We start from the raw sequence: 116,423 nt of genomic DNA, 5'->3' as shown, positions 1-116,423 counted from the left end.
AACAAATGTATTCGTAATAAAAGGTGTTTTCACAAAGCTTCTGCTGTTCATTTTTCTAGCTGAATAGATATTTAGCTGCATATTCATATTCGCCTTTCATTCATATCACATATTTTAGTAATCATCATACATTAGGTATTATTCAAAAGCTTAAACACTCAAATCCATCCTGTGAACAACGTTTTGGAATTGGACATTGAGTTACATTAGAAAAATTACTTTAAAACTTTCAGCAGGCTCAATTTTTGTGAAATCAAATTCCAATTTGGAACTTGTTTAGACATGTGGCTTTCATTTTCTAGAAATTTTAGTGTCCAAATTATTTTTGTAAATGTATCTTTTGAATATAATTACGTTTATTCAGCAGGCCTACATTTGCTTTACAGTAAACTTTTATAACTTTTTTACACTTTCATTTTTTGCTTTCTCTTACACTAGAGTTTAGAACCTTAAACTGGGTTAAGCACTTAATATCTAGAACCATTTAGAGGTTCCCATCATGGGATCATTTTATGTATTTAGTGTTAATTATTTTTTTATTTTAGTTCAATTTAGTGAATTAAACAGATTGAAAACATATCTAGAAAAAAAATTATGAAATCATTTAAAACAATTCTCCTTATACTCTTGCCATCAAGGATTCTTTATTGAGGCAAGAACCCTAGGGTTCTATATGGAACCCAACTTAACCTTTTAAGAGTGTGCATTTCAAAGCATTCAATTAAAACAGTTAACAGGTTAAACAAAATACTCCAAAATTCCTCTATAGAGCATCAGAGTGTATTTATTTAACATAAGCTCTTAATAGCTTTTAGCAATTTAATGTTTAATGGTCCCTTAATCTCTTGCTCACATTTTTAACAATAATGATTAGACCATTAGTGATGTGGTCTGCTCTGCATAACCATTAAAAGCAAATTCATTGCAATTACAACACAATTTTAAGAGCCACTCTTTATAGTAAGACCACTAATCCAGGTCACTTTGACCCAACTGACGTAATAAAATGGGTAGAAATACTTATACCATCACCAATATACCCACATAAATTAATCTGCCTTGATTTTTTTTAAAGAGGAAAGTTATTGAAAGTGAAACAGTGACTCATCTGAAGTTGTTTCATCATTTCTAAACAAGTTCCCATAATCCAGATGGACTTTCCACAAAGGTCTACATTTGTTAAATTCTTTAGATTTTGCATATTTAAATCACAAACTTGCATATAAACTATGCAAACTGATTTTTCTCTTAATTAAATAGCATTCAGTGGATCATACCTCTGTGTAAACCTGATACTTTATCGTGATGTTTAAAACCCTTGTCCATGTGCAAGTCATTTGAATGGTTTTCTTTATTACAGGCTGTTTTGTTTCGTAATAGCTTAGATTACTTTTTTTCACAGCTTTAATACACAAACAAAAAATAAGATATTATCTAAGATCTTCCTAAAATGAAACAATAGTCTAATCCTGCTGCCATTTGTTAATCTGAGAATACAAGACTCTGATGCCGTAGTGTGTGCATGTTTGGAGGGGGGCGAAATAACATCAGATCTACTATAACAGAATTAGTTATTGTTCCTTATTATCAATGTGGGTTTTTTTCAAGCAACATGGCAGGAAATTCCCCGAAAATCCCATTGAACACACATTTTAATTTCATTTTTGTAGTTTAATCGTGTAGAAGGCAGCGTAAATAATCCAATGGGATTAGGTCATGTTTTTTTTTTTGTCTTCTCAAATACTTTCATTTAAGAAACTGTCTAACACTGTTGCTCTCTATGTAGCAGAATGAGCAGAGACGAATGACACACAAGCAATTACAAACAAACTGTACCACCACATATCTGAACATGAGAAACAGGCGTAGTTACATTTAATAATACTGTGTGTATCTGTCCTTCATGGACAACGTATATACAATAACTGGAGGATAAATTGAAGAAATTAGACATTTCTCGCTGTCCAGATGTTCTCCAACTGAGGATTTAAAAGATGTAATAGGAGTCATCGATTAACAATTATTCTAATATACTTATTGTGAATAAAATCCTGCTCCAAATCCTTTCTAATAATCCTCCTTACAGGATCATGTGTATTACATGTATGTGAAAGAGTGTACGTGAAGAGAGTGGGGGAGTCACATGGTATTGCCCGTCTTCCAGTATTTTCTGATTAAGGCAAAGTATTTATAGATGTATTTAAAATGGCAGAGAGATTTTTAGCTAGAACCCATCTGAAAGCATTTCAAATGTTTCGACCACCATAATGCAAGAAGGTTGATGTAATGTTATCTGAGATCATTCAAGCACCTGTAATTGTTAACAATTATAAACTAAAAGTCAAAGAAGACTTGTAAAATTTGTCAAAGTATCTTACAGACGTCTTACACTGTAAATAATGTGGTGTTCGTAGAACTTTAAAAATAAAGGCAGTTTTCATTGCTTTTTTAAATGTATCTTGACTGAATTTATAATATGCATTTCCTATGACTTAAAATTGGTTATTAGATGAATAATAATTTAATTATTCATTACTATTAAAAAACATACATTTATACAACCTTTCCCTACCAATTTCATGCTTTACAACAAGAGAAAAAAAAGAGGAAAAAACAATGCTTTGGTATTAGCAATAAAAAACTACGGTTGTGGTTCAACTTATTACTATAATTATGTATCATAATAGAAAAGCTGTATCAAGATACATTAACTTTCTGTTCCTGAAAGTTGTACAGTATGTTGTTAGAACACAGTAAACCAAACCTAAATAAGCAAGCATATTTTTTAGCATTATTAACTTGATAAAATATTCATTTTTGGAGTATACCATGATATGGTTTTAATAAATAATAAAAAAAGATATCCATTTGTCCTTACTGAAGGTAATAGCTCTGAGATTTCCCATGATGCTCTGCTGTACGTTAAAACCTCATCCAGACTCTCATTTGTTATGGATGGCATTAGCCTGTTCAAATCCAATTCTCATCCACCAACATACTACCTTTTATAGATGGAAATAAAAGGATAAAGCAGTTAATGCCTTTTTGATTCATTATATAATGTTTTTTCTGAGGGCAGACAAGGGGAATTATAATAAAAATAATGGAATAATTTAAATAAATTTACTTTAGTTAATGTGCTCTGCGTGGGCATGGCTAATCTGAAGGAAACGCTCCGTAAAATCACAAAAACAGGGAGAATCCCAACTAAAAGTAAATCCTCTCTGACTCTCTCACCACCAATCACTTTAGTTCATTTGGACAAGACTACGGCCAAAAAAGTAAGGGGGAATAATAGTGCACATTATCTGTCCTACCACCAAAACACACAAAAAGCCAGAAACACAGGAAGATGATAACACTGAGGAAATCCACATGAAGAATAGACTGAATTGTCCAGAGGTCAAAGGTGAATTTAGCCGATCTTTTCTGCCCTCTGGGTGCAATAGATCTTATTCTGTCATAACCAAAACAGTATGTATTGACAATTGAGTTATATTATTTAAATATGAACTTATTTTATTTTAAATATGAAAATATTTTATTTAAACTATATTCTGTAATTTAAAATTATGGTAATATCATTACTTTCCTTTGCAGTGCATACTGCATGTTGCTATGTGTCAGGGACAACCTATTTCTAAAATATATTTGATGCTCTGTCCACTTAAACATCTCGTTCCCTACCAATGTCATGCTTTTCAACAAGAGAAAAAAAGCAATGATTTGGTATTAGCAATAAAAATTATGAGGATTAGCTGTTCTTTGTTCTAAAATGAAAAGGGGATGATAACTGTCACTGTGTAAAATCCCCTTCGCATGCACCAGGAAGCCAGCCGGCAGACAACAGACAAAGATCAGCGCTAAAGCAAAAATCATATGACCTCAACTTTAATCAGAAATATAACAAAAGCATATTTCTGCTTTATACCGTTGTAGGCCTTAAATAAGGATCCCTAACACTGTGTTAACAGTGTTTTTTAATATTAAGAGCAACAGGAGCTTTCACTGGAAAAGCTGTTTCAATTTGAGAAAAAAATGCATTCAGAGCTTGTTAAAGACATTTTACTGCAGTGGAACAAGACCTTCTGTTTTGGATGAAATGTTTGCACTTTTACGTTTTTTTTTCATTTTGCCCAAATCTTTTAAAACAATTTGTATTGCTATTCAAAGTCATTAAATATGAAATAATATCAAGCTGCTCCAGTAGTATTAACCCCTAAATCTTATATCCCTCTTCCAAAGTCTTTATTCTTTTGTTCAGCTGGCTTTGCAACCCTATTGTCATTAACCCTGATTGAGCTCTGAACAGGAACAGTTTAATATCCGGATAACCTGGTCATTTGATTGTTTAGTCAAATAACAGGGCTTTATTACAGTAATGAGAGCGAAATCAAATAACTTAATGCGTTACGGAGTGGGACAGGCTCTCAGCAGGCCAGCCAAATCACTCTTCACATTTGCTTTTAATTTAAGCAATCCAGTAGAAGACTCATTAGTGGGTGAGAAGATTAACTCATAGAGATGTCTGCCTCCTGATGTCTTTCCTGTGACATTTTAATCCGTGTTAACTTGGATTTCTGGCCTGCAATGAGATAAGCGATGAGATAAAATTAAGTGATATTCCATCAATCAGATACTCTTTATCATTGTCATTAAATAATATTTAAATATCGCTGACATTTCAGCTTTGCAAGCATCTGATCCACACAGTGAAAAAATCTGATGAGGCTCGGGCTTTTAGTATCAAATGGAAATGCTTGTTTTCATAGGCTTTCATTTTTGTAACTGTACACACGAGGAATATTTTATAGTAGTTTTATGCCTTCTTTTAAACAAGATGGGCATACATTATAGATTACTGGTGCGTCCACGAGTAAATCAAATAATAATCGACACCGAAGTCGCGTCTGAGCACTGTGCTTAGAAACATCAGTCAGCCAGTCACGTTGCTTTAGCCTACAGTAGTGAATATTCCATTTCTATGGACAAAATGCAAATGAAAAATAGCGGAGGACACACAGTGAGCTACTCAGGGAAAGGTACGTGATGTCCGGATCAAGTTGTCCGAAACATGAGAATGTTTTATATTTATAAAGCACAGTTCAAATAAGCACTTGGTCTTGACCTGTTGTGCTTTGACGGACGTGTTGTTTACTAACCTCACCTCCACGTGTTTTCCTCTGCGCATAACTTGGTAATATCCTGGATAGCCTTATCTGTAAATATTAGACTGTCCCGGGACTATTTCCATTTTGCAAGCAAGTCTTGTTAAACTTCACGGACTTCAGTGAACGAGCCGCGCGACGGAGGGCGCATGCGCGTCAAACATATACGGAGCCAGCCCGTCCTCATCCCAAGGCGTCATATACTGACGCTTTTGCCAAAGCGTCTATATCCAACGTACATGGCACCCTTTAGCGTCAATATAAGACGCAGATATATGGCGCCCCCTAGTGGTCTAACCCTAACACTACCCCAGACCTAAACCTGCCCATAACCGAAGCGTGTTATATTGACGCTAAAGGGTGCCATGTGCGTCATATACTGACGCTTTGGCAAAAGCGTCAGTATATGACGCCTTGGGATGAGTGACGGAGCGCATTATTAGAATAGGAGCGCAATAATTCTGACTAAAATACACATTATGCTAAAATATTTTTTGTTAGAAATTAAGTTTAGGTTAAAAAATATACATTTTTAAAACTCCTTTTTTTCCGAATACTGAAGCCTTTTAGGCCTAGTCCACACGGACACGGGTATTTTTATAACCGAAGTTTTTCCTCCTGCGTTTTAAAAAAATCTCCGTCTACATTGAAACGCAAAAGCACGCCATCAAGCGCTGTCAAGAGCATGCCACACCAGCAGGTGGCGATATAACCCTAACCGTGAAGACACGTTGGCCAATCAGAAGCCGTCAGCGGCGCACAATCTGACGTCAAACACAGTGGATAACGGCGCACACTCTGACGTCGCAAAGCAAAAACCACGGTTTTACTGTCTACACGGCACGCAACACTGTAACCGGCGTTTCTGAAAATCCTCACCCTGGCAGGGGTTTTCAAAAATGTTCAGTTTCAGTGACCTGATACTGCGTTTCCGTGTGGACGAACGGCCGAACCGCGTAATAAAAGTCATGGTTATAAAAATACCCGTGTCCGTGTGGACAAGGCCTTATATAATAACGCAGTGCTACTGCACAGCCAGCATAGTGCTGAGACTTACTTGCACGCCATTGGCTGGTCAGTGGTAACTGCACGAACCTATGGCAGAGCGGCGTAACTGTGCAAACCAATCTGTACGAAGCCCCCCCTTGCTGAGCGCAGAGTCCACCAGAATGGGCGGGGCATCTGCTTATAAAAGACACTCGATTTTGCCATGGATACAGGTTTATTGACTGAAGCGACGAACTGCAAGTCGTGTGCGACATAGCACGGCCGTATACGCAATACTCGTTCCCTTATTTCAGGGAACCGTGGTTACGTTAGTAACCGAGTAGTTACCTTTCAAACGGTCAGTCGTATTGCGTAGCTATACGCTATGGGGAACCAATCCAATCATGCCGTGCCATGATAAGCGCCACAACTTGTTCTGATACCCAAGTTGGGACGCTTGCATAAGGGTCCGAAGTAAGGGCGTTTTGACATGACGTGTTGGACGGGCAAAAGTCCTGATTTTGATGGGCCGGGCTCACCGAGGCCACTTCCAATTGATAAAAACCGGGCAAAGGTAGACGCCCAGGGGGGCACCATAGGAGTTCGTGAAGGGTTAAGCCTTCTTGCTCCCCTTAGGAAGTGGACTATCATGTCGCTTTTCCCTATCGACGGGCCAGCCACTGCGATGGCTGCCACTTAGAACTTGAGCGTGGATGGAGCATGGCCTGCATCCAGCAGCTCTTGGAGAAATGCAAGTATCAGTGATACTTCACATGAGACTGGGTCCTGGTTCCTGGCTGAGCCCCAGCTGTCGCACACTACTGTCGTGTTGTCCGTACAGACCAGCACATGGTGACCTGTCAGACGTGGTAGGAAGGTTTTTAGGGCCAGCAAAACTGCCACCATTTCTAGGCAGTTGATATGCAACCGTCCCTCCGTGCTTGTCCAAGAGCCAGAGGCCGGTTTGCCCTCGCACAGATTGCCCCATCCTGTGTTGGAGGCATCTGTGGTAACCACCATTCATCTCAAGACTATCCCCAAGCTCACCCATGACTTGAAGAGACTGGGTTTCGACCAGGGGGCCAGGGGTCTGGTGCAGCCGTGGTTTACCCTGATACAAAGATAGCCTGAGCGCCATGCTTGGGGGGGTGGACCTGTGGTTTCAGCCAGTACTGCAGGGGGTGCATGTGTAGGCCATGAGGCCTAGCATCCTCTGAAAGGTTCTGAGGGGTCTCTTGGTCCTCACTCTGAACGAGCTCGCAAGCCGCTGAATAGCCAGAGACCATTTGTTCGGTAGCCACGCCCTCATTTGGGTTGAGTCTGACTTTGTAAAAGTGCGTGGGGCTAGAGACAGCCCGAACGGTAGGACTGTACAGTATACTGGCCCCTTCGAACTCGAATCTCAAAAAAGGTCTGTGACGGGGGATTATTTGGATATGAAAGTAAGCATCTTTCAGATCCACTGAGAAGAACCAATCCATCGGGCGAACCTGCACAAGGCTTTGTTTCAGAGTTAAAGCAACACCAAGGAACTTTTCCGTTCCTGCGGAAACTGTGGTTGCCCTACAGGTTGGAAGCGGAATTGTCCATTACCGCTGTCGTAAATAATTTAGCCTACCGCAGCCTAGTGTCGCACGCGCACGCTCGCTGTTTATCCAGCACCGGCTTTGGAATCAACAATGGCCACAGACAAGTTGAGTATGATGCATGATTTTATTAAAGAAATCACGAACGAAGAAAAACGATGTATGCAGTAAAGCAGTCAAATTTTTTAGTTATTTTTGTGCGCCGGTTACTACCCGAAACCCGAAGCTACATAGTGCCAGTAAAAGCGATACAGACCACGTCAGGCTATTGCAGACATGTCATTTAACCGATTGTAAGTCGATGTACCATCACAAGGGTATTGGAAATATATTATGAAGGTTGAAAAACTACATAGTGTTACTTAAACATCTTGAAAGGCCGTTTGATAAGGGCTTTGTTCAGATGTCTGAGATCGAGGATGGGCCGCAGGCCACCGTCTTTTATGGGGACAAGGAAGTATCGACTGTAAAAGCCTGACTCGCTGTGGGCTGGTGGCACTGCCTCTATAGCCCCTTTTTCCAGTAAGCTCATCACTTCGGCGCAGAGGACGTGAGACGCGTTGCTCTTCACCGAAGTGTGGATTGTGCCTGCAAAGCGGGGTGGATTGCGAGCGAATTGGAGCGAGTAGCCTTGTTCTACTGTGTTCATAGCCCATCATGACACACCAGGGATAGCTTTCCATGCCTCGGCCCGGTTGGCTATGGGTTTTATAGTTTCAAGTGGCAGCACGCTGCATTTGAGCAGGGAGCCGACCCTTGTGTGGTGTGGAAGAGGAAAAGTGCTCTTTTGCAGAGTATTTTGTTTTTTTATTGTGTTCGCTATAACAACGGTCGACTATAACGTGAACTTGAGCAGGCCCACTGCTTGCAATCGCAACATTTGCTCCATTGGCCAGAACTGAATAGGGCTTTTGGATGAACACTCTGGATTTTTTGAAGGGTGGTCCGGCCTCAGCGAGACCTAACCTTTCCCTCTTCCAGTTTTGCAGATCAGGACTACTTCTTTGGTTCAGGGTCCAGCGTAATCCTAGGCCAGGGTCCCTGACACTTAGATGACAAGCGTTTTGCCAGACTGGAGCGCTGCTGTTGCTCAGGCGCTGGGTAAGGCTGAGTAGCTGCAGGCGCTGGTTTCGTTTGCTGCTGAGTCGGCGGGGGCTTTTGGCGTCACGAAGCTGCAGAGCTGGAGCCTTTCGGCAGGAAGTGTCGCATTGCCTGCGATGCCTTCTGTGCTGTCGTGTAGCGCTCAGCGAATCCGTCCACTGCGGGGCCGAAGAGACCGGTGGAGGAGATGGGAGAATCTAAGAAGGAGGTTCTGTCCGCGTCTTTGATCTCCGTTAAGTTAAGCCATAAGTGGCGCTCCAGCACCACTAAGCTGGCCATGGCTCTGCCAATGCCTAGTCGAGACCGAGCTCGTTGATAGCTATGGAAAGGACGTGGATCAGCTCGGTGTCACAGGCGAGAGTTCTCTGTGCGGAGAAAGTGAGGCACGCGGGGTCTGAGCCGGCGTGAGTTCACTAGCCCTTTGACTCCGTCATTTTTCTCCGTCAACGTCGCTGCTCTTTTAGACAATGCAATACGACTGACCGTTCGAAAGGGAACTCACATTATAAAATAAGTATTTTCTCCAAAACACATTGCCCATGATTATTGGTGCCTTTTTATTAAATAGATTTTGCAGCCTCATTTTGCCAAGATAAACGCTCTGAGTTTAATGCCTGATATACTATACTCTCCTATAATGCCTGATGAGAACTCCAGACAAGAGATCAGAGACCATTCCTCCATACAGAATCTCTCCAGATCCTTCAGATTCCCAGCTCCATGTTGGTGATTCTCTTCTTCAGTTCACCCCACTCATGTTCTATAGGGTTCAGGTCAGGGGACTGGGACGGAAATGGCAGAAGCTCATTTTGTGTTGAGTGACACATTTTTTGTGTTGATTTTGAGGTTTGTTTTGGAACGTTGTCCTGACGCAAGATCTAACCACAGCCCATTATAAGATTTCTAGCACAGGCTGTTAAGTTTTGATTTTTTTATCTGTTGGTATTTGCTAGAATCCATGAGACCATGTATCTGAACAAGATGTCCAGGACCTCCAGAATAAAATAAGCCCACAACATTAAAGAATCAGCGGAATATTTAACTGTGGGCATGGGTACTTTTTATCCCTGTTTGCACCAAAGCCTTCTAGTGTGTTTGCTGCCAAAAAAGCTATTTTTTTAGTTTCAGTTGACCATAGAATTTAGTCTCTTCTGAAGTACCAGTCGTGAAGTACCTAATTATTGCCCTGATGGTGGAAATGGGAATGTTCGATGCTTAAGCTATGTTCTTGTAGCCACTTTCTATTTTGTGAAGCTCAACAATCGTTTATAACTATAAAATAACTATATTCTTTGGTTTTACTCATTGTGATGGATGATTCAGGGAATTTGGCCTTTATGTTTCCCCATATTTATGCTCTTGTGAAACAAGTCATAGTTAGACAATTTCATTTTCCTAGTCACCCTAGTGTGCTAAAAATGTTATTATTTGGAATATACTTCAGAGATATTTTACTCTTAAAAAAATTCTAGGGGTGCCAATAATTGTGGCCAACGTATTTCATAATGTGATTGTTCCCCCACTTTCAATTATTTTCCTTAAATGAAAGTTTCGATTTTTTCTTATTTTTTTAATGAAAGATCAAAAGGATGAACAATGCAGATTTATTTTTACAGCCATCTTTGATCATTTTCTAGGGGTGCCAATAATTCTGACCCAGACTGTAATAGCCTAAACACGAGTGGATGTGTTTGTTTTTGTTTATTATTATTTTTAATTGAACCGTTTTAAATTATGCTTTTAAATAGTAAGCAATCAGTTGTTTTTAGTTTTAGAATGTAACGTTTGCATTTTTTCCCTTTTCTGCTTGTAATGTATGGCATAGCCTACATAGATAAATTTACTATATTTGTTTTCATAGGCTTTATTGTTTGAGGCATTGGACAGAATGTGCAATAACATTGTTTAAAATAATGGATTAAAATTACATTATACATTATACATTATACAATATACATTTTTATGTATAATAATTTTTGATTTTCATCCAAATGATCAATTAATATTAAAATAAATAATCTATAGATTAAACCATTATCAAAATAATCATGAGTTGCAGCCCTATTAATTTCTTTCAAAAACTTTTGAATAGTAGCACAAGAAAACATCTCGTAAACACCCCTACTAGGCTACACCAAGTGTGTGTTTCTTTTGTTTTGAAGCCATATCTTGCATGGCCTATTTCAGATTAATAATATTATAATCACAGCAGAATGTCCTTCAAGAAAAAAGAAAAAAACTCATAAATTGCCTGATCACCATCTCTCTATCCTGGCAGCTGCAGAGGACGCCGGCTGCCTGTCATCGAGCATATGCGCAAAATTAGCCACAGAGTGCCTGTCTTACCCCAGGGAGGGAGACAGACGGGTCTCTAACGCTGCTATAACTGCATGCCCCACTGCATCCTCATGCCAACCCTGCAGACCGCACTACAGACATGCAGTCTGACCAGTGCCACAACTAGTGCTGCCTCACTTGAAACATGAAAAGGAACCAGATCTGTTCTCCCATATCTATATCCATATTATCCCACTTTTACTTCTGTTTTTTTTTCTTAATTAGAGCTGTCACAATTGAGGCACTGACACAAGTCATTAATTTTACAAGTATTTTGTGATCGCCTTTACCAATTTTGACATTAAATTTGTTTTATTAACCTCCATGTCGAGTTCTAAACACCGGTTGACAGAACTTTAGGGATATGTCGTATACTCTCTTGAGTAGGTAATAATTTTGAATAAGTGATTACTACACAACTGCTAAAAAAGTATGTTCTATATAGTATGAATGTGTGTAGTTCGAATAAAATCAGGACGTACTATCCGCAATTTTCATTATCATGTGACCTACCAGCATCAGTTGCACCCCTTGATCATTCATAATTCCTCTCCCGTGGCCTCATGGGATCGTATGCACACTTCAGAGTCTTGCCGGAAATAGTAGTTCATCCGGGTACTTTTTGCTTAATCTTTTAAATATATATATATATACTAGATGTCGCCTTGGCTACGGCAGTTCATTGGAACGAATGCGTCTAGAGAGCCGCCATCAGGGGAGCCTCTCCTCTTTAATGCATCAGCGTCAATGTAGGAAAAGGTCTCACGGAAATAAAATCACCATAAATCATCATGAATGCGATTTTATAGTTGTTTTGGTTCATTCCAACGGTTAAACATGTATTTATCATTGAGTCCAGAGAAATTTTTAAAAATTACAAAATTTCACATTCTTGTGAAATGTAATCCCTTGCTGTCTGGTTTTTAGATTTTGTTCGTGTAAACATCCATATGCAGCACAAAAGTCCGGTATCATCCATGAATTCAGCGTTACCTAGCTACTTGACATGTTCCAAAATGGCGGCGTTTTTTATGACGCATGCTTAGAACCCCAAGGCGACATCTAGTGTATATATCTATGACTCTTTTATGAGTCCTGTGATTTCTTTTGTCACATACCCTTTTCGCCTGCTACATAGTTGGGAAAGTAGCCTATGTGGTTTCAGATGCAGCCTGGGTTCATACCATTCATTGCAGTGACACACACCATAAACATGTACACATGTAAGCACCTTAAAGCTGCAGTAGGGAGTTTTGAGAAAATGTTGACTTAGCCTGAAAATTTGAAGAAGCACAACTTACAGGTCCAACCCCCTTGCCCTCTGCTGCGCTACAGCCCTCCCTCCACAGCTCCTCCCCCACAGCGGAGCCTGCCGTGGACGCGCAGGCTAGTAAACAGGACCACCGATAAAGGCGGATTATAAACAGTTATGGAACATTCACTAATAGGGACGAAACATCAACAATATGCTTTACATTGACTATGGCCTGCCCATACTTTGTCTATAAACTTGGTCCTCAAATTATTATGTATTTTGCAATACATGTAACTTTATAAGGTTGCACTCTTTCTAGAAGTTATAAATAGCTACTAAGATAACGTTAAAGGATTAGTTCACTTTTAAAAAAAAACTTTTGCTGATAATTTACTCACCCCCATGTCATCCAAGATGTCCATGTCTTTCTTTCTTCAGTCGAAAATAAATTAAGGTTTTTGATGAAAACATTCCAGGATTTTTCTCTATATAATGGACTTCAATAGGACACAAACGTTTCAAGGACCAAATGACAGTTTCAGCGCAGCTTCAAAGGGCTTTAAACGATACCAGACGATGAATAAGGGTCTTATCTAGCGAAACGATCGGTCATTTCAAAAATAAATAAAAAAACTTTAAGTTTTATAAGCACAAATGCTCGCCTTGCTCTGTTCTGTGATGCACGTTCGTGATCCTGTTCGAACTTGTTCATCCAAATGAACGAATCTTTTTTCGAGTCATTTCGTTCGTTGAATGAACGAAATGACTCCAAAAAAGACTCGTTCAAAATGAACAAATCTTTTTTTTCGAGTCATTTCGTTCGTTGAATGAACGAAATGACTCGAAAAAAGATTCGTTCATTTGGATGAACGAGTTAGAACAGGAGAGTCACGAACGACGGTACGTGCTCGTACTGTGCAAGAGAGGGGTGATCAGCGCGTACACGAGCGTGATTGACACTGCTAAGACATTCCTCCTGGCTCTGATTGGTTGTTTCTGACCGGGAGCGGTGTATTTCTGCAAATGGCAGTAGGACCACAGGGAGGAGCCAGAGGAGCTTGATTTTTTTCACAGATTATCTGTCTCATATTCTACTTTCAGGACATAATGACAGTTTTAACAAATATTTGTTTACAAAAGCTACCTACTGGAGCTTTAAACACACGATAACAACAGCGATTTCGAGTCAGTGATTGAGTTAAGGATGAAGGACCGTTTTTATATCTTATCTCTAAGTTTTTATGTAAATAATAGCTAATAAAATACTTTAAAGTCTTTACAAGACGAATACAATTATAAACAAAAGGATATTTTCACCACAAATGTAAAATCTGTGATTAACTCTAAAAATTGGAATTAATCGTGATACATATTTTTAATAGACTATAATCGAATATTAAATTATTATGCTATGTATATAAACAGTACATATATAAAAAAATGTTCAAATCTTTTAGATCAGCTTTAATCTGATTATACGTAGCAGGGTATAGAGCAGCTTTTCCTGCTTGTCCTTGTCATGTTTTCTCTCAGTTTAGTTAATCATCCTTTTTTTACAGACATTTCATCTAACCTTGACAACACAAAAATGTAGTTTTTAAGTCTTTAGAATAAGCAGTGTTCAGTTTCACCTAAACGTGTGTTCATTTACCGTATGCTGAACTTTTAAATGAGTGGAGGGGGAAGATTTATTCGTCATCCATTGTGAATCAATGTTTGCATTTTTTAAAACCGATTTTCTTCTTATTTTCCTTTTCCTCCTTTTTTTTTCAATCTGTTCTTAGCCTCATTTGGCCTAATCCTGCCACCACAGAGGGTGGGGTGGCTGCAGCGGGTGAGTGGATGGTGGTAAAGCAGGGTGAGAGGGACTCAGAGGGCCACGGCGACAGGCGCTCTCCAGTGCTTATGGTGGATTATGGGTAATGGCACTTAGCTGAGTAAATGAGCTGAATCTATCGTACATGCCCTAATACATACGGGTTCGGGTTGCTTTAAATGCAAGCATTTGCTTCCAACTCTCCTTCAGATTTTTCCTGCATGATTTAAGTAAAACGGTAGGAAAATATTGAAGTTTGACAGGAGCCATATTTACTATTCAGATAATATTTATTTGAAAAATATCATCGCTGTAAGGCCCTTCCATATTTGTTCTGGAAAAGCAGCTTAAGTGAATTTTGAGGCTGTAGAACCTCAATCCAGAGTCCAAAATCATTTAGTTATTTTGTCATTCTTAGAGAAAAGATGCATTTATATCTTATATAGCTATTACTAAGCGCTTACAGTGTAAGAATGAGGTGGATGGGATGGCCTTGGGGAAAGGGAAGCATGTGCACTCATGGAGCTTCTGTATCTCTGTGACAGATTGGAGCCAGATTGGGAAACGTTCTGACAAGGGATAGGAACTTGCAAGGCTGTCCCGCTCCTCAAGGTTAGTTTTTGAATGTTAGCACATGACATCTGCCACTCAGCACCAAACGCCAGAGGGCTTAGGGCACTTCATCAAGCGCCATGTTCCCCTAATTAATGGAGTTAATGTGAATTTGTTTAATTCCTTAAGTTTTCTTATATCATGCAATGTTTCTCTACCTCTGCTCTCAGATAGGTGATTTTATATTGTTATATAAAAAATAAATTATCTATCATATGTGTATAAATATATTTCTTAACCACTGTACTGAATAAGAATGCAATATTGACAGTTTGTTGAACTACAATCAAATCATTGCGAGGAAAGATATTTACAGATATAAGTTGGTAATCCATGTTCTAGATTGCTCTTTCCTTTCCCCTCCACCCAGATATGAACCATATGCCTCATAACATGTGATTATTTTTAAGATGGACGTAAAAAAGGACAATAGTCGCTTCCCTTTTAATAATCCCTTCGTCTGATTTAATATCACAACTATTATTCAAATCAAAGGCAGATTTTGTTTTCATTGTTCTTTTATAATACTCTTATGATTTCTCCCTATCACTTTCAGAAAAGTCCTTGCCAGTTAAAGCTAAACCCCTCCTCTCCTCCCATTAAGGACAGTGGTGCGTTGGGCCGAATTAAGTTCAGCTTTTCCAAGTTTCTAATATTGTGAAAAGTGTACATCTTTTTCATGTGGCCTTGCACTGCAAAATTTAAAACGATACCAAAAGTCAAGTTTGTGCCTCAACCTCATACTGTGACTTGAGAAGAGCAAAGAAGTATTTTTATTTGGAAAATGCAGCTGGCTCCACTGAGGTCATTGGTTTGATTTCCAGGGAAGATATACTGGTGAAATGTTTATGCAGTGCAGGTAAATTTGCATTAATAGGCCATAATGTAATTTAATCTAATCAAAAAATACATTAAAAGCAAAACTTATTATCTATGTTGAGAACCGTTGTGCTGCTTAATATTTTTATGGAAACCATGAAACCTTTTTTCAGGATTCTTTGATGAATACAAAGTTCAAAAGAACAGCGTTTATTTGAATTTTTTTTGGTAACACTTTACAATAAGGTTCATTAGTTAGCATTTGTTTATAACTAACATGAACTAACAATGAACAAAACATTTGTTACAGTATTTATTAATCTTTGTTAATGTTAGCTAACAAAAATCCAGCTGTTCATTGTTTGTTCATGTTAGTTCACAGTGCATTAACTAATGTTAACAAATACAACCTTTGGTTTTTAATAATGTATTAGTAAATGTTGAAATAAATATTAACTAAGATTAATAAATGCTGTAGAAGTATTGTTCATTCTTAGTTCATGTTAACTAAGGTAGTTAACTAATGAACCTTATTGTAAAGTGTTAAAAATAATTCAGAGTATATGAATGGTAGTGTATGAATGAAAAATGTATCACCTGGTGTAAGGATAATTAAGGAATATTGATGAGTTGATATGATATTAGACCAGATAGTTGACACAGAAGCTCTTTTATGCCTCATTTAGGTAAAGAGTGTTGGCTCCTTGGTAATTTTATTTTGATGGTCCTTTTTGAACATTCTGTTGACTATAAGTAACTTTGCAACTACATCTCACCTAACTATCATAGAGTATTAGTAGACTGTGCTTAATATCTACTCAATCTTTATTGTGATGATCCCCCAAACAGACATTCAACTGACTAAAAATAACTTTGCAACCACATTCTAACCCTACCAGTCTACTAAAACTCTACTAACACTCTAAAGTGTTAGTAGACATGAAGGTGAAACATTAGTCAACAGAATGTGTTAAAGGGACCATCAAAATAAAGTGAAACCATCTATTTTTCACCATGGTGCGGCACAGTGACGGTTGGTTGTCTGGACAGCACAATGTGTCCCTGATCACGGCCTCATAATGAGTCCCCATCTTATAATTGACCTGATTCCTTCTAATTAGCACACTTTAAGGAAGTGGGGAGAGAAAAAAGAAAAAAAGAAAGAGAGAGCAAGATAGGAGTGAGGGGGAGAGGGAAGGAGTGGGAGAAAGAAAAAGAGAGTGATAACTGTCTAATAGGTTAAGTGAGTCAGACAGGCCTGTGATGATGTGTGAATAGTGTCTTTGTTAGCAAGGCTAACTGAACAGGACACACAAAGGTCATTAGTGGACTGGCTTATGCGTTACACAAACCAGTGCTCAACTGGTGGTTATGGCATCATACTTCCTATTGTTACCTTTATCTTTTCCCTTCTGTCTGACCTTCTGACCCCCCCCCCCCCCCTTTTTTTTATTTTTCTGTCTGAAATAGTGAAATCAAGTGTCTAGTAACTTAACCAGTGTTTGAGTGTAACTAGATGATGTAACAAATAAACTACATTTATCGTTATTCAATAACAAGCTACTTTTTCCTACAAATAGTATTGTTTATTGCATGTGATAGCTTTATCCCTAGTAGACTACATAGTTCAAAAGTTTTGAGTCAGCATTAAATTGATCAAAAGTGACAGTTATAATTATTAAAACCTAATTTTATATTTCAAATAAATGCTTTCAATTTAAAAAAAAAAAACCTTTCTATTGATCAAAGAATCCTGAACAAAATGTTTCACTGTTTTCACATTGAAAGAAGAATTGTTTGTTAAGCAGCAAATCATATTAGACTGATATCTGAAGGATCATGTGACACTGAAGACTGGAGTAATGATGCTTTCCCGTCAAAGGAATAAATTAAATTTTATTTAATTAAAACAGAAAAAATAAATAGTTTTTCTATTTTTTATACTATATATTGTGATTAAATACATGCATCATTGGTGAGCATAAGAGCTTTCAAAAGCATCTATACGGTAGTGCAGTCTTGGTGTTCTTTGGTCGTTTTTGTTAGTAGTTTGTAGCTAACAAAATCTTCCATTGGGCAGTTTAACTGTAATTGAACAATTTTCAATTATGATAAGCTTAATTGACAAGCTGAAGTAAGTTGCTTCCCCAGTATTTGCTTTAAAACATAATGTCAAAATCACGATTTTATCCCTTATTTAGTTTATATGACTCTTTGGAGAAAGAAAACCTTCCCATTATTGAACGTGTGTATTAATAATATCAGGGTCACAAAGCTTTGCTAATCATGTGTGACTCAGGATGACCCAAGCTGTGATGGGCAGCTTTAGCGAAAGTGCTCAAGCAATGGACCAGAGGATTAAAGACTCAATCAGAACTACTCCTTGATTAACCTGTGAGTATGACTTATGTTTTAATATGCTGCAAAAAAGTATATATTTGACTTATGATAATGTGTATGTATATGTGTTTATATATATATATATATATATATATATATATATATATAAGAAAGGATACAGGTCATACAGGTTTGGAAATACATGAGATTGAGAAAATTACAATTTTCTTTTTAGGTGGACTATCCTTTTAAATTTCAAAAGTAGCCTCTTGCTAGAATCTAGCTGTGTACGGATGGCACGTGGCTTATTTGCATATAAACGCACATAATAACAAAGGAAGGCTAATAGAGGTTTAACAATGTTTATAAAATGCCTCTGACCCTGTGCATCCACAAGTAATCTTAAATCCTGAATTGTTACGCATAACGGCGAGTGCAGTTACATTGTTTATGTTTTTGACAGATTTATAACGTGTCTTGCGCGCTGCGTGGCGTGGCCTCACTTCGGATGTGAGATTACCATTACTCTAAGGAGACCAAAACCCCAGACTTACAGACATCACAGATCATTAGTGGCCTTGACTAATTTACAAAACTTTAATCCCACGACTACCCGTTGTTTACATCACTGAATTAGGTTAATCTACAAGGAGGGCTATTTGCATAAATGTGCATTTTTGAATAATTAGTGGGCCAGAGGCGATGAATGGGGTGTGATTGGTGGGGGGTGACGCGTGGCCAGACTATTGTTGTCCCCTTATCTAGCATAAACAATGGACCAGCTAAACAATTAAAAACAAACTCAGTTGGGTCTGGTGTTTATAGGGCATTGTTGAATATGACCCAGGACATAATCACTGTCTGGATACAGAATTATAGCAATTACTGCTATCGTTTACAGTGTGCCACGCAAACATGCAAGATCCAAATTATGAAATAGTTCCTTTCCCATCTGCCATATTGCCTTTTCTTTAAACAATAAAAGCTTATATTGATTCTGTTGAAGGATATTTTAATAAATGTAACTATAAATTATCTTGCTATGTGTACACCTAAAGGTATAGTTCATACAAAAATGAAAAATCTGTCATAATTTGCTCACCCTCATGTCATTCCAAACCAGTATGATTTTCTCTCTTCTGTAGAACATAATATTTTGAAGAAAGTTGGTTACTGTTTTTGAAGAATGTGAATGTGTATAAGGAACCCAAGAGTATGACGTAAGAGGGAACTCGTGAAGAATCAAACATAAAATTTTAAAAAAAAGGACGGGGAACAAAACCTCAGTAGTCCTCAGGTGGCATGTTCGTTACAGCAGCATGTCAGAAAAATTATACTGTAGAGAAAACTTCTGACAGAATGAACCGCATGTATATGGGAGTAAAGTGTACACCAAATACTGCATGTTAAGTGGTTAAAAATAAACAGCTTTCTGTTGTTTATGTACATTATCTATAATAATATCAAATCTATTAATTAGCAGAAATTATTACTCCCCCACTGAATGTGACACAATTACCGACAGCCCTATATTGTTGAACTAACGGGGTTCAAGTGGCAGGTTTCGGGAAACAGTTGTGACTAGCTAATTTCTACAACGATGCATGATGGTTAAACAACAAGTTATAGCATTGTACAGGAAATGCACCCCAGATTTGGAATAACATGAGGGTGATTAAATGATGACAGAATTTTCATTTATGGGTGGACTGTCCCTTTAAAAGGAAATTGAAAAAGTGAAATATGAAGGCCAAGTATGGTAACCCAAATTGTCCTCTACATTTAACTCATCCAAGTTAGTGCGCACACATTAGGAGTAGTGAGTAGTGAACACACACACTGTAAACCGTGGGCACACTTACTCACCCGGAGCAGTGGTGAGCTATTTTTGCTGTGGCTCCCAGGGAGCGATTGGGGGTTAGGTGTGTTGCTCAAGGGCACATCAGTCAATTTCTTGCTGGTACTGAGAATTTAACCAGTAACCTTTGGAATGCCAGTCCAACTCTCTAAACATTTGGCCATGACTGCCCCATTTACTCACCCTTGTGTTGTTCCAAACCTGTACGCATTTCTTTTTTCAGTGGAACACAAACTAAAAAGACACTTAATAGTCTATAAAACAATTTACTGAAACCCTAAAGTCTGCAGCTTGCTCTAAAAGTAGTTACATTACTAACCCGCATTGTAATATTCTCCACAAAAACCCATTTTAAAGCAGCATTTCAGCCTAATTTGGAGTGTCTTCCCAAGGGGCAGATTTACAACATAAGTGATTCACAGCTCTAACTGACTGGCCAATTTCTCTTTGCTTGTGTGTAACTGATCAGATGACCTCTGATATCCTTCTGTGTCTGCGTGTGATTATGAGTGTGTGAGTGCGGAAGGTTTTTAATTAACCCGGCTTTCTTAGTCCCAGGTGGGCTCTTCTGTCCTTTTGTACTTACTCCCCAGAGAGGGAGAAAACCGCGTCCCAACGCCTCTGTAGCACACGTCCTCGCACAATGCCTCTTTTTGAGGGTGTTAGTGGGTGTGCATTTGTTTTTGGTTGCTCTCAGTGGTTGGTAACAGATTCTAAAGGGGTTTGTCTATAGCGGGAAACACATTTAATTGTGATCAACAAGTCATCAAGTATTCATTACCCCACATCTAGGTCTAATGCATACATGCATAAGCATAACATGTCATACAAATTTAAAAAGAGTCCACCTAAAAATGAAAATTCAGTCATCATTTACTCACCTTCATGTTGTTCTAAACCTGTATGACAGCTTTTTTTTCTTCTGTGAAAGTAAAAAAATATATATTTTGGAAAATAAAATTGGTCCATACAATGTAAGTCAATAGTGTTTGATGATCTTCTTTTGGGTTCTGCAGGAAAAAGAAAGTCTTACAGGTTTGTAACAACATGAAGGTGAGTAAATTATGACTTTTGAATGAACTAGTGCTTTAATTAAACCTCTACAAAGATGTTTACTGTCATAAATCTTGTGTAAAACAAAAATTAATTGTTTGGAAAGCTCATATTATTGGACTTTTATGACTGGACTTTTATGACTGGAAAGATCCAATGGAAATAAACGGCAGGCGCCGACGAGCATTCATTAGAGTAAATGTAAGGATAGTAAGGCAACAAAAGGCAAACCAATTTCGAAAACAGAGAAAATGAATTACTAAATCTCATAGATTTGTGCGTTGACAGATAAGCTGCCAGCAGAGCTAAGAATGCAAAAACCTAATCTCAACATAAATTATTTACCACTCGAGGATGAATACTTCACTGGTGTGATTACAATTCACGGCATTAATGTGGCATACGTTCCAAAAAAAATGATCAGCAGCTTACAAAATATTACCCCGTCAAAACGCAAATCGTTGCCCTCGGTAAGTTCGAAATTTTGTGCACAAATGCTGTTAAGCCTGTTCTCCTCTAATACAGCAAAATGATTATCTGGCTGGTCTCCCTTTGCATGTTTGAAAGCAGCCGAATGGACATCTGCATCGGTTTTTCATCATTATTATTATTATTATATAAAAGATTATATAGGGTTGGGATGAGGGCATTTCATTTTGCTTACAATTAATATACGCTTTATTTTGTCCTGATTTGGAACAAATAGGATGCAGGGTTACAGGTTGTTTGCCGTTTCAGGATGAAGCTTATGTGCAACAGACTGCCGCTTTCTTCTGACTGAACTTCTTAGACTACGAAATTATCCTTGCACCGTATTTGTGGAACATTAAACAAGTTGTTTGGAGGGATCATCCAGTGTTGTTGAAAAGCAGTGAGTGCCAGAGCGATGGGAGGTCGTAGTGATATGCACTCTGACTATTGGTCAGACTCAGTTTAAATGGCGGTGTTGTGATGATTACAAATCAGCTGGGATCTTAATAGATTGGGTGAAACATCTGGAGATCTAAGGGCCCAGATGTTTGCACAACAAACGCATAAGACCTCTGACCCTTAAGCACACAGCTACCCGGATTTAGATTTAGATTTGAACATCTGCCCAATGTTGTAAAGTGACAAAAAGCATCAGTGACAAGGGGAATCCATGATTAAGTTTTTGAGGGATCTTGTTCCCCCAAAGCCATTAAAGAAACATTGGAGGTAGTGTGATCCTTATTATTGCATCGGTATATAAAACATTTGTTCTCCTAGCGTTTTGACTAATAAAATCTACATTTTGCCCATTTAAAATGTAAAATCTGCATGAAATCCTATTGCTTAATAGGCATTCTGCTGGCAGCCAGTGGACAGTTTCTCAGAGGTGGGCGGGGCATGTGATGTTTTGAGCGCGTGCGGGGCTGCTGTGATTCCCAGTGGCGGGATCCTGCTCAGAATTAGGGCACGTGGCATGTCTATTAGTCAAACAACCTCCATGTGCCGCGCGCCACGGCCTGATGAAATTAGAGCAAAGAGCGATTTTTTTATGTTACGCTCTTTAAGAGATTAATAATCTTGGCGGTGGAGAATCGGTTGGAAATCTTCTCTGGAAAATAATGAGCGGAGAAACATTTACTGATTAGTTTAATCCTGGATTATCCTATCTGATGACACCATGAAACCCAGCCTTGTAATCTGGCCCTTAAAATAACATAATTTATTTCCTCGCTTTATAGCGAGCGCAGTTTAAGCGTGTTGTTCGATTCAGTTACTTAGCGCCATGAATTATATAGAAAGATGTTTTATGGGTCCGTTTCCGTTGAGTTGTGTTTGGTCTAGTCTGCTTAAAAACAATAGAAGGATAAGAAATCAACGGTCAATTTTTGTGTTTAGTCTATAGCCTACTCTGAACTTAAATGTTTTTTTTTTTTAGAATTATTTAACAAAAATTGTAAATTGACTTTTGCTTGACAATTTACAAGGCTGTTTATGCAATGTTAAATTGCAAGCTGCATGTTGGTCAGCAAATACAGTCGATTAGGCTATTAAGGAATCATAATGTATAATCAATAGGCAAAATTAAACATGCAATTTAAATAAATAGGCCTAAAATAATATTTGCAAAATCATCCTTGAATTTTCGTTATGATAATTTTCGTTGTTTCATAATATGTGACATAATTTTTACAAATAAATAAATAAACACGTTATTAAAATAATTTATAAAGATCCCCCCTCCCCCTTTATAGTTCTTATAAAGTTAGGCCTATACGGCAGTACCTACTATATATTAATAATAGGCTAATAAATTATTATTCGTTGAAACATAGGCTAATAATAATAATAATAATAATAATAATAATAAGTGCAATGCAATAACCAGAGATTATTCTTCCCAGGCATGATCACTAATGATCTCCCTACTTTTTCTATGGTATGATCGCACTAGTTTTAGTTAAAGACCTACAACACAGTAGGCATATATTAATAATAATGATTATAATAGGCTAATAAATTATGATTCGTTGGTATTGTTGCTGTTGCACTAGCTATTAAAACATAATAATAGTAAGCTAATAATAATAATAATAAGTGCAAAGTAATAGGCAGAGATTATTCTTCTCAAGCATGATCACTAATGATCTCCCTCCTTTTTCTCTGGTATGATCGCATTCAGTTTTAGTTAACGTCGTGTTAGGCTACAGTTATGAGGATTACTGCAGCAGCTCTCTGAAATGCCAGTTAAAATGCTGGAGGTCGTCCTGGTGGAAACGGGCCCTAAAAGCAGATTTCACAGAGTCGAGCTCTTTATATGACAGATTAATGTTGTAAACGAATTTAATGGACTTCATTTAATTATCTTGTGTAAGACGATTTCTCTAATTGCTTCTGGCTGAGATGTTGACCGTTTTTTGCCTGCTTTTTGTGAAACACCTGGCTGAGATGGCCTCTGACAGCGATATTACCGTAACTCTGACCTCATTTCCCAACATATTTTACTCATTGGGTGATTGGGAGCTTCGTGTTCCCTCATTGATGACGCTTTAATTCAGTGAATGAAATAAAGCAGATTCTGTGATCGTGTCAAGATAATTACGTTTTTATTTTATTTATTCCAATATCTGTCCAAACAAGAAATTAAAGATGGAATTATTCTGCGACTGGAGACAGGTTTGCCTGAAAGTATCTGGGTGAGGACACGTGTTAATCATGTTGTGAATATAAAAAAAGCAATAATGGCCACTGCCAGAACGTTTTGTGTAAAATATAAATGCACATTAGGACTAATTTTAACTGTTGTTTTCTAGTCTTTTATAAATATACCCTAATTAAAATAGTTTCATTAATATCGATTCACTGATACATAGGCCTAATAGTTTAATTAAATAATGATAAATCTTAGACATATTATAACATAATTTATAAAACTAATGTAGGCTACGTTATCACTGTAAATATCAAAATAATAGCTAATAATAATAATAGGCTAATAATAATAATAATAGTTTATTATTATTATTATGCTATTATTCACCAAATAATTTTGCCATTGTTGTTATTGAACGCTAGCCTAATAATGTCTGGCTCGTTTTTAATGGGTGCAGTGTGCATTAAGGCATCGAAATAATTTCTTCAAAAAGCAAAAATTATGTTTAAAAAAGTCTATAGAAATTTTTAATTTTGCAAGCTTGGCAATGAGATTTAAGTTTTTCTTAATTTATGTAAAAATATAAAACTAGAGGAGAAACTGCGTTTTTCGTAATTTTTTCCTTTATTAGTGAATTTTTTTTTCTGTCTCCAAAGTAATTTAGCCATAAATGATTTGAAATTAGATTATACTGCTATCGAACGATAAATAGGCTAAGCCTAAACATCAAAATATCACGAAACTATCGCTTGATAGTCATACACAGTTATAGCCACTAAAATGTTGAATATTGATCTTGTTCCGGTTTCTCATTTCTAATAATTTTACCTTCTGATTCCAACTGAAATTCCCCATATATAGACATTTTCAATAACGAGAGGCTGCGCACATGAGTGAAATCTTCCATGTAGAGGGAAAAACTACTTAGGACCAATTCAGCGGAGGAAAATCCTTATCGGATTAAAGGGAAAATTGGTGGCAATTAATCCTTTGTGATTGAAAAAGGGAAACGCCTCCTCTTGGAAGACATATATGAGGTTAGATCTGATTGGACAGTGCGATGATCTGCTGGATTGGACAGAAGGATAAATGGTCCCGCCAGAGCGCTTAACCGTCCCACCAGCCTGACCTCTTCTCTTCAGAGAGAAAGTGAACTAAACAAACTGCCACCATGACAGGAAGAGAAGAGGCTATAGACGAAAAACCTAAGGTTAAACTATATCCCTCATTCGGAATCGACAAATCACGCCTCAATGGATCTGGATTTCGGTCCAAAGGTTTCGCAATCACAGACCTGCTCGGTCTGGAGTCGGATCTTCAGCCGCATCAGTCCGCTCCGGGCTCAGTGGTCAATGGAGAGGGGCAGAGCGCGGCGGTCGGAGGATTTGCCTTCCCGGGAGGTTCTTTGCCGCTCGGCTTGGGTTTTCTCTGTAGTTTGGCGGCACAACAACCTCCCGGGGCCCCGTGTTTTCTCCCGAGCCACATCCCGCTCCTGCAGTCACGGACAGAGAGCCACTTCATGCAGAATATGGAACAGCAACGGGACGCCTATTCCGGTACAAATCACTTTATTTGGTTATGAATGAGCCGAAGAGCTGTTCACAACAGCTGGTGCTGAAACTGGCCCTGCAAATTTATGTTTCTTTACTGGCAGTGGAAACTTTTTGATTAACGAATAATTTTGTTTACTAATCTGATGGAATCAGATTTTTTTCTCTCTCCTAGTTAATACGCTTTGAAAACTGGAAACCGTTCACAGATTTCTGCTCGACATTACTATTTGTTGATATATCCAATTTTTTTCTGCATGATTCAGTTATATTAAATATTTTTTTATTTAAATAAAACCATAGCACATTTTTATGTTACTTAAAAGTGTACATTTTGACTTTTTTAATTTATATATTTGATGCAGCTTTGTCTGCCCTTTGTCCAACATATGTTCATTTATTTTTTATTAACCAAAAGCTGATTTTTTTTTTTTACAGATGATGATTGTCTTTCCGGGGATCACAATGATGGAAAAAACTCAGGGAACTCTCAAAAGAGGAAGAAGCGAAGGCACAGGTATGTAAAGAAATGCAATGTTAAATGCTTATTCTATAAGGATCTGGTGTGTCAGTGTCTCAACCACACATTTTGTTTTGATTTTTAGGACAGTTTTCACCTCGCATCAGCTTGAGGAGCTGGAGAAAGCCTTCCATGAAGCGCACTATCCAGATGTTTACGCAAGAGAAATGCTGGCCATGAAGACAGAGCTACCAGAGGACAGGATACAGGTAGGATGACTTCCACAGTTTTTTTCCTTTCTTGATATTTCTCTCTCTCTCTCAAATAGCTAATGCCCAGGTTTGTTTCTGTCCAGGTATGGTTTCAAAACCGCCGTGCTAAGTGGAGGAAAAGAGAGAAGTGCTGGGGCCGCAGCAGTGTCATGGCAGAATACGGGCTGTACGGCGCCATGGTCCGTCACTCGATTCCACTTCCAGAATCCATCATCAACTCGGCCAAGAATGGAATGATGGGCTCATGCGCTCCCTGGCTTCTAGGTGAGCCAGCAGGTGGTTTTCCTATTTAGTACTTAAAGACTCAAATATGTATTTGATCACTTGAATACATAGCTGAGGTGTCTTGTGAACGTCTGTCTGATGTTGTCCATACTTGAATTTAGACTTAAATATATGTGAATTAGGCTTAAACAGGCCCTCGGTCTGTCTTAAAATTCCTCTTGTGATTGTAATTAAATGAAGAGCTATAAATATTTAAAAACTTAAGGTCAATTTTTAATCGTGTCGGCATTTTATTCTTTTAGGAATGCACAAAAAGTCTTTGGAAATAGGGAAAAAAACTCCCGGCACACCTGAATCGACGCACTCAGATTCGTATTCAGAGGAACACAAGGGGAAAGACAGCGACATGACATGGTCAACTGGAGCCAATGGAGCGGACGACTCAGAGGACATGGCAATAGACTTGTCAAGCACTTCGAAACAAGAGAGTAAAAGCACTTTGAAAAGATCACCACCTCGCACAGGAGACAGCAGCGATTCTGAAAATGAGAGTTAAATATGCAAACGAATATGGACAATTTTGAAGTGCACATACAAGGACTATCAGTTTACAATATCTCACCTTTTGACAATGGTTTTGTTTGTCAGCATTCCTGTGTTATGTTTTTTTTTGTCGTTCATCAAATATTTGAATACTAGAGACTGTTTTATTCTGAATGATTTTGTCTTTGATGTGTAATAATTATTAATGTAAAAAGTGTTAAATTACATGTTTTATGATACGTTCGTGGGCATTATTCATAAACGTTTCTTTCTTTTTCTGTCAAAAAATCTCAGCCGCTTCAGGGTGACCACTTGTTCAGCACCACTATTGTGAATGTCATAATATTTCCCTGTTGTAATATGGCATGTGTGTTTGGGGAACAGAAAGTTCCCAGAAAGGATTTTTAAAGCACTTTACCTGCTGTGATGATGAATGTTTTGCATCGATCAATGTCATCAGAGCAATATAATACCAGCAAAAACAAATCCACATCACAACAAAAAATTAAACATTTTATGCTTTTGATTCTGGCTTTCTGTTTCTTTAGTCAGTAGACTAAAAATAAAAATGTCATTGAGAATTACCTTGAGTTGGGGAAGGATAAGAAATTGACTAATTTCATCTCTGGGGCCAGTCTTCTTGCTGCCAAGGACATGAGAAAGATATAAAGAAGGCTTCCAGTATGGATGCTGCTGACCCAGATGTTCTGTTACACAAATACCATCTGGGGAAAAAAATATTAAGGCACATTTAAGCCAAACAACAACTAGGTTAAGCAATTTGTTTCCCAGAAACTGTCAGACTATTCAATAGCCAAATCATCTTTAATTCATGTCAGCCTGCTTTTATGAGCTTTGTCCAGATATTTGTTTTATTTAAAAAACCTCAAAAGGCTCTACTCCACTGCAGGTGTGTTTAGTGCACCATTGCAAGAACATCACCTCGCAACAAAGTGCAGCACTTCAACAAAACCATGTTCATTTTAATTCTATCTCTGAGGAATGATTTTATTTAGATCTTTACAGTCACATCCTACTGAAGGTCAAAGGAAACCAATAAACACAATGTTTTATTTGATCAAATTTAGTTCATCATTAGTTATAAATATTACTTCATTATCCAATTGTTTAATGTAATGGTTTAGCTCTAACACAGTAGCATAATCATCATAATTCATATTTTCAGACCACAAATACATAACACAAATGTATTTGCTTAAAAACAACAATTTACATTTAATTTAATAGTCTTTAATATAAACATAATAACAATAAAGATCATAATAATGATTATTATTATTTTAATTGGCATGTTAGTATAAAGTTTATATGAAATGTACTATCATTTATAATGGCTAAATAAACAATTTGATAGTATCTAATCTCAATAATATGACATTAGGAAAGTAATTGTTTTGTTAGGGCTTTAAAGAGAATAATAGAAAAACAGATTAGCAAAGGAGAGGGGCATGAAAACAGAGATTAAAACACTTCAGCCTGAGACAAGCTCAGGACATAGGAATTAAATCTATTAAAATATTATCAATCACTGCTGATCCAAATAATCTTTCGTGCCAACTGCCCTTAACAAAATAACAATTATAGATGATGGGTCCTTTTTAAACTATTATGCACAGGGTTAGACAGGAAGATAATCCTGCCTTGTTAGAAATGGCCATTAATGAAAAACAAAATAACCTGATTTTAGGACATAGAAGAGTTACATAAACACCTGTACGCACAGTGTGACTTATGGCAAGGTTATTGTTTTCGTTTTCTGACAGTAGCCCCAATAACATGATGTACAGGGAAATACCAGCAGCTGAATGTCACGATTCAACAATAAAGAATCAAGTAGGCCTATTCCAGAGAGCCGCGCGACTAAAAACATCCACGTTCTATGTACTCCAAAAGACCCTTACAAAAACTAATAATAATAATAAAATAATTAAAAAAAAAAAATATATATATATATATATATATATATATATATATCCCAATGCAGCATCTGTTCTGGTAATAGGCTTAACTTTGACCTCAAACAGGAGATTTTTTCAGATGCTCCAGAGCCAAGCACTAGTTGTAAAAATTAGCCATGTTTGTTGCACTTTCTGTATGTGGGCCTGTGTATGAGAGGGAGAGAGAACGCTGAACGGATTGGCAGATATCAAAGCTGTGATGTTTATGATAATGATGAATAGAAAATATTATGTCCACTGCTAATTTGTAAGAAGCTTAGTAGCGCAACGAGCTCTAAACATGCAATGTGCATTTGGCACACAACAGGCCTTTGGCAAGCCCTGTGGAATCACATATCTGAACAAAGCTGATTTGGTTCAGCGTTTTCCTGATGAAGTTGACAAGGTTGTCTGAAGTGAGACCAGTTGGCATTTTAATGCAGAACTAAAGCACAGGCGCCAGCCATGATGCAATTTTCAGGTTCTCAGACAGCATCATCTGTGCATGCCCACCTCAACAGGTAAACAAATTAAATCTCTATATTAATATTTGTTTACAATTGTCCAGAATCTAAAGCCAATGAGATGCATAATGACGCAATAACTGGGCTGTTTTGGTCTCGTAGTGAAAGAATGGAAGAATGCCTCAAGGCCAACTGCAATAAATCAAATAAATCAGTTAAACCTTATGCTTAATCTGAGGATGTGTGTTAATAGAATATAACATAATATATGTATTAAAACAAACAATGAAATCAAATTAATTTCTTTATTACTTAGCCTATTTGTATACAATCCAGGTTGATATTCAAAAGAAAACATTTAGGCAACAGTGATCCTGTATGAGTAACATATATTTCATGAAAGTATCTCTGAACAGACATGACAGACAAGTGATATGAACACAAAACCACACAAACAAAAGCAGATTATTTTCAACCAGTAAACATGTAACTCACACACCACAGTCACAGTGAAGTAAGGTCCACTGCAGAGGTAGCAGGCAGTAATTCTGTCTGATATGTTGTTTATTGGGATTAGCTCTAATTTGCGATTAGCATACATAACATCTGCATCAAAAATGAATTAGGCCTACGGTAATCCCTTACAACCCATCCACTAAACACTCTGCTCTTCCAGTCCCCTTGCCTTCCTGTTTATAGGCTACATTTGGGGCTGCATCTTTGCATTATTCTGGCAGATGATTTTATGTAAAACACTTTATACTACGGTATTCAAGGTATACAGTTTATCATTACCTGGGAACATACACACTTTTAGGCGGAGGGTGAAGCAACTCCAGGGTAAAGCTAAGGAGACGCGCTTCCCCTTTAAAAGACATTTAAATAGATTTCCATTAAAGTTATGTGTGGATGCACAACCTACACATCCCAGCATGAACACTCCCAGCATAAAGCGTATATATTCACAAACCATGGTTTATTTTAACAGAAAAGCAAGCACATAGGCCGACTGCATGCAGGACTTCGTATGCGGGACTTTGCACAAAGAGCGCTCCCTTTATAACCACTAAAAAGCTGTCACTCATCTCAATTCGTCGTAATCTCCAATATAAAGTTCCGTTATAATCAATGAAGCTGAATGCACAATGAATCTCATTTACATAATTGTTTGTTATAATCAGATGATTTTCAATTGTGCTGAACTCAGAATCTAATAACCACTGAAAACATTTGCTATCCTCAAGGTGTTCCCAAGCTGTGTGAATTTCTTTGTTCTGCTGAACACAAAGAAGGATATTTTGAAGAATGTCGGTAACCAAACAGTTGACGGTAGCCATTGAATTCCATAGCAATTTTTTTTCCATACTATGCAGAAGTTAATGTTTGGTTACCCATATTCTTCAAAATATCTTCTTTTGGTTCACAAGAAATTCATACAGGTTTGGACAAATTTAAGGGTGTGTAAAATGACATAATCAGTAGCGCTGAAATCTTCCACACTGCTGAGGATCTGCTGGAGATGGAAGTTCTCTAATCTCAGTTCCACAGTTGTTATCAATGTACTATTAATGTAGTCCAGCAGCAGATGGGGACATTGACTGTACAGTGAGTCCCACAGTCGATGAGGACATTGACTCTGCAGTGAGTTCAGCAGCAGATGGGGACATTGACTGTATAGTGAGTCCCACAGCCGATGAGGACATTGACTCTGCAGTGAGTCCTGCAGCAGATGGGGACTTTGACTCTGCAGTGAGTCCAGCAGCAGATGGGGACAATTGACTGTATAGTGAGTCCCACAGTCGATGAGGACATTGACTCTGCAGTAAGTCCAGCAGCAGATGGGGACATTGACTGTATAGTGAGTCCCACAGTCGATGAGGACATTGACTGCAGTGAGTCCAGCAGCAGATGGGGACTTTGACTCTGCAGTGAGTCCAGCAGCAGATGGGGACATTGACTCTGCATTAAGTCCAGCAGCAGATGGGGACATTGACTGTATAGTGAGTCCCACAGTCGATGAGGACATTGACTCTGCAGTGAGTCCAGCAGCAGAAAACAGTATTGGCTGAGCAGTGAGTCTCACTGCAGATGAGGACTCTCTGGAGAGAGATTTCGTTTAAATGAGAATGATCTCTTTTAAATTTGTAGGCAAAAATCCTTGTTTGGAAAACCACCTCCATCCAACCATCATAATTTCTTTCTTTTAGCCTTTTCATCCCAAACCTCTTCCTTTAGAGATCGCCTTGGCAGTCCTCGCAAATAGGGGTCCCAGTTGTCAGAATACAATGCAAGTGCTGTACTGGCAGGATGACCCAGACCGCTTCATCATGGACATGGAACGGCCCTTGCCAAGCATGGACATGTGTAAATTTCTGAAACACTTGATGATAGGCACTCTAAAGATCGATTGTGGAGAAGATCATAAATCCAGCTAGATCAGTCAGTAATTCATCCATATGAGGCAAGGGTTAACTTTGGATTATCACCTCCTAATACGGTTCCCTGAGATCCATACACATTCTTATGCCACCAGTCTTTTTCACAGTCACCACAATTGGTGAGACCTATGGAGACGAATCAATTCGCTCTATAACTCCAGCAGAAAGTAATCAGTCCAACTAAGCAGATACAGCTGTTCTTACAGAGTAGGGAAGGTTGCCGTAATTTCTGTCATACTGGCATGACTGAATCTGACACTTTGACATTATGCATAAACAAGACATCCTGGATGAGTCCCCTTGAGTAGAGAGCTGTAACACTGGTTCTGAAGAGCAAGATGCAGAAGTTGTGGCAGGCTCTGGCAGGATTGTATCTCCTTTTATGCACAGTTTAAGAACTTTAGAAAGATCCATGCCCATTAATGGAGTTCCTTTGTCCACCACATAGAAATTCACAGAGCATTTGCAGCCATCTTTTACTGTTGCATGCAAGCAGGCGAACACATTATTTGGTGACTAAGTGACTAAGCACACTTAAAGTAGCTGTAAGTGTAATTTCCCAAAGTAATCATACATGATCTTAAGCAAAACTGAAACAAAAGTAAGAGTGTCAAGTGTCTGTGTAACAGGCCTCTGAATTACACGAGCTTCTACCTGAATAGTACATTGGAGTTTAGTGCTTACATCAGTATCTTATAGTAATAGTAGCGTATACTCAGGCATTACTTCTTCATGCACTGTGTAAGTTTGCATCATTCTACAGACACAAGCAAAATGTTTTTTTTCTTACAATTTTCCTTAGCTGCCAGACATTCTACCGCATTTGGAAGATGTTTATCCGATCCGCAGCTAAATTAGGTATGTGAAGCTAAAGTCACAGTCAAAGTCGGTGATAATGAAGCAGTTGAGTGTTATCCTATTTTTTTAGCTTTCCACCTCATTGCCAGTTTGTTGTGTTTGCCGGTAGGTGATAGGCTAATTTGAAAAACTGCTTCATGAGGCTTTGAAATCTTTAATAACTTTTCATTTCAAATCAGTGTTTCGCGTAGACAGTAAAAGAAATGGACACAGCGACCCCCTTGATTTCAACGGAGAAACGTGAAGGCCATTAGAAGCACTCACTTCCTGATGGCTGAGCGTACTGCGCAGGCTCAAACTGAGCTTGACAACGTAGATGTGACGTGACGTGAGCAACCTGTCTGACAGTTGTAAATCTTCTAGTAGCTGTGCCACATACCGAATTATTTCCAATTCCTCAAAAACTTCGTTGAAATATTTTGTTCCGTTGCTTTTATGGGACTCTCTTTCTCTGGGCTTCTCCTTTGACTTTATTTCTCCATGTCCCCCCAATTGCCTCATAGACAGTAAAAGTTTGCCTGCGAGCTTCTCCTCCTGTCTATACGGCAATTTCTCAACTGTGTGACAGAGAGTCGCGTGGTTATGACGCAATCGTTAGCCTATTTTTGCAAAAACAGCTTCTACGGGGCCATAACGTAAGATACACAAAGTAATGGAGCCTTTTATACATTTTCGTGTTTCTTTAGAAATAAATAATGGACGCCTCAGATGTAAAGTTATTCGCTGTCAAAGTGACAGCAAAATGAATGGGGGTCAATGGAATGCTAACAGCAGGTGATGGTCTGCTACAATGGCGGCCCCCAGGGAGGCTTCAGTTTCCTGCTGATAGATTACCACCTTGGTGTTTCAGCGTGTATCAATAATAGACTGTATTATCGGCCGTCGATATCTTGGCAGTGCGTCACCTTGTGTTAGTCCCGGAAAACCAAAAATGGGCAGATGTGGGACGTGGGTGGAGCTGAGGTACCTGTGCCTAGCTAAACGTGATCAAGTTAGCTCAGGCTAAAGAGCTTCACAGACTACTTTACATGCAAACAATACAACTTAAATTACTACAGTGTCCAAAAGGTCATAATACATGTATTTTAGCTTAAAAAAGGTGGTGACATGATGTCACGATTTGGTCTTGTCTATGTCAAGTTTTGGTTTGTTCATGTCATGTTCCATGTCTGTCATGTGATCCTGCCATGTGTTCCCTTGTCTGATGTGTCATGTTGTCATTGGTTCATTGTTTCATTGTTCACAGGTGTCCCTTGTCTAGTCATTAGTCTTGTGTGTATTTAAACCATCATGTTTGCCATGTGTTGTCAAGTATTGTGTGTTACCTGTAACCACTGTTTGTAAGTCTACGTTCATGTCTTGATTTTGAGTTCATGCCACGCCACACCACACCACACCACACCACACCACGCCATGCTTTTGTTTTATGTTTGATTTGTTTACAATTAAACTGCACTTGGGTTCAACTACAACTTGCCTCCAATGGATCCCTTACACATGATGACATCACAGTCCTCATTCTGTCTATTCTTGAGTAAATTACAGGCCTATTTCCTACACATATTTTTGAGGACATGTCAACAATTAAAACAAATAGGTAGCCTGGTTAAAACCAGACCCTTCTCAGTCGTAACTGAGTTAGGGTCTGGGGAAGGTTAAGGGGCTAGGATAATACACTCAGCTGAAAATTGCATTTTTAAGTTATTCGCTGTCAAAGTGACGCAAAAATGAATGGGAGTCAATGGAACGCTAATAGCAGGTGAAGTTCTGCTACAATGGCGGTACCCGCGAGGCTTCAGTTTCCGGCTGATGGATTACCCCTTTGGCTTGAATGGGCTCTTCGCCAGACTAACTTGCAGAGCAAATCTACATTTGCCGGAAGTTCGTCTGGGTTTTCCCAGGCTAACAAATAGGCCTACTTCCAATAGTCTTTGTTAGTAAATGTTACGCTACGTATGAAATGCAGGCGTAACATTATATGACAACGTTTCATACTGTTTTATACAGTCTATGGTTTCTACTTACAGCTAATCACAGTCTGTCAGATTCTGGAATGTAGTAAAGTTTTAAATAAAATTATAAATAATAAATTAATAATTTTAAATTAATAAATAAAATTATATTAGAATTTCACTCACCGGAAAAAATGGAGCCCAGTGTCTGGTAGTACAATTAATCGCAGAGCAAGCCGTTTTATTTGATAATTGTATGAAATGATCCCGAAAAAAATCACAGACATGGCAGAGATGCAAAGTTCAGTGGCCGGAATCCACCAGTCACTCAACAACGCCCTTAACTATGCAGAACTTTAAGGTTTAATATAAATTAAACGGATGAGTTATTATTAGGGGCGTAAGGATACACAAAACTGACGGTTCGGTACTTCCCACGGTTTTGACGTCTCGTCAAACGACGTCTCGGTTCAGTTCGGTGGGGTGGGGTTTAGAAAGCTAAAATTGCTCTCTTTTTTTTTAAACAGTGGTTTAATGAAAAAAATGTGTCTTTGTCTTTAAATTAATTCAATTACAATTAAATATTTCGCAAGGATTAAAAAAAAGGTAGCCCGCACATTATTATAACATTAAAGGTTGACAACAGAGCCTAGACTTTTAGCCTAAATGTTTTTTAGATATAATAATTGTTTTTTAGATATAATAATAAACACATTGTATGAAAACATGTAAACTGAACACAAGGCAGTTTTGGCATTAACTTGTGTTTTTACTCTAATTCGTTATTGAAATATAATAATTTACACAGTTGCTGTCATTTTCATGAAATATATTTTATACATACATTGAATAATCAAGATATCATTAACAGGTTAAGTAAAATATAAGCTAATATAGCGCATTTATTTAGTGCAAGAGTTCATTTGAATGACTTGCCTGCTGAGGTAAATAATGCTATGTGAAAAAGCTGTTTTATTGACGTATAAATAAACACGTCAATGCTGAAACACTGATTGAGCGATTACACGAGTTATGATGCATTTCAGTAAGTATACTGTATCTTTCAACATACCTTCAGGTGTCCAATCATGTTTATTCTGTAACTGAGGAAGAGATGATCGCGTTTACTACTTTACTCGCGCTCTGCGTTGCCGCTTGAAATGAGGAGCTAGTACTAGCGATACAGCGATCTGTCACGCCACAGCAGAGAGCGCCAAAAAGCCATTTATTGTTTGAATTTCGTTATCAAATAGACAGAATTTGAAAGATTACACCTTGCTTATTATCGAAAGTTACAAAACATGGAGCTTGCTATTATATGGTGTTAAGTGGTTAGGCTACAAAACTGACTTCGTTGTGTACACAAGACATGAGGTCCAGTGAGCCAGCCATATGGGGTTAGAATTCGGTCACAATTCTGAGCGCGCAAGATCACATTTTGAGCGCGCAAAAGGGCATTTCGCACGCGCGTGACCTTTTTGAGTTTTGAGGAGAAATGTTCGTCACGCAGATAAGAAAATATTTCGAGCGAATGAAAATTAATTTTGCGTTTAAAATAAGTATTTGGATGTGGGCAGACTTTCTCTTTTGCATGTGCAAAGTTTCACTTTCTTGTTCCTTTCGTACCAGCCGTACGCGCTCTCGGCAGCCATCCTCTCAGAAACATGCTGAAAAACCTTTTCGTTTCTCACCATGCCATCGAGTTCCCTTTGCACCCTTTCTTCACCGATGATACCCAGGAAGGTCTGCACCTCCTGGGTCGACCACGGTAATGTTAAGCTGCGCGGCGACATTATTTTGCAACGGTGTTTTAAAAATGGCGCCTCTTGTGTTGTCGACGTTCCCCTTGTAGCACGCGCAAGTGACGATTCTCTGTCAACCAATCACCGTTCTGCAGTGAGTCTAGCTCCACCTTTTAGTACCGTACCACTGTGCTAGGTACCCCAACGAAAGGGTACCCAAAAAGTGGTACGGTACGGTTCGGCTTTTTGGTACCATTCACAACTTTTGACAGTGGAAACGCAAATAATTGCGTACCGTACCGAACTGTACCGTACCGTACCGCTCAGTGGAAACGAGCCATAAGCACAGTCTGCTCGCTTGCTCAACACAACATTACAATATGCCATAATTCCAGCCAATCAGAGATGAGGCTGCTAAATTCTGATTGGCTGGCTTGAAAACCAATCACAGGACTCCCTGCATCACCAACTGTGGAAGAGGAAAATACATGGTATTAGATGTTTATGTTTAATTTGTTTAATGGATTGAAAACTTCAATTTAAGTTCAAGTAAACAAAAACATTCACAGCAGAGAAGTTCTGTAAAAACAACTAGCATACTGAAAAAAATATACTGTATTTTCTTATATACTATTTTAGGATGGATAGTGTTCACATTGGGATGCAGGCTTATTCCTCTCACTGCAAAAAAAAGAAAGAAAGACATGTGGGTAACAATGCAAACATATGCAAATATAACTGTAAGTGAAAATCTTGGGTGTGTGACTCATAAGACTTCTATATAATTACTCTCATAATTAAATTTTTATTTTTTTGCAGTTAGGGGAACAAGCCTGCATCCCAATGTGCACACTATCTATTCTAAAATAGTATATAAGAAAATACAGTATATTTTTTTTAGTATGATAGTTGTTTTACAGAACCCCCTGCTGTGAATGTTTTTGTTTAAATAATTCCAAGGATATCAAGTTGATTATTATTTTAACGTTATTACATTGCATTTCTACGTTTATTTGATGCCTTTTTTATTCTAATGTCAGTGATGTACCGTTTTTACACACTTATTTCATTAAAAGGGGAAAAGTCTGTCCATCTTCATTTCTGAAAATGTGTAAAATTTGAGACCCCAGCTCGGTCACATTCATATTTCACTAATGTTAATTACATAACTTGCAGTTCAGAAAGAAGTTAGAACTACCACTTGAGGGGTAGCAAACACTTGGACATGCCATTATGTACAGTAATAGTACGATTTGATTTTGATTAAAAATAAGAAAAAAAAATTGCTTAAAAATAAACTGTGGTCGTCGAGTGGTAGACATTTGAACTTAAATCAAGCCATTAAACTAATTAAACATAAATATCTTCCACCATGTATTTTCCTCTTCCACAGTCGGTGATGCAGGGAGTCTTGTGATTTGTTGACAAGCTAGCCAATCAGAATTTAGCAGCTGGGTTGTGTTGAGCAAGCCAGCTGTCTGCGCTTAGAGGCTGGTATGAAAGGAGCAAGAAAGTGAAACTTTGCACATGCGAAAGAGAACGTCTGCGCACATCCAAATACTTATTCTAAAAGCAAAATTGATTTTCGTTCGCTCAAAATATTTTCTTATCTGCGAGATGAACATTTCTCCGCAAAACTCAGTTCACGCGCGTGCGAAATGCCCCTTTGCACGCTCAAAATGTGATTTTGCGCGCGCAGAATTGTGACCGAAATCTAATCCCATACAGCCAGGGCCGGCGTTGCAGGGGGCGGGTCGTGTTCGGTTCGCCATGAGAGAATCGCGATTCGTATCGTGGGTTCTGTATCGCGGTTTTTCGGTTCGGTTTGAATATCGTTATAGCCCTAGTTATTATAATTTTATATAAAAGTTAAATCAACCCCTCACACTCACTTCCGTGTTGGATTGAAGAGAGAGAGAGGACGATTGCCGCTTTGGTATCAAACTGCCAAGTAACATGATTTTAGTAAACGAGGCTTCGTTACGTCATATGGTTACGTCCATAGACATCATATAGATAGACGCCCTATCGACCACTACTGCCTATTGGCGCGGACGAGCCGTGGAACCGCCATCTTAAACCGGTCACCCGCTCCGCTCAGTGTAATCTATTTGGCAGGTGCAATGAGCTGCCAGCGCATTTAATTAATCATATCTCACTCAATACCGAACTGATTTTCAAGCGGGTTTTTTTGATGCAAAGGTCATACACGTAGCTACGATACAGGACACATTGAATATTTTTTTCACAAAATACAACTAATAGTACGGCAATGTTAAATGTTAAATCTTACTTGTGTAAAGTAATCCCCGAGTGATGGTCCGCCGATTTGAGCAGGAACAGAGCCGGCCCGAGCCTTTTGGGGGCCCTAAGCAGAATTTGATTTTGGGGCCCCCTCCCACTACGCGGAGTCACCTGTGCTTGACGATTATTGACACAAATACCACGCAATAATGATACATTATAAATTAATACAGTGAGGTTATGTCTTATTGATACAAAATAAAAACTTAATAAAAAATAGATAGCCTACTTAAATAAAAAAGTTTTAACTTTTACTTTACTCTTTTACTAACTCTCTGAAACTTCTTAAAAGAAACTGTCTCAAAACACATCATATAAATTATTTGCTAAAATAATGACAAAACTGAGAAATCAGAAACATAATAAGAGCAAGGGTTCAACAATGACAATTATTGTTGAAAACTGTAAAAATATTATTATTTCTCAACTGTCTCAATACAGTGTAACTGTCCTCAAAATCTCTCTTTTTTTTTTATTATTATTGTAACAGACTTTGTTGGATTGTACATGACAGAATCCAACAAAGCCTGTTACTATAATACCGGTAATCATGTACTGGCGCTCGTTGTATATGTGTGTATGCAATGTATTTTTCCCCTCGGGGCTTGCCTTAGATAGGAATGGGTCAATTGCTGCACAAAACACACCGTAAATAATCATGCAAACATACTTTTATCTTGCTATTTTTGTCCCCTCCTCTGTCATTTTTGTCTTTCTATTTTCGGCACCAGAGGGATACGTCCTTTTTGTGACATGGCTTAACATTACCGAGACTATGCACAGTTGCTCACGAATTGTCTATGCACGCGCGAGGTGTCTAGATTATGCGCAAGCACACCGTAAATAATCATGCAAACATACTTTTATCTTGCTCTTTTTGTCCCCTCCTCTGTCATTTTTGTCTTTCTATTTTCGGCACCAGAGGGATACGTCATTTTTGTGACATGGCTTAACATTACCGTGACTATGCACAGTTGCGCACGAATTGTCTATGCACGCGCGAGGTGCCTAGATTATGCGCAAGATTTAAACGCTGGCAAACCCAGCAGCCGTTGTAGGCAGGTATATTGATCATGAAATCAGAATTTACTTGTTTTTAATTATTCATTCATTCATTCATTCATTCATTCATTCATTCATATTAATTCATTCATTTATGTCACTTGTTTAAGCCATCTAAAAATTTTTTTTTAGATTTTTCGACTCGATTGGGGGGCCCCCTGGTGGCCAAGGGGCCCCAAGCAGCCGCTTAGTTCGCTTATGCCTCGGGCCGGCCCTGAGCAGGAATATACTGCACAGTGCTCTGAAATCTACTGCTGGTATGCAACGCAAATAGGAGTATGACCTGCTTAATATGGCGACCGCATTTCTTGCGCCACAGCGGCCAATAGGGCATCTAGTGTCTATATGATATCTATGGTTACGTCGTTTACCTTTTACAGTCTATGGTCGTAACTGTTTCGAAATGGTTCACCGCTTGGGGGCGATGATCTCAGTAAACCATAGACTGTAGGCTGTGTAAATGAATCATGTGGATGCACTGAGACCGCCCCCCAGTGTCGAACCATTTAACAAGGGTCTATGGTTTTTACCTGATCTCTGATCAGGTCGATACATGTGTAGACGGTTTAATTAGACATTAATATTTAAAGGAATAATATAAGTTAGTCTCTATTTGCCTGTTTAGCTGAGTCATATAGTAACAAGTAAAAACTGATAAAAGAACACATCTTATACAGACTCAATATTTCACAATCAAACATTTGCAATGGGTTTTTAAAAGGTGTTTTTATGCATGTTTGGCCTGAGTTTTGTTGCATTTACACTGTTCTAATCAGCAGGGGTCACCAGCGTGTGGCGTCTCGAACGCTTCGAAACAGTGAACCATTTTTGCGAATTGTTTATCCCATCACTACAGGTATCAAGACGGGTTGCATATTTACCTTGACCTTATTCTCTCCTATTTATATTCGTATTTCGTATCACTCTTAGTAGCACTACTAAGTTACTAGCGGTCTCAGTAACATTGAATAACAGGACACAGCTATTTTTATTATTTATTTATTTAGTAATAATGAGAGGATTTGTGTGCAGACCTCAGAATTCACTCATTGCTGAGAACGCCTGAGTTTTTGTCCATTGCTAACTTAAACACGTTTGATTAGCCTTTGCGTTCAAGAAATCAACAAAACACATTCTAAATAAACCTCTGACATTCTCAAGAGCGCAAACACAGATACGCAGCGGATCGTCTGCCAAATCAGCTTCGCTAATATGCTATTATTATGGAGAAAACGGATCCTATGGGAAGCTTTTCACTTTTCCCTCCTAACAGGTTACAGGGACTTTTATTTTGAATTAAACTCCCCTCATGTCCGCTCTCTTATTATTGTACTCTTCACATCCTCTGGCGGAGAAAAGAAGCGGAGATCTGATGGCTTTGAAAAGGATTCAGAAGGTAATATTTTTATTTCTTAATAGAATACATGTCTTAAAAGTAGATTAGCTTTAAGGCTATCCAAGAGATCTACACACAACAGATGCAGTGAACTATCTCTCTGTCCACATTACTATGTAAAGTCGGAAGATCAGAAGAATTTATTTTTCGGCCAGATGAAAAGATCTTTATGTCGAAAACAAAGCGAACTCAAGTCTTAAGACATCAGAAAATGTTAAATTATAAATGTGATAAGTATGCCATCGACGAGAGATGTTTTAAGCAGCTGTAGTTAAACAAGGTTAGCCATATTTAAATACAAAGAATAGTCAGCTTAGACAGTGAGTAATTTAAACATATAATACATAAATATGTAAAATATGTTACGTTATAATAATATAACAATTAAACATATGTTATATTTAAAATAAATGTAATCTGAAAGTCTTGACAACATTATATAATGTGAGTGTGTGTTTGTATAATGTGTGTGTGTGTTCTACACAAATTTACTTAACTAAAGCAGAAATAGAGCTAAATTAAAGCTAGTCAGAAATATGCAAGTAAACCTTTATCCTTGTTTGAATTGAAACCTTGCTTCTTAAATCCGTTTTCGACACATAGAAATGTTCTCGTCTTTTTCTACTGTATTTGTAGGAGCTACAGGACTTGCAACGGGATCCACCCTCGCAGTGCTCAGCCGGACCACTCGGAGAGGACTGTAAGTGTCTCCACCAACAACATACTCAATTATGGCCTTCAATTCTTTGACAGGACAGTCTTCTCAATATATTTTATTTGCTCTTTCAGTGTTTCACTGGCAGGCGACAATAATGGGCCCAGTAAGTACACATGCATAATTTCAGGTCAATGTTTATTTTGTGGAATTAGCAATTGGTTCAATAAAAAAGGAATTAGCTTTTGTCATTCACACACTCTTTCTTTATCTCCCACCTAGGGTGATAGTCCATATCAAGGAGGGGTTTTCTTCCTCACAATCCATTTCCCGACTGATTATCCCTTTAAACCACCAAAGGTGAGAATTACATCTGTTCTTACCTCATCCATAGATTATTTGTTCTTAGATATTTGACATTATGTTTCTCTGACAGCTTGCCTTCACAACAAAAATTTACCACCCAAATATCAACAGTAATGGAAGCATCTGTTTGGACATTCTGCGCTCCCAGTGGTCACCTGCCCTCACGGTATCCAAAGGTCAGAGAAAACTCTTATCCAACCTGGATGGTCTTTCCATCATAAACATGTCCAATTTGACAACATCTACATCTGGGCTGGGCAACTCTGGCCGTCAAGATACACTTTCCTACAGAGTCTATCAAACTAACCTGCCTGTAGCGTTCTAGCAGTGGCGGGCCGTGCATTTCACACCTAGGCCTTCAGTGGTGTCCTACCTGAATTAATAACTTTTAATAGTGTAGCAGCGCATAGACTCTCTATAATTGTTGTGAAATTGCTGTTTTTATGTTGCACCAGCAGTTATTGGGTTAATGCGGTGAGTTTAGAAAAGGCCGGGTAGAGAGAAACGAGCGAGTGAGTTCGGCGTGTGCGCTAGTGTAGGCTACAGTGGCTCTTGCGTTCCAATTATAAGTTCAGAAACGGAGCCTCCCTTGACTTGTCGTTCAAGGGTTACAATGGTCCCTTTTCAGACATTACAATAGTATGAATGTTTGAAAAAAAGTTTCGATCATAAATTTAAAAGAAAAATGAAGAAGAAATTCACATTCACCACGGAAAAAACGGTGGCAAAAAAAGCATTTTACTCACCAAAACGACTGATTATTTTTTACACAAAATCCATCCTTATTTCTTTGCTTCAAAGACTTCGAAGAATTAAATTACTGCCGATGACGATTAAAAGCTTGAGCGTTCAGCGGGGCTGGAGTCGGGACATGACTGAATGGTCTCTTGCACAATCTAGCCATCAGTGCATCGTAACTAAAGTTTATATTTTTCAAGTCTTCTTAATTCTTATCAGTTTAAACATTCAAGCGGTTTTAAACTATCCAGTAAGCTACTCGCGCACTCTCTGAGAGAGTTGCAGTGCGTGCATACATAGAGTAGGCTACAGCTCGCGAGAAACTAAAGTTATTTTTCGCGGATTATATCGCTTTAATGGGGGAAAACCGCATAATTGTGTAAAACTTCCGGTCTTGGTAAGTATACTCATAAACACAGTCGGTTATGTATAAAACGCATGTGACAGTGTGACAGACAGTATAATGAAAACAGCAATGGATCCGTGCACTAGCTGTAAAAGTGACAGCAGCCATAGGCTATGCGTCTGTCATTAATGTTGTCGTCAAAACAACAAAAGACAGCTTTAATTGTAATGAATGAGAATTATTAGCCTATGTATTTAATTTAATCAGGAAACAGAACTAAAAGACTATGTGTTATTTTACATTTGATTACTTTATTATGTTTCTGTAGTATTTCTGAATATTGGTGTTAGACCTACACACATTTAACATTTAATTCAAAGATTGAAATCAAGCTTCCTTGTGTTGTGTAAACTCTTAACAACAAAATTACCACATTGTAAAAACGCAATGAGTGAGCAAACATTTAGGCGAGATAAACATAATAAGAAAATTTTCAACAACAACAAAAAAAATGTCTATATCGTCATAAATATCATTATCGCAAATATTCTTGAAATATCGTGATATAATTTCGAGGCTATATCGCCCACCCCTAATGTGTAGGCTACAGCTGCCCCATGCTCTCACTCAGATTTTTGAAGGAAATCAATGAGATCAGTGAGACTTTTCAGGGCTCCAGACTAACTTTTCCACTGGTTGCACTGGTGCTACCAACTTTCTCAGTTGGTCGCACCAACATATGATTTGGTCGCACCTTTTTTTTTTTTTGGTACATGCCATGGGATTAATCAATGCATGTTGATGAATAGTGGTTTTAATGGACCAAGGCTAGCAAAGGCTTTCTGGGTTGCAGCATAAATACCTGTAATATATTATATAAAAACATTTTTATATTTATACTATATTTATTATATAGTATAAATATAATTATATTATTTTTACGTTTTATTATATATTACGTTATATTATATTACATTTTTAACCCAACATTTGGGTTTGTCCATATTTGACCCAAATTTGAGTTTAAACAACCCAGCATTGTTTAGGAGTGTATAAATCTATCTATTTACATTTGAATTATATTATATCTATCTATCTATCTATCTATCTTTCTATCAGCATCATCTTTCTATCTTTTAAAAATCATTAAACATTCAAATGTATGCATTACATTTTAAAAGATTAGAGTATTATAATACGCTGATACAGCTTTTCCGTTATCAAAGTTTATAGTTGTAACAAAAATCAGAAATCTCACAATCCTTACCTTCTGCATTTTATAATCATTTTCCTCTGTCGATCGATTACTATCATCTAACCGCTGAAAAGACGTAGGAAGGGGCTCGGTATTTCGTGAGACCTTTTCATTTTTATATGCCTTAATTCCTGAATTCGTAATTGGCGCGTTTCACAATCAGTGTGCAATGCGCGTGACGTGTACATTCGTCAATAAATAAACTGCACGTGTCTTGCGGAAGAACACTGTAGCCAGAGCTACTTCTCTCCGTTAATGTCTATGGCGAGTCACGCAGGCACTGGGCAACTCCGCAGCCGAGCCCGGGATAAAATAGTCAGAATATAAACACTTATTATAAGCGTACCGTAGGGATTCAGGATAAGTCAAAAACACCGTTTAGAAAATGGATTCATGATGTACTCGTTCATTATGAACATAAGTTACGGACTGCAGCAGCTGGTACAACGGCGTTCTGTTGCGCGTGCGTGCACTCGCACAAATGCGACCACATACAATTTTAACTTGCACATTCTCAAAAAACGGTCGCATATGCGACCAATTTTGTCGCAGTCTGGAACCCTGCTTTTGCCTCAAAATCATTCGTGGCACACATAGTCAGTTCTGTTTTACCTGGACAGATCGAATAGAGTTCCGTGACCCTGCATTAAGCTCAGACTGAATAAGGGATTTTTTCTGATAGGTTTAAACCTGCTGGGGGTCGAGGAGGGAAAGAAACATTAATTTGTGGGTTGACAACTATTAAATCTACAGGAATATATTGTAGTTTACGCAGTTCGCTACAGATGCGGTAAGCTAGCTCTGACTAACAGTAATAGGAAATAGTACGTGGCATTGATTTAAAAAAAAAAAAAAAAAAAAAAAAAAAATAGGAAATAGTACGCGATCTGAACATCCAATCAAAGGACGTGAAAATGGCGATGTCATTGTATGCCTGCTAGATGGTCCCGGTGCAGTCAAATCGTAATCTGATTGGCTGATTAAATCTGACTGATTATATGATTGGTTAGAGCAACAGTTTCATTGCCATTCATTTTAAGCTACAGCGCTCGCACTATCGATTCTGAAGGCCTCAAGGCAGATTTCTTTGACCCTGACAACACGATGGCTGAAATATGATTGGATAAAAGCTCGAACATAAACATAAACTACTGGAAGAAGCCCAACCAAGAGAAAAGCTATGAAATTAAGAGAATGGATTATTGAGAAATTATTTAATACTATTCATGGAAAAATATATTAAAGTGCAAGTCAGTGATTCTGATAGTGTTTAAGCCAGCAGAGAAAGCCTGACGGCCCACCACTGCGTTCTAGTAATCCTAAAGACCGTCAAACATACACTGAACTCCCTGTTGATTAACCCAAACCTGGCTTACTCCAGGTATGCTGGCTCCAAAAACGCGTCTGGGAGTAAGTTCAGCCACAAGCACAAGACATTTTCAACAGAGCGTTCAGAAAAAGCACCCCATATTACTTATTGTTTTGTGTAATGGCTATTTGCTCAACTTCTAATGTGTGTGCACTATTTTGGATGGGTTCAATGCAGAGGACAAATTACAAGTATGGGTTACTATACTTGGCCTGTCACTGCATTCTTATAGTTATTATTTTGAAAAATATGTAAAATCGCTTATAAGGCACTAACTTGATGAGAAATATACTTGTTTTAATAAATAGAACATTAATTAGAAACATTATGAAATACAAAACAATTTTTTTTTATACTGTAAGTGATAATGTTGATTTAACCTGGAAAATGTGTCAACAGTAAGTATAACTGGAACATGAATTTATATTAGAAAGTTTGCCCTTGCAAAGAATATAAATATATACCTAAAATGGATTCAGCATTAAGCACATAATGTGACTATTTCATAAAATATGAGCAGTATTCATGTTACTGATTCTGCTGTTGTCTGTTGTTTTTTCCCCAGTTTTATTATCCATATGCTCACTACTTTGTGACCCAAATCCAGATGACCCTCTAGTTCCAGATATTGCTCACATCTACAAATCTGACAAAGATAAGTAAGTGACCTTGTGTGTATGGCTCTCTCTCTCTCACTGTTTTTATTGCTAAAATAACTACATCTGCTTGAACCATCTTCTTCTGTGTGGTTTACCCATACTACATTTTCATATCTTTTCTACACTTTCTTCTTTTATTACTATCAAACAATACGTAACATGTTTAAGTACCAAATTACTCAAAATTTTCAGCTGTAAATCTGGCACTTCATGAATACTTATTTTAATATCAGCTGAGTGCTTTTGTTTTGGATGAAAATGGTTATTCCTGTGTTTTAGGTATAACAGACTGGCAAGGGAATGGACTCAGAAGTATGCAATGTAACTGGACGGCAAGATTTTGAAATGATTGCACATGGACATTATTACTGCACACAGCTCTACAACGCACCTGTACAGAAACAAGACGTTTACCAACAAATAAACCTCCCCCACCTCTCACACACACACACACACACACACACACACACACACACACACACACACACACACACACACACACACACACACACACACACACACACACATATATATATACATACACGCACAACTATACAAAAAATCCTTGTTCAGGAGGCCGAGTCACTTGTTTCTGTTCACAGAGGCATCCTGGAACAACCAGGATGTGTCAGTTAACACATAACAAAAAAAATATTGTTTTATTTTCAAACGGATTAGCTACATTTTAGTAATTTTATTGTATAGAAATAAATACAATACTGGATCATTTTTATTGTTTTTGCATTAAAAAGTGTTATTATAAAATATGTGTCTGGCTGCAGCTGTTTTATGATGACTCTTGCATTATTAGAAAGAAAGGGAATGAGATGTTTTCCATATGTGTGTGATTTGGAATTGGTTCACATCAGGGATCAAACTACATACTGCTCACGCTGCGTGGTAGATTTGTGCCATTAGATGGCGATGTTTCTCCGTTTTATTCCCACCATAAGGATTTAATTTCATGCAGAGACGCTTTTTTAATGCGTTTTTATAAAGGTTGTTTTCATATATAAGTTTCAGTGACGTCCTCATAATAAAAAAGTTTAATATACGTGATAAGTTAATTGAAGAATAATCTTTTTGTCTATGTTATAGAGTTTTCTACAAAAAGGGGGTTATTTAATGTAACCGTTATGTAAAAAAAAATACACTTCCCTAGCACTTTAGCTTATCTTACAGAATTTATATATATATATATATATCATACACACACACGCCTGTCAAATGAAAAGCATTCTAATCAAAGAATCATTGAATAGGTGCATGCAAAGTAGTTTTGTAAGATTTATTTAAAATATATATATATATATTTTTATTATTTTTTTTTTTTATAGGCCTATATATTTATATTATACGTTGGTCGACGAATGTTTTATTTTCCGCGCACGCATGAGAAACTAGGCGCGCGAACTGGATATGATGAAGAGAAAGTTTGGGAGGAGAGTGGGCGGTTATCCTGACACGTGAATGCTCCCATAGGAGCATAACCCATCCATGCATCCATGTCCTCCAACTATAGAGTGTTCTGGTCCTGGAGCCAGAGGAAAAGTGGAGGGGAGCGGAATTAACGGCAGATTGATTTTCTCGGGGGCAGTAACTTTAAGGGACTTAAAAAACTTGCCTGGAAATTGGAATGTTTTTCTCCTAATGTTAACTTGCCGTATGCCTGTTTTACATATGAACCCCGTTTAGTAAGTTTGACACACTTTATGGGTGCAATGGCTGAGCCGCTGAGTTTCATGCATCATGATCATGGCTCCAGCAGCGAGCGGAGCGACGACTCACCGTCTGCCGTGTCTGAGGATGACTCTATCGGCCACTGCGGCCACATCTCCCCGCCTGACCTAGACTGGACCGAGGAGAGGTTTCGAGTTGACCGTAAGAAACTAGAAACTATGTTACTGGGTATGTTAACTTCTTAAAAACTCCCTAAAAGAACTGGGAAGACAGTTTGATGTATTGAAAATACGTTTAGCTAACATTGCAGTGTTGCTTGGCGTCGAGTCACATAAATAGTTCTGTCTAAAAATATCACAATGTTTCCTCGAAGTACATCTTGAAGGAGATATGTGTTGACTACGCTGCTTGTTGTGTAAAGTTAGAGCATGTAGACCAGTATTGGGATGTTTTATTTAGCTAACGTTAAGTAGCCTATACGATAGACATTCACATGAACTAACAATCATTTTTGGGAACTTTGCATTTGAACTTAGGCTCTTGCATGCACTCTAGACTTTCATAAATGATCATGGTTAAGAAAGAAGTTCGTGTAATTAATTTATTTTAGTTTCATGAAATATTTACATGAAATGCTTGCTTATTTCCAGCCATTTCAAAGCATTCAGCAGTTCCACAAACACTCTGATTATTATTTTCCTGTTTAACACCACAAAGCTGATGAATCAATCTGTACTGTATAAAGCGCTATATAAATAAAGGTAACTTGGCTTGGCTTGGCTTGACTTTCGGTTGAACTATCCCTCATTAAAAACCTGTTTATGTCTGTAGATTTGAAGCAAAACCTGATTTTGTTGAGTTACTGTATGAGGACCCCTTAAAAATGTCCTCAAGTCAATTTCTAACATGGTTCACTATGTTTGGGAGAATATTTTCAAATATTTGGGTGCATAATAATGCTTAGAAACACAGACTTTTGAAGTCATATATGTGACCTCTTATATATGCAGTGTTTTTATACTAGGATAATGAAATTCGCTATATTTTAACCCTAAACCAGACCTACAAATATAAAAATGATAACGGGTTTGTGTGAAGTAAAATATATTTTGGCTGATTTATGATTGGTTTGGTATTGGCCTATTCTAAACATGTACAAAAGTTCTGGTCTGTTATAGCAGGGCCTATAGTTTACAAAGACTGCTTTTGTTAACATGCATTCAAACCAACCATACTCAGTGTAGTTAGGGCCACAGATGACATTCATTTATAGATGTGTATGTGCATTTTATTTATTCTACTTAGTTGTGTATTGGGAAACATGGAAAAAATAAGACCCTCAGCACCATTCTACCACATTTGAGTGTGTTCATCATGTGTGCAATTGCATGAGTGAATGCTTCCCTGACATTTGGACCCCAGGTCAAAGGTCAGTTCAGCATGAGAGAGCTCAAGAGCACCAGGAAAACTTCCATAGCAAGGCTACCCCATTTTCGAGACGTTCAACAACACCTTTCACATCACACAAACTGATATACTTACGCTACAATCATTGTTGTAGTGATGTAGACATTTTTCCCACACCTATGATTCAGTGACTCGTAATCATCCCTTTGCTCCGGATGATGTGCAACATCTGGAGGTGTTTGAATGGTTGTTGTTTTGATTGGTTGGATGAGCAGTAGGCGTGATCATAAATCCAGTGATGTGTGTTTTTTGTGTGAAGGTTTATTGTGTGGGAAAGTTTTGCTCCCCTTTTCCGGGAAATAGGAGAGAGGCTGAGAGAAACAAGACAGAGAGGGTCACAATTAAAACCATTTTTCTTAAAAATAACATTAGTGAACGCGGCAAGGCAGAAACAGAGAGGAGACCCATTCTTGTGCTTTTCCCCTTTGGCCAGACCACAACTAAATCAGCTCATTTTTATAGACTTCTTCAGAAAGACTAATGGAAGGAAGTGGATCATCACCTATGATTCATGTTCACGTAAGGGAATCTGAGCAGCTTTAGGGTTTTGTCGGAAAGCACCAAAGAAAGATAGTCATACTTTTTTGTCAAATAATCACTCACGCAAGTGGAAATTAGAAGGGAAAAACATGCAAACGCACTTTAATGACTGTTTTTCCTCTCTCTCACTTTCTTTTTCTCACTAACTTTTATGGTAATAGTTTGTATATTAGAATGCAGTTTTCTCTTTACCCCAATGAGTGTTACATCAGATGTCTGGTTTTGATTAAAAACAGAGGAATGTGTGCTGGCCTGACCTTCTATTCTGTGTGATAAGAAATTCTAAAAAGAATGTCGTGTTTGTTTAGCAGAGTTTATTCCAGCACTTTATGGAAATCAAATGCCCCCCTCAGTGAATATGTGATTAAAATTGTGGGTTTTGTGGGTTTTTCTCTGTCACAGTAGGATGTGAATCTATATATTAAGCTTTAAAGGTCAATGCATCTCACACCTGTCAGTTAAATCCTTGTTTTTGTGTGTGAATGTGTGTTAGTGTGTGGGTCGGGTTTGTTACCACCAAAAGTTTGCTTGTATTTTATTAATTTGCTTATGCATTTGTCTTCTAACATGTGGGTTTTATTTATTGAGTATATTTTCGTCTGGGTGTATGTTAAGTGCATCATTCTTAACATGCTGCATGTGTCTGGCATGTTGAGTGAAGCAACAGGAAGTGCGTTGTGTTTGGGGAATGTGCTTATGGCTCAGCGGCAGCGCGCTGTTGCCAGGGAAACACAAGTCTGTTACCTTGGATTTTGATTTCTTTATTTACATTTACATTTATGCATTTGTCAGACACTTTTATCCAAAGCGACTTACATTGCATTTCAAGGTACACATTTTAAGTTCTTATCAGTTCTCTTTACGTGCATGTGCAATTTGAATATTAAAAGGCACATTTGCATCTAATTTAGATGTTTAAGCAATAAATCAATATAAAACCGACAATGATTTGTATTTATGAATTATTAACCACTCGTTGTAGTATTAGAATCCTTTATAGAATTAGAATTGGTGCAGTTTTCTTCTAAGAAGCCTTCTGTTTTTATGTTTACAAATGTAAATCCATTTCTTGGACTTAATACTTCAGTTATTTTAATAAGATACTTAATACTTGAGAGATAAATCTTAAAGAACTGACTTTTTGGATTACTAAGACTTGTGTTTGGCAGAAATACTCCAAATCTGTTGTGGGAGAGTTTTAGTTTGGCTGCAAACTCATCTATGTTCATAACCTGTCATACAAGGATACAGTTTCATCCTCGAGTCTCGACACGGAGAGATGAGATGTTCACATTATTTAATTCACATTATTGCCTAATCCTTTCCAGTCAATACCTTCGAAGGGGTCTTGAATGTGTTTTCGGCACATCTGTATGTTATAATCCAAAATATTTTTGCTGTTTATATTGCCAGATTATTGTGCTGTTTTCCATCTTAAATTGAATAATTTCACAGACGTGTCTTTTAGTGGGACACATTGTTTCTGAAAGGCATTCGGCTTTGAGCTCTAGAGTTTACATTCATGCAGACTGCTTGCTTTTAGAAGTTGCAAAAGAAAAGGTTGCAACTTGTACAACCAGTCTGCAATAGATGTGCTGTCAGCAGCATGTGTGCAATCTCAAGTTATGACATGGCGAATAAATTGTTTGAGAAGATAAAAGCTCTGAATCTTTTTTGAAAGCTCTTGAAGTACTTTAGTTTGGGCATTGATAGGCCTGTGTTTATATGTAGCGTGATTTATGTTTCCTGTCGTGAGAGGCTTTGCCGTAACCAATCAGATTATATCTTGCACTACTGTTTAAAAGTTTTTGAGTCGATCTGTATGGTTTTAGAATGAAGTCTCTGCTTCTCAGTAATATTGTGAAATATTAGTATTCCAAACATACATATACATACATACACACATTTTAACAATTTAAAATTGGAGTATTTTTCACCATATATATATTATTTTTTCAAATGTAATTTATTCCTGTGAATTTATAGTAGCCTTTACTCCAGTGTCACATGATCCTTCAGAAATCTTTCTAATATGCTGATTTACTGCTCAAGAAACATTTCTTATTATTGTCAATGTTGAGGTCAGTTGTGCTGCTTAATATTTTTGTGGAAACTGTGATACTTTTTCCAGGATTCTTTGATGAATAGAAAGCTTTAAAAAAAAACAGCATTTATTTGAAATGTAAATCTTTTGCAAGATAAATGGCTTTACTGTCACTTTTGATCAATTTAATGCATCCTTGCTGAATTTCAGTTTCATTTTTGTCAAAAAAATCTTACTGACCACAAACGTTTGAACTGTGGTATAGACTGTGACATATCTGACTGCAGAACAAATGGCTTCAATTCTTAATAGTTAAGATTTGAATCCAGATGCTGATCGTGGGTCTGATTCTCTGATCTCTCGCCCACTCTCTGAGCTCCAGAGTTGAAGGGCATTTCCAGGATTATCCGGGAGAAATACACTTAAATTATACAGTTTTGTTCTTACACTCACTTACTCATCACATTCCTAACACACACATAGTTTACAGGAGCTGTGCTATAATCAAATACTACTCTATATTAGGGTTGTAACGGTATGAGATTTTCACGGTATGATAATCGTCTCAGAAAATATCATGGTTTCACGTTATACGGTATTAAAGAATCATTATTATTATAATCATCAGCTACAATGACCCTAAAATGAATGAAAACAGATAGGGTTTTTTGGTTGAACATGGTTTATTAAAACAAATTTTTTTTAATGAGTCTGACAGGTTGTACTAAACTCCTATGAGTTTCAGTCAAGAGTGTATTTGACGATGATTCTTTTAAATAAAATTATGAAATGCTCATTTATTTCTCTCAGAGCAGCTCTGGATATGTTCATGTGTTCACGTCCTCATATAGTGAGTGAGACGGCAGACGCTTTAAACACCATGAGCATCACACATACTACAGAATATAGATTTACAGTATAGCAGTTTTTTGACACACACTCGTATATCGATTTGATTTATTGCACAGCTATATTTTAGATTTATTCATCCATCTATCAAATCGTGCATTTTTCGTGACATCTGCGTCGAAATGGAAATAATACGGCCTTGAGTTATAAATGGAACTTTATCTGCAGGGAGGGATGGTGTTCGCGAATATGGGAGAACATGTTCGACGTATCCTCCTTTTGCAGCCACTCTTCGTCCACATTTCTGGACACAACTGGATATCCACCTTCAAGGAATACCCCACGTTCGTTTTTCGGATACCCAAAGTATTCCCACACTGCAGATTTCAACTTTTATTTCTGCGGGGGAAAGAGATTAGAATTCACAACCTCTGTCTCAGACATTTTCTCTACTGTACATGTATGGGTGGAGTCTTAGCTCAAGTGGATAGAAGTTGCATATGTGTTGGTGAGATCTGTTTTAATTTTTTTTCCAAAACCTTGGATAAGCAAATGTTCACGATATGATAATCATATATGTCAATATCGTGATAAACCGGTATACCGTTACAACCCTACTCTATATCTGTGCGTGAAGCTGTTTCATTAGAGCAGAAACTCAAATGCTGTGGAGTTTTTGTGACCCACATCCTAAATAGAGCACAAGAAAGAGCTGAAATCAACACACACACTGCATTTAACATTCTGTCTGGTTTAAGACTTGTTATTTTCATATTTTTTCTGCATGTGCCTCAGTTCATGTTTTCAATTGGATGTGTGTGTTAGAAAGTGAGTATCATATCTGAGAGAGTCAGAGCTGTGTGATACTGAGTGCTTATAAAAATATATATATTTGTGTTGGTCTGTCTAGTAGTATAGGAACATTTCAGTTCAGGGGTGTTAATCTGTTACATGCTGTACTCATTACAGATGTGTGACCATATGTGTATCCGTGCTGAACAGATACACAACATTGTCCAAACATCTCATGAAACTCTTGATTCAATTTACAGCTTCTGGTAGGAGAGATGTGAAGTGGATTTTCTCAGATTTCTCAGCTTCATAGTGTGAACTTACGACTCAGTCCTCTGTCCTCACAAATTCTGCATCCATCCGTCTGTCTGTCTGTCTGTCTGTCTGAAATTCAATTTGGTAAAAGATTATATATATATATATATATATATATATATATATAATATAATATATAATATGTGTGTATGTATGTGTGTATATATACAATGCTGCTCAGAATTATTTGCCCCCTTGGTAAATATGATAAAAGATAGCTGTAAAAAATAAATCTGCATTTTTTTATCCTTTTGATATTTGACTTCTTGATATAGGGTACTTTTTTATCCCTGAACCAGTTTTTTTTAATCTGTCCATTGAACGTTTGAAAAGTAACTGACACTAATGGAACTTCAAACGGGACGGTCAGATGAAACAAAACAAAAAAAGCTTTTTTTGGCAGCAAACACTTAATATGGGTTTGGTTCATACAGGGATAAAAAAGTACCCCATGTGTAAAATGAAATACTGTATCTTTAATGCTGTGGGCCTAATTTTCTGCCAGAGGTCCTGGACATCTTATTCAGATACATGACATCATGGATTCGATCAAATAACAACAGATAAAAAATTAAAACCTGGCAACCTCTGCAAAATCTTATAACGGGCCATGTGTGGATTTTCCAACGGGACAGTGATCCAAACACAAACATCAAAATTAAAACAAAAATGGGTCACGGAGCACAAAACCAAGCATCTGCAATGGCCAGCCCAGCCCCTGACCTGAACCCTATAGAAAATGAGTTGGCTGAACTGAAGAGAAGAAGCGCCAACATGGATCTGGGAATCTGAATAATCTGGAGACATTCTGTATGGAGGAATGGTCTCTGATCTCTTGTCAGGTGTTCTCCAAACTCATCAGGCATTATAAGAGAAGACTCCGAGCTGTTATCTTGGAAAAAGGAGGTTGCAAAAAGTGTTTAATAAAAGGGGGCAAATAATTGTTCCCAATGTGTTTTGGAGAAAAACACAAATATGTGTTTCAAAAATAAATATCAGAAGGATTAACAATGCAGAATAATTTTTTACAGCCATCTTTAATCATATTCACCAAGGGGGCAAATCATTCTAACCAGCACTGTATACACACACACAAAATAAAATTTTCTGTGGATCTCCTTTCACTCATCTGGAAAAAAAGGCTTAATTTTTAAGATTCTTTCATGCTGTTTTTTTACACTGTTAATGCTAGTTATCTGGAAAATAACTTGTTTATTAAAACTGGGTACAATCAAAGTGTTTCTGCTTGAAATGAAGTAGAATCAATAAATGAAAATATTTGTTATGTGAATGCATGGGTTTGGAAGATTAAAACCATTTATGTCTACTTCTCTGTCTGTCACTGTTGTTTTCATCTCTCCTTTTCTCCGCTTCATGCCTGATCATGCGAAATTGTGATGATACCAGTTCTTTGTTTTCAAAAAGAATCTAAAAATTTCAGCATTGCCATATAAATCCCAGCATTGCTTCTAGCCGGTGCAATGATTTTTGAGTTCAACACACTTTGGTTTAATGAGATGTGAACTTCTCGTAATTGTAGCTCTTTCTATCCTTGTTTTGATCTGGAAATGTAGTGAATTTCATGGAGAAATGGGTGGATGTGCTTTTGCTTGTGATTTTAGGGTCATTTAAAGGTTTAGATGACAACATTGTCTCAATTCTAACCCTTTTATTTCCTCCCATTTGGGGTTTGTTGTTCTGAACTCTCTGTGAAATCCATATTTCAACGTTATAGGTAAAGAAAAGTGCAGGAAAGGGCATGGTTCTATTAGATAAATCACTCTCTATGCAGACACATACACAAGAATGTTTAATTTTATATGATAGGACCATCTAAACCAAACATCTGGAGACCCAGCGTCCCACCAAAGCAAACAAATTCTCAGATTGTCCTGTGTTTTATCCCACCTGACTTTGAGTCATTACACATTTTTGTTTTTCAAAATCACACTTTAATTGTGTATTACACATTTAAGTGATCCTAAATCTGATAATGGTTGACAAAATGATCTAGATCATTGTAGTAGTTAGTTTAAATGGACTTTTTCTAGTGTCAAAGATCATTTTTGACCCATGCTTTACATGCATAAGTCAAATGCAAGCATTAAACCCTGTGTAGGATTCTGCAAGTGTGTGTTTATGAAGATTTATGAAGTGTTTTTTTTTGTCAGCTATAACTCATGATAGTGTGCGTTTGCATACAGCTGCTTGTGTGTGTAAAAGACAAGCATGTGTGTGACATATGAAATACATTTAGTTTCAGAAGGCTGTGAGAATGCTGCTGCCTTATTCTTGTGTGTGTTTTGTGGTTGTGTTTGAATAAATCTTTGTGTAAGTATGTGAACCTGGGAAAACTTCTGTGCTTCTCACATTATGCCTAACACCACCTAAAACTAATTCACAATATAGCATGGCTTCTCATGTCGTATTGCTTAAATAACATTCGAAAAGTTCAACAATTTAGTGAACAGAAATAATTGTGAAATTAAGTTTCTCTTGCTATTGGTAATGTAAACATCTCTCTCTTTTTCTCACACAGCAGCCAGTGAGGGGAGGATAAATGGAGGAGAGGATTTTTTTCAGAAGGTGAGAAGAAATTTGTTTATTTATGCTTATTTCCATTAGATCTCAGGTGTACCTGCTCTTTTGGTCAGTAATTAAAAAAATAAAAATAAAATAAATCACATCTATCTTTCTTGTTCCAGTAGCATGCTGGTGTTTCTAGCATGTTTTTTTTTTTTGTGTGTGTGTGTGTGTGAGAGAGAGCTTGTGGTGAGGCTTCTTTAAACACATAATAAACCTGACCAAAGATGCTCGATGAAGGGGCCAATTCAGAATGATGATTGTTTTGGTCCAAACATTTATCCCTGCTTAGGTTTCTAATAAACAGAGATAACAAGGGCCAATGAAATTGTCAAAATATTCTTGGTTTGGCTCAGATGATTGAGGTTTGCATATAGTCTATGAACAGCACTACTCTGGTTGCAGTATTGATATGATCACTGGTTTCTGTCCTCACTTGCACTTTTGCTCTTTCCATGGTTGATCCAGGAGACTTCTGTGGTAATCTTTTCTTTGTAAATGCCAGTTCTTAGGCAGTCTAAAATGATATATGTAGCCTCTTTTTATATGTATATATTCTTGTATGCATGTCATGTTTGCAATTATGTCTAGCAGAGAATTAATCTTTGTTAGAGATCAAATACCAGCAGACTTGATGATTCTGTTTAACATGTATCATGTGTAAACAATGCAGACGCAAGAATCACTTTATTGTCAGTTTGCGGATTGGTATGCATGTGAAGTTTTTTTTTTTTTTAAAGTCACAATGAAACAGAAGTAGTGGCAGATTATTATGACGTACAGCCAAGTGAAATGGATTATCAAAAAAGGATTATCAACTTTGTTCTGTCCAGCAGTTGTCACTATTTTGTCCTTTCAGGCGGTGTATATTTGATGGTGGTTTTCTGAGAATCAGCCACAAGCAGAGATAAATGGAGGAAACACACAAATGTCTGATGATTTTGATGGTGGTGACACATGGGTTGTATTTTTGGGGGGAGTTAGGCAGTTGAGTAATCATTTCAGTGATTAAAACTTTTGCTGAGTTTCCCTTCCCTGCAGTGAAGGGATTGGAATTATGCCATTGTCTCTGTGTCCGTCTTTGTCTCCAATTTCCATCATTATAATTTTCTCAAACGTCACCACAGCGGTAGTCTCTCTTCACTGTACTTTTACTGTTGCATTTACTCAAAATTCACTAATTTTTTTTTTTAAACAGAATCTAACATGACAGAGAATTACACTTCTGCTGGCATAGTTACCGTTTCAATATCAATAAATGTCAAATAAATATACAATACTGTTCAAAAGTTTGGGTTTGGAAAACAATATTTTGAAATAATTTTTTTTAAATGTATTATTTATTGAATTTTTATAAATGTAATTTTCACATGTACAAATATTTAAAATAACTTCTATTTTAATATACTTTTTAAATCATTTTAAAATGTCAATTATTTTGGAATTATTTTATGAATAGAAAGCTGAAAAGTTCACTTTTGATCTTTTTATTGCAAAAGTATTTAGTTAAAAAGTATTACACTTTTGAATGGTGATTTTATATATTCAAAATATGTAAGTCTGTCAAACCAAACACCATGTTAAAGAACTAGTTGACTCCAAAATTTTAATTCTGTCATCATTTACTCACCCTCGTGTTGTTCTCAACCTGAATGACTTTTTTTTTTCTCCTTTTTTGCAACATATATTTTGAGAAATGTCAGTTTTTTTCTTTATACAATGGAAGTCAATGGGCTCCAATGTTGTTTGGTTCCCAATGAAAAACAAAGTCATACAACTTTAGAACAACATGAAGGTGAGTAAATGATGACAGAAATGTTTTTGGGTAGATTATCCCTTTAATTCCTAATGTGCCACTAAGAGCCCATCTTACAGATCAGTAAATATATTGCAATGTCTGTAATGGATTTCTGTTTTATTTATTTCAGAGTGCACACCTGTGCAGTTTAGCCTCCATTGAAAGTAAAGGCTTCCCCAACCCTTCCCTTGTTCCATTTCCCTCCTTTTCTCCCCCTCACACCTCTTTTCTTTGCTTGTTCTCCTGAGTGCTCCTCAGCTGAACCAACAAAGGAAACAGGAAGCAGATCTCTATACACATGCTCTTTCACGTGCACTCTCTCATACACATCATTTGTCAAATATAAACACTCTGCTCTCCATCACTGTGCCCATTTTTAATGACTTAATGAAGATCAGAGATTGTGTGACTCTTGTACTTTGAAGTCACTGGCGTTTGAAACTCTTTCTCCTGTTAACGGTGGGTGTATACATTCCTGTGTCAGGATGATATTGGGTGTGGGGGAATAGGAAAGTAACATTTTCAAATGTATAGCTAACCCAATTTTTCTGAAATCGTCTGACCCATTTGAGAGGTATGTGCTGGTCAGTCACAAAAATAAACCACAAACCCCAAAACTGCTGTGTGGTCTGTCAGAAATCTCCCTCATCTGCAGATCGGAGCCAAAGAAAGCAGTCAAGAGAGAAAGTGAGAGCAGGTCGGGAATAAAGACCTATAGAATGCACAGCAGCGTTGCAGCACAACACAAACACACAGAATGGAAATGGGATCTGGCTCTCTGCCTGTACAAACTTTAAGCACCGTTCACCTTTTCATCCAATCTGAAAATGTTCAGTTTTCCTTCAGGCATGTTTGATTGTGTCTTCGTTTGGTTCAAGGTCATCAGTGTAGAGAGTTTTGGCGTTGTTGCATTGCTTAATGGAAACACCTTAAACTTAACTGAAAAGTACAGACAAATATTACAGTGTGGCTTTTTCTACTGCTGCAGTCATAAGGTTACATTGTTTTTAGCTTACAAGTGGCTAGTTTCTAGTGTCTACAAGTGACTTTGGATAAAATTAGTAATATAATAATTTCATAAAAATATTTTTTATAACTGTAGTGTATATATCTAACATAGCAAAACTGCAAGAAAAAATATAATAATAATAATTATTACTATTATTTACAAATATAATATATCAATAAAATAATAATTATATTTGGTATTGTATATACATTTTGTTTCTTGCAGTTTTGGGTTACACTTTATTTTAAGGTGTCGTTACAGTGTATTGAGTAATATTAAGTAACATGTGCTTACGATAGGGTTAATATTTGGATTAGGGTTTAGTTGCATGTAATTATGCATAATTTATAGTTATTACTATAGTAACTACATGTAACATATCTAACAATAACACTGTAAAATAAATTGTTACCCAGCTTTTTCTTTGTTAGCTAGTTACATATTGTTACATTGGTGACATTCAAATCAGCATAATTTTTTACAACATGGTACAATACATTCATAAAATCAGTGGTTACGTTTGCAAGACATAAAAACACATGATTAAAGAACATAAGATATAGCCTTTTTTTTTGTTCATCATGTCACATATGCAGAATGATGCAAAATCAAACATGATACCCTGAATTTCGGACTCTTTGAAAAAGGCTTGTAATTTCATAAAGCCAAAGACAGAAAATAGTTTAATGGCTTAATAGTCAGCATTGTGTTAAGATGTTTGTAATGTTTTTGCATGTTGTAATATAGAAGTAAATGCAAGCTTCATTCAGGCACACTGTATCAAGGATGTGAACATTACTGTTTTATTGTAGCTTTGCTGAACTTTGCTGTTTTCAAGCCGTAATTTCACAACTCTAAATCACAGGATGTGTCACAGCTGTGCATGTAATTTACAGAATTAAGAAGATCTGGAGAGATTAATAAACTTGTTCCTCTAAGTTAAAAAAACATTCTCATGTTCTTTTGTCCTTTAGGGTGTCAAAACAAAATAAAAACTGAAGCCTGCTGTTGAACCACTGGTCCAAGACTAATGAAACATGGAAAAGTATGGGCCGTAAATTTTAGAATAGCGCGTGTGACTGAATGTTCCCAGTTTATGCACGAGCATGTGCAGGCTTGGGTGTAAACATGTAATAAGTGCATGATCGTAACTGTCTTATGACATCATTCACTTCTGCCCACCATTTCTAAGGTCCATTGAAGAGATTGTGTGGTATGGATGAGAATACATTCATACTGCAGGCAAAAGTGGACCAAATCCGAAATGTTTTGTTATTGCTCTTATTATGTGACTCAGATGTGTTTTTTTGTTTAGTTTTTTCATAACCGACTGAACAGCACAAACCACATGTAATCTAATATTTTCAATTCTGATTTAGGCCACTTTGGCTATGTTCCAATTTAATTCTCAAATCTGAATATTTTTGTATAGCTGTTCACATTGTTGTTTTAAATGTGGCCAATATGAGATTCCAATGTGAACAGATCATGGTCCAGGAGTGACCCACATGTACAAAAAAAAACGATAAAAAGACGCAGCACGCTGTCTCATGGAAGTAAACATGGAGGTGATTACACATTTATTATAGTGTGATCTGCTGTGGAAGCCAGTGAATTTATGTGCAGGCAATATAAAAAACAAAGACGAGGATGTGAAAAAAGAGAGCAGAGTTTTTAAACATTTTATGATACGAGCCCTTGTGTTTTGCTTGTATATAGTACAATATATATATATAGTATATAGTTCTGACACATCACTGTCAACCCCATGACTACCTTTCGCAACTGTCTTGATAACTTTGGGTATGTAAAATCTTTGAAGTGACTCCCATGAGCACAGAATTGTGACGAATCCTGCGTGCCACTGTCCTGTGAAGTTTAGCTCTAACCCTAATTAAACACACCTGAACCGTCTAATCCAGGTCTTTCGGATTACCAGAAACGTGCCTTCGACTGACGTTAAAGTCGCATGAATTCCAGTATGACAGTTCAGACTGAGGTCGCATTGCAAAACATCTGACCTGTATCGGATTTAGGACCACTTTTGGAAGTGGCGCAAATTGGAATTGAAAAGATCAGATTCTATGTGGTTTGTGCCGTTCACACTGTCATGAGAAAAACTGATCTGAGTCACATGTGTGCAAAAAAATCCGATTTGGGCCACATTTACCTGCTGTCTGAACATAGCTTTCAATATGTGGTCCGAAAACAGAGACAGGTCTGATGTTTTGCAATGTGACATCTGTCTGAACAGTCATATCGGGATGAGTGCGACTTTTACGTCACTTGACGTATTTACAACAGATCGACATTCGTCACAATTCTGCACTGATGGAAGACATTTCAAAGCTTTTACATACTGTAACTTTGGTCACCCTGTAAACAGAAGACGGCAGCGAAGTTAGTCATAGAGGGGCGGTGAGCTATTATACCGCTGTTATTACGGTGACCGCTCTATACAAGCAAAACTAGACTGAAAACTATACAAGAAAAACTTTGCTTTGCTTCTCTTCCTCGTCTGCGTCTTTTTTGTTATCTCTGCACTAATTCACTAGCTTCCATGACCTTAGAAATGCATATGTAAGTGCTGACTTCAGTGGCCTGCATGTTTACTTCCGTATGCCGTCTTCAGTTCACTACTGGGACCAGTTCACAATAAATGAGCAATAAGTCAGTAGCCTAAATGACTGCTTATAGTATATACAGTCAATCTGTCTGAGGAGCAGGTGCAAATCTATGCCACGTGTATTTAAAATAAATATATAAATCAAAATAAATAAATTCTAGTTAGTAGCCTATTAGCCCAGAGGCTGAGATTCTCCTAAAGGTCCTGTGGAAAACTTCACTTGGATTTGATCAATTTATATATATATAATTGCTGCAGTTTCATGCTCAGATTTTTTTTTTCCTGAAAGAAATTGGGTTTGTAGCCAAAACTTCTCATGAGAACTGCTGTACAGTAAAGCCTTGCTGACCATGAAAGCCAAGAGGTTTTTAAAGGCAGTAAGATAGAGTCTGCCACAAAACGGGTAAATAAATGTGTTTTCTATAGAGACAAAGGAGTGTTTCCAAAGTTGCGGGTTTTCTCTAAAAAATTAATTTACATGAAAGACAAAACCACTAAAAATAGTGAAGCGCTCTGCCTTCTTCCAGAGGAGGATTGAGCTCCAGGCAAAATCATGGCAGAGTTTTGTAAAACATTGAACCTGTATATTCATTTACCTTGCAAATTACCATACATTTCTTTTTTGTGTATTTTATATGGACACAAAACGCATTACCATTCTTGCTTTTACTCTCTTTTCCTTCACATATGCTACTGGTTAGCACGCTAGGCCTGTCAAAGGCACGCTGCCAACTGGCTGTTACATGTTTCACAGGTTTTGGAGCCAGCTGTGTGTATATGTGTGTGAAACTGAGAAAGTAGGGCATGTTTTAGCCAGAGAGAGCGATGATTGTAAGGCCTCTGTTAAAACAGCTTGAACATTTCTGTCAGTGTGAATATTTTAGCATAACTGAAAAAGTTCTTGTGTGTTTGAGAATGACAAAACGTATATTTGCTAATATTAGCGTAGCAAGCCAATGTGTTTTGAATGCATATTTGAGTGTTTTACATTGCATTTGCATCCACTCATGTTAATTTTTTGTGTTTTAGGTCATGGATGAAACAAACACTCAGATTGCCTGGCCGTCCAAACTGAAGATTGGAGCAAAGTCCAAAAAAGGTATACACACGCACACAGACAGACAGTAGTTATGGCAGAAGTCTCTGCGCTAGTCACACAGCATAAACGTACAATCTGTTCACAAGTAGCTGTGTCTAACATAGAATATGGTTATATTCAGTTGGTATCCTGTTGTCTTTTTTCAGTATCACAATCGTGTTTTGTCTGTCCGTAGGCTGTTTGTTTGGAATATCTTACAGCTTTAAAAAGGTAGTTAAGATTTTCGATAGATGCCCAACATTGATTTTCCATATAGGAACTGCATGTTCTTCATTCCCTGATCAAAGATATATTACTGGTCAAATATTTGGAGTCTTTTTGGAATATTTTTTCTCTAAGTAAGTTAGCACTTTTATTACACATTAAACATTTATACTGTTAAAAAAAACTATTTCACATAAACGTTCTTTTGAACTTTCTGTTTCTCAGAGAATCCTAAAATGTATCATGGTTTGCACAATAATATTCAGCAGCACAACATTAATAATAAGAAATGTTTCTTGAGCTTCATATTGGCATATGTAACCTTTTCACATGTCTAGGGCTCTCAGAAGCAGAAGTTGTCATAGTTGAGTAAACATCTAGCCTATAGCAGTGAACGGGAGACAGCAGCACATATTATTTTTGTATACCCATTTGCTCCGATAGCAAATGAAAAAAATCATGATATTTATGACTTTCCAAAAGAGGGAAAATATGAAGAGATTGATTATGGCAGTCAGAAGAGAGAAAGATGTTAAATTTAGCTGTCAGTCCCTCAGCTGTTGTATTAGAAACACACTTGCGGTAGCTTTAATTGTTATTATTTAATTTTTTTGTTGTTTATTTACAGTTTAATATTAAACAACGTATAGCTAAATACATTATATTATTTTTTTTCAAAATGAAATATGATAAACTTGTTTGCGATGTTGACAACTGTGGAAACTCATCATCACAGTCCGTGAAAATGGTCCATTAGAATGATTAGAAGGGTCATGTGACACTGAGGACTTGAGTAATGACTGCTGAAAATTCAGCTTTGCCATCACAGGAATAAATTATGCTTTAAAATACATTCAAATAAAAAAAGGCATTTTAAATGGTAATAAAATTTCACAGTATTTGCTGTTTTTATTGTATTTTGATCAAATAAATGCAGCCTTTGTGAGCTTTCAAAACATTTCCATTTTGTATAAAACGTAAGTGGCAACTAACATCTGATTGTGTAGCAGAGATTAGGTATAGCAAGTCTGTAAGTTCTCTAATTTTCTGTGGCAACAGTTCAGACCGAAATATTGGCTTTAAAAAGCCATAGAACGTAATCAGGCCCTTAAGGGTTTTCCTAAATGATTAATGTGAGCGGATCTGGCAACACTAGGCAAAACCGAATCTAGTGTGGGTGAAGAGTGACATGGAGCTGGATGGATTAGGTCTCTCTAAAGAAGTTAATATTTTTTGCTACCTTGAATGTTTAAAAGACAGGCCAGTTTGCTGTAATTCTCGTTAGTATTGTTCAAAAGATGACAGGCTCTTCTTAATTTGTGCTTTTCCAGGTAACTGACGATATATGAATGTACTTTTGTAGCTAATATTTTGTGAAGCTATTTTTGTGCTTATCTGCCTGCCTGTGTGAAAGTTTGCACACATTTTTGTTTATGTGGCTCATTGCCACATGCCTAAAAGACTCGAAGAGTGTGTTTTTGGAGGTTCATTTCACCTTGCACTCAGTATTTTTTTTTTTTAAAAGCCCTAAAGAAATGAATAATAATAATAATCCTGCTCGAAATTATGTGCACTCCCATAAGATGAAGACTGTCTTATCAGTATCCTAGTAAATGCTGATTTATTTGACATGGTGCAGGTCACCTCATGGGGGCTGCCATGATAAGATCTACAGCAAAAATTGGACAATTTTTCTCGTCTAAATTGATCATAACTGACTTTTAATGAACATTTGTAAAATTATATTGGTAACCGGCCGCAAACTTTTACTTTAGCGTTCACGTTACTAGGCCTAAGTATAAGTCCAAGACATCTGCCATATTGTCTAGTGCCCCCAAAATAAATTGATGCACCATTTAATAGCTATAAATCTGTTAAAACAGTTAATTTGTTGGTAATTTGTTGTAAATTAAAATAATTCAAATGTGCATATCATTCTGACTTTGTTTCTGACCTTAAAGGGGTCATCAGATGCCAAATTCAAAATTTGCATATAAATGATTCCTTGCAGTGTGTGGACACAACCACCATACAATGAAAAAAAATCCTTTTTAATCCTCAAAGTCTAAACACTCTCAATAATCAGGCCATTTGGATTTTCTGAGCACTATGATGTCATAATGCTCATGCTCCGCCCACGACCACTGACGGACTGTCCCGTATTAGCATATTTCTGCCCTCAGCACCCACCATGGAAGAGAGGGATGGGAGGAGCAGTTGCTCATTATGGTCACCGTGATTTTGCCAAGTAAGACATGGTCCTGGATCAACATATTTTGTTGATCCTGGATCAACATTCCTGTCCCAAAATGTAGTCCTTACCCAATCCCTACCCCTAAACCTAACCCTACCCATAACTTTTCTCTAAAATCAGAGGGTAATGATAGGTGAATGACACTGATGTTTAAGTACTTCACCTTGGTTCTAAGCCTAAACTTGACATAAACTGTAAACTTGTCCCTCAAATCTGATTGGTTAATTGGAAAGTTGATCCAGGATCAACAACGATGTTGATCCAGGAACATGTGGTACTTGGTGAAATCAGGTTCACCGCTCATTATCATTTAAACAGTGTGAACAGAGCTGTTTTTGAGGAGGTAAAAAGGTTGTTGTTTTACACAACCATTGAGGAATTTCTACCAAAGTATATTACAAACTTTACATGAATACCCATCTAAAGAATCATACCAACTTGTGGAAAATGGGCATCCGATGACCCCTTTAAAGTACCATATTTCTTCAGAATCAGTCATTTTGGATGTGCCCAAGATCTCTCTTTCTTTCAATCTCTGCACATTTTCCCTCCTTTGTTTTTTTCCTGCTTTCTGTATTTCTGTAAAGTCCCCTGTTGATCTTGTTGTAAATAATGGTCAATGTTAGGGTTAATGGTTAGACTCACATGCTAAACTATATTTTACTTTCCCAGGTCTCAAATTGTTTTCTCATTTTCTCTCTATTTTTTCCTTCTTATATGTTTCGGCCTCTGTAACAGATGTTATCAATCTGAGAGATGTCTGTTCCACTGTCCTGAGTCAGTAAAGCACTTTTAAATGAGGCTGTCTAACAAAACAAAATCACTCTCAACTGGAGTGTAGAGAGACCAGACAGTTTGGTTGACAACAGGAATAAATGACTTGGTTGAAGCCATGTCCAGCCACCGTGTCTATGTGTGTTTGTATATGAATATATAAACTACGATTCATAAGTTTAGGCTCAGTAAGATTTTTTTTTTCGAAATAAATTAATACATTTATTCCACAAGGACACGTTCAATTGATCAAAAGTGACAGTAAAGACTTTTATAATGTTACAAAATATTTCTGTCAAATGAATGTCAAATGAATGAACCCTTGAAAACTGATCATGGTTTAAACCAAAAATATTAAATATTCAAAACCGTTTTCAACATTGATAATAATAAGAAATGTTTCTTGAGCAACAAATCAGCATATTAGAATGATTTTGGGGAAAATTCAGCTTTGCAATCACAGGAATAAATTGCATTTTAAGATATAATAAAATAGAAAACAGTTCACAATATTATTGTTTTACTATATTTTTGACCAAACATTTGAATGAGTGTGTGTGTGTGTGTGTGTGTGTGTGTGTGTGTGTGTGTGTGTGTGTGTGTGTGTGTGTGTGTGTGTAGTATATGTGTAAATGTGTTTGTTTATACATATACACCCTTATATTGAGAACTTCAAATGAAAGACAGACATTGGTGTTGATAATAACCGTATATATGCATGCATGAACTATGAGATTTTTCACAGACATGCATAGACATTCTCCATTCATAACACATGCCACACATGCAACCCCACACAAACTCACACATGCTGGAGTTGATGAATACCACATGGCAGGAAGAGGATAGTGTGGTGGGCTGGACTAGGAGACCCCTACTGGTATTACTATAATACCTCCCCCAATAACAGTGCAATTTATATATGTGTGTGTGTGTGTGTGTGTGTGTGTGTGTGTGTGTGTGTGTGTGTGTGTGTGTGTGTGTGTGCACGCGTGTTAGACAGTGATCCTTCCTGTTTCATCCCCCCTGCTCTTCTAGGTCCAAATCCTTCAGTTTGTGGGAGTGTTTTAGGGGGTGTGAGTAAGTACGAGAATTTGTGTAGAGACAAACAGAATTCCAAGTTACACTACTAGAGCTATTTTTAGAGAGCAGCAGTAAAGCAGCTATGAATTGTATTTCTCATGATGTATGTTGGGGGTGTCTTTGTGGAAAACTTAAAGAGAAAAGTGTTAACTCTTGAGACCACTGGTTTTGAAACCAGATTTAATTCATTGTGTAAAAAAATAGCGCAAATTGTGTTGTGAAGCACCTTTCTTAATGAATGACTTTGTTCTCTTGTCCTGTACTCATCTGCTTTCTTCCTCTTCTCCTCACAGATCCACATATTAAGGTCAGCGGAAAGAGGGAAGATGTGCGAGAGGCCAAAGAGACAATAATGTCCGTTCTTGACACAAAGGTAAGCACTAAACATGTGATTGTCATGGTAGCTGCAGGAAAAATTTGGTCTTTTTGGGTTCACTTTAAAAACAGTCAGTATTTTTTATAATTTCCCAGTACAAGGCTGTTAATATACGAACATCTTTAAAGGCTAAATTATTTATTTTATTTAAATATAATATTTATTTTTCTTACCGCATTGAGAAATATTTTTTCTTGTTTTCAGCATAAATATTTCTTGTTTTAAGAATAAAAATCTGGCAAAATATGTAGCAAAACGGCTATGAAATGCTACACCAATCAGAAGATACTATTGATAGAAGATACTATAATACTATAGTAAAATTGTGTAATGTTACAATTTAAAATAATGTTTATATATATATATATATATATATATATATATATATATATAAATTATTTTAAAATGTAATTTATTCTTGCATCATTACTCCAGTCTTCAGTGTAACATGAACCTTCAGAACTCATTCTAATTTGCTGATTTGGTGCTCAAAAACATTTCTTATCATCATCAATGATGAAAACAGTTGTGCTGCTTAATATGTTTGTGTGATTCCTTTTTTTCAGGATTTGTTAATGAATAGAAAGTTCTTTCTTTTCTGTCTCTCTTGATCAATTTAAAGACTTAAAAAAAAATGTACTGAACATTTTAAAATGTTTTGGAAAAACGTTTGAACGTCAGTGTATCTGAATGCAGTCTACTAAAGAGTTATGAACAAGGTTAAATGATTTTAATTCAGTTATGAAAGGTTTCCATGAATGCTGTGTTACGACCTTTGAAACCCACAGAGTAATCGTGTGACCCTGAAGATGGACGTATCACACACAGAACACTCGCATGTTATTGGGAAAGGAGGGAATAACATCAAACGAGTTATGGAAGAGACGGGCTGTCACATACACTTTCCAGACTCTAACAGGCACAGCCAGGGGGAGAAGAGCAACCAGGTACTGACACACACACACACACACAAACACACACACACACACACACACACACACACACACACACACACACACACACACACACACACACACATACACATACACATACACATACACATACACATACACATACACACACACACACACACACACACCAACCCAACCAAGACCAGCAACAAGTCATACATTTTTTTTCATACCCATTTTCAGGATCTTCATTTTTATTTTCGTAAAAGTTCACTGTGTTGTACTGGTGCTTGTGTTGTTTCAAACCTACTACAGCAGGGGTAAGCTTTCCAGCAAATAATTACTGACATTTTGGTCTTTTACTCAAAAAAATATCAAATGGACGGTGAATACATGAGGGTGAATACATAATGACAGAATTGTCCCTACTATGGGAATGTTTAGTTATTTGTGCTAATTTAGCAAGCACACAGCAAATCTCTTCCATCCAGCCAACTTTTACTATCCAGCAGTGGCTAACTCTAACTGAATCATTTTATTGGCTGAGGGACACGAGGCAGTTTGTATTGGCCGGAGGATGAGAACGGTTTGGAGTAAGATGGATCTGATTGGCTGTTGGATGGCTGTCAGGTTTAAATAGACTGCTGAGTGGTCTGAGAGGCGTGCAGACAGTTTGGAATGTTAGTAGCGTATACAAGCGCACGCATGCACAAACACTGACTTCAGAGCCAAACCAGATGGACTCTCTGAACTGGGCCGATCACCTCGTTCCAAACCGGGATTAATTCTTACAGGCCTTGATTAAACGTGTGGTCGTCAGGATGAAATGATGGGAAAAAAACAGCAGGACGTTTAATTAAGGTTTTTTAGACTGGCTGACTGCCACACACATACTCCTATTTTAATGTTTCGATTGGTAATAAATCAAGTTTCTGGACGTGAAATTGCATCCTATTTAAATAAAAAATCTTACAGGATGAGAGAAAGGAATAAACAGCTGCACATATTATGAAAAAAAATCGTGAAGAACAATCGTCTCTTTGTCCCCTTCTTTTTCTGTCAGGTGTCGATTGCGGGGCAGCTGACTGGTGTTGAGGCAGCGCGAGTTAAAATACGGGTGAGACTTAGTTTATGAGCTTGCTTTCTTCTTTTCTTTTATGGTCACTTGTCACTATGTGCAGGCCAGGTGTTTCAAAACTTTTTGATGCCACTGAACCCCATATATAATGATCCATATTATATGATGTAGGCCCATTTATAATGTAGCAAGGATTACATTATAAAAAACAATGTCTAATTACAATAAATAATTGTTTTTTGTTTGTGATTGGTCTAAATCCTAAACAATTTAAAATATATAATCTTAAATTGACATATCTTTTTTTCTACCCACTATTATATGTAAAAACCTGAAGAGAAACCCTTTCACTTTAAATTATATGTATTTTTAAGTGCATATAACCAGACTGCAATTTGATTAATAACTTTTAACACATTAACCTGGAGAGCCCTAAATACACTGTTTTTCCTTCCTAATGTTATGCTCTATCGACCCCTTGTGGCCCAGTTTGAATGGCCAATCATAGATTAGGGGCTTTATGTGCTGCATCCTAGTGGTTAAAAATGTCATAACTTCTTGTTGTGTGTTGTCTTCAAACCGTCTGTTATTTTCTAGTCAAAAGCATCACTCTTCCCCATCCTCTCTGTAGGAGCTGTTGCCGTTGATGCTGATGTTTGAATGCAGTGGGGTGGTGCAGCATGTGGACTGTAGCTCTCCTGTAGTTCAGCATATCTCCCACACTTACAATGTCTCCATCTCCTTCAAAGCACCCTCCCGTCTCTATGGCAACACTGCCATCGTCCGTGGCAACCAGAACAATGCCAGTGGTGTTAAGGTGAGGCATGAAGTGATAGACATACAAATGAATGCTGCTATTGAAAGAGATTTTATTTAATCTATTTTATTATAATTAATTATATATATATATATATATATATATATATATATATATAAACAAGGGTGAAAATATGAACTATTAACTTTATACATACAATATTGTTCAAAGGTTTGGGGTTAGCATGATTTTTTTAATGTTTCTGAATTAAGTTTCTTATGCTCACCAAGGCTGTTTATTTAATCCAAAAAATACAGTAAAACACTAATAACGTGGAATATTATTACAATTTAAAATGACTGTTTTCTATTTGAATATATATTTAAATATAATTTATTCCTGTGATGACAAAGCTGAATTTTCAGCATTATTACAGTCTTCAGTGTTTCATGATCCTTCAGAAATCATTCTAATATGGTGACTTGATGCTAAAGACACATTTATTATTATCAATGTTGAAAACAGTTGTGCTGCTTAACGTATTTATGGAAACTGATGCATATATTTTGATGATTCTTTGAAGAACAAAAAACTTTTGTAACAATGAGGAAGTAGAGTGTAGAATGTTTGATCAGTTTAATGCATTCTTGCTGACTTAAAGTATTAATTACTTTCTTTCTTTTTTAATCTAAGTGACCCCAAACATTTGAACGATAATATTAAAACCATTTCAAATTGACTAAAATAAATGGTAAAGGCATGGTAAAAAACAGTTTTTACATGATGACCTTCCTATGTCAAAAAATAAAATGGTAAAATCTGAATTTATTAGTGAAAGTAAACCCCTAAAATTGCACATAGTTGACCCAAAACCTCCTACTGAAGTGGCATTCATTAGCAGAAATGAAATGAGCGAGCTCTTGAGTAGGAGAAGGAATGAAACTAGGTCATTTCATGAAATGGAGAGATTTAGTTTTCGAGTCGAGCTGGTAGAAATTAAACTGAAAACCGCAGCCTCCACCACATAATATAGGACATTACAAGAGATGGGTGACAGTTTTATTAGTGTGAGTACGTGTAAGCTTATATAATGGCATCCCTGTGTGAGTTTGTGTGACTGCAGATCTATATCTTGTGTGTTCTGCTAACATGATTGTGTGTTTCAGCGCGGTACAGCTTTGCTATTGGAGCACCTCGCTGGGTCTTTGGCCGGCTCAGTGCTGGTCAGCACACAACTGGACATCGCTCCCCAGCACCACCACTTTCTTTTGGGCCGCAACGGAGCCAATGTTAAGCATATTTTCCAGCGCACTGGTGCCAATATTCACTTCCCCGAGCTCAACCCTCACAACACGCACACTAGCCGCTCTGCCGTCTACATACAGGGCAGCATTGATGGCGTATGTGCGGCTAGACAGCAGCTAATGGTATTTGTCTTTTTTCTATTCTGTCTGCTCTTTAATTTAATATCTCCCTCCATATTTGTGGCCAGTCTGCGTAACAGAACACATGTTATGTTGAAAGAGATGACATTGAGAGAGATGTTTGGATGAGAGTACTGACAGATGATGAGACTCATGCCGGGCTGGATGAAGACTTCGAGGCTTTAGCAACGTGCCCGACCAGAGGGATTTCAAAACTCTTGCCAGATTTTTTCAAAACAGGAAATGCAGATTTAGCCACGCTGCCATTTCAAACTATAATTTAATCTTTGAGGTCTAATTATAAGTATATGTGCAAAACTACATATTTTCAAAATCAATCAGTGGATTGCCTGAAGAACTAGTTGACTAATCAGCTATGTTATTTTAGTATAATATGAATTAGCTTTTATTTTTATATAAATTTTGTTATGTGCTTGTTTTTTTATCAATTTTGTAATATATTTCTACTTAGCTTAAGTGTATTTTTATTTCTTTTTTTGTCATTTTAGTACTTCAAATTAACCTTATTTTATTTCGGTTAGTTGAAAAGACAACAGTTCTAATTTCCTTTTAAATTTAAAGCGGCAGTCTGTGACTGTTTTGTGTAAAAAATTATCCAAAATACATTTTTGAGCAATTACATAACCAGCCAGTGTTCAAAACTATCTGCTTGCCTTAGCTCGATTCAAAACGGTAAGTTTGTAATAGTGTTTTCAATTCCAGTGGTACTGGTGGATTTCTGCGGGAAATTCGAGCACGTCTTTGCGTCATTACGTCACATCTGTACACATAAAGAAGGTGTCTCGGCTGGTAGGCTACACTGCCTGTGAGGATGTTGGAGGTGGAGATTTATAGCCTTTTCTCACAGTACTTGATATAATTAAACTTATAAATTTGATGGCAGATCCAGAAAGGTTCAAACGACAATCACCCGTGACAACTGGAGATTCACCCGTAGTAAAATGCAAAAGACTTTGGACTTCGGAGTGGCTACTGAAAAAAGAGACTGCAACTGTTGTTAACATTAACAACTTGAGAACAAAGTATAATTTGCAGGGTTTGCTGTGATTTTGCCTTTTTTTCCCTTAGTTGGTCAGAACAAAACTGGATGTTAATTACTTGTTCATATGACATTTTCCGGTGAACATTCTAATGTTGGTCATACTTCCAAAAAGTAGAATCTGTGATTCCGAATGACCGTGTCCACACCGGCGCGGTGACTGACAGCCGCACATTCTCCTCAAAACATTGGATTCATCCGGGAATGTGCCGTGCTGAGGCACAACCCACGTAAAGTTGATAATTCTGCGAATAACTGCAATTGCAGATTTAGAACAGAGATGGCGACAAAGAGGAAAAACTTCGGACTGCAGCTTTAAGTTTTAATATCTTTATTTTATTTTATTTCAGACACATTTCAGTTAACAAAAAAAGATTTTTAATAGTTTTAGTTGTAGTTTTATGTAACAATAGCAACACTGCTAATCCATCTTGAAGGAAAGGTCCGGTTTTAAAAGTTAAACTTTAAAAACAAAAAAATTCCACTTGTCTCTCTTAGATACAGTGAGGTACTTATGATGGAAGTGAATGGGGGCCAATCATAAACGTTAAAATACTCCCTGCTTAATAGTACAGCCACAAGATGTGAACAATATGAATATAAACATAATTTTACTGTGATAAAATCACTTACTAACCATTTCTGTGTAAAGTTATATCGACCTTTTATATTCACTTCTATTGTATGTGCCTCATCATAACCTTGATTTTTGCCTTTATAAACTACTATTGAAAAAATATGTGGTAAAATAATTATAATTATAAATAAATACATTATATTTATTATAATAATTATAAATAAATAAATAAATAAAATTTTGGTTGAGTTTAACCAGTACATTTATTTAAGGAAACCCATTATATAATTAGGCTGAGTAAGTTAATAAGATAAAAGGTTGTGATTTTTCAGAATTGATTTGTAAGCGTATATGAATGCTTGTTTATATTTTAGGGTTGTCTGCCGTTGGTGCTGCTGTTTGACATTAAGGAGGAGATGGAGGTGGCATCTCAGGTCGTTACTACACTTATGGAGCAGCTAGATGTCTTCATCAGTATTAAACCGAAACCGAAACAACCCAGCAAGGTAACAAAAGCCCAGTTCTTTTGCGTATATGTGGTACATTAAGCTTCTGTTGCTGACTACAGGTTTTCCTCTCAGTCTGTGATAGTGAAGAGCGTGGAAAGGAATGCTGGGAGTATGTATGAGGTGCGCAAGATCCTGTTGGGGCTGGAGTCCAGCAGTGTGCCCTCTTCTTTCAACCATGTCACTATTAACGGACAAGCTCCAGCCTCCCCTCCCCTGATTGGCTCAATTGGACTCGACACGCTAGCTTCAGCTGAACTGAGGCTTAGAACTCTGGGTAATGTAGTTAATGTGTGTGTGTGTGTGTGTGTATATATATATATATAATGACTTAACCACAGTGTAAGGTACATTTATGATCTAAAAGTAATTCCTTGAATGTGTATTCTAAGCAAGGTCTGTTTGTATTAATACATCATACACAGTCCTGCTTTAGCTCTGCAGTCACTATAATTACTACTGTCTGTGTTCGCAGATTACATCTTACGCTGCCAAACAGCTTCATAATTAGCTACAGCTGTGTGTGTGTGTGTGTGTGTGTGTGTGTGTGTGTGTGTGTGTGTGTGTGTGTGTGTGTGTGTGTGTGTGTGTGTGTGTGTGTGTGTGTGTGTGTGTGTGTGTGTGTGTGTGTGTGTGTGTGTGTGTGTGTGTGTGTGTGTGTTTTCCTGTGTTCCACATTCACTCATACACTATTTGTGTGACTTAAAACAGTCCCCTCTGTTGTTTTTCTCAAGACTCGGACTTAGTTGTGCATGTTTAGAGTACTGTTACATTTAGGATCAGTATGATAATAGTAATTAAGTTAACAATCATGCTCGTAACAATAGCTTTGTTTCAAAACCTAGCAAGCTGTCTACCTTGATAACTTTTATAACATGGTAGGTTAAACTGTGTTCACATGTTCAAACATCACTTGTGTAATTTATGGATAAGACAATGCCAGAATATATATCAAAGATTATTTAACAAGTCAAATGGGTTGTAGTTAATGTTGAAAAAAAAAAAAAAAAAATATATATATATATATTAAGAATATAATTTATGTATTTATAATATATATATTTTTTTGTTTGTTTTATCTAAAATGTACTATTTCACTCAACATTTGTCTGTGTTTTTTGTGCTCATTAGAGTATCAAATAATTAGTTTAGCAACATGCTAATGTTTGAAGATTGTTTATAAAATCAGTAATAAAATCTGATAACAATGGAATTGTGAATTTAGATTCTTTAGCTAAATCATGCTATAAAGTTGTTTTTCAGGCAGGTCCATCTAGTATGCTAATAATCTATTGTTGTCTCCTGAAATTGCTTGTGCTGTCCCTCAGTTGAAAGTTGCATTGGAGATAAATTAATAATAATGGAACTGTATACACGTTATGCACTAAAATATGTGTGATTGTGATTGCTAATACCTTTGATATTTACGTTTCACTCTTTCTTCTGTCTCTATTTCTTCAGCTGGTATTCTAAGGTCTGTCAGCCCCATTTCTAATGGTTCCCCAAACCCAAACTGTGTTCTTAATGGACACGGCTCTGTGTTGAGCATTCAGAAAGGAGCAGTGAACAACACGCAACACATTCATACATCTGCTCACACCCACTCACACACATCGGCTCACACACATTCACATGCTCCGGGTCACACTGCTTCACTATGGGCCAGTGCCCTTAGTTCAACAACTAACACATCAGGTGAGAGTGCAGGCTCTTGTAAACCTCATTATATTATTTATGATTATTATATAACCCTCTCTCACTGTCCCTTGCTCAGGGTTTTCCACAGACTTGATGCTGCAGTCAGTGTCTCAGACGACTCTCAGTGGTCTTCTGCTCTCTGGGGTCCAGAATCAAGCACACGCTCACACACCGTCCCCTCCACCTGGACTAGCACCAATACACAAACCAGCCAGTGCAGAACATCTCAACGGACATGTGAGGAACTTCTCTTTATTAAAGTTACTATGTGTGCATCTGTTTTGTTTTAAACTCACTATGATTCCTGTGTATGTTTTTGCTGGATGCTTTATGTTGCAGCTCGCAAATTCTGTGTATAGCCGAATCTCATCTGTATCACTGAACCCTGCACACTGTGACACGGCCCAGGAAGTCATTGGACACACCCAATCAGAATCCATTTCCAATAAATCTACAGATGAAGGTACAGAACACAATCTTTATCTGTCTGTCTGTCTGTATATCTGTCTGTATATCTGTCTGTCTGTATATCTGTCTGTCTGTATATCTGTCTGTCTGTCTGTCTGTCTGTCTGTCTGTCTGTCTGTCTGTTTGTTTAGCATTTTTTGGACCCTTGGTTCACTGTGTACAGTATTGATTCATTATAATATTCACTATTTGTGTGTGTATGTACTGTATGTTTCTATCAGGCTCAGATACGTTTGTTGAAGTGGGCATGCCCAGAAGTCCGTCTCACTCGGCCAATGGGAGTGAGCTGAAGCAGATGCTGGCCTCGGTGTCGTCAGGGAAACGGCATACGATGGAACTTCTGCAGCGAACCAAGAACTCACTTCTCCAGTATGTTCAGTCATAAAATGAGCTTGGATTATGATGACAATTCTGTTAATATAAAACGTTTATTGAACAAGGTTACACTGCAGCTATGAAGTGCAGCTTAAATTTTGTTTGCATGTGCAGTGTTGAGTGTGTGTTGGCCGATTCTGATTGTGAGAGTCCAGTGGCTGATAAAAGGGCACCAGGAAGTGAGAGAGCTGCAGAAAGACGACTTGGACCACATATGCAGGTTTACACACACACACACACACACACACACACACACACACACACACACACACACACACACACACACACACACACACACACACACTATACTCATATACAAGTGTACAAAAACTAAAAATATTCACACGGTCCTTGTGTTTGAATGTTTTTCAGGCTTATGACTATGAGAAAAAGAAGCTACTGGCCACTAAAGGTGAGTAAAGACTTAATCTCTTAATTTAACATCTAAATGTGAAAATGTACATAAATTACATCTGAATATCAGATCACTGGTTAGGTTGTTGATAAACAGTTGTGTTGCTTTGTACAGCCATGCTGAAGAAGCCTGTTGTGACAGAGATTCGAACACCCACAGATACCTGGAGTGGATTGGGCTTCTCTAAATCAATGCCAGCTGAGGGCATGAAAGAGCTGCGCAGGGCACACCATGTGCCATATAAACCCAGCATGAGCACAACGTATGAGGTACAAACTCACCGGTGCACAATCACATGCAGTCGCAATTCAGTTCAGCTTAAATTAAGCTACATCTAAAGGTTTCTGATAATTATCTCTTCAAAATTTAATGAAATATATATTTATTTTCAAAGTTGCTTTTTTGTGTGTTTTCCAGGACCCTCATCTCTCTGTGTCACTGTCTGGGAGCCAGGAGGGTTTGAGGAATGACAGCAAATCCGAAAATTGGGGGGATTTGAATGGGAATGTTAACATCAATGGGAACGGACTGTCAGGAAATTCAGAATTTTCCCCTGCTATCAGCAGCCCAAAGAGAATCAAGAACAAATCTGGTAAGACTAAAGATTTTGTACTCATTAAACTTTCTTCTAAACTTGACTGCCTACTCACTTGTTCTGTCTTTTACCTGTGTGTTTGGGTCAGTAGGTGAGCAGTATCTCAGCAGCAGTAATTATATGGACAGTATCTCTATGTCTGGCAGTAATGGCTGCTCTCTCAGCTCCTCTCTCAAAGGAACAGATCTCCCAGAGCTCTTCAGCAAACTCGGTCTCGGAAAATATACAGACGTCTTCCAACAGCAGGAGGTCATTTCATTACTCAAGTTTGCATCATTACTCAAACTATATTCATATTTATATTAATATGTTTTAGGGAAAACATATTTAAATGTAAATTATACTTTGTGTTTATTTAGTGAAACAGTGTAGAAAAGTTGCCTTGATTATTTGTCTTCTTCCTACTTCTTCCGTTAACCATTTTTAATCTAATTGGAAATAAAAGTTCTCCTTGCACGTGCAAAAATAATGAACGAATGTGGATTAGTGTATATATTCTCTGCCTTTTGTAAATGCACATTTATACGTGTACGTCTCTGTGTTGTTGTCTGATAGATTGATCTTCAAACTTTTGTTACATTAACGGATCCAGACCTGAAGGAACTGGGAATCACAACATTTGGTGCTCGCAGGAAAATGATCCTGGCGATCTCAGGTCAGTCAACTTTGTGTTTGTGTCTAAGCTACAGATCAAAGGAGGAAAAAAAGGAAAAACCAAAATAAAGGATGTGGAAAGAATAGGATTACACAACAGACTGGTTTACCACAATAACCCGATAAAAGCCACTTGCTACTTCTCAAACATGTCTGGGGGCCACAGCCAATCAGAAGAGCATGTGGGCGGGCTCTCTCTGCAAACGCAGAGGATAAATACAATATACAATTGTGTAATATTTATGATTTTATTAAATCAATTTATTAAAAATACATGCTGTGTGACCGAAACAAAAACATTTGTTCGCATTGAGGTCACAGTTTGAACGTTCTTATTTACTTAAATTTATTTTCAGGATCTGAGGTGAATTATCCATTGTTGCTTTCAGCCTGATTAGGACATGGTGTTAGGCGTCTTACATAACGGACATTGTAGACATTGTAGTTTATCTGCAGTCTTCATGCCTCCCTGCAGCAGAACTATGGCATTATTTGGATTATCAAAAATACAAAACTGGTGTGCACATCCCAAACACCCAGATTGGGTGCCTGATGAAGACCTGAGGGTCAAAACGTTGCCTTTTAATAAATTCTTTTGGAGCAGTAATTTTCAGTGTGCGGACTTCACACTTCTTTATTATTTGGATTATACAAAATTATCTTTAAAATACAGTATCCTGAAAAAGGGACGTTTCTTTTTTCCGGAGTGTATATACGTAAATATATATTATATATATATATAGTGTGTGTGTGCGTGCGTGCGTGCATATATATATGAGTTATGTTGTACATGTATGTATGTTGTCATATTTGCAGTGTCTGTTATAAGATAATTGTTAACCAAGAAAAAAAAAATCTGTCATAGATTCATAGTGTAGATGAAATTGGAACCCTATTTAGTATCTTTGCTCCAAACATATTTAGCTACCTACCTAGACAGCATTTTAAGTAATAAATAAACTTTTAAAGGAGACCTATTAATAATAGGTTAATAATCATTATGCAAAATCCACTTTTACATGATGTTTGAACATAAATGTGTGTCGGCAGTGTGTGTACACAACTACCATATAATTGTAAAAATCCAGCCTCTCCTCTTTTTTTAATCCCCATAAATCATAAGCAGTGTCTCTGAACAAGCCGTTTGCAGATTGTAGCTTTTATGACATCACAAATGCTTAGGCCCCACCCTGACACACTCTGCCCTATTAGCATAGACCCCGCCCTGAGTGAGCTGTACACAGTCCGCCATGTTTATCTCCTCGCAGAGCATTTAACAGCAGCATTCAAGAAAGAAATGTGTTCTTATTAAAGCTACTAAAGTTAATTAAATCAAGAGCAGTGAGTGATTTTCTTTTGTTGTTTGATTCATATTAACAGCATATAGCTGTAAGTACTGTATATCACGCTGCTTTCACTTTAATACACTCAAAAATGAGCATTTTCAACATGGTGTAATAAACGATCTGTGGGATATTTTGAGTTGAAACTTCACAGACACATTCTGGGGACACCTCAGACTAATATGGTCCCCTTAAAAAAAGAAAGTCAATCATTTACTTCTTGGTGTAATGTGTGTTGTCCTGTGACTGTCCTAGTGTAGCTACCTAATGTGTTTTGTTTGTGTTTACTTGATGGATTACTGATCATATTTGAATGTCTCCTCAGAGCTGAATAAGAGCAGGAGGAAGCTTTTTGACATGCCCAACATTCACTCCTCCTTCTTAGAAGGCGGGGCCAGCGGTCGTCTGTCGCGCCAATTCCACTCAGACATGGCAAGTGTCAGTGGTCGCTGGTGATCTCTTACCTGCAGGATTCTGGACCACAAACCACTTCATACTGGACTCTGGTTGATATAGAAAGCTTAAAAGTGATGCAGATTCTTGCAGATCTAAAAAAAAATGTGTTGGGATGCTATTAAGGTTGATTTTTGTCTATGCCTAAAAATATATGAAGGGAATTTATTCAATATTGTTAAGAGAATGTTCCACTAATATGGTCTTGCATTTACTCGGGAGAACAGGCAGAGCACAGAGTTTAAAACTAACCATACTGTCAGCAAGAGCGCTTTGGTATTGGTGTCTAGCACTTTAATTTGTAAACTCTGCTGTTTTGGCCGGTAGGTTGTATGCAACGTTTGTCTTTTGTAACGTCGGACTGTCCAGTGTCAAAGCCAAACACGTGCACTTATTTAGCAGGTAATTCAAGATCACACACAAAGATCATCACAACCAGCTGATGCTTATGTTTACCAGACTGTTATATTCATGTTCAGTGTTTAATTATACATTGGTCATTGTGGTATTGTTGTATTTTAATACATTTTATTTTATAGTTTCTTTGTTTTCATATTTTATGTTAATCTTTTTAAAAGGCATTATCAGTTTACTTTTTTTATTTTGACCGTTTATTGTTTAGTCTGTAGTCTCATTAATCGGAACGCCTCATAGTCATCTCAAACAGATGTCAGTCATTATTTTGGTGTAAATGAAGTCTCTGGTTTTCTGTAGAATAGCAGAATGCCATAAAATTCTGGTGATTTGTATTGGAATATCTGTTTAATCATTATTTACATGTATTTGTTGCACAAACATCAAATTTAAGCTGCATTAGGTACTTGTCAAGTTGTTTGCATGTATAATGGAATTAGTTTCCTTTGTATGTGCAAAACATGTGTATCTGGCAGGTGTTTTGTCAGGTTTGTGTGTGTGTGCGTGCGTGTGCTTGTCCTTTAGCTCAAAGCCATAAATAAAACTCAAGGGTTACTGTTGATAAATTTGGTTATTCAAATCCTTGACCAAATAGTACTTTTTTTCATTTGTCAAAGTTTTTGTTTTGTTCTTTTTTCAGCCAGATTGTATATATCTATAGAAGTAAATCAGTGTTACACAATTTTTTTTCTTTGTTTACATTTATGAGGTCTGTAGTACATTTACGGTACAGCCTACAAAGATGAATGTATAGCGCAGAAAGAGCTTTTTGAAATCATCTGTTGTTAAATACTTTATAAGAAACCATCCTAATCTGTTTTATATGCTTTAGTTTTTGTTTTATGGAAGGAAAATAATGACAGTCTCTAAAATATTGCACAAACCACTTGTGGTACTCTTGTATTATTGCTCAGTTATATTATTAATTGCTTGATTGTAGATCCAAAGTGAAAATCTCTTAAGATTCATATGCAAAATATGGACTTGTAGAGATTAAATGTATACCATAGTGGAACCAGTGTATATGGTTACTGAGCAGGGTTTGTGATTAGTTTTTATTGTTTGCATCTGACAAATCATGTTCATTCAGTTATTTTCCACTTGTCACCTGAAACAACTTCACTGTTTTAACAGTGTCATTAATTTTTTATTATTATTATTATTTCTTCTGAGAGAACAGCTGTGTTGTTCTGTTTATTTGGTTTTGCTACCTTCCTCCTGGAGTGGAGCATATTAGGAGGACTGTTTTTATTTTATTTTGTTTAAGTCTTTGACAAAGGGAACCATGTTCATGTTTGTGCCTTATACCAATGTTCTGTAAATCCAAATCAGTGTCTCCTAAAGTGTTGCCAGAGTATTTCTCTCTGAAAGTAAGGGAAAAAAGGATTTAAAACAAAAGCGAAAGAACAAAAAACTAAAAAATGTTAATGTTCTTTGTGGTTTCGTTCTAGAAAATAAAAATGTTTGCAATCCAAATCAAGTTTGCTTTATTTTATTATAAATATATAGTAGTTCAATAGGTAGCTATACATGAAAGACAATGAAAGAGAGGGAGTGAAAGAGTTATATAAATGTGTAGCTATTGTCTGTTGAATGCGAATGCAAATGAAATGAGAGTAACTGGCCAAGTTGAGACCATAAGAACACATTTAGGGTTGATGACAATAGCAATCTACAGTGGCACTTAAAAATAAAATAAAATCACACATTACAAAGGACACAGACAGCCACTTCTCTTTTGAAAGTATGAGCAAAGGGATGGGTAATTATGTGTGTTTTTGAATATTAATGTACATATGCCTGTTTATAGGAAAAACTACAGGAACCATGTGTGAGTTCCAAGAGAGAGCGAGAGACAAGGAGGAAGGGTGAAAAAGAATGCAACACGACAAAAAAACTGCGTAATTAACAAGCAACAAAGCTTTACTTTACTTTACTATTTTAAAACTAGCTAATTTTAATGCCATGGGACATCAACCACCTTGAGGTAGATAGAAAGAAGAACTGATGCATGAAAGGGGAAAACAGCTCTGCTATATTGTGTTGGAGTAGATTTTTTTTGTATCCAAGAATAGAAACACATACAGCCTCCCAAATTAACACAAAATCAATGGTAGAAAACGTGAGTGTGCATTAATGTAATCCTGTTGATTGACAGCTTTTTGGTCAAGATATTTTGATTTGTAATGTACACAGCAGGGGGCGCCATTTGCTTTATTTAGGCCTACTGAACTTGTTTGGAAAAACTTAATGTATTAACATAGGTTACATTTTTGTACCTATTTGTATAATCTGATTCCATGCAAAAGACTGATCATGGCTTTAATTTCTTGCCTGCAGGGCTACGAATAGGCCACGTATTTTATTAATTAAAATCAATATTCAATGCTCCGACTGATTTTTATCGCGTGTGAAACATTAATCTGTATAAAGTGTAGTTTCAGATGTGACTGACTCGGTGTCCCCCCCTTGTAAGTGAAATGATTCACTTACAACACGCCACATACTGGCATAATTTCAATAAATAAACTAATATCGGTGCGAGAATATTCGTGGTGTTTTTGTCTTTTATCATTAATTCGTAATACGTCACCTACTATCGTAAAGATATACAGTATATTCAAAGAGTATACTCTTTGGTATACTGGACGAAACAGTTGAGGAATCTGAATGAATCTTTTTGGGAAACGGTTTCAAAAGATTCGAGTCACTGCTGAGATGAATCGATATCCCCACCCTGTTCATGCAGGGGCCGATTCGGTACCAAATAAGGACATGAGCTCGAGCGCTTGAAGTGACGTCAGTGAGCTGGATGGAGGAATAATGAAGGCTTGTTCGACTTGAACCGGCGCTGCACAGACCGATCGGTTGATGACATCAAAGTACCGCGAGAGCGATTAGAGAGCAGACGGCTCCTTATGCTTTTGAATCGCTCTCGCGGTACTTTGATGTCATCAACTGATCGGTCTGCGCAGCGCCGGTTCAAGTCGAACAAGCCTTGAGTCTTCGCTCAGAGGCGGGAGCAAATGTGTAGCGGCTATAGAGTGTGCCGAAATTGTGAAATAACGGTAGTGTAGACTATAATCTCGTTACATAACCCTTCATTAAATGCGCCGTCACTCCGTTCATTCGCGTAAATCCGTTATTCCACACATTATTCCTGTATTCCGAAAACACTTGTGGCTTTCGTCAGATCGAGAGAACTTAGATAGGCTACTACATTTCTATTTCTCGAGATGATGAGAACTGAGTTCATTTTATCGAGTCATTAGTAAGAAATAGCGTATGCTTCTGTCCTTGTATCTATGTCCAGTGGTGACGACCCGCTGACGCGTTTTCCACCTCAACACCAGAGAAAAGAAACGAGAGAAAGAGGGGAATCAAGGCGATAGAGCACCAGACTCACCCTGTTTGGTTTTCCAGCCAAAGAACAAGAATATTTCCACAGATAACCACACGCCTCTGCAGACATGGAGGCGGCGAGTTTGGCACACGGGGTCGCGAGCCCGCTCAGCCCGCGTGAGGGAATGATCAAGAACGTGAGCCTGGAGTCGCTCCAGCTGTGCGAAAGAGACGGTAAGAAACCGCTGGAACACACAGTGAGTGACTGTGAACTTGACAGTTTTATATACGCCGGTTTCCCTAGATAACAAATCTTTTTAAAGGGACGTGTTTTTGTGTCATGTATTGAGCGTTTAAAGCACTGTAGTAATACGCGATTATACATTGATGTAGAAAACCCTGTTACATCCATGAAAAGCGGAATAGTGAGACATGGCAGTCTGGCTTTGTGTGTGCTGCCTGTGGTATCTCAGAGTGAAATCTCTGCTTTCTGTGAGAGGGTTTCATTTCAGCACCATGGACACTACCCTCTTACAGTCAGCTACCTTTTCCCTTTTAATCTCGTTTTACTATCAGCCAGTCAAACTGAAACCAATAAACAGGTATTGTAAAAATCTGGAGGAAATAATAAAAATCATATTAAAAAATGATATAAATATCATATCCCTAAACTATTTAAAAATGGTTTTAACAGTGTATTTTTTAAGTCTTGTACATATTTCATACCCAAATAACACATGAAATCGATTTAATGGTTTTAGACTTAATGGCAGAAGGTTAAGTCATGTGCTTGCACACACACACATATACACACACACTGAGCAAGACACACATTGGGAGGAACCGGCTGTGGCTTTCAAAGGTATAGATGCTTGATGTAAAGGCTTACAAGAGGACACAATATTTGCCTTTCAACTGATCCCTGCGTGTATGTCTCCATATAATTTTGTTTGTTTGGAATTGCAAGCTTATAAATGTAAATCCATTTTAACTGAAGGAAGCACCTTTGTCTTTTCATAAGCGTTTCAATCATCAGTTTTTCAACTGTGAGCATGTCAGTTATCTTTAAGAATGACTAGGCAACAACCTGCAGATTCAAAATTTGGCAGCCTTCAGAAGAATGCAGAGTTTTTCTAAGCCAAGGGTAGCTCAATGACTCACCAGGTTTTTGAGAGGGAGGCACTGTTTTTTCTTCCCTGTATGAATGTATTTGAATCAGCATTAATTAGCCTGAATGGAGTGCTGTGCTGGCAGCACAGTGCCTCTTATCTCTTTGATTTACCACATACATCAGCGCTTGTTTCATTTTAATTGCAACAAACCGAGGGAGTGCATAAGGTACTAACTTTTTAGGAACTAACTGAACTCTATAAATTAGTTAACATGAGTGAGTTTCTCAGACATGAAGGAAAACATTCCCTTTAAACATCGGCTAGACAGATGTCCTAACCAAACTCAGCTGCGTCTGATCTTAAACATCCTTATTTAAGATCTTTACAAGACAATGTTTTGGATATTTGAAAATTATGCTATAAAAGTGTTTTTTTAGCTGACACATGCATTCAGATGATGTTTGAAACTGCTAGTGCTCTCTAATGCTAACCCATCAGCTGAGTGCTTGGTGTAAATATCTAAATCAGATTACCTAGAAACCTGAACCTGTTCCATGCAGGACTTTGAACACCCTTGGGAATTCCTAATAGCAGCTTGGAACACATGAACAAATATATTTAGAGAAATTACATAAAGATTAAGATGGTAAAGTCTAGTAAGGAATCGGATCTGGATTTGTAATGAAACGGTTGTAGATTTGATCCCAGTTAGAGGTGACTGGTGTACTTTATTTATTTATTTTTTACCATTGTGCCCTTGAGCAATGGACATGAGTATACATACGTGATGAATTGTATGCAAAATGAGGCCTAGGCTATGATGAATGCAATGAGTGAAATTAAGAGAGGATTAACAAACATTAAACTCTCTGGACAAAATGCTTTAAAAGGAAAGGAAACATCACCTTCCCAGCTAAGGAAAGACATTTGTTTTTAATTGATTTGGAATTATGATATACAAGCTTAATTAATAGGGGGACTGCTTGTGAAATCATCTCTAATCAAATGCAAAAAATTCATTCTGTATGATTAAGTGCTGTAATTATGATATGTTGCTTGAGTTCATTTTCCCTACCCTAGAGAAGCTGTGGGCTCATAAACTAGAAAACAGCAGCCTACACTACCTCAGCGCTCCTTGTAAGCTCTGCAGCTCATCTCAGTAAAAGTTAATTGCAAAGTAAATGTTTTGTCTTTATTGCTGGCGGAGATAAACAGATTATGTTCCGTGCAGATTTTCCCACACATATTTGAAACTTTTTTTTTTACTCTTGTTAGATAAATAAAATAGCATACACAGTCCTTATTCGTTGACCACCAGGCTTTTGCGTGAATCGTTGGAATGGTTTGCTTTGTATATAATAATAATATTATCCTTTCAGGTTAAATTTTACAGTTATTTTGTGTAGATAAATGTTTTTAATAATCAGTAACTAGGCTAGTTCATATTAGTTAGATGGGAGGTTCTGTCATTCTTGCAGTTTTTTTTTCAATCTGTGTATTGAATATAGAAAAAATATATTAAAATAATATAATTATAATATAAATCTAATATAAAATTGATAATTAGATTAATAGATAATTAACTAAATGTATTTTTATTGCATTTCATATTTATTTTCAATATTATTATTAAAAATTATGGAAGCAAGAACATCGTTTGTTGATCCAGCAAATCCCACAGATACTCATTTGGATTGAGATTTGAAGGCCAGGACAACACCTTGAACTCTTCATCATGTTCCTCAAACCATTCCTGAACAATGTGCAGTTTGACAGCGTGCATTATCCTGCTGAATGAGGCTACTTTCAGCAGGGAACAACATTGTTCAACGAGCCTTGGGCGGCCAATACCCTGTCGCTGGTTTGTGGTTTGTCCCTCCTCATGCCACTGTTAGTAAATTCTCACCACTGCTAACCGGGAGCAACCCACAAGCATTGCCGTTTCAGAGATACTCTGACCCAGTTGCCTTGCCATAACCATTTGGTCCTTGTCAAGATCACTCAGACATTTATAGTGGTCCTTGTGAATGAAAACGAGGCTTGTCTCCTGTATGAGCTTCAATGCAGAGCGAGATCACAGCTTCAAGCTGCAAACGTCTCTGTACTTGCTTCAAGTATCCTGAGAGCTTTCTTAGCCCCCATAGATTCTGTTCACGTTGTAAACACAGTGCAGCGCTTCCGGGTTGTACGTCAGAACGCCGGCTCAGTATTGGCCACAGTATTGGCTACACGCACGCGTTGTGGTGCTCACATAAACCGCGTCAGAGACTGACACGGAAGAGAAGAAGTTGTTGAATAAAGTCGTTATTTTTGTTTTGTTTCTTGCGCGCAAAAAGTATTCTCGTCGCTTTATAACATTAAGGTTGAGCCACTGTAGTCATTCACATCATGGACTATTTTAATGATGTCTTCCTACCTTTCTGGCCCTTGAAAGTGGTAATAAGATTTGTTATTACATTACATATCATTTGTATTCTGAAGGTGAACGAAGGTCTTACGGGTTTAGAACGACGTAAGGGGGAGTAATTAATGACATTCATTTTTGAGTGAACTATCCCTTTAAGACCCTTTAGGACCTCACTGTAGTTTGGGAATTGTGAGTGTGTGGTTTTTCTTAGGTTAGATTTGCAGTCTATACAGTTAGGACAGTTGTTTCTGTTTTGTTTTAAGTGATACTGCAGTTCTCTGTAAGCTGCTCACACAAGCTGATCTCCTGATGGATATTCTTGGGTACTTAGGTGTTTGTGAAGGGGATATTTATGTGGTTTGGTGATACTTGGATTTATTTGATATTTCTTATGTTTTAGTATTCTAGGTTCTTTTGTGAGATATAAAACCAGATGCTTCAGGTTTTTCCTTCCTCTAACCTCCTAACCCTCTCTCATGATCCAGAAGGTTCTGCCTGGACTCTCCTACATGTTTTGGAGTTTCACTTTGTTGTCTGTAAATACACTTTGAAATTCGTGATCAGAATTTTGTTGTTGTTGTTGTTGTTGTTGTTGTTGTTGTTGTTGTTGTTGTTGTTGTTGTTGCTGAATAAAAGTATTAATCTTACTCTACATTTTTTAATGGTAGTGCATGATATATAAAATGTTTTATCTATAACCTTTCGGGGGAAGAATCCAGTAGTATGTTCCTGCACAACCGGAGGCTGCAGTTTCAGGACCCCAGTTTTAGGACCGCAGTTTCAGGACCCTAGTTTTTTGTGACAGCGCCACCTACTGAACTGGATGATATAGCGGCGGCAGCGGTTTCAGGACCGCAGTTCTAGGATCCAGGTGGTTTAGTTTGTACATAGTATCAAGATCCACCTATTATCTTAAGTCTTGTTAGAAAAAATTTATTATATATTATATATATATATATATATATATATTAACAAAGAAGATTATGGAATAGAAAAGCTGCTACAGCAGGTGGATTAGAGCAAGTAGCATCAAGCTACATGACACCATTTAAAATATTAATATTACACTTTTACTTAAAGCTCACTTTAAACCACCATGGAGTATTTGTATCATATTCCGGTCGCGGTTTAAAATGGTTTTAAGTAAAAAAAAAAAAGATGTTGAAATATGTTATATAGCATTTTATATGCAGCTAATGGCTACACCTTGCATAGCAATACTGTAAACATTCTTTATTCATATGAAAATATTGAAAATCGCACACAAACCACATATACTCGGTCAGAATGGAAAGTGTACACAGCAGCGCGTCATGCAGAAGGGCAGGATTATTGTCACGTTCAACCACGTGAGATGATTGACAGCTCTATAACGAATAAGAGAGCGCAGAGAACTGACACAAATCAGGAAGAGGAGAGATAGATCCATAGGCATATTTCAATGTGTTCGCTGTTTGAGCTTCAGATCGCATGATTTAGTGGAACATGAAAATCATTATTTCTCCAAATATGTGCACCATTGGACTAAGAGCCCTGGCGGATGCTGTATATGTGAACACAAATAAACCGGAGAAGACGTGAATGACTGCTTTATGAGCGATGATTTCTATTCAAAATAATGAACGTTACAGATTAATAATTTTGCACTCCTGTCATAAATTAAGAAATTAATGTCACTGCAAACCAGTTTTATCATAAACAGTGGTCAACTATCGAAGCTGGAGTTTTAAATATTTCTTATGATTCTCAGTTTGTCCAGATCAAATAAGAGTGTGATGTTTTAACGAATAATGAATGTTGAACAATAATCTGGGGCCGTCTGTGATCTTTGCCACGAAAGGGGTTAAATGATGAGTGTTTTCGGTGATCCAGTTCGATAGGTGGCACTGTAACAGAAAACTAGGGTCCTGAAACTGCGGTCCTGAAATTGCAGCCTCCGGTTGTGCAGGAATACCCTTCTCGAAGAATCTGATATCTTTCTAAAAGAAAACTAAAATCTTTCTATTTGAATGATACAAATATGTCTATTTATTTATATAACTGCTAGAAACTATGAAAATATTTTCTCTCCCAGCAGCACGGTAGTCTCTTTTCCTGATCTGACTTTTGTTTACGATCTTACATCTTGAGTGCTGATCACTGTGTATGTAAAGCTTCGGCCCATCTTCCTCTTTAAATTATGATACATTGGTTAATGGCCTTGATTTGTTTCCATGGAAACTGCAGTCTTTGTTAAAGGATGTGGAAAGACCTGTGGGTGTGTTTTGAAGCTGGCACTTTAGTAGAGAGATGAATTCTGCTGCTCCTATACTTGTTTAGGTACAAACAAAGTAAAAAGATTTTTACCACTGTTTGACTAAAGCTTCAAAAAGATTACATTAACATTCGCTGAAAATACTATAGTATTTTAGTATGCTGAACATATGGTACATCGAACCAGTTTCTTAAAGCGTGAAGGAAAGCGGATTCTGTAGTGAGAAGGGTCTGGAGGGGCTAGTCTTAGTGCAGGAACGTATCTATAACTGAGTTGAATGTTGTGAGTGCCAGTATTTTCAAGACTTTTCACTGTTTTATTTGTGCATTTGTCTTCTTGGAAGACTCTTTCTTTCTTTTGCTTTATAGTGCAACTTTAACAAAACCTCTATGGATGACTGGGCCTTTTCTCCAAATCTATTGTGGAACTCTCTTCCCTCTGAGATTAGACATGCAGAATCCTTTAGTGTCTTTACATCTTCTCTTAAACTTATTTATTATGGATTATTTATGTGATTATATTGTTGTTATTCTGTAAATTGATTTGATAGCTTGATTACACTCTGTATTTTGTATTATTTTTCTTGTAAAGCGCTTTGACATGCAACTTTCATTTATTATTATAATTGTGACTTTATTTTTTTTAAATTGCAACTTATCTCACAAATGTGCTTTTATCTCACAACTTTATATATCCAAATCTTGGCTTTATTTCTCACAATTTTGACTTTATTGCTTATTTGGAACTATTTTTCGCAATGGCAAGTTTATATCTTACAATGTGACTATTTCTCACAACTTTGAATTTCTTATTTTAGATTTTATCTCACAATTACTTTTTCAAATTTTTATTCAAAGACATATTTCATATATGTTTGTGCTGTGGTAAATAAAACAGAAAAGTTCTGTGGTCATTTTCATAACATAAGCAGAGGTGCATTAAATAAATACTACCATTCAAAAGTTTGAGGTCGGTAAGATTTTCTTAATGTTTTTTTTAAGAATCTCTTATGCTCAACAAGGCTGTATTTATTTGGTTAAAATAAACAGTAAAAGCAGCAATAGTGTGAAATATTATTTATAAAGTATTTATGCTGAGTTATTTTAATATGTATTCCTATGATGACAAAGCAACATTTTTAGCAGCTATTACTTCAGTCTTCAGTGTCACATGATTCTTCAGAAATAATTGTAATATGCTGATTTGATGCTCAAGAAACATTTATTATTATATGTATATGTATGTATTAGATATATTATTATTATTCATGTTGAAAAAAGTTGTGCTGCTTGTGATACACTTTTTTTATTAAAGTTAGTGTTCACTAATTAATTTAATGAAAGAGCATCTGGCTATGAATCCTGCAATAAACAGGATCACTTATAATGATTATACTCTTTACATATATAGTTTATATTAGAGTAATTTCTTTCCACAGGAATATGCCAGCAGTAGTAAAGAGAAAGGTCTCAGTGTTATGTTAAGAATAAGTGTGTGTGTGTGTGTGTGTGTGTGTGTCTGTGTGTGTGTGTGTGTGTGTGTGTGTGTGTGTGTGTGTGTGTGTGTGTGTGTGTGTGTGTGTGTGTGTGTGTGAGTGTGTGTGTGAGTGTGTGTGTGTGTGTGTGTGTGTGTGTGTGTGTGTGTGTGTGTGTGTGTGTGTGTGTGTGTGTGTGTGAGTGTGTGTGTGTGTGTGTGAGTGTGTGTGTGTGTGTGTGTGTGTGTGTGTGTGTGTGTGTGTGTGTTTGTGTGTGTGTGTGTGTGTGTGTTTGTGTGTGTGTGTGTGTGTGTGTGTGTGTGTGTGTGTGTGTGTGTGTGTGTGTGTGTGTGTGTGTGTGTGAGTGTGTGTGTGTGTGTGTGAGTGTGTGTGTGTGTGTGTGTGTGTGTGTGTGTGTGTGTTTGTGTGTGTGTGTGTGTGTGTGTGTGTGTGTGTGTGTGTGTGTGTGTGTGTGTGTGTGTGTGTGTGTGTGTGTGTGTGTGTGTGTGTGTGTGTTTGTGTGTGTGTGTCATTCTGGAATCCCACGTTCCTGTTGTGCATCTCTGGACTCTAAGATAAGACAGCGCCCACACTGTAGCCATGCCAATGCAACACATCACATTTCACTGTGTGTGTGATTGTGTATTTGGACTGGAGGGTAGTCATGTGCAAGTATTTATAGAGAAACACTATCAATATTTGATTTCAGACCAAATTCTTTCTTTCTGTCAGGTAAAGCTGAAGACACTGGGGTGGTAGGAATGGAGGAGTTACCTGTTGCTCGCAACATCAAGATAAGTAACATCACCTGTGACTCCTTTAAGATCTGCTGGGATATGGATCCCCACACGAAAGAGAAGATCACACATTACTTCATTGACCTTAACAAGAAGGAGAACAAGAACTCTAACAAATTCAAACACAAGGTACTCAGTGATTCAGTTCACAACACAAATTATTTCTCAACCTTTCTCAACAGAGCCTAGTTTAAATATTGCCTTGAGTTTTAAAGTTTTTTTTAATAGTTTTTTATAATACATGGCTTTACTTGCTTTAATCATGAGTGAGTTTTAGCATTTATTTGCGCTGTTGTTCATCATAACTAAAAAATATAAAACTAACTAAATACTACTAAATATTCAATTCTTTCCTTGTTGACTTATGCTCTCTGTCTTAAGGATGTGCCTACAAAGCTTGTTGCTAAGGCAGTCCCATTGCCCATGACAGTGCGAGGCCATTGGTTCCTGAGTCCACGGACAGAATACACTGTTGCCGTGCAAACAGCTTCCAAACAGACCGACGGAGACTATGCCGTATCAGAATGGAGTGACATTGTCGAGTTTTGTACAGCAGGTTAATCAGCCAAGCACACACTTACATATAAAAGACAACATACTGTAATACAAGGCTAGTTTGTTTATATAGAGTCATGTGAAAAAGAAAGGACACCCTATTGAATTCTATGGTTTTACGTATCAGGTCATAATAAAAAATCATCTGGTCCTTGGCAGGTCTTAAAATTAGGTAATGCAACCTTAGATGAACAACAACACATAACATATTACACGGTGTCATTATTTATTTAACAAAACTACAAGGCCAAAGTTGGGGAAGGCATATGTGACACACTAAGTACACCCTTACTGCTTCCATAGGAATTAAGAAGGTAAGTAGCAGTCAGGCCCTGCTAATAAAATGTCTTTGATTAATTGATCATCAGCAAGTGTGACCAACTCTAAAAAAGCAGAATTTTTGTCAGTTTGCTGGTCTGGAGCATTCAGGTGTGTGTTAACACAATACCAGGGAGTATTCAGCAATCATCAGCAATGATCTTAGAGAAGCAATTGTTGCTGCCATCAATCTGGGAAGGGTTATATGACCATTTCCAAACAATTTAAATGACTCAATACATTTAAATGATAATTTTGCTATAGTTTTTCCTTGAACATGTTAAACATATCATTTTAATTTTGCAACTTATAAATCGTTAAAATATGCATTCAATTTACATATTAAAACTAGTATATGAAATGGTAAATGTAAATTATATAATTTAATTTTAATTTTGCACCAAACGTTGCACAAATGTAATGGCAAATGTAAATTCATAAACAGAAATGCATTGCCATTTTACACATTACATCATTACGTCATTATGTCATTTTGCATATTATATTTTAAATTGAATATTGCTACCCATATGCTTCCATAGTCTTTATAGGTATTGAGAAGAGAATATTATTGTTATGATGGGTTATTTCATTGGTTCATGTAGTTTGTTATGGTGCAGTCCCGAAAGACTCCAGCAAGTTTCATAGACTTTCATAGATTCATTTTTCAGAAGATTGTAGGTACAGACATCTGTTGTGGGCGTTCTTGGCAGTTTTTCTGATGCTTTTATATTGTTCATATCGATATCGGAATTATATCGCATCGACCGAAGTTAAGAAATATATTGTGATATAAAATGTGGCCATATCGTCCAGCCCTAGTGGAAAGCATTCAAGACAGTTGCCAATCTTCCCAGGAGTGGACATCCAAGCAAATTCACCTCAAGGTCAGACCGTGCACTGCTTAGTGAAATTAAAAAACACCCAAGACCTACACCTCAGACTCTACAGGCCTCCGTTTACATGTTAAATGTTAAAGTTCATGGCAGTACAATTTGAATAAGACTAATCAAGTATGGCTTGATTTAACAGGGTTGCCAGGTCCATGGCTGCATAGCTTAGGTTAGCAAAGTTGCATCTGAACAAACCACAAGACTTCTGGAACAATGTCTTTGTACAGATGAGACCAAAGTGATGCTTGAAGTTGGCCATAATGCACAGCATCACGTTTGGTGAAAACCAGCATATCAGCACAAACGCCTCATACAATTTTGTCAAGCACAGTGGTGGAGGGGTGATGATTTGGGCTTGTTTTGCACCCACAGGACCGGGGCACCTTGCAGTCTTTGAGTCGAACATGAACTCCTCTGTATACCAAAGTATTCTAGAGTCTGAATCTAGAATCTGTCCGACAGCTAAAGCTTGTCCGAAATTAGGCCATGTAACAGGACAATGATCCCAAGAACACCAGCAAATCTACAACAGAATGTCTGAAAAAGAAAATAATCAAGGTGTTGCACTGGCCCAGTCAAAGTCCAGTCCTCAACCCGATGGAAATTCTGTGCCCACAAACCTCAATGAACTGAAGCAACATTGTAAAGAAGAGTGGGCAAAAATCCCTCCAGAACAATGTGAGAGAAGTTATTCCTGCTAAAGGTGGTTCTACAAGCAATTTAATCATAAAGTTTACAAATGGATTCTCCATTTGTCTTTATTTTTGTTAAATAAATAGTGACACAGTGTAATATGTTGTGTTGTTGTTCATCTGAGGTTGTATTTAATTTTAAGACCTGCTAAAGACCAAATGACTTTTATGTCCTAATAGTTAAAATCATAGAATTCAAAAGGGTGTCCTTTCATTTTCACATGAGTATAGCTCATTTAGTACACAATGGTAATTAAAATAATTCAAATACTATAAATAGACAATAACGAGACAATAAAGTATAAAAATTGAATGAATACCTAACACCAAAATAACTTACTATAAGAGAAAATAAAGATAAGAAAACGAAATGTTATGCTAGCATCTGCTCCGCTTTTTAGGTAGATAACATTGATCAAATTGAAAAGACTATTGAAAATTGATGACAAATAAAAATATTTCCCTTCATTTTTCTAGATTATTCCTCTGTGCATTTGACGCAGCTGTTGCAGAAGGCTGAAGTCATTGCTGGCAGGATGCTCAGGTTCTCTGTCTTTTACCGGAATCAGCATGAGGAATACTTCCAACACTGCAGGTGATACAGGAAAAAGTACCTCAGAAAAAATGCTTAGGATATAAGTAAGGGAGGGGAAAGAGATGAAGTAATGCTGGTGGAAGAAGACAATGACAATCTTTCTTTGCTGTTGAGATTCAGCTTGTCGTCAGGAAGCAAACAGGTCCCTCTTGTGGAATAATGTCCTCATTAATTGGCTAGGTTTATGTTCAGGGGCCCTATGTATAAAGCCATCGAATTAAATAATTTTATTCATATTCCAGACTTAAGAATAAGTTTGATTCATAAAGGTTCCTAAGTGTCAAGACTAGGTCTCAGCTCCTAAATTATGTAAGAGTGCTGGAGAGGTATCCTAACCTAGTTAGAGTAACAAGATGGCAGCAGAGAGAAGGAGAAGACACACTTTCTTAAAAAACGATATAATGTATTGGAGTTATGTATATGTATATTATGTATATTTTAATATGATGACAGGGAGTTAAATAAACGATACAGGCTTGATCGTAAAGGTATTTTTTAAGTAACTAAATTCATAAGAAATGTAATAACCTCTCCCACTCTACAAATCAATACTCTGACTGCAGTAATGAAAGTAATAATAACATTTTTTGGCGACTGGAAAAATGCAGCAGTGCACTTGGTGATGACTTTGGCCCTTCAGTCCACAGCAAGCAGGGTCTTAAATAGCACTATTGTGACACTGACCACACCAAACAGTAGTGGCCAAAATGTGAATGTGATGTGTGAATTTTGTTTGTTTTTAAATGACCTAACAATTTTGCTTAAACCATCAAAATATTAGGAATATTTGAAATCTAACCCTAACCCTATATATATATATATATATATATATATATATATATATATATACATATAATTATTATTATTAATATTATTATTATTATTTTAAATATGAAGGAAGAACAAAATATTAAACTTAGTGAAGGTTATCTGACCAAACTATTTGGCCGGGTTTAGAAAAATAAAAAAGCTCACAGGAAAAAGAATACATTGACAACATAATCAATTATTAAATTTTCACTGGTTCTCTCTTGTATTTCCATGTGCTCATAATTTCTTAGCATGATGTGCATTATCACAAATAAAACAATTGACTAAAAGCATAACTACACAATATGCTTACAAAATCTTCATCACATTTTTAATAATATTTGGATAGGTTGAGGATGTCAATTTTCCTAGGCTGGTCAAAACCCTTTTGGCCAGTACTGTATGGCAGTTCATTGACTTTCAAACTGATGTTCAAATCATGCTGCAAAATCAATTCACTTTTATGAGGATTTCGGGCTTCCCTGGAGCTTGTGGAGCGGTTGTTATGTTTATGGACATATAACTTATGTTTGCATCATTGCTCTAATTCTAACTATAAATGAGGAGACATATGTAAATAGAAAATGATTCTGTAACATCAACACTAATTTTTTATAATTTTAATGATTTCATAAATGCATTAAATGATTGGTGTCATGCTGCTGTGACCTCCCCCTGGCAGGCTCACTATTGGCTGATTCAGTGGTTGAGGGTGGCCATTTTGAGTTGACATCATTGTAGTCCTTAGTGCGCAGCACTTAAGTGTCACCTCAGCTTAAGAATCAGCACATAAGAATCAGTCCTAGACTTTACTGAAAGTTGCTTTTAGCTGCTTTATAAACATCTCCTACTCTTAGAGAAGTCCTACTTTTTACTAAGAATTTTTTTACACTTAAGTCAAAGCTTAAGACTATTTTTAAGAGCATTTCTGAGAAGTTTTATACATACGGGCCCAGGTTTTAGTGAACCACATTTTTTATTTCAGGGTCAGAAGTTTATCAAAAGTGACAGTCAAGACATTTTCAATGTTACCAAAAATTTCTATTTCTGATATACAGTTCTTTTAAACTTTTTATTCATCAACAAAAGTTTTTTGTTACCACAAAAATATTAAGCAGCAGAACATTGATAATTAAAAATGTTTCTTGAGCACCAAATCAGTAAATTACATTTCACAATATTACTGCTTTTACTTGCTGAGCAAGACACCAAAAACATTTAAAAAATCTTGCCAAACCTTTAAACAGTGTAATGAAAATGTGAAAAGTAATTAAAGAAATTGATGAATGTCTCTCTTTTCCTCACAGAGATGTCCATGGCAGCCGAATGATGCCCTCAGTTAAGGATAACAGCGGTAGTCACGGTTCACCTCTCAGTGGTAAACTGGAGGGGATCGTCTTCAGCTGCAACACAGAGTTTAACACTGGTCAGCCCCCGCAGGATTCCCCGTACGGCCGTGTCCGCTTCCAGGTGCCCGCCGAGGTTCTGTTCCCCCCTGACACGCGCCTCTACTTCGGGGACTTCTACTGCATGTATACTGCCTATCATTACGTTATCCTTGTCCTGGCTCCTCGGGGCTCGAGCGGAGACCTCTACTGCAGCGAACGCCTTCCAGAGCTGGATGTGACGAACAACCGCTTTCTGACACGTGTGTGTGGGGAGGATGGGCGGGTGGTGTTTCAGCATGCGCAGGATGTGATTCTGGAGCTGATTTATACTGAGCCGGTGCCGCTGGCACAGGGGACTGTCTCTCAGATCAGCGGCCACCAGCTGATGAGCTTGTCAACCATCAACGCCAAGAAAGACCCCAGCTGCAAGACCTGCAACATCAGCGTTGGCCGCTAACTCACACACAGACCCAACTGTGCATAGGCTCTAACAAGAAATCTGAAGACCTCCTGAACAACTGAACAAACCAGACCCCTCAAAATGGTATGTTAACCAGATACAGAAGAACCCCAAGAAAAATGGCCCCACAATCCATGTGGCGCTCAGACCCCTTTGGGGCTTCCTAGAACCCCAGCTTATGCTAGAAAATGATGTGCTTGATTAACTGAGCATTCTAAAATAATAGAAATAAATCAAAAATACATTATTGTTCAACAGAAGAAGAAAAAAACTGAAAACAGAGTGAGACAAAAAACAGATTCAAGGCAAAAAAAATAAAATAGATAGCATATCAAGACTAAAAATTAAAAAAAAGAGTAAAAGCTACTTTTCCAAAAATTGAATCCCACTGTGAATCTTTCATATGTGTTCTTGGTGCTTTTTCTGCTTGATAATTAGACCCCAGCCCTGTTCATCCTCAAACCATTTGTGACCTTTTTTTAAAACACAAGGATGTCTTGCCCGGTTTCCACTGAGGCCGTCAAACCGCCTGTGTTTCTTATGTCAGACTTGTACTGCATGGAGTCTGATCCTTTAAGCATCTACAGTACATGCCACCTCAGCCTTTAAACTTTCTAAAAGGGGATTTTCTTCTCTTACACAGATCATTCCCCCTTTGGCCACTTGCACTTCTATGTGCCCGCTGAGCCTCTATTCACCCTTGACATGCGCCTCAGAGACCTTCTACTGCATGTACAGTATACTACCTATCATTAAATTATCCAAATGGAATTACTTTAAGAGTTATATGCGAACCAGTCCTTTAAGCACCTACATGCCACCTTAGCCTTTAAACCTCTTTTACCCTCAGTCTTTTCATTTTCTACTCTGATCGCAGTTCTCCTTTAACCTTTCTTACTCATTGAACATGGTATTTTGATGATCTCATTTCATTATGTTTGGTTTTTAGAGAATGTGTGTTGCAGTAGTAATGGTGTATGTTGATTCCTGATAGAACATCAAGAAGTAAGTAGAATTGATTTGTCTAAAACATATTCTAAACAAATTCATTGGAGGACACAGCTATGTCCAGGTTCTTGAGGGTTTGCACTGTCCTATTAGAGGCCCTCTGGTGGTGAAAAAGATCACAGATGCATGCTTAAGATTTTGTGTTGTACTGTATCTGAACTTGTTACTTGTTCTTTAAGCTCCAAAAATAGAAGCCAGTCACAACAGACAACGATGTACAATTTTATTTTCATTTCTGAAAACCCTTAGCTGCCAGAATCCTAAAACCTGTGGCCAACATGTAGCTTTTGCTCAAAACAAAATATTTTATTATGTTTTCCCCCCCACTATAAACAATTCTACACTCTATATTCTCATACACTACTGTTCATAAGTTTGGGGTCAAAAAGATTCTTTAATGTTTCTGAAAGAAGTCTCTTAATATTTTTAAATGTGATTTATTCCTGTGTTGGAAAAGCTTTCAGTATCATTACTCCCAGCTTTAGTGCCACATGATCCTTGAGAAATCATTCTAATATGCTGATTTGGTGCTCAAGAAACATTTGTCATTATTATCAATGTTGAAAACAGCTGTGCTGCTTAATATTTTTGTGGAAACGGTGATGCATGTTATTTTCGGGATTCTTTGATAAATATTTTGTTCAAAAGAACAGCATTTATTTGAAATCTTTTGTAACATTATAAATGTCTTTACTACCACTTTTAGTCAGTACTTGCTAAATAAAAGTATTAATTTCTTAATATTAGTTACTACATCCAAACTTTTGAACAGTAGTGAGTGTGTTTTGTGTTTTCTGGGAGTTCTGATTAGGTGTGTGTGTGTGTGTGTGTGTGTGTGTGTGTGTGTGTGTGTGTGTGTGTGTGTGTGTGTGTGTGTGTGTGTGTGTGTGTGTGTGTGTGTGTGTGTGTGTGTGTGTGTGTGTGTGTGTGTGTGTGTGTGTGTGTGTGTGTGTGAACTGATTAGACTTGAGTGTGCTGTGTCAGCTGGAGATGTGAGTGTTTGACTGATAAGCAGCTCCCATTTACTTTGCTCAAGAATTTGCAATACTCTTTGTCTTTTGGGAGAGGAAGTCTGTTCTATCTCTGTGAATTTCACTAGAGAAGAAGGGATGAAAATGAAACAAAAAAAAACGTTTATTGATTCCACACATTTATAACTTTTTTGATCACCTTACACCAATCTCACTCTGTAGAAAACAATAGTTCAACTTTGGACTCATGCACAGGTCAAGCGACTCATGCACCCAAATCAAGTTCCCGCTGTGTGAATGTGACTCAAACTGACATGTTTAGTAAAGATTTTTGTTTTCTTGTTGCCATGTTTATGAATACCAAAATGTGACTGTTAAATAAAGATCATCATTCAAAATGAGATACTGTGTGTGTCTATATGTAATGTATACCCTCCAATCTTTGAGAGAATTTTTTTGCAGTCATCCATGCATTTTTATACTTTATAAGCTTTACGTTTACTATATTGCCAGAAGTTTTTGGACGTCAGCCTTTACATCCACATGAACTTTAATGATATCTCATTCTTAATCTGTAGGGTTTCATATGGAGTTGCCCAACCTTTTGCAGCTATAACAGCTTCAACTCTTCTGGGAAGGCTTTCCACAAGGTTTAGGAATGTGTTTATGGTAATATAGTTTCATGTTGGAACAGGAAGGGGCCATTCCCAAACTGTTCCCACAAAGTTGGAAGCATGAAATTGTCCAAAATGTCTTGGAAGGCTGAAGGATTAAGAGTTCCTTTCACTGGAACTAAGGGGCCAAGCCCAACCCCTGAAAAACAATCCCACACCATAATCCCCCCTCCACCAAACTTTACACTTGGCACAATGCAGTCAGGCAAGTACCGTTCTCCTGCAGGCAAGTGCCGTTTTCCTGTTAACCGCCAAACCCAGACTTGCTCGGATTGCCAGACAGAGAAGCATAATTCGTCACTTCAGAAAACACGTCTCCATTGTTCTAGAGTCCAGTGGGGGTGCTTTACACTACATCATCCGACGCTTTGCATTGCACTTGGTGATATAAGGCTTGGATGCAGCTGCTCGGCCATGGAAACCCATTCCATGAAGCTCTCTACGGACTTTTCTTGAGCTAATCTGAACAGGAAACCATGGTTCCCTATCAAAGGAATTCGCACTACGTCAAAACGCTGTGGGAACGCTATACCCATGCCACCGTATGAGCAAGTGCCCGTACGTGTGAAAATTGTATGCGCACGCTAAGACGAAAGCACCTGTGCCCCGGAAGTGGAGCCCAGGTCAAGGTCGTAGAACCTCAATGTGTGCGGTGAGGACCAGCGGAAGGGAGGTTGACAAAAGGCCTGCAGCACAATAGGTCTTACAATGTTATTAGGAACCTTAGGAACATAACCCGGTCTAGAGTGAAGAAAAGTCTTCACCATTCCAGGCGGAAATTAAGGTCTGGATAAAGAGGATAAAGACGTGAGAAACTTTTCAGAAACTTCCTCAATAGGCTCAATGGGAGCTAAGGAAAGGCCTTCCAATACTATGGCCAAATCCCATACTAGCAGAAGACGGGCACCATCCCAGCAAACCCTTTCCAAAACACCTGGGAGCAGTACGATCAGGGGAAAGGCGTACAGACATAGCCTCGGCCGTATCTGTACCATAGCAATCACTCCGAGAGGAGCTGGATGAGTGAGGGAGAACCACAGTGGGCAATATCTGTTTCAGGTCTCAAGAGATGCAAAAATGGAATCGGAAACAAGAATCGATAAGAACCAGATTCAATAAGCAGACTCGGAATCGTTAAAATTTAAACGATACCCAGCCCTAGTGCAGACACGCCGCGGCCTGACCTGCCGCCGAATATGCCTTACCCACCAATGCCGATGTAGCTCTCAGTGGCTTTGAGGGGCGTCTCTACAGCCCTAGGCACCCATAACCGTGTTGCTTAAGCCCATGGATGTTAGAATACATTGACGTTTGTGGGCTAAACACACCGTACGAAACTGGTCTCTTTCACGACACCGACACCTTAGTGTGAAGGTCGGGAAAGAGCGCCAAGCCCCGATGTGGAGGTTGTATAGCTATGTGACAGCAGAAAGCGCTCGTCAAGTTTGCTTTTCTGACGGCGCTCCTGTTTCTCGGCCGGCCAGTCAATGTTTAGTTTAGCTATGGCACGAGTAGTAACCTCCACTAGCTCCTCACATGCACTGAAGTGACGAGACATCAGTATCTCCTGTCTCGATACTGATAACATCCAGCTCCTCAGAACCGGATGATTGTAGTACCGGACCGGCGCTTCACTGGATCAGACAGGTAAAGGCAGAGAAAGGGCAAGGCCCGTCTCTAACCCCTCTGTCAGATCCATTTGCGAACCCCACGACTTGAACCGCCACTCTGCCGAGGCAGAAGCAGGACCCGAGCCGCGAGGAACGCTCTGACTTGTTGACATGACATGGTTAGATTCAGTTGGTTAATATCATGTTCATCATATACATATAATAAAATATCATATTTACTGTTACAAATGTAAAGCTATTAAATTATTATGGGATCTCATTCAATGCTTTCAGAATCTTTACTTTTTTAAATAATTTTGTTTCTGTATTGTTTCAAATTTTAATGACAGTATATTTATTGAACAAAAATGAATTATTCTTTTATTTATCAAAATAAACAAAGTAGTCCTACGTCACCACCTCATTTATATTTTTAAACAAAATAAACCTTTTATGATTTATTTTCACACAAAATATTTTGCTCAATCAATGTTCGATAAAAACATTTTTTCTCCAATCATTGTAAAAAGCCCCATTGTAAACCTGATGAGGTGTCACAATGCTTTTCTCAAAGTATATTTCATATTCATTTCTCATACTTTCCATCTTTTTTTTAGTCCACAGATCTCAAAGTGCTTGGTTTTACAGATTGTCGTTTTGTCTTGTTTCGGCTGTGGTGATTGGTCAGGCTCAGAGGCTGCATTTGTGCAATGGAAGAAGTGGACTCATGTGGAGCTTCAGTGGAAATCTGGCTCTCTGTGGATCCAGTGTTTGTGGACAGTGTCAGTTTCAAAGGACAGAATCGTCCATGGCGATGTGTCTCTTCATTTTAACGACATTCACCGAGAGGATCAGGGCTACTATGTGTGCTTCTTTAAGAAAAATTATGATATCAGACCTTCTAAAATCATTAATCTTACTGTTACAGGCAATTCAATGGCAACTTTTGAAGTGCTAACTGAAGCGTTTATTTTACACGAATCAACCCCTTTCCCACAGAGATTCTGGAAGATTTCCTTAAATTTTGTGGTGGAAATTCACCTTTAAAATTACATCCCAATTGTGATGGAAGGAGTGGGCCTGTGCTCAGTTATCTTAAGACATTGCATTTGAGTGTCTCAGATAACTTACAACATTCTTATCAGTCAAAAAAATCCTTCAAATAACCCTTGTTGGGCAGTGACCTTCAGTTCGTCGCCTTTACATTAAGTTAACATTATCTATTACTTTGTCCTCCTCCTGTAATCCCTCTGTCAAAAGCATCATATTTTGAGTTGCAATAAAGGCAGAGAATCTGCTTGCATACAGTAAAAAATACTAATTTACACACAGTCTATGGATCACCACTCTGTAACTCCAAGTTTATAGTCTCTATAATGGTCTGTAATAAATTATTGGTGTTGTGTTTTTCTAGCGGTTGTTTATGAGATGACAAACACCACAGGAGGGAGGGGGGTAATTTAAGAGAAAACAATACAGATCTGTGTACTTTATTGGCCCACAGGCCCATAGAAATATGAATGCCGCCCTCTACCGGTCACATAAAGTTTCACACGTTTCCTTTTGGCTGCTCACTGCAGAGCCAATGAGTGGAGCTTGAAGTTCAGCTCCCACTCGATTGACGTATTGACCACCATTTGGAGGACCTTGGGAAAAAAAGCTTAGAAATTATTTTGCTAACATATAAAGAAACAGCGTCCATATATACAATAAACGTACATTAAATTGCACGGTCATGTATACAAAATTTGTCAGGGTTCCTCCATCAGTGTCTTCAGAACAGTTCACCTCTGTAAGCGATTTCATTTCACACACTGACGCTAGTGGGAGGATTTAACACTATCTGGGGACTCAACGGGACTCTACAAGCTCATTTTACACCGCACAAACCCGGGACACTGTTGTGTTGTCTTTACGATGATTTTAGTTAAATTCGTGTGTGCGATCATAACCAGGTCCTTGTTCATTCTGGTCTCTCTCATCGGCGTCTGGAGAGTAAAAACTGTGAAAAATGACAACATGTACTGGCTACTGACTATCCTTTTCCTTCCTCTGGTCGTGGAGATGTTCGTCACTTTAAAACAAAGGAAAGGGAAAGACTACAAATGGTGAGTGACATAATATATTATTAAACACGATTTAACAGTTACAGTGCTGATGACACACTGATCTTCACGTCAGCTGTTGATCATTTTCTGCTGGATGGATTCACACTCTTGGTGTAAATTACTTCTATTCAATATATTTAGAGCTGAAAATGTTTCATGGCTTTTATTTGACTTCGTTTATAGGGTTTCAGTAATATTTTAAATTCAATTTTCCTAAAAAGTTATCGACATTCCTCACTCCCTCCCGCCCCCTCAACATCCTGCTACTGTAGTCCTATTGTTACTGCTGACAAAGTAAACTAAAGGATGTGTGTGAAAGACACTAATGGTCTAGTATAATCTGAGTGGTCGGCAATGACCTTAAATGGTTAGTTAACCCCAAAATTAAAATTCTGTCATTAATTACTCACCCTCATGTCGTTCCCATAAGAAAAACCATAAGACTTTCTTTCATCTTCGGAACGTAAATGAAGATATTTTTAATAAAAATCTGAGTGATTCCTGTCCCTCCGTTGACAGCAAAGCAACTACCATTTTGACGCATCAAAAAGTTCATAAAGAGTTTGTAAAACTAAACCAAATGAATTGAATGGTTTAGGCAGAATTTTTTGAAGAGACATGATCACTTTATATGATGAACATATTTGATTTAGGCTTTTATTCATATAAAAAATTGATCAGTGAACATTCATCAAGCTGAACCTAATATGCTTGACACATAAGATAAAACCTCTCGCAGAAGCTCAAACCTGCTGCATAACACAAGAATTAACCTCATTGGATCTCACAAGTCAAGCGAACAGGTTTGAGCTTCCATTTACCATAACTGATTATGAGTTGATGAATGTTTATATGTGAATAAAAGCCTGAATTCAATCTGTTCATCATATAAAGCAATCGTGTCTCTTAAGGAAATTTTGACTAAACCACTCAATTCATATGGATTAGTTTCACAAACTCTTTATGGAAGTAGTGTCAAATTAGTAATTGCGTAAGTTAGACTGTCAAAGACAGACATCTCTCAGATTTCATCAAAAAGATCTTAGTTTGTGTTCTGAAGATGAACGAAAGTCTTACGAGTTTGGAACGGCACAAGGGTAAGTAATTAATGACAGAAATTTCATTTTGTTGAGAACTATCCATTTAACCAGTGTCTGCTTGAAAGAAACAATTGCAATTGATAACATCATCCCAGTTAATGTTAAGTGTTCAGTTAAGTGTTGGCCTATTTGTATATGTTCTGTAAAAATAATGCAAACATCTTCTGTCATATTTCAGGTTTTCTCCAGCCATTCTATTGTTCCTCATCAGCATTATTCCATCCATATGGATTCTAGAGTTACATCATCAGGAAAACAAAGCCACTGACCCTCAGGTATTATTCTATACCCATTCTTTCAGTAGAATTTTGACGTTTTTCTCTTAAAGGGACAGTTCACTCAAAAAAAATTAATTTCTGTCATTGTTTATTCACTCTCATTTTATCCATTCAAACATATATGACTTTCTTTTATGTGCAAAATATGTTTTAGTTTTTTTTAGTAAACCCTAAACATGTGCAATAACCAACACACTATTTTTATTCACATTCTTATTCCGATTCATTTTTGGTTGAGGACAACAACTTTGTCCCAAAAAGTCATCATTTCTGTCATCATTTGCTCACCCTCATGTCGTTCCAAACCTGTATGACCTACTTTCTTTAGCTAAACACAAAAGAAGATATTTAGAAGAATGTTGATAAGTTTCAGTTCAAATTTACTTCCACTTTATTTTTTTCTTTCATATTGTGGAAGTCAATGGGAATCAAACACTGTTTGGTTTGCAACATTCTTCAAAATATCTTATTTTTTTCATTTTTAGGTAGACTATCCCTATGCATATGTGAAATCAGTTTAAACTAATCATGCTCATATATAAGTTGATATTCTGAGTGTCTTTTTCCTCTCATTAAACTCTTCTCTGCAATTTTTGTGTCTTGCAGTGTAGGAAACTGGACTCTTGGGACAATGTCAAGAGCATATTGCCTTCAAATGGCACTATGGTTAATGAAACACTAAAGGTAATCTTTTATTTTAAGTTTTTCATTTACGGTTTATTGTATTACTGTTAAAAAGTGACTAACTCTCTGACTGTAATGTATCTGCTATTTATATGTATAAATCACATGTGCTTTCAATTTGTGATGTAATTAATTTCTTGTGGCCCACAACACAGACCGTTTTCATTAGAATTGTCTTGCCGTTTGTCTTTCTTAAGAATTAAGATATAACGTTACTCCAGATGGTCCCACTTTATATTAAGTGGCTTTAAGTATTATGTACTTACATTGAAAAATATATACAATGTACTTATTGTATTCATGTTGTACTGTAAAGCACATTTGCTGCTATTGAGGTGTGATACAGGTAAGGTTAGGACAGGTTTGGTGGTATGGGTAGGTTTAAGGGTGGGTTAAGGTGTAAGGTCAACAGTGTAATTACAAATGTAATAACATACATTAATTACAGCTGTAATTACATGCAGGTATTTTTAAAATATCAGTACAATGTAAGAACATGTATATGTACACAATAAGTAAATTGTATCAAATTATTAGTTTCAATGTAAGTACATAGCACTTAAAGCCCTTTAATATAAAGTGGGACCCTTCAGGGTCAAATAGATAATAATACATTTTATATACAAATTATCCATTGAGTTGATCCATTAACTTGCATTCTGAATGTAAGTGCAGAAGCGCTAAATCATCTTCTTTACTAATATGATTCATCATACCCTTGTGAATTTCAGTTCATATTTCTTGGGAATGAAGAGACTATTCCTCTTTATGTTCAGTGGTGTGATGTGTTTATTGTCAGCAAGGGTTGCAATAAAATGGAAAATAAAGGCAGGATCTATACGCAAGCAGTTTTCTTTAAGAAACTCAGCGAATAGATAATAATATAATTAACATTGCGAATAGAACAGCCACATATATTAGATGAGATCAGATTACTGAAAATGAGTGCTATATATATAAATACTAGGGAAAATAAAACTAGGAAACTAGGTAATTAATTAAAAACAGGTGTGACACATGAGGGCAAATCAAAAACCATGGTAACAAATAAACACAAACACAAACTGATCTGGAAACAGTCAAACGCAACTTAAACACAGACCAAACGTGACAATAATATTGTGTTATGTCTTTCAGCACCTGGAGCGCATGCTCACATCTGTCTGTCCGAATGACTGGATTCTTGGTCTTCATCAAGTTCTGCTTATTCTTCTCATCCTTGGAAAGTGGCTACTCCCACTAGGGGGCGGAGTAACCCGTGACGAGCTGTCTCAGCTTTTGCTCATCTTCGTTGGCACGGCGGCAGACATTCTGGAATTCACTAGTGAAACACTCTCTGATGTCAAGTGGGTACTTCCTGTTCTTTGTCAATAGACAAAAGCCTGACTGAATACCAGTTCACATACTATTTTTGATGTGCACTACCATTCAAATGATATCAAACCTTTTCAAAAAATATTTATTTTTTAAAAAGAAATTAATACTTTCATTTATGCATTAAATCGATCAAAATTACAGTAAAGACATTTATAATGTTACAAATGTTTATATTTCAAACAAGAATCCTGAAAACAAGAATCCTATTCATCAAAGAATCCTGAATTTTTTTTTATCACCGCTTCCACAAGAATATTACACACTTTTTTCAACTGTGATAATAAGAAATGTTTTTTAGCACCAAATCAACATATTAGAATGATTTCTAAAGGATCATGTGTCACAGAAGATTGGAGTAATGATGCTGAATGCTGTATTTCTGGATTTGAGTGATGATTATTTGTCCAGTCTATTCTCAGGTGCCATTTGTGCCTTTCATTTGAAACGGCTATCGCTGAACATTCAGTAATCATATTTCTCAAAAATCACTCATCACAATTAGCATATAACTGAGAAAATAATAAAAACCAATGACATTTCTCTTTCAAACTTTTGCACTGGATGCCAATAGACGCTTGCATCAAATTCAAGGCACTGATGTTTGCCTACACAACCACTGGCTCTGCACCCCTGTAACTAAACTCATTACTTCAGACTTATGTGCCCTCCAGAAGCCTTTGTTCTGCAAGTGAACGGCACCTTGTGGTGCCATCTCAAAGAGGCACGAAATCACTTTCACTAACCCTTACCTTGACTGTTCCTTGATGGTGGAATGACCTGCCTTGACCTAACTCAACCCGAGATGCTGAGTCTTTAGCCGTTTTCAGGATGCATCTTTTTCATTAAAGCTGCAGTAGAGAGTTTTGAGAAAATGTTGACTTAGCCTGAAAATTTGAACAAGCACAACTTACAGGTCCAACCCCCTTGCCCTCTGCTGTGCTACAGCCCTCCCTCCACAGCTCCTCCCCCACAGCGGAGCTTGCCGTGAACGCGCAGGCTAGTAAGCAGGACCACCATAACGGCGGATTATAAACAGTTATGGAACATTCACTAATAGGGACAAAACATCAACAATATGCTTTACATTGACTATGGCCTGCCCATACTTTGACTACAAACTTGGTCCTCAAATCATTATGTATTTTGCAATACATGTAACTAGGGGTGTCACGATTCTCCAAATCCTCGATTCGATTACATTTTCGATTCTAAGGTCACGGTTAGATTCGATTCTCGATTTTTTTTTTTAAGCACAGGTTGCTGTTGCTCCTAAAAAGCTGACATCAGTTCATCGCAATCTCACACATCTCTGTTATTATCAGTGAAGCTGACTGCACAATGAATCTTTCATAATATATAGCCTACACTTTGTTTGTTATAATTAGAGGATTTGCCAGCTTACAGAATTCAGCACTGAACAAAAAGTCCGTTTTGAGCGGTGAGGAGAGTCTATCTTGAATGCTTCTGATTGGACATTGCGTTCAAGAAATCAACACATATGTCTGTGATTGGCTAAATCGCTCAACGCTGCAAACATGTTATAAATAGAAACTCTGGCCTGTAAATCGTTTCTATTTTGTTTTAGTTGTTCTTGTTGCTTTTCTGCAACAGATGAAAAAAATGTATTAGTTTTTATGTTTTATTCATAGATATTTCTAATTTGCGGGAGTCCCGCAAATCTTTTTATTCTCCCGCACACACAGAGTGAGTGCATTACCGCCCGCGCTCGCACTCGGCCATCAAATCTAGTCCCGCGCCGCAGTCTATTGCGTTGGGAGTGCACGTCTATAGATCAAGAGCCCGGCCCGAGGATAGTGACGGGAAATATCGGCCAAGTTCGGGCTCGGGCATAGAATCCAAGTTAGAGGACTCACAGCCTTTCAACACGTGTGTTTTTTTCCCGCGCCGTGATGAGTCGTTCATGAACGATCCGTTCATTGCCTCTGTCACGCGACAAATGAACAAAAGACTCGGAAGGTCAAGTATTAATGTTCCCTGTAAATTACTTTTGACTGCATTATAATGATTTCTTAATTCAGAATATGATCAAGATTGCGTTGGATGTGTTCGGGGAATTTGCCTGTAACAGTATAACATGTAAAGCCCCTGAAATGACTAGAAAAAAGATTAGTTAATTTTGATGAACGAGATGGAACAATAGAGTCAGTAAAATGATCCGAACTTTCCATCACGGGCGCGACATGGGGGCGTGGCAGTATCGACGATTCCATTTTTTATTTTTCGATTTTTGAGTTTGTGAATTAATTTCAATCGATTTCGATTTAAAATCGAAATCGTGACTCCCTTACAAATCATTATGTATTTTGCAATACATGTAACTTTATAAGGTTGCACTCTTTCTATAAGTTATAAATAGCTAGTTAAATAACGTTAAAGGATTAGTTCACTTTTAAAAAAACTTTTGCTGATAATTTACTCACCCCCATGTTATCCAAGATGTCCATGTCTTTCTTTCTTCAGTCGAAAAGAAATTAAGGTTTTTGATGAAAACATTCCAGGCTTTTTCTCCATATAATGGACTTCAATAGGACACAAACGTTTCAAGGACCAAATGACAGTTTCAGCGCAGCTTCAAAGGGCTTTAAACGATACCAGACGATGAATAAGGGTCTTATCTAGCGAAACGATCGGTCATTTCAAAAATAAATAAAAAACTTTGTTTTATAAGCACAAATGCTCGCCTTGCTCTGTTCTGTGATGCACGTTCGTGATCCTGTTTGAACTCGTTCATCCAAATGAACGAATCTTTTTTCGAGTCATTTCGTTCGTTGAATGAACGAAATGACTCCAAAAAAGACTCGTTCAAAAAGATTTGTTCAAAATGAACAAATCTTTTTTCGAGTCATTTCTTTCGTTGAATTAACGAAATGACTCCAAAAAAGACTCGTTCAAAAAGATTTGTTCAAAATGAACAAATCTTTTTTCGAGTCATTTCGTTGACTTCTAATGAATGAAATGACTCGAAAAAAGATTCGTTCATTTGGATGAACGAGTTAGAACAGGAGAGTCACGAACGACGGTACGCGCTCGCGCTGTGCAAGAGAGGGGTGATCAGCGCGTACACGAGCGTGATTGACACTGCTAAGACATTCCTCCTGGCTCTGATTGGTTGTTTCTGACCGGGAGCGGTGTATTTCTGCAAATGGCAATAGGACCACAGGGAGGAGCCAGAGGAGCTTGATTTTTTTCACAGATTATCTGTCTCATATTCTACTGTCAGGACATAATGACAGTTTTAACAAATATTTGTTTACAAAAGTTACCTATTGGAGCTTTAACACTTGACTAATTAATTCTAACCTTTTCTATTCTGTTCTATAGAGAGAAAAAACCTTGCTACGTGCACTGTGCTAGACTAACTGGGACTTGTTACAGCACTTACACATTGTTGTTTCTATTGTTCTCATTTGTATGCCGCTTTGGACAAAAACATCTGCAAAATGATTCAATGTAAATGGAATCTGTGTTTTGTGCAATGAATGTCAGCTCTGTGAAGTTCAAAATGAAAGTAAATGTAACTGGCATTTACTAGCAAATATTACACCACATTATTCAATATTGTTGCACAGTATATTTATGAGAGAGAAAGAAAAAAAATCGTCATTTTCTCAGAAAATCCCTAAAGTGTTACGTAACGTGGTTTACTAGGAATCACGAGGAAGACGATGAGGAACTGTAGACAGGAATTTATTAGAATAAATCTCAAGAGTCAAAACACACGTCATACTACAAACAAGAATGGACCAAGACTGAAAGAACTGAGGGACACTAAATACAGAGACTGATGAGTATAATTAATAGGAGACAGGTGACACGGATGAAGATAATTAACTAAACACATGTGAAACAACTGGAGACAAACGAGGAGCGGAAAAAACTGAACAGGACTAAACCAAAATACTAGAAAAAAGGGGGAAACACAGAGTCACACTGTTACTGTACATAAAGCAGTTTAGGAAAAAACAGACAAAATTTTATATGTTTTATTTAAAAAGGCTTTATTTTTTGGGGTATGTATTTATATATAATCCACAAAACTCCACTTAAGATGCATGGTGACATGTGAGTTAGCTGCTTTTCTGATAATAACAAACATTTTATAAAAGTATAATTTTTTCATTTTTCTTTTGCATTACACACTACAGTTCATTAGAGAACTACATTCTCTGCTGCTGCTGCAAAAAAAAAAAAAAAAAAACGCTGACAAATATAATGTGACTACGTTGAGGATCTTTTGTTTTTCCTGTCATGTGATATCATTGGTCATCGTGTGAACACAAATTACCAGTTTCCTGAGAATAGGTCGTTGGATATTCATAATTGTTTGTTTGGTAGAAAACAGAGATAAGTATTGGTGTCTGAGAATCTGCTCTCTGTTATGCCAGTCATAATTTCCTACTGATATTTATGATAAGAGATAGACTCACATATAAATGCTAGTACATTATTTTGTAAAAAATCTCCATAACACATTCTTCACTTTGTGTTATAGGGAGAACAACCATCAGCTGGTGTATATTATTTTGGCAGTGTGGACGTGGAGTATGTTGCAGTTTCCTTTGCACCTGGCAGGTTTGTGATAACGTGTTTAACTGTGTTAACATGTGCTTCTTTAACACCCCACCATCAAACGTCACAGATACTGCTTTGAAAAACAGAATATGACCTACAAAATGGTTCAGGATCTCTCAAGTGACTGGAGGAGACCCCTGCTGTCCCGTGGAATCTTTCATCTTGCTCCATCAAAAGTATTTTTCTTACCCCTGGATCTCACACAAACTAGAGGTTTGGGATGTAACTCAAAGTAGTGCTTCAGTCATTTGTATATCAACAGCATGTGTTTTTGTTTAGTTATGCTCCATGCCTGTATCCCTTTGAGGAATGAGAGTTTTGGCAGCTACAGTACATGTATCTATTACCAAACCTCGCAGAAAGAAGAAAGGGGTGGATTTTCTTGGATCTTTTGAACCATTTTCCATAAGTGTAACAGACTTTTCACTTCTGCAAACGTGCCATTGCTCACTGCTCTGTAAAAATAATGTCATTTAAATCAAATATATTTTGTTTTGTTTCGATAAACACCCAGAAAGGCACATAACTTTCTTTTCCAAACATATAATGGATTAAAAACATTCATTAAAAGTTTTTTTTTTTGGGGGGGGGGGGGGTAAACATTTAGTCATTGATTTCAAGCAAAGTGCTCTGTGGCCCTCTGAAAAAACTGAAGAGACCGCCTTTTCAACTCTAGTAAAATCCAGCAACTTCAACTTTATTGAAAATAAAACTTTTTATTGAACTAGTGACAGCATGAACTGTATACAAAACATGATTTCCTATGACACAGAGCAATTAGCTATCAAAACTTCTCCAAGACTAAGATTCTCTACTACACAGGCAACTGAATAAACACAATATTTGTTTGTCATAACTGTTCAAATAGAAATTTAATGAAAAAAGTCTCTTACAATCACCAAAGCTGCATTTATTTGATTTTGAATTTACAAACGTAATATTCTGAAATATTATTACAATTTAAAATGTTTTCTTTTTCCATATGTTTTAAAAAAACTGAATTTCAAAGCTGAATTTCTGGCATCAATACTCCAATCCTCAGTGTCACATGATCCTTCAGAAATCGTTCTAATATTCTGATTTGGTGCTCAAGAAACATATGTTATCTATGTTGAAAACAGTTGTGCTGCTTAATATTTTCATGGAAACTGATGCATTTGTTTTTTCAGAATTCTTTGATGAATGCTAAGTTGAAAACCACAGCTTTTGTTTCTCTCTTTCATGTATGTTACAGTAGTAACATCTCGGCCGCAGAACCCAGATGAGTCCACGGGTGGAGAAGTCTGTTGCAACATGCTCTTGTCGAGACACAGTACAGATATTTGGAACATCGTTGAGAGTTTGTTTATCCAGGACGGGCCCTTTCTCGTGGTGCGTCTTATTGTGATGATATACTTTGATGTGTTCCACCAGATGTTGGTCTTCTTTGCTATCAAGAACTTCCTAGTGGTTGTCCTCAACCTCTACAGGCTCATTGTCATCTGTCAAGACTATAAACCAACACCATCATCATCATCTTCCTCTCCCTCAGTCTGAAAAAAAAGAAAAAAGAAAAAAAGTTAAAATAAACAACATTTAACTTCTTTAATATTACCAATGCATTTTATTAACTGTGCCTGATGGTTTGCTTGGGTGTTTTTAAACTAGGGTCCCAGGAGGCCACAAACCAATGCTTGGCAGTGTTATTTTAGAATCATTGATAATTGATTGTATCATTTATTTTGTTTTACTAATAGCTGTTATTTCATACTTCATAAGATTCTAAAGCAATATAAGTTAGCCTTACTAACATTTGATTCATAAAACATAAAATTTACTTCAAAAGATTGTTTTAGTCAATGACATCCACGCTCGTTTGTTTTTTCGTGGGAGGCGTAACTTGCAGAGGCGTGGTTTGTAGAACTGAGGGACGCAGACTGACCCTTCTCTCTTTTGTGGCTGTTCGAACGCATTTCGACCACAGGAACGTTTACACTATGCAGAACGTCTACCTCTTAAAATTGGACGAGCTCAAAACGTTTTAGACCCTGTTTACAACTGTATTTAGCGACGTCCACTTGTGATCCGATCGATCAAAACCCAAGGCCCCGAGGAACTGTTGCACGGAACAACTGAGGACGCCACGGTTTAATCTTTGGTCAACCAAACCTGCCCACTATAGAGATTGAATATTCAGGCTGTTTATTAATTTTCTTCCCCTGAACATAAAAACGAAGAATCAAGCTGACACAAAAAAAGGAATGATACATTGACCCAAATGAGATACTACTTTTATATAGTTTGTATTTATATTTTGAATTTCTTTTATTTTTATGTTTTCCATTTTCATTGTTCAGTTTTAGTAAAAAAAAAAAAAAATTGTGTTTGTCATTTTCATTAGTTATTCTCTATATAGTTTTTATTCATTTTATTTCTGTTTTAGCTATTTTATTACAACAAATTAAAGTTTACATTTTTTATGGTTTATTTCAGTCAACATTTATTTGAAGTATTAGACTACAATAGCATTGGTGCTATGGGGCCGTGAAAATTTTTTGAGAAATACAATGTTGTAATATGTTTGAATATGTTCAAACTTGGACCAATAAATTTTCATTCTTTGGTTCATAATTTTAAAATAGTACTTTTATTTAGCTTTCTTAGCATTTGACAAATAAGATTATCTGACTCAAAAACATTAAGAGAACTCGTGTGTGTGTGTGTGTGTGTGTGTGTGTGTGTGTGTGTGTGTGTGTGTGTGTGTGTGTGTGTGTGTGTGTGTGTGTGTGTGTGTGTGTGTGTGTGTGTGTGTTATGAATACAGAGGCAGATGCAAATTTATCTGTTGCATACATGCGTGTTAAAAGGGGGTGTGCTCATGCATGATTATCTTCCCTGTGTGCATTCAGATATGACTCTGATACCAGACTTTGAGTCACTCTGATCTGAGATCAGGCAGAAATTATTGGCCTCTTAGTGGAGACAGTCTGTAGTTGCTTTACAACAGTTCCTAGATCAGCCTTTCAAAGTAACCTACAATTTAACCAGATAGTTACACAGCAGTAACCAGCATGCATCTAGTAATATCTGCTTGTGAACCTATCCAACTATTACCTATTAGAATAAATATTTTGGTAACGCTTTATTTTACAGTCCTGCTCTTCATGTACATACTATACACTTATAGTAATTGCAATAACTAGCTACTAACCCTGAACCTACCCCCATAAACCTAACCTTAACCCATGTAGTTACCTTATATTACCCAGTACTTTCGTAAGTAAGTACACTGTACTGTAAGTAAGTGCACATGCTGTAAAATAAAGTGCAACCAATATTTTTGTCTAGTTTGCGTCCAGCTGGATTCTCCATGTTTATGTATGTGAGAAGTTTTATGCTGGATCTCTGACCTTTGGGTTTTCATGGCTATTTTAACATTGTGGGGAAAATGAGACATACCATCATGTCTGTCTCACACAGACTCTGAGTTTCCTGCTTGACTTGAAAGTAGACACACAGGGATGGTTGGTTCTGTCTGTCCCGAATCATCAGGCTGTTCCTGAAACATAAACACATCCCCAAAGCAAGAAAACACACATTACTTCATTAAAAGGGACCAGTTTTCTATTTTTATCCAGTAGAGCAAACAGGAAATAGCCACACAAGAATAAAACAGGATACCAGCCAAGAAAGTTAGATTTAAATCAACCGTGGCAGTTTGACCTACTACGTGTACCGTCCATATTATAGTTATTTATGTAAAGAAATCCGTGTTACACTGAGACCTGGACTGTGAACTTTGATTCACAGAAGATCAACACAGTTTTGTTGGCAAAATATTAACCTGTGGATGCATTTACTAAACAACAACCCCTATTTATCTCAGCAATTTATTTATTACTAAATAACTAAATAAAATCATATTTCATTATATTTTGTAGCCTTTTGATGATTTTCAGTGTTCTGAATCAGTTTAAAATAATGTCTTTAGATAAACAATAATTCAAACCAATACAAGAAGCAAAATATATCTACTGATAAATCAATGTATGGCTGGGC

General features: G+C 37.2%; 5 protein-coding genes across 9 annotated transcripts; all 5 read left to right on the top strand.

The window, feature by feature from the left end:
- Nucleotides 1-24,986: 24,986 nt before the first annotated feature.
- On the top strand, nt 24,987-27,635 carry vsx1 (visual system homeobox 1 homolog, chx10-like). 2 transcript variants are annotated; one of them, XM_077239323.1, is made up of 5 exons: nt 24,987-25,609; nt 26,042-26,120; nt 26,209-26,332; nt 26,419-26,611; nt 26,863-27,635. In XM_077239323.1, exons 1-5 carry the CDS (start codon nt 25,225-25,227, stop codon nt 27,114-27,116), a joined length of 1,035 nt encoding a protein of 344 aa, XP_077095438.1. In that variant the 5' UTR covers nt 24,987-25,224; the 3' UTR covers nt 27,117-27,635. The 2 variants fall into 2 exon arrangements, with proteins under 2 accessions (XP_077095438.1, XP_077095439.1); XM_077239324.1 differs by having other exon boundaries at nt 24,991-25,609; nt 26,419-26,599.
- A 13,533-nt stretch (nt 27,636-41,168) lies between these two features.
- ube2d1a (ubiquitin-conjugating enzyme E2D 1a) lies at nt 41,169-47,430 on the top strand. The gene is made up of 7 exons (XM_077239322.1): nt 41,169-41,277; nt 41,914-41,977; nt 42,067-42,098; nt 42,215-42,292; nt 42,369-42,474; nt 46,572-46,665; nt 46,945-47,430. Exons 1-7 carry the CDS (start codon nt 41,191-41,193, stop codon nt 46,988-46,990), a joined length of 507 nt encoding a protein of 168 aa, XP_077095437.1. The 5' UTR covers nt 41,169-41,190; the 3' UTR covers nt 46,991-47,430.
- A 643-nt stretch (nt 47,431-48,073) lies between these two features.
- Nucleotides 48,074-82,362, top strand: bicc1a (BicC family RNA binding protein 1a). 4 transcript variants are annotated; one of them, XM_077239367.1, is made up of 21 exons: nt 48,074-48,573; nt 56,892-56,938; nt 63,398-63,467; nt 68,076-68,155; nt 68,947-69,105; nt 70,133-70,186; nt 70,779-70,964; nt 72,071-72,331; nt 74,340-74,471; nt 74,547-74,748; nt 75,933-76,166; nt 76,246-76,406; nt 76,509-76,632; nt 76,859-77,006; nt 77,127-77,232; nt 77,385-77,424; nt 77,542-77,696; nt 77,845-78,019; nt 78,114-78,271; nt 78,578-78,677; nt 80,345-82,362. In XM_077239367.1, the coding sequence occupies exons 1-21, from the start codon at nt 48,378-48,380 to the stop codon at nt 80,473-80,475; spliced, it is 2,919 nt and encodes a 972-aa protein (XP_077095482.1). In that variant the 5' UTR covers nt 48,074-48,377; the 3' UTR covers nt 80,476-82,362. The 4 variants fall into 4 exon arrangements, with proteins under 4 accessions (XP_077095482.1, XP_077095483.1, XP_077095481.1 ...); XM_077239368.1 differs by having other exon boundaries at nt 48,159-48,573; nt 77,587-77,696; nt 78,111-78,271; XM_077239366.1 differs by having other exon boundaries at nt 48,163-48,573; nt 78,111-78,271.
- A 1,513-nt stretch (nt 82,363-83,875) lies between these two features.
- Nucleotides 83,876-100,363, top strand: phyhipla (phytanoyl-CoA 2-hydroxylase interacting protein-like a). The gene is made up of 5 exons (XM_077239321.1): nt 83,876-84,462; nt 92,208-92,401; nt 92,654-92,828; nt 95,208-95,325; nt 97,443-100,363. The coding sequence occupies exons 1-5, from the start codon at nt 84,357-84,359 to the stop codon at nt 97,978-97,980; spliced, it is 1,131 nt and encodes a 376-aa protein (XP_077095436.1). The 5' UTR covers nt 83,876-84,356; the 3' UTR covers nt 97,981-100,363.
- Nucleotides 100,364-103,914: 3,551 nt separating this feature from the next.
- Nucleotides 103,915-114,996, top strand: tmem26a (transmembrane protein 26a). The gene is made up of 6 exons (XM_077239320.1): nt 103,915-104,354; nt 105,633-105,729; nt 106,339-106,416; nt 107,554-107,762; nt 112,307-112,386; nt 113,621-114,996. Exons 1-6 carry the CDS (start codon nt 104,164-104,166, stop codon nt 113,920-113,922), a joined length of 957 nt encoding a protein of 318 aa, XP_077095435.1. The 5' UTR covers nt 103,915-104,163; the 3' UTR covers nt 113,923-114,996.
- Nucleotides 114,997-116,423: the final 1,427 nt, after the last annotated feature.

Source organism: Siphateles boraxobius, unplaced genomic scaffold (assembly GCF_051911475.1).
Source record: "Siphateles boraxobius isolate OS27281-9 unplaced genomic scaffold, OSU_SipBor_1 22, whole genome shotgun sequence".
Lineage (NCBI taxonomy): Eukaryota > Metazoa > Chordata > Actinopteri > Cypriniformes > Leuciscidae > Siphateles > Siphateles boraxobius.
This window is presented reverse-complemented; position numbering and strand designations above follow the sequence as displayed.

Coding starts and splice junctions, on each gene's coding strand:
- vsx1 (XM_077239323.1), top strand. CDS start 25,225: ATGACAGGAAGAGAAGAGGCTATAGACGAAAAACCTAAGGTTAAACTA. Junction 25,610..26,041: donor GCAACGGGACGCCTATTCCG/GTACAAATCACT, acceptor TTTTTTTTACAG/ATGATGATTGTCTTTCCGGG. Junction 26,121..26,208: donor AGGAAGAAGCGAAGGCACAG/GTATGTAAAGAA, acceptor TTTGATTTTTAG/GACAGTTTTCACCTCGCATC.
- ube2d1a (XM_077239322.1), top strand. CDS start 41,191: ATGTCCGCTCTCTTATTATTGTACTCTTCACATCCTCTGGCGGAGAAA. Junction 41,278..41,913: donor CTTTGAAAAGGATTCAGAAG/GTAATATTTTTA, acceptor CTGTATTTGTAG/GAGCTACAGGACTTGCAACG. Junction 42,475..46,571: donor TGCCCTCACGGTATCCAAAG/GTCAGAGAAAAC, acceptor TTTTTTCCCCAG/TTTTATTATCCATATGCTCA.
- bicc1a (XM_077239366.1), top strand. CDS start 48,378: ATGGGTGCAATGGCTGAGCCGCTGAGTTTCATGCATCATGATCATGGC. Junction 70,187..70,778: donor CAGCGCGAGTTAAAATACGG/GTGAGACTTAGT, acceptor TCCTCTCTGTAG/GAGCTGTTGCCGTTGATGCT. Junction 74,749..75,932: donor ACTGAGGCTTAGAACTCTGG/GTAATGTAGTTA, acceptor CTATTTCTTCAG/CTGGTATTCTAAGGTCTGTC.
- phyhipla (XM_077239321.1), top strand. CDS start 84,357: ATGGAGGCGGCGAGTTTGGCACACGGGGTCGCGAGCCCGCTCAGCCCG. Junction 84,463..92,207: donor CCAGCTGTGCGAAAGAGACG/GTAAGAAACCGC, acceptor TCTTTCTGTCAG/GTAAAGCTGAAGACACTGGG. Junction 95,326..97,442: donor GAATACTTCCAACACTGCAG/GTGATACAGGAA, acceptor TTTTCCTCACAG/AGATGTCCATGGCAGCCGAA.
- tmem26a (XM_077239320.1), top strand. CDS start 104,164: ATGATTTTAGTTAAATTCGTGTGTGCGATCATAACCAGGTCCTTGTTC. Junction 105,730..106,338: donor ACAAAGCCACTGACCCTCAG/GTATTATTCTAT, acceptor TGTGTCTTGCAG/TGTAGGAAACTGGACTCTTG. Junction 107,763..112,306: donor GAAACACTCTCTGATGTCAA/GTGGGTACTTCC, acceptor TTTGTGTTATAG/GGAGAACAACCATCAGCTGG.